The 144,179-nt window shown below is 36.8% G+C and overlaps 2 protein-coding genes across 2 annotated transcripts; both read right to left on the bottom strand.

Moving 5' to 3' along the window:
* Positions 1-37,479: 37,479 nt before the first annotated feature.
* LOC101408601 (vitamin D3 hydroxylase-associated protein-like) lies at positions 37,480-78,663 on the bottom strand. Its single transcript, XM_014795886.2, has 15 exons — positions 78,261-78,663; positions 74,883-74,996; positions 73,842-73,985; positions 70,056-70,189; positions 69,067-69,273; positions 67,372-67,412; positions 66,499-66,623; positions 65,025-65,150; positions 60,684-60,781; positions 59,410-59,509; positions 44,333-44,376; positions 43,926-43,965; positions 43,604-43,712; positions 40,013-40,158; positions 37,480-37,610 (listed from the first exon to the last, which is right to left on the bottom strand). The coding sequence occupies exons 1-15, from the start codon at positions 78,489-78,491 to the stop codon at positions 37,482-37,484; spliced, it is 1,788 nt and encodes a 595-aa protein (XP_014651372.2). The 5' UTR covers positions 78,492-78,663; the 3' UTR covers positions 37,480-37,481.
* A 13,442-nt stretch (positions 78,664-92,105) lies between these two features.
* LOC101408345 (fatty-acid amide hydrolase 1-like) lies at positions 92,106-143,101 on the bottom strand. The gene is made up of 11 exons (XM_087441910.1): positions 142,871-143,101; positions 137,607-137,720; positions 136,566-136,709; positions 132,877-133,034; positions 131,889-132,095; positions 129,333-129,450; positions 107,027-107,070; positions 106,620-106,659; positions 105,376-105,463; positions 101,796-101,950; positions 92,106-92,554 (listed from the first exon to the last, which is right to left on the bottom strand). Exons 1-11 carry the CDS (start codon positions 143,099-143,101, stop codon positions 92,426-92,428), a joined length of 1,428 nt encoding a protein of 475 aa, XP_087298036.1. The 3' UTR covers positions 92,106-92,425.
* Between the last annotated feature and the right edge of the window lie 1,078 nt (positions 143,102-144,179).

The raw sequence follows: 144,179 nt of genomic DNA, 5'->3' as shown, positions 1-144,179 counted from the left end.
AGAGACCAGGGATCCCAAATGCTGACTTTAAGGGCCAGGCTGGTAACATACATCGTGGAGAATTCAAGCTGGAAATAGAAAGTAGATAAGCATGTAGCAGAACAAGAGAATATGATCCTATCTCAAGACTTTCAAATTCAAAACTTTTGAAAGCTATTGACTGACGATAAAATGTCTGTACTGTACATTTGGTTGTCAGATGGCTGTCAGATGGCAGTTTGCAGCCTCAGTAAACAAGACAAATTAGAAAGAAACTAACCAATATGCCCTTTGCTTTGTCAGATACATGTTTGCTCAGTGCTTTTAAATGTCATAATTGCCATGGACATTTGATAATTCTACATTATCTAAGTATGAGTAAAGTAAGTGGATTGTGCAATGGAATTCACAATCATAAACCTAACGTAAAAACCCTAGATCAGTGTTTTTTAAAGGATGGTCCTCAAATCATTGCTAGTTCCTGGTCATAAGTCAAGTGTTTGGCAGAAGTGGCAGTTTCAAAGAAAAAAAAATTATTGTAGAAACTGTGTTTACATATGTGTCACGAACTTGAACTATATAACGTTAATTACGTCTGTTATAAAAGCCCTTTATATGTGATCTGTATGAATAAACATTATTCATGTACAATAAAGCCAGTACACTTGGAATCTTCCTAGTGTTTTTTATTGAATACAACAAAGTCTATCCTGAAGTATGTATTTTTATCTCACTTTCCTGCTCTATCGTATTTTGTTAAATTTGATTTTTTTTCTTTTAATTAAGTGTTGTGTTATATCCTCAATGCATATATTAATGGCTTGAGAGTGGTTCATAGAAATAATAAAATTTAAAATAATAACCTAAAAAGAAAAATCATATATTAGTTAGGATATTGGCTCTGCTGTTTTAATGGAGACAAAATAGTATTGACTTAAATAGGATAGCAGGCATTTTTCTCTCCCATGTAAAATTCTTAGCTGATAGGAGGTCCAGGGAGCTATGAAATATGTGCCCCATGCAGTCATCTGGGGACCCAGATTCCTCCTCTCTTTAAAGCTTAACAATCTCCTAGGTTGGCATCCTCATCCACATGGTGAAAACTGACTCATAGCCACCATGTCTCAATTCCCTCTCCCAGGAGATGATGGAGGAGGGGGAGGGGAAAGGGAAGTAACTTCATTTAAAGCACACGACCCCAAATATTGCACACGACACTCACTCATGTGCTATTGGTCAGATGCTAGTCACCTGACTATATCTCTATGCAAGTAAGGCCAGAAAAAATAGTTGGGTAACCGTGTACCCCTACTGAAACTAAAAATAATGTCAGAAGGAATATTAAACACCCTCTGTTAACAAATAAAAAATATGAGTCTGTATGTACAAACACAAGTGAATTTGGGATTGTGAGACTTTTTTTACAAACAGCTGAAAAAATAAAGGTTGAATATAGTTAAGAAGACAATATCTTAAACCTAAATTGTGTTAGACTAATGATTCTTTTGCCCTAGTCTCAAAAAAACTGAATAATATAAAATTTTATCTATAGTAATTAGAAAGAATTGAAAGCCTTTTATCAATTTAAAAATGAGCATAGTTATTACTTTAATAAACAATTGACTTTTGAAGGAAAGATTCAAAGAACCAATTTTCAGTATAAATTGGATGAATTTTGCAAGAAGCAACACAAACAAGAAACATCTTTCAAAATTGTACTTTTTATAGAAAAAAAAGAGCCAATTACACCATTGGGGAGAAACTTGAAAACTAATCTAAAAAGTAAATAATAACAATAACCAGAGGCAAAGCAAAACAAACCACAGGCAAAATATCTTTTTCTAATAATATAGCAGCATCTCACGGTGTTATCAAAGTCACTCAACATGGATGAGCAAATTATCTCATGAATGTTTGCCTGCAGATACTTCAATTTGTAGTGGGAAATTTTTAACATATAAAGTTTATATAGCACGTGTGGTGCATACATAAAAGTTAAGTCCATGATATTTTTTTCCTGTTTATTACTAACATCCCTTGCTTGAGAAGGAGATTTTTCTTTTTCCTTTAGTTAATGATTATTTCATGAGTCATGATGTAAAGTGAATTGAGATCACACCTAATCACCACTATTGTTCGAGTGAAAGAAAAATGTTGGTGCATGGGGTTGAACTTCAATGCCTTTCCACACTTGATTTACCCAAAGCAGACAATTTACCCAAAGCAGACAAAAGATGACTCAATATGCCTTTAACATTGGTCCACAGGAAATCTTTGAGGTCCTAAAATATAGGTAGCTTCTTTCAGAGAATAGTTGGTTTTCCTCCTGGCAAGACCATGATCAAGGTAACTTCCAGCTTACTCTAAATTTTCAACCTGGGATTTTGGATCACATCAGTAAGAGAATCCATTCTGCAAATTTATGTGAGGATCAATTCATGTTTGAAATCCTCCGCAGATTTTTTCCTCCTGCTAACCATAAGCATAGGGTTCAAGAGGGTTGATTTACCCTTAGGAGTGGGAATGTGGTTGGGGATATTCGTTATGGATTTTCCCTTATATAATGGGCCTCTGGGCTGCCAGATTTTTAGTGACAGCGTCTTCTTTTGGACTGTAGACTCTGAGATTTTTCTCCTGTTTCCAGGAGGATATAAAAAGTAAAGTTCAAATTGGCTTGTTTCTTCAAATGTCCCCAGTGTGAACCTGGCAGACAGCTCCCATTAACTTTCTGGTAGGCAGCTTAGATAAGCAGCTAAAAAGAAGCTCAAATCGCCATGTTAAATGATAAGATGGCAAAACCAAGTTATCTAGCCTTTCTTTAACAAGAAATAGAAAAGCTGAAATCTGGAAAAGGCAGCTAGAAATGCAGTAATTGAAACTGACGTTCCTCTTAGAAAAACATAAAATAATTTTTACCTGTGGTGCCAGAACTGGTGTTATAATGTGGTTTGAGGCTTTGAGGTTTTTGATAGTCTACAAGGCTATCAAATCTTTGAGATTCAAATTTTGAGTCAATTCTTTTTTAATGTTCAGAATACGCAGCACATGTGATTTAATGAGCTTCCTGACATCCCTTGTAGATGCGCCCCAATTGGGCTGCTACAATTGGAGAAAGAGAGTGGAAGAGCTAGGGAACAATGTACTAACTGATTATCTTTGCTTTTCAAGATCAGACAAGATAGTGAAGTGGACCAAAGCCTTAAAGTCTGTGCCAGAACGTCTCAGTGGGCGGTGTGCACACCGACTGTACCAGAACTCACTCAAATGCTAACCATAGTTTTCCTGGCTCTACTACAAGATCAACTACATCAAAATCTCTGCCAACTTACCCAATACACACTACTGTTTGAAAACCACTGCTCGATGAATGACAATCATTAATTAATTCACTTATGTGTTCATCTGTGCCTTCAATTAACAGAGAGTTTTGGAATGCCCACTGCAGCAAGGAACTGTGCAAGTCACTGATGAGGAAACAGAATTAAGACACAGTGACTGGCTGGTGGATTTACATATATATATATATTTTGGTGAGGAAGCTTGGCCCTGAGCTAATACCTGCTTCCAATCTTCCTCTCTTTTTTGCTGAGGAAGATTGACTCTGAGCTAACATGTGTGTCTGTCTTCCTCTATTTCGTATGTGGGATGCCGCCAAAGCATGGCTTGATGAGCAGTGTGTGGATCTGCAACCCCGGGCCACCAAAGCAGAGTGAGAGAACCCAACCACTACGCCACTGGGCCTGCCCCCTGGAGTTTATATTTTAACAGAGGAGATTAGACATATACAAGAATGATTGTAATACTGTGAAAAGCCTAAAACACATAGAATTCCCTAAAGTTTATAGAGTATTTTGACATGAGATATTTCATTTTGAACTTGTAATATCCTGATGGCTACTTCTAATACTGCACTCATTAGGCTTTATACTACTTCATCAACATTTGTATACCTACGAGAACAATAATTCCCTGAGAATAGGGGCCTGAACTTATTCATCACTATATCTCTTGGGCAAAGAACAGTAGGGCTCATACATCAAAATTTCAAGTTTGTTAAACTGAATAAAATTTATTGTTATAGCTTATACTAAAGGCAACTTTAATATGTTGAAGAAATTTTCCAATTCCCACCACTTTCTAAAGATCCATTTTATCTCCCTATTCCTCTCATGTCCTCATATGTTTTCCTAATATTATTTTGGTATCAACTTCATTCAAATCTTGACCATTTAACAGATTTCATATACTATGTTAAATGCTAAAGATAATAAAATAAATTACATAATCTCTGCTTAGAAGAGTGTTATTTTCTAGTAAGGGAAACAAACACATAAATAAATTAATATTATTCAATATGAAGAGCCCTATGATAAATTAACAACTGTTTATTGTTAATATTTTTGGTTAAAATATTTTCTGGGGGCCGGCCCAGTGGCACAAGTGGTTAAGTGCGTGCGCCCAGGTTCAGATCCCGGTCACGCACCGATGCACTGCTTGGCGAGCCATGCTGTGGCGGTGTCCCATATAAAGTGGAGGAAGATGGGCATGGGTGTTAGCCCACGGCCAGTCTTCCTCAGCAAAAAGAGGAGGATTGGCAGATGTTAGCTCAGGGCCGATCTTCCTTAAAAAAAAAAAAAAAATTTCTGGGTCATTGCCCGGGCTAGGGTGAGGGGAAAGGGATTAACTGCAAAGGAACAAGAGGGAACCTTTTGGGATGATGGAAATGTTCTATATTTTAATTGTGATGAGGGTTATGTGAATGTATACGTTTGTCAAAACTCATCAAATTATACACTTAAACTAGGTAAATTTTATATGTAAATTATACCTCCATAAAGCTGGGAGAGGGAAATTAACAGAAAAAAATTCTTAGCAAATGGTACAATTAGGGTTTGTGCATTTCATTGTGCTCAAATTTTATATATCAAAAGAAAAACCTAGCAAACATTGAATTCTAGTTAATGATGCGCATGCTGAAATATTTAGGGGATATATTGATGCCTTCAATTGACTTTGAAATGCATTGAAAATAAGATGAATTGACGAATGGATATAAGGATGGATAGACAGATAGACTGATAAAATAAATGTTTTCTCATATATATAAATGATAGATATTGATATAACAAATATTAATCATATATCTAAGTGGTGGGTATATGCATGTTTACTGCAAAATCTTTTAACTTTGCTATAGGTTTAAAACTTTTCATAATAAATTTCATAATAAAAATATATCCTGAGTACTTAGGTTGCTATATGGTATACTAAAATTTCTTCTAAGATTTTACTGCTTTTTATGGTAGACAGAGTTATAAGATGATCTCCAAGATTCTTGACCGCTGGCGTACACTCATCTTTTCCCACTTACTCAATCAAACAGGAATCTAGTTGTTGCTGTGAAGGGACTTTAGAGATGTAATTAATGTCTCAAATCAGTTAATGTCTCAAATCAGATAGGGAGATTATCCTCAGTGGATTTAATCAGATGCACCTTTTTAAGGCTCTTCTTGACTCCAGTGTTGGTTCAGTTGCTCAACAATGTCATCAGGACCCATTTTCCTGCTTCATCATCTTTGGTACATTGGCTTGATCTTGTAAAAGGATTAAAACAGATATCATAGAGTAACCCCAGTCTCCCTTGCCTCCTTTGTCTCCTTTCTCTTTTTTTTTCCTTTCTCTTTCTCACTCTTTTATTATTATTTTTGTTCCCTCCCTCTCCCCCAAACCTTAACTAGTAGACAAACGTCATGGCTTATAAAAACAGCTCTCAGAGGGGAAGGCGGTGGGGGGTGGGTGAAAGAGGTAAAGGGGCACATATGTATGGTGACAGACAAAAACTACATGATTGGCGGTGAACATGATGCAGTCTATGCAGAAGCTGAAATATAATCATGTACACCTGAAATTTACATAATGGTATAAGCCAATACAAACTCGATAATTTTTTTACAAAAGTACTCTTCTTGGATTTCACCAATGATTCCAAGCAAGAGACATGAGAAAAGAAAAACCAGCAGAATAATTTTCAACCAATCCAATGAAAACTGTTTCCTGAACCACACCACCAGGACTGTACCCCTCTCTTCCCTTCAGCCTATAAAACTACAATCTCACTTGGACTCAGGCAGCCACCTTCTCTTCAGACGCTCCCTCATGATTATCAGATGAATAAAGTCTCTGAACTCTGTTTGAGTCACTTAACCTTTTTTTTCATTGACAGTCTTTAGGCTCATCACTTTATACTTGCAAGATGGTTACCGCATTTTCTGGAAGGGCATGGAGTGACAATGTCCAAGGGCAGAGGAAGCTTTCCTCCTGTGCTTGTTTTATTAAGGAAGAAAGTCTTTCCCAGAGACTGAGTCAGATTCCTACCTCAGATCCCAGTGGCCAGGACTGAGTCACATTCTCACGTCCTACTGCAACAGAAGCCAGAATGGTGATTATTTCATATTTTTAGCTGCTCTAATGGGAGGTAAGTCAGCAAGGAAGAAATCCTGGGGATGGGAAGAACGGCTGCAGAGGATACAGCCAGCAGCGCATAGCACTACATTTTTCCAAAATATTATTGGCTATGTCATATTATTTCAAGTAGTACGTTCAATTTTTCAAGTGTACAGATGCTCACAATTTTATGACACTCTTTCCTAGGATTTTGATTGTAATTAGAGGCGTAACTGTTTCAACATACTTTAAATAGTAGAATAGAATATTTTCCTGTTTGTAAATCAGTTTGAGGAAAGCCACAGAGAGATTCTTCATAAGAAATTTAAATGCTGGCATGCAGCTGCTGTAGCAAAATAATCAGCATCACTATATATAAAACATGTTATCAAAAGTGAAGCAAGAAGATTAATTTGTATCTTAATATCATTAACAGTAAGGGCCATGTGCTAACCCTGGAGCCAAACTAGGAAATCAAAACAAAGTCTCCTCTTTTATGTCCTCTGCTGTTCAAGGATGTGTTTCTGTTCAGGTCAATATCCATCACAGGCACCTTGCTAGCAAAATACGCAGCGTTGCTAAGCGACAGGAAAACAAATGATGTTTGAGAAAGCCATCTCTTTGAAGCATAGCTGCCAAGAGAGCTGTTGCTAAGTGTCATTTAACATGCATATAAAACCGAACCTCATGATCATCTGCAGTTAAGTGTGTCATGCCGCTCTGCACTGAAAAGGTTTTTAAAGTTGAATAAAAGGTAAGGAAGGAGATGAAATATGGACCCTTCCATCATCCTGCAGGTGGACCAAAGAGGACCGCTAGTTGATGGTTCCCACATGTTTGTGTTTTGGAGTGTAAACTGCCAATCGATTATCATTATTGTTTTTTTTTTCCCCAAGATGGCCTATTCCTGCTTATTTTGTTCTTTTGGCCTATATTTGGAAAACATATATCTGATAAAGAACTGGTATTTGGAATATATAAAGAACTCCTGATCTGAATAATAAGGAAACGAACAACCCAACTGAAAAATAGGCGAAAGATTTTAACAAATACTTCACCACAGAAGATTAAAAACTTTAAATACAGATGGCAGATAAATACGTGAAAAGCAGAACATCATTGGTCATCAGGGAAATCCAAATTAAAACCACTGTGACATACCTCTTCACACATATAGCAATGACTAAATAAACCAAAATAAGAACAAACAAAAAACCCCCAAACCTGAAAGTACCAAGAGCTGCTGAAAGTATGGAGCAACTGGAAACCTCATACATTGTTGGTAGAATGTAAAAGGGTACAGTCACGGTGGAAAACAGTTCGGGAGTTTCTTATAAAGTTAAACATACATTTAACAAACAACTCAGCAATTCTGCTCCAAGGTATTTACTCAAAAGAAATAAAATTGTATGTTGACACAAGAACATGCGTGTAAATACAGTCATTTGTCACTTGAGGACGGGGATACATTCTGAGGAGTGCATTGTTCGGTGATTTCGTTGTGGGGAGAACATCATAGAGTGTACTTCCATAAAACTAGACAGTATGGCCTACTGCACACCTAGGCTATATGGCACTAAACCACTGTCTTATATGCAGTCCATGCTTGACTGAAACATCATTATGAGGAACATAAATGTTATTTATAAGTAGTTTTATTCTTAACATTCCAAAAATGAAAACAATCCAAATGTCTGTCAACTGATGAATGGAAAAACAAACCGTGTTAAATGCATACAATGGAAAACTACTCAGAATTCCAGAGAACAAACTATTGACAAACATAGATGAATCTCAAATGTATTATGCTAAGTGGAAGAAGCCAAACTAAAATAAAAAAAGCTTCATACTATATAATTCCATTTATATGAGAGTTTATAAAAGTCAAAACTACAAGGGACGGAAAATGAATCAATGGTTTCCAGGGACTGGGGATGAGGAAAGGTGATTGATTGTCTAAAAAGGGACATAAGAGAAGTTTTTGTGGTGATAGAAATGTTCTAGATCTGATTGTGATGGTGATTACACGGCTATGTACATTTTCAAAATGCATAAAATGCTACACCTCAAAAGGGTAAATTTAGGAGCTGGCCCAGTGGTGCAAGTGGTTAAGTGCGTGCGCTCTGCTGTGGTGGCCCGGGGTTCGGATCCCGGGCACGCACTGACGCACCGCTTGGCAAGCCATGTTGTGGCGGTGTCCCATATAAAGTGGAGGAAGATGGGCATGGATGTTAGCCCAGGGCCAGTCTTCCTCAGCAAAAAGAGGAGAATTGGCAGATGTTAGCTCAGGGCCGATCTTCCTCACAAAAAAAAAAAAAGGGTAAATTTGTTTACTGCAACAATATTAAACCTCAATAACCCCACCCTCACTCCATACGGTGAAAGGAGAGCAAAACTCACGTTACTTACAGTCATTTACTCTCATAGATCTATGGGTCACCTGGGGAAGTTTTGCTTCAGGTTGCTATTACTGCCTCCTACTGCTCATTTTCTTGGGACCAGTGCTAGCTGGGGCTGGCATTTTAAAGCCCTTGCTTTCATAAGGTCTCCCAACATCTCGCTGGCTAAATCAAACACTTGGCAAGCCCAAAGTCAAGGATACAGGATCAAACCAGTGAAACTGCAGAATTACATCGTAAAGGGCCTGGATACGGGGAAGAGCGGAGAATTGAGGCCGATAATCCAATCCACCTCACTACCTAAACCAAATTGGTTACGCACAATTCTAAGGAGCTTTTGGGGAATAAGGGCTGTCATCAATTAGAGGAAGGTGATGTTAGCTGCTTTCCCACACCCACACCAGGGGGTTATAATGAAAGTCAATCTCAAAGCAAATTTTACCACATTCCAACATTTATTAATGAATATTCTTTAGAAGAAGGAAGAAAACAGTTTACATAACCTGTTGTCAGCTTGATAAATTCCCATCTCTTTTTTTTTTTCAGGCAGTGACCTGATCTTGCATGAATAGTTTACTTGAAGCAGGTACAATAATATTTTAGATGCCAAATTCTATACCCTTAGAGATAGCTTATAATTATCATCTGCCAACGAAAAATCTGCCATGCCAGTAGATGGACAAAGGGTTCTTTAAGACTCAAGTCTTAAGCACCCCTCTGAAGTGCACAGGCTACAGGCCTTGCTAGATATGTATCGTCTGTTCAATTGATGTGGAGAATGTGTCTGAAATATTTTAGCTAATCTTCTTATCTTTATTATCACTGATTTTAACAACGAGATCCCATTTCCAGCATTCATTATGCTCATTGACTAGTCACTAATTTCAGCAGTGAATCCCTGCATCAAAAATTAAATTGTGCAAGGTACGACCAGGAATAATGACAGATGAAATAATGAAGTACATGTACTTCAGAAGTAGCTGCTTCTAAAATGGAGCTGTTCTGATTAAAGAACAAGAGACAATCCACAGGGTGTGAATCCCTAATTATAGCAATTGATAACAACTAATATGTATATAGCCTGACACGAATTAATACATATAAAATACCACAAAGTCTATGCTGCAGTATTTAAAAGCAAATGGCATGGAAGACATGCATTAGTGTTTATAGCTGCATTATTCAAAAATACCCTAAATGTCTAACAGGAGAATGGATAAATGAAATTTTGCCATATTCCCATAATGGAGTACTACAAAACAAGAAATACACCTGAAACTATGGATGAACCTCACAAATGTTGTGTTGAGTGAAACAAACTGACCCAAGAGAGTAAATATTGTCTGATTCCATTCCTATGGAGTTCAAAAACTGGCAAAACTAACTTTCGGTGATACACCTCCTATGTGGTGGAGCAGGAGTGGTATTGACTGCAAAGTAGGAAAGAGAGAAACTTCTGGGCGATGAGAATTTTCTCTATCTGAATGTGGGTGACTGTTTCAAAGATGTATACAAATGTAAAACATCATCAAACAGTACACCTATGATTTATGCACTATATGCACCTCATTGTATATATTTTACACCTCAACTTAAAACATGAGTAACAAGAAAAAATTTTTAAGTGAATTACATCATTAATACTGGTATAAAAATGTTTACTGATAGTATCAGAACTAATTCTGGTTTCACTGGCCCCAAATGTGTACAATAAAATATGAATGGTAAAGTAGATAGAGAAGTGTCTAGCTATCACTTCAGAATCACATTCCAGAATTCACGGGAATACTAGAAAGCTGTTCTCATCATCCACCCACCAACACTCCTCACCTCCTCCTCATGTTTGAGTGCATTTCTGTCTGATGAACCGTGCATCCTGAAAGTACCAATACAAGTGTAGACCTCTTGGCAGCTAAACCTGATCATCCCCAAACCTCTTCCCCATCACAACTGATTGCCTTGAGCTCTGTGTTCTTGTAGTGATTTTTCTTATCATATTTTTGTCAGGCTAATTATTTTATGAGAGATATTTCTTTCCATACGTGCGTCCTCCTTCAAAAGATTATGCAGGTCCGGAATTCTGTCTGATGTGGCATTTTTATCCTCAGAAACAGAAACAGTGCCTGCACATAATAGAACCTGTTTGCCGCTTGTATGTAAAGAACGAATCATTTCTCCTTACGCCTTTCAGGAGCTCACAGAAAGGGTCTCTCTTTGAGTTTATAAGACTCTGCCCTCTGAGTTCTATGATGAGAGAGAACTGAGCTTTTGTTTTTCAATGATTTTTGCTTTGGTTATAATATTTTTATCGTACCATGGTAGGAGTCACCAATAGGCTATGTCTTTGTCTTTACTGGATTCTTTGCAGTTCTTGGTTTTACTGTTACTGCTGTACATCTGACAATCTTCATCAACTGGCTGCATAGGAGCAATGGCCTTCTAGTTGGTTGTTCTGTATCTAATTTACCCCCAACTCCACTAACCCTCATGAGTTCTACAAACCAGTCTTAACACTACAGACCAAAAGATCTTTCTAAAGTGCTACTGGAGCATTCTGGACTCAGCAACCTTCTTTCTTATTCTCTTGGTAGCACTTATAATAACACATCATAATTTCTGTTTGTGTGTCTATACTCAACAACACACCATAATTCAGGAGTGGGACTTTGTTTTCTTCAATATTCTGTACTTAGCATCTAACACAAGGCTGATGTGGAGTAGATGCTCATGAATTAAATAAATGAATAAATAAAAAGGCTTTCTATTTTCTACATACAATGAGTCCTACTTGTCATCCAGATCTTTACAGAGAAGTCTCCCTGAATCAATTCTACAGTCTACATAATTTAGCGTTTTTATTAAATGTATATATTTACATACTTTCCATGTGTTAAAATATATGTGCAATTTGATCTTAACCTTTCATTTATTAGTACACAATTTTATCAATTATTCCTATGTCATTTTGTATTTCAAGTTTGTTCTTCCAAATGTATCAAAAACGTGTTTTGGTGAATAATTTTCCTGTTGTGTCTTTTAAATACTCTTACGTACATATCACACCCAGTAAAATACTACATACAGTAATCACATAATACTGCAGTGATTACTGTAACTAACAAAGGCTTACTTTTGTTTTAAATTTGGTCAATTGCTATTTAAGTAGAGTTTAATTTACAAAATTAAATGTAAAATTCCATAAAACAGTAGAAGTTTACACCTACTATATGCAGCCCCTTCTAATCTACCAGGTGATACCCCCCCCACACACCCTCCCAAAATATGACACACAAAATATCCTCTTTCCCACAAGGATCTCATTATTTAAAGAAGAAAATAACCAACCATAAAGTTACTTACTGTGGATGAGTGTACATATGAATGGCACCTTTTCATTTACATACTACTGGATTGTTTGATGGCTGATTTAGTACAGAGGCTGAACCACATTGGGTGTGTGAATAACTCTAATAAAGAAAATGAAAATGGAATATGATGTAGTTGATCCGTAGAAGGAAACAGCTGTTCTGACAACAAAATTTTTTCATGGCACACCATTTATAATTCAATACCAAAGACCTGGGAGGAGTAATGAAATGTTTGTAAAGCACTTTGAGCTACTTGAAAATAAGGCTTGAATAACCATAAGGCATAATGAAGAACACAGCAACATCAGAAAAGGTAGTCTAAAATCTAATTTCAGGGAAAATCCTGTTCTTTCATTATCTTAATAAAACATGAGTAGCCCCTGCTGATCTGAGTGCCAAGCCAAGCTTTTGCAAAAATGAAATGTTTCTTTGACTTAGCTGATTCTTCGAAATAATGATTTTGGAGAAAATATGCTAGTCAGAAGCTTATAGTTACAGAGGAAGAAAAAGGAGAAGCCATAGAATATTGTGACTCAAAGAAATGGATGATATTCTATCTCCTTAAACATTTTCTACTTATAAAAGAAACATTTCACAGCGTCTGTCAAACAACAGATAAAAGTTTGGAAACACGAATAACATGTACTTCCTCAAAAATAGCCATAGATCTTTTATCAAATTCTACAGTATCCATTCCATAGAATTTTGTTTGAATTGTACTTCATTTAGAATTGCACAATTGCTGTCATATATTTTTACCTCTCATACACAAACACATACACATTTTAAAAAGAGAAACATTCGTCTGAATAATGTCTTCCTTCTCATCTTTTTACTTTGACTTTTCGATTTCTTGATGATTTTCAAAGCAGAAAGTGTTTATTTGGCTTTGCCAAGAGATGCAAACTGTTAAAGTAGAAGAGCAGCTGACTACTTTGCAGTAAGTGGTAGTAAGCAGGGCTGGTTAGCAAGCATTCTCTTTCTTAATCTCCCTGGGCTGGAGGTACGCGTCTGTCAATAACCCCAATGAACCTCTTACCTTTCAGTATCTGTAAGTATTCGGGTGTGACCAAAGCAGTTGTCTAGTCTTTCTTTCTCAAATTCAGAAACATAAACATGTAACCTAAACATAAAACCTAAAAAGTAATCATTTCTAAATATTTATCTCATTCTTGTTACCCACAAACGCAAAAACAAAACCTCGTTAAACAGGAGTATGCCAAGGAATACTCCTCAAGAATGCGAAAGTACACACTGTTGAGACCACAGAAGTGGGATCAGTGCCTTGGGTGAGAATCCTGACTCAGTAACCTCCCATCTGGGTGAACCTGTGCAAAATCCCTCTGAGCTTTAGTTTCCCTCTCTGCACCACCGTTATTAATAGCTCGGTGAATTTACCTTCCCCCGCTGTCTTTTTCGGGAGTCAGAACTTCAGGATCTACACCTATTAGAACTCAGGAGGTTGAGTATGAGCTGTTTATTTCACTATTAGCTACACCACTTATTTTTCTGTGCAAACTTGGGCAAATTACTTAACTCCTCTGTGCCTCAGTGTTCTTTTTGGCAAAATGAGGATAAAAATTGCACATACAGAAGTATAATGCAGTGGTTAAGGGCATGGATTCTAAGGCTTAACGGCTTGAGTTTATATTCTGGCTCTGGTATGTACTAGTTACCTTGAACAAGTTACTTAACCTTTCTGTGCTTCAAGGTTTTTTTCTATGTGTAAAATGGATAATAACAATCCTTATGAAAAAGAGATGTTACAAATATTTTATTAAATTTGTAACATTTTAAAGTGATACTTGTGTACAATGATGTACACCTGAAATTTTTACAATGTTATAAACCAATGTTACTGCAATAAACAAAAACAAACCAAAAAAAAAAAAAATAAAAATAAAGTGATACTTGTGTAAGAAACGTTTGATAAATATTAGCTGCTATTACATTCTATTAGTATTATTATTGTTGGTATTATTATTGGAATTTCTGAGTGGACCTCCAATAAACAGAATTCCTTATTCATAGATTATTAAAAGGATGAGAAATGAAACAAAAAGTAAATATAGAGGGCAAAATATTAGCTTTATTACTGGCTTTTGGCCTGAAGGCTTGCTAACCCACCCTGAACCCTAGGATTAAGCTGATTTACATTCCCCTACCCTCACCCCCTAGCAGTTTCCACAGGAGGCCCACCTATGGTGTGGAAGAGGATGAGTGCTCTCTGTAGTCAGGGGCACTCTCAAGAGGAAGAAGAGAGTGCAGCTGAAACAAGAGTGCCTGGTTATTATTCCCCAGTTTACCTATGGGACAAGTCATTTGACCTCCCCAGAGGCAGAATGAGTAAAGAGTGGAGGAGAAAGCCCCAGTTACCACAACTGAGCTCTATTTTCCCAAATAACATCATCATCATTATCCGCTACCACCACCAAGGATGTGCTCTTTTTAGAGGCATCCAGGACAAAGCACTTCTCTCTTCCTCAATAACTTTCTTTTAATTATTTTTTTTAACTCATGTGTATTAACTAAAAGCTAGAGAGCATAAATGTCTCTGGTCCCTTAGCCATGTGACAAGCATGAGTGCTTGCCAGTATAAATTGGATTGGAAGTTGTTTAACATCATTCAAAAATCATTATTTAGTATATAGTTACTGTCTTTCTTATGTCCAGCAGAACAATTTGCCTTCTGCTTTGCTGAAATAGGGATATGGCCATAATCATGAGGTCAGACTGTTGGGAAAGAGGCTTTCCACATGATGTGTTAACAAATGCCATGGATAGAGTTCACTTTTCTTGAGAGAGAGAGAGAGAAAAATAGTAAAACAAATATGGAGTAACTGAAACATGACAATGTAGGTCAAAAGAAAGGGACATTCACTAGCAATGAAAATCCAAAAATAAATTAGGATAACAACTCCGTTTGTAATAGCACCAAGAAGACTAAAATATTTAGGAGTGAATTTAATAAAAGAAGTACAAGCCACATTCATTGAAAACTATAAAACATCATCAAAAGAAATTAAAGATCTAAATAAATGGAAAGATATCCTAAGTCCATGGATTGGAGAATTTAATATTTTTAAGGTTGGAATATTTTGGACTACAGATTAAATGCAATCATTATCAAAATCCTAGCTGACTTTTTAACATAAATTGACCAGCTAGCTCTAAAATTCATAAGGAAATTAAGGAACCGGAGTAACCAAAACAATATTGAAAAAGAGGAACAATGTAGAAGGACTCATTTGCAGTAGCATTATTCAAAATAGCTAAAAATTGGAAACAACCCAAATTTTCATCAATTGGTAAATGGATAAATAATATTTGGTATATCTGTAGAATGGAATACTACTTAGCAATAAAAAGGATCAAAGTATCCATGCATGCTACAGTATGAATGAACATCAGAAACATTTTGCTTAGTGAAAGAAGTCAGACACATAAGAACACAAATTGTATGATTTCATTTATATGAAATATCCAAAAAAGGGCAGATTTATATGGAGAGAAAGTAGATCAGTAATTGTCTAGGACTGGGAGTGGGAATGGGGAGTGACTATAAACGAGTACAAGATTTCTTTTTAGATTGATGAAAAAATTCTAGAATTACATTATGGTGGTGTTTGTAAAACTCTAAGAATATTAAAAATTCATTGAATTGTACACTTAACATACATGAATTTTATGGTATGCAAATTTTGTCTTACTAAAGCTATTACCGAAAAGAAGGGAATATTTTCTGAAGACTGAGAATGAACATACTCTTGAAATTTATATCCTTCAAGTTACACGTTTGTTTAGTGATTATAATTCATAAAACAGTTTCATATTTATTGTTTAATTTAATCTTTACAACAATTCCATAAAGTGAAAATTATTATTTCTGTTTTACAGAAGAAATAGGCCCAGAGAAGACAATTTACCTGCCGTGGTCTTATAGTAGGTAGAGAGCACCAAATTCAAACCCAATGTTTGTTTGTTTTTGTTTCCAAGTCCTTTACTATTTTGTTAGTGAAAGTTGCACTACAAATTGTTCCAAGTATGTTAAATGGCTCGAATGCAATAGAAGTTTATTTTTCCCCACAGGAGACTTCAAAGGGTCAGGGATTTTGAGACCCAGACTCTTCTCATCTTGTGGCTCAACCATTCCCTAGGACCTCATCTTCATCTCATGTACGGGCATCGGAGGAAAGAGCGAATGGCAGGTTTCTTTAAAAGCCTTTGCCTGGGGAAGACAGACCCTGTCTCCTCACATACCATTGGCTAGAATTGAAACACACCTAAATGTAAGTGCAGCTAGGAAGTGTAGACTTTCTGTGGGCCCTGAAAGAAGAGGAGAATGGGTTTTGGTGAACAGCCAGCAATCTATGCCACAGAAACGTAACCTTTAAGAAAATTAGACTGCTACTTGTGATTTGAAATGGAAAGTTTAAAGTCAAAGTTATCTAAGGCATTCTCATGTTCTTGTAAAATTAACTGAGGATATAATTTTGCTCTAAGGAAGCAATCAGAAGGAAGTCTAAACATTCATTCTAAGTTTCTAACTTTGCTTATCACAAACGTGATACAAATCAATTTCCTTTTTCAATTGCTTGAGTAACCGAGAATTATATGGTTCTAAGTTCACAGTGTTCAAGAATTGACCATATCACCACTTATCAATTCACACTTCAGCTCTGTCATTTATAGCTATGCAATTTGGACATTATTTAATACCTCCGAGTTTCAGATTCTCCACCTGCAGAAAATGAATAATATGCCTAAGTCATCAAGGGTTATCAGGAAGATTAAATGTACCTAGAACATTAGCTGGTGTAGTAGACATTTAACAAATGTTACTTTCCATCAGTCTTTTCCTACAAGACACTATTGGTCTATGGTTTGGTGTTAAAAGATCTAAAACAATTTACTTCTTTTACTCCCTCAGTATATTCTTTTTCAGATACACCTTATTTTATTAATATGCATGACAATAATATACGCTTTCCCTCTTCTCTCTCTCTGTCCCCCGAGTAATTAATTCAATATGCGTTTTTTTTCCTGCACCTTCCAAAATTTGACAGTTTCAATCACTTCAAGTCACACATGAGCCTTGCTGAAAAATTTGACACCTCGTTATGTGAGCACAACTCTGCTACACTTAAGATAGGTCTCTCGCTGGTAGATGTGTGGGTACTCATTGTGTGTTTCTTATTGTTTGCAGACAGGTTCTCACCTTCATTTCATTGAGGCAAGGAGAGAAAAGCATATTGTCTTCCTGAGCTACAGCTTTCGCCTGCTTCACCTCTTCTGCCAGGAAAAATGTCAGAGAGAAACCTTTGCTTTCCATTGAATAAGCTGACAGGAACAAGGGTAATGAAATGCAGCTTCCTGTTAGACAGAAAAGGGAAGATGATAATAGATATCCCTGAAAAAGTTTTCTTTTGTTTTGTTTTAATTTGGTTTCCCAAAAATTCTTATTAGGCACACAAAATAATGAATAATTGTACATAAATAATGGGAAATCAACCTAGAGCCAACAGTGGCACAAATCAGTGCTCCCCGAAAAGGGAAGGGCTTATCAAGTATCTAGAAACCTTCTTAAAATGCAGATGTCCACTTCGCATCCCATACTTACTGAATCAGAATTTTTGAGCATTGGACTCTAGTTTGAGAGCCAAAAGCTGGCATTTTCTTGCACACATCATAATTGAACCATATAAAATTTTCAATATTTGACAATTCTTTACCTACAAAATGGCAGTTTTATATAGTTCAACCTAGTATTTAACCAGGTGAGATTATTTTAATTTTAGATCCCCCTGAGTAGCTTTCTGAAAGGCATATATTCCCAGGTTTGGCCTCCAACGCACTAAATCAGGATTCTAGAACAAGGAGATTCTCCTGCTCTAGAACCTATAAGAAACCATCTTTAGAAAGTATAAGAGCCTTTCCATCTGTAAAGTGTGGAGGTCTGGAAAAAGGAACATCATAATAGTACCTCTATTTATGAAGAAGGAGGAGTAAATTATAGCACTTGCCACATTTGGAATTAGAAAATGACTGCTTAAAAATCAGGTCCTTTTACGTAGATCTGAACGTCTAGAAAATGGATCACTTAGGTGAAATTTTAAAATGTATTTTCTGTTTAGGTACTTGGTTAGGGTACAATTTTTACTTTATTAGAAAGTGTTTTATATCCCATATGGATTTATGACCACAAACCTTAAGAAGCATATTCCACATTAACTTAAAGCTGCCTTTTAATTAGGTGTATGAGAACATGTCTGTTGAGTGTGGAGAGGGATAGAGGAGTGGACAGAGTCTGGCTTGACAGGAACCCAGAGCAGGTGACTGGCCCAATGGCCCCCTGAATGGCTCAATATTTGACTCACTGTGTTACTAAGTTTTGACCGTTGGTTCTCTGCTCCCTGCGTGCGCGCGCACACACGCACACACAGAAGGAGGGAGGGAGAGAAGAGAGAGAGAGAGAGTGTTCAGTGTGACATGCTTTGAATATCTAGCTCTCTTTCCTTCCTTTGGCTTATTTTTGTCCAAATGCCTTCAGAATATCTGCATTGGAAATCCACAGGACTACAAATTAGCTTGCTTAAAACTGAAATTGTGTAATGGGCAGATGCAACCTTGTGATACACATACCTGGAATATTTTTTATTTATCCTGTATCCAATAGTTTATTTTCCAAATTCAAAGCCCACCTCTGACAGTGGTGACATTGGGGTGTTAGTGGACTTAAAGTTGACAATAAACATGCCTGCAAATGAATTCAGTTCTATTTCAAAATATTTTAGTTTCGTTTGGAATAAAGCAGTCTTATTTCAGGTAAATGTTCCATCACATTCAGATGGTCCTGTGTTCAGTCAGTATCCAGGTCAAAGCCCTGTTATCTGATCACAGGCAGAGCTTTCGTGAATGTCTGCAGTGGCCTAAGACCTTGGGAGTGGGCCTGGGAAAACAGATCTCCTGAGCCTGCCCCTCCTATTTGCCATCTGGGAATGAGAGATGTAGAAGATTACCAATATGATTGCCATCACATCAGTGTTGGGGGGTTTGTGGCCTTCCTTTTAAGGTTATTGTTGCAAAAAAACAAAAGAACTCTGACCATCATTGGCCCTCTGTGCTGCTGGTATTCAGATGCTGGCTCTGTATTCAAATGCTTCTGAGAGGCATTTGATATTCTTTGTGTACTGCAGGGTGGGGTGGGGTGGGGTGGGAGATACAACCTCCTGCCCAGGCACAGCTTTGCCCTACACTTACCCACAGTGTGTCATCCATCCCCAGACCACCAACCCATAGCCATTTTCTCATAAGCTCCTCACGTTCTAACAAGCGGCCTTTGAAATGTCTTCAAGGTGGCATAATCCTGACCGCCTAAACTGACTTATTCTCTATCCATTGGACACTCCACTGTCTTTGCCAGTCTAAGGAGTGAGATTGCAGGTTATTTCCATGCACTGTCTCTCTTAATTTAACGGAAATATCTCCTACTGTCCCCACACCTAAGTGGCATCAAGAGTGTCTGCAAGCTCTGTGACTCCACAGTTTTTTGATTGAAGTTGAATCTGAATGTTCTCGTTTAGCACAGGTGAAAGAGCCCTAATTTCTTGGAAGAGGAAAGAAGTCAAATGCCATCCCTTCTCATTCCCAGTGAGGAGAGCAGGGAGAGGATAGTTCCCACCTTAAAAAAAATCTCTCTCTCCAAGAAGACAAAGATTTTCCCTGGCCCCGCTAGTGACCCATCTTTTGGAGAGTGAGAAGGGCATGATTATAGAAAGGTGTTGTCATGCAGGTTCTTTGTGACTTTGCAGCAGGTACCCTAGCAATCCAGAGGGCAACTTGAAATTGCACATACAGCAAGTGGTGCTTTCTTCTCTCTTTGCCTCTCTAGATTCATTATGTTTAAAGCTTCAATCAAATGGAGTCAAAGTAAGGAAAGAACATAAGAACCCAAGTGTTGATGTCTCAGTTATTACTGTGGATACTTAATATATTGTCACATTTTCCCCCCCCGAATTTGTCATCTTATCAAGGGTACTATGATCCACATGGTCACCTAAGCCACACAGTAGTGGCTCCGTGAAAAAAAAGACACTCACCCATTCAGACCAAGGCTAATTCAAACATCATATTTAATATTACTTGTGACTCCAACACGAACTTAATTCTTGCTCTAAGATTTGTTGAGTGTCAGATATGCAAGGCAAAAAAGCTTTAATGTTAAATAAGACATACATAGGCCTGGCCTCTTAGAAATTAAAAACTAAGGAAGATGGAAGTTAAATAAATTAAGGCACAAGCAAATAGAATTGTAATGAGGTCTATGAACAAGAGGGTCAGGTGTTAGGTGAATATATGAATGGTACCTACCTTAGTCTAGGCTGTGAGGTAGGACTTCTCTGAGGAAGTAGCATTTTACCTGTGCAAGGGGTTAACAAGGCAAGGGGACTAAGGGAGGAGAGCTCTGAACCCTTAAGCAGGCAGCTAAGACCATGGCAATTAATGGAAAGAAAGCCAATGAGACAAGTCAGGGTGAGGAGGGGGCTTGAGATGAAGCTGGAGGCATGAGACAAGAATGATATTATACAAGGCCGTCTAGGTCCTGTTGAGGCTTTTGGACTTTATTCAAAGGACAAAGGGATGCCATCAAGTTTTAAGTAGAAGACTGACATGATATAATTTACTTTTCAAGAGGCTCACTATTGTCAATATGTCAGTAAAGGCTTAAGAAGAGGGCAAAAATCAAAGGAGGGTGACCAATGAGAAGACTATTATAATAATCATTAATTTAATTAATAACAATCAGAATAAAAACTTCATTTCATTCTGGTAAAATTTTCCCCTTTCCATTCATTATACCAACGCCAAAGGCTATTTGGGATGCAACTATAAATGTTTACATGCATACTGAGTTTATTTCATTTTTTCCATCAAGAAATATTCTTTTCATGTTACGTACCAGACATTATGTAGAAAATCACAAAGGTAAGTGACTCTAAAGTCCTGCCTGGAAAGAAAGGTCTCATGCTGAAAGACTTAGACATGTACAAAACTAACTATGAAATAATGTGACTACCTTGGAGGATGAATAATTGATATGAGCGAGAGAAGAAAGAAATTCAACTCTATGACCATACTGATCCATCATTGATCTCTTTCATTTATAAAATCTTTTTAAAAAGTAAATCAATGATGGGACATTATGGTACATTTTTACCGAATATTTTGTTTTTACATCCTATGGTTATCATTTGCTAGTTCCATTGTGGTTGCTGGGGGTGAGGATTGAGTTTCTGTGCAGGGGAGGAGTATGAGTTCATGTGTGTGTGTGTTCATTTTGTGTGGTGTGGAGTGTCAATTGTGTTCCACTTCTTTCACAAAACCAGTATTGTTCACTTTAATTGGCCATAGATAAAACATTATACAACTGCTATTGAAACTTAAAAGCAATCCTTTGCATAAAGATTCGTTTTTATACTTTTATCTTGTGGCCAAAGTCAAGTCATATAAACACAAATGATTTTTTAGTTAATCTGTTGTTCACATTTATTTCTGCCCTCTAAGACAGGAGAGTATGTATATAGAGACATGCCCTGGGTACAGAGCCCCGGGGCATGTCAACACAGAGGTCAAGCCATAGAGATCATCAAAGGAAAAGCCAAGAGGAGCAGAAGGTAGTAGGGAAATAAAATATTCTTGAAGCTATGACGAGAAAATGTTCCCCAAAGGAGGAAATGGCAAATTGTGTCAAATGATGCTGCAAGTAAAGATGAAAAAGAGTAGTGACCACTGCTTGCTGATGTGAAGGTCCTCGGTGATATTGGGAAGAACAGCCTCTGCGAGTGGCGGCTGGAGTGAGTTGACCTAATCAGAAGAGGCGAAGAAGTGGAGAACCTATGGTGATGGTTTTAACAAAGTTTTTCTGTAAATATGGAGTGGGTAAATGAAGCAGGAGAGAGAGACAGTATGAGAGAGCTTTTTATCCTCAAAAGGAGATTCAACAACATATTTGTAAAGTAATAATAATAACAGTAATGATAATGAAGAAGAAAAAGAAGGTGGCGGAGGAGGAAGACAAGAAGGAAGAGGAGAAAGGTAACATTTACTGAGCGCTTCCTATGCCCTAGACACTGCTCTAAGAATTTCACAGGCATTATTTAATGTCATGCTAATTACATCGCATGGTGTACATACTATTATTAGCCCCTTTTACAGATGGGGAAAGTGAAACTCAGAGAAATTCAATTGAATGCTCTACAAAGCTAATAGTTCAGTTAATTCCTCTGTACGGGTAGAAATAAGGGAAGCAAGGGTCAAACAAGGCAGGGTCTCTTCAGTGCCCACTGCTGAGCCACTATGTTATATTCTTTTGTAGAAAAGGGGGAAAAATGGATATTTCAGGAGAAAGAAAAGGGAATGCTCAGTCATTGACAGGAGGCTTAATCAACTGTAAATCTTTACAGAAGTAAGAAAGTAAAGCGTGCAGAGCATCAGTAACAAGGTGGCCCTGCAACATGAGCAAGGTCCCCGTATTTTATAGGGGCCCAAGAGCTAGCAGAGAGAATATGTAGAAGTGCAGGTAGGATGGTAGATAGAGTGAGAGCAAGACACGGGAGTTCTTAACTCTTTTCCCAATGACACACAAATTAAAGTCGTGAGTGAAGAGGGAGGAGGAGCAGAGAAAGAAGCATCAAGGAGAGGAAAGCAGAAAAAAATGACATATTATTGCTTTCTGAAACATAACTTTACTACAAGGTACTGTAGCTTCACCACAGAAAATCTATAGATAATAAAAACAAGAATAACAGAATTATTTCTAATCCAACTGTCCAGAGAAAACCACTAATTTCCTCTCTTCTCTGTATGTGTTTTATATTATTGATTGGTACGTATAGTTTTTGTAATCTGTCTTTCTCATGTAACAACATAATGCCCATTTTCTCTTTCCATTAAGTATTCTTCTACAGCATGATTAATAAAGGTGCTCCATTGTGTTGGTGTACAATACACTTTCAACTAATCCAACAGTTCTGGATGTTTAGAAAAGATTGGAAAAAGAAGATTTCCAGTCTTTTGCTATTTGAAACAATGAACCTCCTCATAGGTAAATAGTAATGATCATTTTGAGAGTGGGAAAGTGGGCATACTAAGGAGGTGTGGTAGAGGTTTGTGACTCAAAGGGTGCGCTTGAAGCTTATGATCATGAATTTAAACAAAACCAGTAAGTAATTTTACAATGCTCAGCTGCTCCGTATTTGCACAGAGTAGGCAAATCATTGTGTTTAATTTGGATTATGGATTAGTTAGATGAGAGCAAGAAAGGAGGAGGAGGGAGGGAAGAGAGAGGGTTTAAAACGAAGTAATTATGGTGATAGACCATAGGCGTTATGCTGAACGAAGGAGGAAATGAACTAATGCAGTAGGTAGGAAAAGAAGGGAAGAGTCAAGTTGGTGGAGGTCTTGATAAGGCAGATGAATGGCCAGAGAGGGGGTGATAGAGAAGGTGGGTTGGAAGGAAAGAGTTGGTCACCAGAGAGTAGGAACTTCAAGCAGGGATTTTGAAAGCGTTGAGGGACAGTGCAGTCTAGGGCTTAAGAGCACAGACTTCAAAGCCAGAATGTCTGGCGTCAAATCCCAACTCAGTCATTTAACTCTGGTCAAATCACTCATCTTTGTGTCTGTTTCCTCATTTATAAATGAATAATGGTATCTAGGACATAGAGTTGTCAGGAATAAATGAGTCGAAATATGTTATTTGGAATAGAAATGGTAGATTCAACATAAGTGTTAGATGCTGTTAATATTATTGAGGATAAGTGAAACTCCAAACCACATGTTACATGAACATTTGTTGTAAAGAAAATAAGTGTTTTTTAAGAAAACACTGAAGTTTTACTGTATGAGATTTCATGTAGCCCTCTATTCTGTTTCCTTAAATATTTAAGTAAATTCTAAATTTCTAGCTAAATGCATTTGGAGTTTCATTTGTAGTGATATTTTAAAAAATAATGCAGGCTAGAAATAATGGGGGCACCTCCCCTTTATGAAAAACCCTTTACTCATCTTTAACTATTAATTGAAATAAGTTTAAACTTTATCGGAATTTCTCCTGTGAAGTTCTCAGATTTTACTTGTCACCTCTTCCTCTCTGATTTCATCTGTCCAGTAAATTTGCCTAAAGGCAAATGACAAAACTGAGAAGTTGAAGCAAAGGAAAATACATAGTCTGAATAATCCTATAGCAGAGAAAAATATTTTCTGTCCTTTTCCAGAGCACTTTAAATGTTGACGTTCCTCAACATTTATTATCTCACTAGAGTCTCAACATAACAGATAAGGGTCTAAATAGAAAGATGACAAACTAGAACTTAAGTTTATTTTTCTAAATACTTGATGTTAACTTTCTTTGACAATTACTTCATGAAATATGAATGCGTTTATTTTTGTTTTTAATAAATTTTAAGGGCCGGCCCTGTGGCTTAGCGGTTGAGTGCTCGCACTCCGATGCTGGTGGCCCGGGTTCGGATCCCGGGTGTGCACCCACGCACCGCTTCTCCGGCCATGCTGAGGCCGTGTCCCACATACAGCAACTAGAAGGATGTGCAACTATGACGTACAACTATCTACTGGGGCTTTGGGGGGAAAATAAAAAAAAAAAAAAAAAAAAAAAATTAAAAAAAAAAATAAATAAATTTTAAAAATAACTGAGCATCTATGTAAGCTAAGCATGAAAGATACAATGATCAGGATACTATATTATAACAATACAGCAATAGGCACAGGGTGTTTCACAGAGGTGGAAAGTGAAGCACACAGCTAGCAAGGGCAATCCAGAATTTGAATTCAGGCAGTTTACTGCCTGTGTGTACATGTAACTACTAACCTATACTACTTCCCAGGGAGTCGCAGAACCAACTCATTGGACAACTTTAGGGGGCACGATTCAAGTTGAAGTCTAAATAAATGGTGTTTCTCGGAATATATTTTATTTTATTATTTTTTTATTTTTTAAAATTTTTTGTTTATTGCAGTAGCATTGGTTTATAACATTGTATAAATTTCAGGTGTACATCATTATACTTCTATTTCTACATAGATTAGATCATGTTCTCCACCCAAATACTAATTACGACCCATCACCACACACATATGCTGAATTATCCCTTTCACCTTCCTCCCTCCCCGCTTCCCCTCTGGTAACCACCAATCTGATCTCTGTCTCTATGTGTTTGCTTATTGTTGTTATTATCTACCACTTAATGAAGGAAATCCCACGGTATTTGACCTTCTCTCTCTGACTTACTTCACTTTGCATGATACCCTCAATGTCCATCTGTGTTGTCACACATAGCTGGATTTCATCCTTTCTTATGGCTGAGTAGTATTCCATTGTGTATATATACCACATCTTCTTTATCCATTCGTCCCTTGATGGGCACTTAGGTTGCTTCCAAGTCTTGGCTATTGTGAATAACGCTGCAATGAACACAGGGGTGCATGTATCTTTACGCATAGGTATTTTCAAGTTCTTTGGATAAATACCCAGCAGTGGAATAGCTGGATCATATGGTAGTTCTATCCTTGATTTTTTGAGGAATCTCCATACTGTTTTCCATAGTGGCTGCACCAGTTTGCACTCCCACCAGCAGTGTATGAGAGTTCCCTTCTCTCCACATCCTCTCCAACACATGTTGCTTCCTGTCTTTTTAATTATAGCCATTCTGACAGGCGTGAGGTGATATCTCATTGTAGTTTTGATTTGCAATTCCCTGATAGTTAATGATTTTGAAAATCTTTTCATGTGTCTGTTGGCAATTTGTATGTCTTCTTTGGAGAAATGTCTGTTCAGGTCTTTTGCCCTTTTTTTAATTGGGTTATTACTTTTTATTGTTGTTGAGATGCATGAATTCTTTATATATTTTGGAGATTAACCCCATATCAGACGTATGGTTTGCAAATATCTTCTCCCAATTGTTAGGTTGTCTTTTTGTTTTGTTGATGGTTTCCTTTGCTGTGCAGAAGCTTTTTAGTTTGATGTAGTCCCATTTGCTTATTTTTTCTATTGTTTCTCTTGCCCAGTCAGACATGGTGCTTTAAAGTATGTTGCTAAGACAGATGTGGAAGAGCCTACTGCCTATGTTTTCTTCTAGAAGTTTCATAGTTTCAGATCTTACATTCAAGTCTTTAATCCATTTGGAGTTAATTTTTGTGTATGGTGTAAGGTAAGGGTCTACTTTCATTTTGTGCATGTGGCTATCCAGTTTTCCCAACACCATTTGTTGAAGAGACTTTCTTTTCTCCATTGTATGTTCTTGGCTCCTTTGTCAAAGATTAGCTGTCCATAGATGTGTGGGTTTATTTCTGGGCTTTCGATTCTATTCCATTGATCCGTGTGTCTGTTTTTGTGCCAGTACCATGCTGTTTTGGTTACTATAGCTTTGTAGTATATTTTGAAATCAGGGAGTGTGATACCTCCAGCTTTGTTCTTTTTCTCAGGATTCCTTTAGCTATTCGAGGTCTTTTGTTGTTCCATATAAATTTTAGGATCCTTTGTTCTATTTCTGTGAAAAATGTTGTTGGAACTTTGATAGGGATTGCATTGAATCTATAGATGGCTTTAGGAAGTATGGACATCTTAAACATCTTAACTATGTTAATTCTTCCAATCCAAGAGCACAGAATATCTTTCCATTTCTTTGTGTCTTCTTCAATTTCTTTCAGCAATGTTTTAGAGTTTTTGGTGTACAGATCTTTCACCCCTGTAGTTAAGTTTATTCCTAGGTATTTTATTCTTTTTGTTACAATTGTAAATGGGATTGTATTCTTAATTTCTCTTTCTGCTAGTTCGTTGTTAGTGTATAGAAATGCAACTGATTTTTGTATGTTGATTTTGTATCCTGCAACTTTACCATATTCGTTTATTACTTTTAAAAGTTTTCTGGTGGATTCTTTAGGGTTTTCTGTATATAAAATCATGTTATCTGCAAATAGTGACAGTTTCACTTCTTCCTTTCCAATTTGGATCAATTTTATTTCTTTTGCTTGTCTGATTGCTCTGGCTAGGACTTCCAGTACTATGTTAAATAGGAGTGGTGACAATGGGCATCCTTGTCTGGTTCCTGTTTTTAGAGGCATAGCTTTCAGTTTTTCACCATTGAGGATGATATTATCTGTGGGTTTGTAATATATGGTCTTTATTATGTTGAGGTACTTTCCTTCTATACCCATTTTATTCAGAGTTTTTATCATAAATGGAAGCTGTATCTTGTCAAATGCTTTCTCTGCATCTATTGAGATGATCATGTGATTTTTATTCTTCATTTTATTAATGTGGTGTGTTACGTTGATTGATTTGCAAATGTTGAACCATCCCTGCATCCCTGGAACAAATCCCACTTGCTCATGGTGTATAATCTTTTTAATGTATTGTTGTATGCTATTTGATAGTATTCTGTTGAGGATTTTTGCATCGATGTTCATCAATGACATTGGCCTGTAATTTTCTTTTTTTGTGTTGTCCGTTTCTGGTTTTGGTATCAGGGTAATGTCGGCTTCATAGAATGAGTTAGTAAGCTTCCGCCCCCACCAGTTTTTTGGAAGAGTTTGAGAAGGATAGGTATTAAGTCTTCTTTGAATGCTTGGTAGAATTCACCAGGGAAACCCTCTGGTCCTGGACTTTTATTTTTGGGAGGTTTTTGATTACTGTTTCGATCTCCTTACTGGTGATTGGTCTATTCAAATTCTCTGCTTCTTCTTGATCTAGTTTTGGAAGGTTGTATGACTCTAAGAATTTATCCATTTCTTCCAGGTTGTCGAATTGGTTGGCATATAGCTTTTCATAGTAGTTTCTTATAATCTTTTATATTTCAGAAGTGTCTGTTGTAATTTCTCCTCCTTCATTTCTGATTTTACTTATTTGTTCCTTCTCTCTTTTTTTCTTGGTGCGTCTAGCTAAAGGTTTGTCAATTTTGTTGATCTTTTCAAATGACGAGCTCTTGGTTTAATTAATTTTTTCTATTGTTTTATTTAGTCTCTATTTCATTTATTTCTGCTCTGATTTTTATTTACCTTCTTCTACTAATTTTGGGCTTTGTTTGTTCTTCTTTTTCCAGTTCCTTTAGGTGCATTGTTAGATTGTTTATTTGATATTTTTCTTGTTTGTTGAGATAGGCCTGTATTGTTATAAACTTCCCTCTTAGAACCGCTTTTGCTGTATCCCATAAATTCTGGCATGTTTTATTTTCATTTTCATTTGTCTCCAGGTATTTCTTGATTTCTTCATTGACCCAGTCATTGTTCAGTAGCATTTTGTTTAATCTCCACGTATTTGTGGATTTTCTGATTTTCTTCCTATAGTTGATTTCTAGTTTCATACCATTGTGGTCAGAAAAGATGCTTGGTATTATTTCAATCTTCTTAAATTTATGGAGACTTGTTTTGTGGCCTAATAGGTGATCAATCCTGGAGAATGTTCCATGTGCATTTGAAAAGAACATGTATTCTTCGGTTTTTGGATGGAATGCTCTGTATATATCTACTAGGTCCATCTGTTCTAGTGTGTCATTTAAGGCCAATGTTTCCTTATTGATCTTCTGTTTGGGTGATCTATCTGTTGGTGTAAGTGGAGTGTTAAAGTCCCCTACTATTATTGTGTTACTGTCTGTTTCTCTTTTTATGTCTGTTAATAATTGCTTTATATATGTAGGTCCTCCTAGGTTGGGTGCATAGATATTTACAAGTGTTATATCCTCTTGTTGGATTGTTCCCTTGATCATCATGTAATGCCCTTCTTTGTCTCTTTCTACAGTTTCTGTTTTAAAGTCTACTGTGTCTGATATGAGTACTGCTACCCCAGCTTTCTTTTAATTGCCATTTGCGTGGAGTATCTTTTTCCATCTCTTCACTTTCAGTTTGTGAGTGCCTTTAGGTCTGAAGTGTGTCTCTCATATGCAGCATATATATGGGTCTTGTTGTTTTATCCAATCAGCCACCCTATGCCTTTTAATTGTAGCATTTAGTTCATTGACGTTTAAAGTAGCTATTGATAAGTATGTACTTACTGCCATTTTTTAATTTTTTATTTTTTCTCAGTGTTTTAGTAGTCCTTCTCTGTTGCTTTCTCCTTCTATGCAGAATTGATGGTCTCTTTAGTTTGACTTCTGTCTGAAAGCTCTACTCTTTAACTCCCCTCCTCCCTCATTTCATGTTTTTGATATCATATCTAACCTCATTTTTGTGCATTTGTATTCATTACCCTCTTATCATGGAAATAGATAATTTTTTCTATTTGTGGTCTTCTCTTTTCCCCTTAAATCAGTCCTTTTAACATTTCTTGTAGCACTGGTTTCTTGGTGACAAACTCCTTTAATTTTTCCTTGTCTGGGAAATTTTTGGTCTCTCCTTCCATTTTGAATGATAACCTTGCTGGGTAGAGTATTCTTGACTGTAAGTTTTTTCCTTTTAGCACTTTAAATATATCGTGCCACTCTCTTCCATCCTGTAATGTTTCTGTTGAGAAGTCAACTGATAGCCTTATGGGGTTTCCTTTGTATGTAACTTGTCTTTCTCTTGCAGCTTGTAGGATTCTCTCTTTATCCTTAATTCTGCACATTCTGATTATGATGTGTCTTGGTGTGGGCCTCTTTGCGTTTATCTTGTTTGAGGCTCTCTGTGCTTCCTGTACCTGGATGTTTGTTTCCTTCCTTAGGTTAGGGAAGTTTTCATCTATTATTTCTTGAAATAGATTCTCTGCCCCTTTGTCTCGCTCTTCTCCTTCCGGGACACCTATTACATGGATGTTAGTGTGCTTGATGTTGTCCCAGAGGTCCCTTAAACTGTCCTCACTCTTTTTAATTCTTTTCTCTTGTACCTGTTCAGCGTGGGTAATTTCTTCCAGTCTTTTGTCCAGCTCGCAGATCCATTCTTCTGTATCCTCTACTCTGCTTTTGAGTCCCTCTAGTGAATTTTTCATTTCCAGTATTGTATTCTTCAATTCTGATTGGTTCTTTTTTATATCTTCCATTCCTTTGTCGACATTCTCACTGAGTTCATCTATTCTTCTCCCCAGATCTGTGAGCATCCTTAACACTCTTTTTAACCTCTCTGTCGGGTAGGTTGCTCATTTCTGTTTCACTTAGTTCCTTTTCTGGAGTTTGTCCTGTTCCCTTACTTGGAATGTATTCCTTTGCCTCCTCATTTTGCCTCTTTCTCTGTGCTGTGTCTACGTATTAGGTAGGTCAGCTACGTCTTCTGCTCTTGGATAGGTGACCTTATATAAGTGATGCCTTAGGAGGCTGCAGTGTGCTTCCCTCAGTTCTCAATGTTCCACAGTTGATCCCTCTGTGGGCTATGCGTGTCCTTCTGTTGTGGCCTGTTTGCTCTCCCTCTAGGCGCCCATGGAGGATGTTATGCTCCTGGCCAGCTGTTGTAATGCTCAGCTGCTTGTAGTTGTAGTGGGAACTTCAGTCTCTTTATCAGGTGTGAGGAGCCCCAACACAGTTGGCTGCAAGTTCTAATACCACATTTGTGTTGCAGTATTTCTTTTAAGTGAGTAGGCCCCCAATGTGGCAGGTTGTTAGGCTCAGGGGCTTACAATTGCTGTAAGCCTCTAGCCTTTAGGTCTCTTGTCAACTCTCTGAGGATTGCAGCTGGGTGGGGCTGGCCTCAGGCACAGGAGCACTCAATTGTTTCAGGCTTTCGAAGGTGGGGCAAATCCCCTATGTGGGTCTTTGAGAAGCACAAGTCTTTTTTAGCTGACAAGCCCGGCCACCCACATGTCCAAACACACAGTCATCACCATCCTGCCCCATGTGTGTGCCCCAGCCTCCTGAAGTGGACTCAGTCTCTCCATGGCAGGAGCCCCACATACTCCACCACTGCCCCACACTCTCCACCCGCTCCTTGTGCACACCCTACTCCTCTGAAGTGGGCTCAGTTGCCAGGCTGCAGAAAATCCAGTCACCAATCTATGCAGGCCCACAAGTTGCCTGAGGGCTTGCTGTTGGGTGGGGCCAGTCTCTAGGGTGGGCTGCCTGCCCTGGCTGAGCTGGATTAAATCAGTGATCTAGTGGGTGGGGCAGACCCTGGGCTAGCATTGGCCCCAGGGAGAACTCCAATGGAGTCTGTATCAGCATGCCCACACCGGGCCACAACAATGGCTGCCGCCAATGTCCCAGTTCCTGGAGAGGTCTCACCTCTCACCAAGATGCAGTCAGGGCCTATCAGATGAGTCTCTTTCACCAAAGCACTGTGTACTTTTCTTTCTGGTGATTTTAGGTAGCTTTCTGAAGTGGGTGAGTTTGCATGTGGGACCTTTAAGAGCCGGTTTTAATTTCTTTGTGGACCAGTTTTTCTGGGGGTACTCCCCGATGTTTTAGTAGCTGGCAAAGTCAGATATTATGCCACTCATCTCGATTGTGCTGGGTCCACAAAGTACCTACAGGGGGGTGGTCCCTGGCTCAGGGCCCCGCTTCTCTGGGGAGCACTGTGGACCTGTGGGCTGCTCCCGGCCAGCCGTGAGGTGCTGCGGCTTGTGACGGTGGCATTTTTTCGCTCCAGAAGGGAGTTTCTGCCTCTTCCACCTCAATTATGATTGTCGTTTGTTGCAGGAGTTCCTCTTATCCAGTTTTCAGTTCTCTCTCAGGGATAATTTTTCACGAGTAGTTGTAAATTGGCTGTGTCCGCAGGGGAAGTGAGTTCAGTAGCTTACACCACCATCTTGACTTCCAGAACCTCTTGGAATATATTTTATATTGAAGAAAATATATAATTTACCACATTTCTTAGTCCATGTTACAAACACCAATAAAATTAGTTCATTGTGAATGATGACAAATCAAGAAGTATCTCAATGGTGTGATTTTTAATAAAGACAAAGATGACTCTCATTGCTGATAATAATGATGAAATGACATTGCAGTGGATGGTTCCATTACCTAGAGTAATAAAAGTAATGCTTAAGGGAAATGTTATTTCAATAGACAAGGACCATTGTGCACAGCTGAATTCAAGTTAAAGAGTGTGCTGCTTTCCGCTGAGTAACAGAAGAATATCTCAATGCCCATCACTTGCTCAAAGTTCCACATTTTGCTTTTTTCTTCTGATAAATAATTCCTGGAAAGGATTTCAAATTTATGTAATATTCACTTTCATATTATGTTCTGATTCCAAAGTTTGTAAAAATGGAGATTTACCTGAAAAATTCCAATCACATCTAATGTCGTCTATTCTCCTTTAATATTCATAAAGGTAGTCTGATATGATGCTTGCATAGATCCAAATGGGTGTCCGAGAAACCAGTGTTAATAAAAATAATGTGATAGAAGACATTTCAACCTCATTCTTAATTTAGTGAATAGCACTTGAAGTGTCTTTTCTCCTTTCCCTGACTCACCGAGCATCACCAGAGGAAGAATTGAAGTAAGAGCATGAAGGTGAGCATTACCTTCACACATTGGTGGGGGATTTGTTGAGATTATGTTCTAATTATATTCACATCAAAATTCAGAAGGAAAAGAAAAGTCCTCTAGTCCTCAATTTCCAAATGTGTTCCTTGGAAATACAATTTGCTTTCAAATCCTTCTATATGAAATCTTCCCCTTTTTTATTTTTCATCTCTAACATGATAGCTGTATGTATGGGTCACTTATTAAGTGTTTATAACTATATGCTGATCAATTTGCAAATTTATTTCACTTACTGTTCTCGACACTCTATGCCATAGCCACAATGTTTGTGGTTTTCAAAGCATTTTCTAAAACATAATCTCATTTGATTCTGACCACAATCTTGTGAAAGAGGATGAATAATTATTAGAATTTCACAAAGGAAATGAAGACTCAGAAAAATCCAGTAGTTTGTTCTAGGTCACACGGTTTGTAAGTGGCAGATTTGAGAATCAAACTAAGTCTTCATTATAAAGGAGTCTCACTAAGAGGTGAGATCTTTTATTTCCAAAACAAAAGTTCAAATATCATTATTTTAAAAAGCTTCATATTTCTAAATCAAAAAGTATATTCTTGCAATGATACAGATGATACTCCTGACAATATAAGTGTTTCAGCAGTATTTTTTGTTTTCGTTTTCTATACAATGTTTTAATTGTTCATCATAAAGGTAGCTGGCTAATTGCTACATAGATTTAGAGCTCTTTGTCTTAGATATTCACCTTTCTCTCCCAATTGCATGTGATTTGTGAATGAAATTCTTATTTATCAGGCATTTAGTCTGTAAGTTATGAGGGTAGGAAATATGAGAATATTGTACAGATTGCTGTATTCTCAGAACTGAGCACAGTGCCTGGCACCTAATAGGCAGTTAATATTTTATTAATTTAAATCAATATAATTTAACTTAATAAAAGTGATGGCAAAGTGATAATTTAGTGGGAATCAGAATTCATTTGCTATGAACCCCTGCCAGCAATACACATATATTTAAAAGCTCATAGAAGTGGATTAATGAATGTCTTCATTATCCATTTTTCATTTAATCCATTATCAAACTTAAGAATTGAGTTGATTCATCTTATCATCTATTATGGGAAAATAATGTAAAAATCTCTGACTTGCACTTGGAGAACATTACAAAAAAATTATATCAACAAAGAAATAATTGCATGATGCTAAGAAACCTTCATTCATTTTTTTTTTTTTTTTGAGGAAAATCAGCCCTGAAATAACATCCATGCCAATCCTCCTCTTTTTGCTGAGGGAGACTGGCCCTGAGCTAACATCTGTTGCCAATCCTCCTCTTTTTTTTTCCCCTTTTTCTACCCAAGGCTCTAGTAGATAGTTGTATGTCATAGTTGCACATCCTTCTAGTTGCTGTATGTGGGATGCTGTCTCAGCATGGCGGGACAAGCAGTGCGTCGGTGTGCACCCAGGATCCGAACCGGGGCTCCCAGCAGTGCAATGCGCGCACTCAACCGCTAAGCCACGAGACCGGCCCTTTCATTCATTTAATAAATAGCTATGAGCCACTAATATGGACTAAGAATATTCAGAGGTAAACAAATGAGGTCCCTGCTTCATGGAGCTTATTTTCTGGCCATAGAGACAGATATTAAAGCCATAAAAGAATGAATGTGTAATATATTGGTCAGAGATAAGTGTAAGCAGAATTCTAAAGAAGGAGACGGGGATAGATAATGATTTAGGAGAGGTAGGGGAGGGCTATGATAACTACCGTGTTCATAGACAACCTCTTCATGGAGTAGGTAGTGATGTTGCCATTCTCAGCAGCCAGACAGGAAAGGAGATTAGGTTTAGAGTGGGATGATGATTCTGGGGCTGATGCAGCAAGTAATGTGGGGGATCTTATTCAAAATACACATGCCTGCTTTCCACTACCTCCACCATGATGCTGAGAACCAATGGATTAAGAACAGATATTGGCATTCTCTGTGAATTCAAGTTAGTAATCACTAAGTAATTTACTCTAATTAGAAAAAGGCACGTGAGCACAATGTTTCTTTCTATGCACATAGTTCATCTCCTGCATTTGCATCAACTTACCTTAATTATACCTACTTTTTTGGAGAATATGAAGGAGATGATATTCATACAGCTCCAGAAATTTGACCACCTGTTTTGGTCAGGCTTCATTGTTTCAAAATAACAGATAACAATGCTTCTTTGTATACCCGGATATTTTCGATTGGATGCCGCACATTGTGAATTTTAACTTCTTTAAGTGCTGAATATTCTTGAATTTTTAAAAGAACTCTTAAACTTTGCTCTGGATGGAAATGAAGTTACTTGGAAACAGTTTTATCCCTCTAAATCATGGTTTAAAGCACTGTTATGTGAACTAGAGCAGCTTTTAGTCTCGGGTTAATTATACTCCACTACCAAGGCAATCACCTTCTAAGTACTCTGACTGATGCTTCACATATTATGAGGTTTTTCTACTCTCGCTAGTGGGAAACAAACTATTTCAGGCTCTAGGGATTGTTGTCCCTTCTTTTTAGATGCCTCTTCCCCCACCTTGGATAATTCCTCACATATATGTGCTGATCAGTATTCAGCCAAAGATTTGAAGGCAATCTCTACAGTTCTCTGTGGCTTTCTTTCTGTGCTGTTTCCCTCATGTCATTCTGTCCTGTGAAGTCTAGCCACCTTGACATCCCCATACAGCCAAATCTATCACATCAACTTAAGAAACTGCCAGGCTCTCCCCGGATTCTTCCTCTCAGTGCTGTGGCTGGAAATATCTCTGAGAAGGAAGGTCCGAGAAAACAGGGGCAATTGTGGGGCTCTTTCTTCTCTCTCACGATTATCATTGTGCATTGCCTGTTTGTTCAACATCTGAAAACCATTATTTCATATATTTTTTCTGTTTTTTGAGTTATTTAAAGTACAAGGGTTAATCTAGCTCCTGTTATTCCATTTTGGCCAGAAGTAGAAGTTGACTCCCAACGTTTATAGGCTGCTTTTAGGAGGAAGAAGTATAGCAGATTAAATGACATGAAAATATCATGTTGGCTGAGTGTAAAAAATAAGCTGGAAAGATAGCTTGGAATTTGGTTTCAGAGTTTTGAGGCTTGATCTATAGAGCTCTGACTCAATCTTAAAATAGTGGGAAGACAATCATGGCTTCAACAGGAAAGTATCCTGAAGAAAGCAATGATTTAGGAAGACTGAATTAATAGAAACATCCTGAATAACATACACAGAGAGTGTGTGTGTCTGTGTGTGTAATAGAATCATATAATAGACACATAGGATACACATGCACATAACACATACTTGAGAAACAAAATACAAACAGGATAACATGTAGAACATGTAGAATCTTTGCCTGTTTTGTTCACCTGCACAAGTCATAGGCAATAAATATGTGCATTGAATGAATGAGTGAATAAAGGAATATCCTCCGAAATAGTTTATACCATGTCAGCTGTGTAGCTCCAAGAAACATGGCCCTTTTTCCTCCCAATACTTAAAGAACAAAGCATAGGGCAAAGTAATTGAAAGCGATTGTGGATTCTAACTCCACAGAATCAGGATTGTTGCTATTGGGCAAGGATGGAAAGAAAAAAAAGTGGGGGGGCTATACAGCTCCTAGAAATTTGGTTCATTTCTTCGGAACCAAAAGAGAGCTCCGATAAGAGATTGGTCGCAATAATAAACTATATTTAACATATAAATTTCTGGCTTACTTTTTCCAAAAATTTATATGATATTAAATATTGCAAAACCATTGTATTATAACTTTTTAAACATTTGAAAGATTCTATAGGATGATAAATATTTCTAAATACTGGACATAATTATAAGTAACAAAATTTGCATTGCATTTTAACTGTGACACGAGTGTCTGATCTATACTCTGGTCCTGTGGTGTTCCCCACTCATTATTTCAGATTAATGAGAATTGATTCAAAGGTGAAACTGAAGCTCTGTAGACAGATCAAGTTGACAATATATATTCTGGGTTTTTCTGTGTAAAGAAAATATTTGAAGCAATGAAAATATCCATATCCATAAAATTAATTTTAGTTTTTTCCTAAGTTAATTCTGTAGTCCCAAAATGAGTCCAAAGACCACAAGGATCAATTTATCTAATTAAAATAGACATTGTGCAGTCTATTGTCTGCTCTTCCCATGGATGGCTCTTTCAGAAATACCTGGGCATTTAAAAGAGAAACAAACTTCACTTGAAGAGAGACAAATTCCAACCAAGAAGCAGAGATTCATAAAAAATATAATAATAAAAGCCAATGTTGATTGATGAGTACCATATGCCAGGCAGTGTGGCATGCATTTTACATAACTTTGTCTTATTATATCTTTCCTTTCTAAGGTAGATAGGCACAGTCTGAGTTCTAATTGTAACCTTGACACATTAACCTCTCTGGTTTTGATGTCCTCTTCTATGAACATGCAGATAATAATAAAACCACTGTTTTTAATGTTGTCCAGGGAATTAGGAGATTTAATCTCAATAAAACTCTTGAAACAATTATGGTTTGTAATAAGTATTTAATAAATGTTATCCCTAAACATTACCATTTCCCCCCACTTTACAGTCACAGAGACTAAGGCCAAAAATTAAAGAAAGTTGCCCTAGTTTACCTCCCTAGAAAATGGAATTTGAGTTGTCAGGAAAAACTACTATTACATAGCTCATTGGCAGATATTAATCAATTAATTAAAATGTTTAACTTGAGTACCTGGGGAAAGAAATAGATTAGATGGCCTCCGAGGGTTGTGGGGTGGAGCAGGGGCGGCTGCATTTCAAGCTCAGTGTTGTGAAGCTTGGGGAAGACAGTCCTTCAGTGGCCTAGGTTTCACTTGTGTCTTCTCCATTCTTGGGTCACTGTCTCCACCTCCTTCATCAAGCGCAGACACAGCTCATCCCGCCATGGTAAAGCCACACACTGCACTGCAGTGGGAAGCCCCACTCCTCCCTCAACAATCTGGAAGGGAAAGGAGGTCATGATTCCACAGCTACCTGGTCCGAGCCTTGGCACCATTTCCCTAGGACACATCAGATTCTCCCACACTTGTGCAGAATGGACTAGGTTTTAGAACAATTTATAGTGAGTTTATTGATTTTAAAATCTGAAAACCATTTGACCCTTCAATTATATGTCTTTACCTTCACCGTGTTTTCTCTTCCTCCCACAGAAAGAAATCACCCAAAAGAGATTTCCAAAAAAAGATGGAATATGAAAAGCATTGAAATAATCACAGCTATATCCTCTGTTGCTGAAGTTTGTACTTTAGATCCTAGGAGGGACTAAATGTTGTCAACTGCCTGTTGTTTGGTCTTCCTTGAGGGATAAGAGTTTAGGGGAGGAGATGGTTCTTCACCAGAACTGCCACACTGAGAATCAGCGACAGGAGACCTCAACGAACATGAATTCTTTGCAATGAGCTCTAGTCAAGGGAATGGAACTCTAAGACGAGGTCAGAAGTTTTCTTCAACCGCGTTAGACTCAATGACCCTACCTACTTCTCCAGAGAATGGTAACCTTTGCACTCTGAAAATAGCACTCTTTAAGAGCACTTTCCTCTGACTTTAGGAGGTAATTTTAGCTGACCTCAGGCTTTTCAAAACTTGTTCTAATATACTGTTCATCTTTCAATCATTTTCCTTAAGAATTTTACCTATTACATTTAACTTTTAAAAATACTACTAAACTGAATTTATTCTTATTTTATTTTGCTATTTTATTATGCTCCTTAAATAATATTTTCTTTAATTTGTTTTTTAAACCTTCCAGATGGTGATATATCCATCTCTTACTTATTCTTAGCTTGTACTCCAAATCTTGCTCTTCATCTTAGTTTCCAATCATTTTATCCTCCAGATTAAATTAGCCAAGTGACATACATTTTATACAATTTCACCAAGTTGGCTTCTCTAGAGTCTTTTAAACAAATTACACATTCTTAAAGGTTACTAAGTTAACTATACCTATTTTTAACTTTCATTCATCTACTTATATTATCTAGTAGTATATTCTCTTTACTAATAACTGTTTGTTTTACACATTTTGTTTATTTATCCCCTATGTATATGGCACCTTATTTTCTTCAGTCATTGTGTTATCATTAAAAGTGGGAAATAATAAAAATAAAAGTTAACGCTCCTTTTACAGAATGTCAAGACCGATTTCATACGTTCACTCTTCATGTGCTAAAACAGCACTCGAAAGCAGAGACTGCTAATTTACTATTCATTCACACTTTTATTTAATTTGTGCATTCCAAAAGTCAAATTAATCCACAAGAGGAAATTAATCCCATCTCTAACACAAACTCCAACATAGGGACTTTGAGTTTTCCCAGAAAATTCTATGGAAAGATAATTAAAGAATGATAATTTGAGTAGTACTTGGAATATCATATCTTACATACTCTAGGTTTTCAATATATATCAATGTTTATCTATCCATCTCTATATCTTTATGTAGAATTTATATGAAATATAAATGTTTCTCAGAACCTACAAAAGAATTGATAACTGTTTGTGGAAATAATATTTGGCTGAAAGACAGATTCCCAAGCAGGAGGTATCAGTTATTTCACTATAGTCCTCTTTGGATACTAGACACTTGGTAACAGGCTAAAATTGGTTGATTTTTTGTTTGTTTGTTGTTACATAGGGATGTAGACATGTTGAGCACTGTACCTTAGGTTTTGCTTTATATGGTTTCTAGAGTTAGCAGCCTATTTATTAAAAATGTTTAAGTTCAGAAATTCATCTCTGAAAATACTCCAAAGACATATGGGTCAGGAATTTCTTAAGACAGAAAATTCTAAAGATTCAATATGAATGAACTCAAACTCCTGTTCTATAAAGTGTAGTGAGGATAAGGAGGAAAATAGAAGGAGGGTGTTCACACCAATAGTGATGGCTTTGGAACGCTCACCTGTTGTTCTAGTCCATAAAACACAAGGAAAATGTCTCTTAAATCAGGACAAATACAAGTGTAATAGAAAAACTTATGAAAGAGGGTTTCAGAGTCCTAAAACTCTAAACATTCTATTTTCTACAAAGACCAAATTTGGAATTTAAAGAATACTAGAAATATTTAATTACTTCTTTTTCTAATAAACAGAGAAAGAAAAGTGATTTCTTAGATTCAATCCTATTTGATTGCAAAAGAAAATAACATTCTCATGTAACATTGCCAAATATATATGATAATGTGGCTCAATAGGGCATGAAGGACAGAGAGAGAAAGTAGAGGTCATTAAATTTATCTCTCTCAGAAACTAGAAAAAAATAGCACATCCCCAACATCTGGAGCAGGAAATCCTTAAAAATCCTTTTCCCTGCCACTCAGAGCCCTCTACTGGAGTAACTCACCTTCCGGAGTGTTGTATCCCAAAAGTCATGGTAGTATCCTCGGTATTGTTTCAGCTCCTCCTCATCTTCCTTTGTCACTGTGCCAACGGGGACAATTCCCGCAGGGAAGTTCAGCACATTGTAAAGGAAAGTATAGGATGTAACACCTGGAAATCATGCACGCAGGCTCATCAGAACTCCTCCAGTCTTCCCACCATTTTGTTTCTCCCTTTCTTGCACCCTTACAAGGTGAAAAGGCAAAGCCTTTTGTCTTCTGCCTTCTACAACTCAGAAAAACAAGTGGCCTTGTTTACATTTTTCAGTGGAGAAAACAAACTGAAATAAAGGGAAATGGCCCCTTCACTGAAATTACTAAAATTGGGTCCAGATTTCTCATCTTGTTCTCTACTCCACATCTACTCCAAATATTATTTTAAAATGACTGGGGATTTTCATTCCTTAAAAGACATTCATTATACATTGATAGAAAATTAATTGATTTTCAAATATTTATCTATTACCTATTATAATTTAATCACATATATTTTGAGGATATAAATGTGAAAAAAGTATGACATTAAATTTCAGGATGTTTTTAATATAATAGGAACATAACATAGCCATGGTGTTTATTTGTGTTAATAAAGCCCACTCCAGTCATGGTGTATGGTAGGAATAAAATGAAATATTTGTTGATTGAATAACACAGAAAACATGCTATTTTACAAGCTTCTAGTGCAAATAAGAAGTAATTAACCTTTAAAGTCGAAGTGAGAGCATGAATATAAAATTTTTGCTCCCACTAAGAGTAAGAACAATACAAGAGTGTCCCCTCCTACTACTTCTAATGCAATAAGTGAAGAAAAGGAAATAGAAGGTATATAGAACAGGAAGGAAGAAATAAAACTGTCTTTGTTCACAAATGATGTGATTTGTCTATACAGAAAATCTGAAAGTACTGATGGGAAATAAACCCTCCTGGAACAAATAAGGGATTATAGCAGGGTTACAGAATGCAAAAGTCAATTGCTTTCTTCTATATCAGCAATGAACAAGTGAAATTTGAAATTAATAACGTAATACCATTTACAATAGCATCCCAAACGTTGAATTCTTAGGTACAAATCTAACAAAATATGTAAAAGACCTAGATGAAAAAAACTACAAAACTAAGATGAAAGATATCTTAGAAGAACTAAATAAGTGGAGAAATATTCCCTGTTCATGACTCAATATTATCAAGATGTCAGGTCTTCCCGACTTGATCTACAGATTTAATGCAATCACAATCAAAATCCCAACAAGTTATTTTGTGCATCTTGATTCTAAAGTTTATAAGGAGAGCTGACATCCCTGGAATAGCTAACATAATATTGAAGAAGAACAAAAAGTTGAAGGGCTGACTATTCTAATTTCAAGACTTACTATAAAGCTACAGTAATTAATACAGTGTTATATTGGTGAATGAATAGATATATCTATTCTCTATTCTCTATTTCAGAATAGAGAACCCAAAATAGATTCCCATAAACATAGTCAACTTCTCTTTGATAAAAGAGCAAAGGCAAGACAACGTACAAAAAATAGTCTTTTCAACAAATGGCACTGGAACAACTGGACATCCACATGCAAAAAAAAATCAATCTAGACACAGACCTACACACTTCACAAAAATTAACTCAAAACAGATCACAGACCTAATGTAAAAGGCAAAACTATAAAACTCCTAGACGATAACATAGAAAATCCAGGTGACCTTGGGTATGGCAATGACTTTTTTGATAAAACACTAAGGATGCAAACTATGAAAGAAATAATTGATAAGCTAGATTTTATTAAAATAAAAAATTTCTGCTTGCAAAAGACACTGTCAAGAGAATGAAAAGATGAGCCACAGACTGGGAGAAAATATTTGCAAAAGACATATCTGAAAAAAGACCACTATCCAAAACATACAAAGAACTCTTAAAACTCAACAATAAGAAAATGAAGAACCAGTTAAAATATGGTCCAAAGACCTTGGAACATATGGAACAAACTCCTCACGAAAGAAGATGTACAGATGGCAAATAAGCATATGCAAAGATGCTCCTCATCATACGTCATTAGGGATATACAAACTAATGCAACATTGAGATACCACTACACATCTGTTAAAATGGCTAAAATCCAGAACACTAACAACAACAAATGCTGGTAAGGATGTGGAACAAGAGGAACTCTCATTTATTCCTGGTGGGAATGCAAAATGGTAGAGCTACTTGCAAGACAGTTTGGCAATTTCTTACAAAAATCAATATACTCTTACCACATGACCCAGCAATCACGCTCCTTTGTATTTACCCCAAAGAAGCTGAAAACTTATGTCCACACAAAAGCCTGCACATGAATGTTTACAGCAGCTTTAATCATAATTGCCAAAACTTGGAAGCAACCAAGATGCCCTTCAGTGGAGGAATGGATAAATAAATCGTGGTACATCCAGACAATGGAATATTATTCAGAGCTAAAAACAAACAAGCTATTAAGCTATGAAAAGATGTAGAGGAAACTTAAATGCATATTACTAAATGAAAAAAGTCAGTCTTAGAAGGCTACATACTGTATGATTCCAACTATATGACATTCTGGAAAAGGCAATACTATGGAGACAGTAAAAAGTTTGGTGGTTGTCACGTATTAGGGGGGAAGGAATGAAAAGGAGGAGCACATAGGATTTTTAGGGCAGTGAAGCTATTCTATGTGATACTACAATGACGGATATATGTCATTATACATCTTTCAATTCCCATAGAATGTACAATACTAAGAGTGAGCCCTAATGTAAACTGTGGAGTTTGGGTGATAATGATGTGTCAATGTAGGTTCATCAATTGTAACAAATGTCCCACTCTGATGCAGGATGTTGATAACAGGAGAGGCTATTTATGTCTGGAGGCAGGGGGTATATGAGAAATCTCCTATCTTCTGCTCAGTTTTGTTGTGAACCTAAAAGTACACCCCCCAAAGAGCCTACTTGAAAAAATTTGCAAATAGAGGATTATCACCCTTCAGAGTATAGTGGAGAAATTAGTGGGTAAGTAGTGATATGGCATGGTCTTAGTCCTCATTCTATTATTTTCAAACCATGTGACCTTAAATTCATAGTTTTAAATTACTTTATCACTTTCCTTAAATACAAAATAGAAGAGGATTAAAAGCCTTGTCTTTCATACTCACAGTGGTTGTGAAAATCAAATTAAATAATGCACACCAAAAAAACTTATAAGCCACCAAATGCTGCATGAATAAGAATTTAGAACTATTTGGCTAGGGAAAAGAAGAGGAAAAGATGAATAACAAGTAAATAAAAGACTTTGAGAATAGTAGAAAACAAATTCAGAAGCATAACAGGTTTAGAGAAAGGAGTTAAGGCTGATGGCAATCTCATGCAAGGTAGGTTCTAATATATTCAATCTTAAATTTTTCAATTAATATAACACTAAAGTGGTGACAAATCCAAGGTTAGAATACAATTCTTCTGATTTATAAACCGGTACAATTTCCCCTACATCTTATACTACATTGTATTTATCTAATTTAAAGACCAAAGAACTAAAAGTTATTTTTTACCAAGGAGAATCCCACTAGAAGCCAAGTTGAAGGCTGGACATACAGCAGGACAGAGAATAACATCCAACTCCAAGGATGTCCACTTGTCAATGAATTCATGCTGATAAGTCTAGAAAGAAGACAAGAATCCAACCCAAACATTACTATATGTACGACAAGAAACAAGGGCTTCTATTACTTTAGAAAATTTTGTCCTTTAAAATTGCTGTAGGTGATGTAATGAAATCATACTTTTACCAGGGAAGTTGGATTTTAAACACACCATGATTGAGCTTCCAGGAAAGCTCATACCCTAATCCTTACTGGAAGAAATCTGAATTACCTTCAGAGCGTACTGTTGCTTCCAGAGCTTCTTCACTGACCTGCAATGCATGGCACAGACATTAAGGTGAACACAGATGTCCCAGTTTATAACCTCAGTATATGTTTTGGCAGAAGTCCTGAACTTTCTCTATATCTACTAACCACTCTCCTTTCCCAAAACTCATTTAATCTCTTTTACTTTTCTTTCAGTTATCTCATTCAGCACTTCTCCTTCTGCTTCTCCTGGTAACTTAATATCACTATTTTTTTACCCTCAAATCCACATTTATTCTCCAACTATAAATATTCAACATAATTCACCATAGGGCTTTACTCTTATATTTGTGTCGGGTTTCCTACTTTGAGGACCATAAATCTCAGTAATCTAAGTAACACTCTCTTATGCACGTACACAGATAAACTCACCCAACGCCGCAGGTTTTCTCTAAGAATTTGGCCAGCCGTGGGAACTAGAAGAAGTCACAGATGAGTTTAGATTCATCAAGAAGAACCATAACTGTACAAGCAGAGCACAGAGTCTGTGTTGGGACTTGCAAAGATTGAAGTGGGAAATTACAAGTCTCCTTTGTGGATGAATATTTTAATATTATGGTATTCTATTAGTTGATACAGAGTGAAGTTTCAGACATATTGAAAAGAGATATAAAACTAGGTATATAGGTTTCTCTTGGGGAAATATTTTGTATTTGGAAATTATGTATACAGGTATACTTCATTTTATTGTGCTTCACTTTATCGCACTTCACAGACATGGCATTTTTTACAAAATCCTCTGACGGCAAAAAGATTACAACTTGCTGAAGGCTCAGATGATGGTTAGCATTTTTTAACAATAAGGTATTTTTAAATTAAGGTATGTACATTGTTTCTTTATACATAGTGCTATTGCACGCTTAGTAGACGACAGTATAAACACAACTTTTATATTCACTGGAAAACCAAAAAATTTGTGTGACTCACTCTATTGTGATATTCGCTTTATCGTGGCAGTCTGGAATTGAACCTGCAATATCTCTGAGGTATGCCGGTATATATGTATGTGTGTGTGTATATGTGTGTATGAATGAGATACATGAGGCAACTGTTTTCAGATGAATGTGTGGCAGTGCAGGACTGTGAATTCATATAAAAAATAGCTCCTGGGGATCTGTGAGCTGAAGGATTATTCTGAAGTTCCCACAGTGCTTGGATACATAGGATTTCGGAATATCTAGAGGAAAGATACTTTGCTGAACAATACGGTTATTCAGTCGACACTGAAGGAAAGCTAAGCCTTAGCCGCAGGACTTTTCTACCACTACAGTAATAGCTACTCTAGAATAATTCTAACAAAGTTCAAACACAAAATTTGAAAGGTTAAGATTAACTGATTAGGAAATTAACTGCCTGCATGAAAAAAACAAAAACAAAACTCTAATATGTCAATTCTCTCTAAAGAAAACTGCTAAATTCAGAGTCTCTGTTACCTAGCATCCACACTGTTTGGCAGACAATAAAAAAAAATTCTAGACATTAAAAGAAGCAGGAAAATATGACCCATAAGTGGAAGGAGAAGGCAGTCAGCGGAAACAAACCCTGAGAGATGATCTGGATGTTGGAATTAGCAGACAAGTATGTTACATCACCTAAAAAAAACATGTCTAAGGACTTAAAAAATGGTCATCATAAATGAACAGATGTGTAGATGGGGAAATATTAGCAGTGAAATAGAGCCTATAAAAAGAACCAAATGGGAATTCTAAAAGCAAGAAATAAAATATGTAAAATGAAAACTTCACTGAACAGGCATTACATAAGATTGGATGCAGGAGAAGAAAGAGTCAATGAACTTAAAGATCAATCAATAGACATTACTCTCTCCAAAGACACAAAAACAAAAATTGAAAATAAAGCATCAGTAATAAGCAGAACAGTATTATGCAGTCTATCATACATGTTATTAGAGTCAAGAGGAAGAAGAACAAAAAGACTGTGATAGAAAATATATGTGAAGTAATAATGGCTGAAAAGTTACCCAAATTTACTAAGAAAAATATCAATTTATAAATCTAAGAAGGAAAAATAAATAACCCCTAAGCACAACATTGTCAAGCTGCTAAAACCCAAAGATAAAGAGAAAATTTTGAACATAGACAGAGAAAAGATGCATTGCATACAGGGGAAAAACCATGCAAATGACAGATCTTTCATGAGAAGTAATGTAGGTCAGAAGATAATGGAATGTCATCAATAAAGTGCTGGGGAGTAGGGGGGTTATCAACTAGAATTGTATATGCAATGAAAATGTTATCATACTACAAAGGAAAATTTAAGATAGTTTTCAGATAGACAATTGAAAGAATTTTTTGCTAACAGACCTGCAGTAAAGGAAATATTCAAGAACATTATTTTTGCTGAAGGGAATATACACTCTGGGGGAACCTAATGTGCATGATGAAATAAAGAATACCATAAATAGTGAATATGTGAGTAAATATACAAAACTGTATTTTTCTTAACTTCTTTAAAACCCTAATGACTGTCTAAAACAAAAATTATAACAATCATATGGGATTTATAATATATGTACAGTAACATATTTGACAATATCACAAAGTATAGGGGTTAAAACAAACCATATAGTTGCCAGATTCTTACATTTCTTGTGAACTGAGACAATATCAACTCTAAGTACACTGTGAAAAGTTAAGGATGCTTATTGTAATCCCTAGAGCAACCAATAAAATATAAAAAAAGGAAGTAGAGCTGAAAATCCAAAAGAGAAATTACAATGGAATACTAATAAACATTTGAATTGTTATATAGCAAAAAGGAAGGACTAGACAATCCAACAAATAAAAATAACAAACAGAAATAATTTTGTATGACAGATGGAATAAATAAAGGTAAACAACAAAATGGTAGTTCTAATCTAAACATATCAATAATTATACTAAATGTAAATGAATTTAAAACTCCAATTATAAGGCAGAGATTATCGATCTGGATAAAACCCAAAACAGAGTTATGGGCTATCTAAAATCACTACCTGGTTATAAAAGACAAGCATAACTCTAATACTAAAACCTGATGTAGCTTTTATGAGAAAAGAATATTAAAAAAATATGTCATTTGCATACATGCAAAAATTCTCAGAAAAATATTAGCAAATCAAATCCACTGTTATATAAAATGGATAGTATACTACTACAAGGTGAGATTTATTCAGGAATTCAAAGCTGTTTTAACTTTTCAAACATTCAATTAAGGAAATATATTTTATTACCATAATAAAGGAGAAAAGTAAATATGATATTCCCAACAGGTGAAGAAAAAAATTTGGTGAATAAAAACCCCTTATTTAAAAAACTTTCAGAAAATTGGGAATGAAAGGAAATTTCTCAGTCTAATTAAAAGTATCTATGACAAATGTATAGCAAATGTCATATTTTTATTTTTTATTTGTGAGGAGGATCAGCCCTGAGCTCACATCTGATACCAATCCTCCTCTTTTTGCTGAGGAGGATTGGCCCTGAGCTAACATCCGTGCCCATCTTCCTCTACTTTATACGGGATGCTGCCACAGCATATGGCTCGACAAGCAGTGCGTCGGTGCACACCCGGGATCCGAACCGGAGAACCCGGGGCCGCTGCAGCAGAGCGCGCGCACTTAGCTGCTTGCACCACTGGGCCAGCTGCTAGCACATGTCATATTTAATGATGAAATACTTAATATGTTCCTTTTAGAACAAGGCCAAGGCAAGGGTGACCATTTTAGATTCAATGTTGTACTGGGGGTCATAGCCAGTGAATACAGCAAGGCAAAAGAATAAAAAATAAAAAATTAAATAAATAGAAGACTTAAAAATTGCAAAAAAAGAAGTAAAATTTTTTCTATTCATAGAAGCTATGATTAAACACGTAGAAAAATCTTAGGCATGGGTTGGCAGACATTTTCTGTAAAGAGCCAGATAGTAAATATTTTGGGCTCTGCAGGCCTTATAGTCTCTATTGCAACTACTCAACTCTGCTGTAGACAGTGATAGAAAATATGTAAGTGAATGAGCATTCCTGTGTTCCAATAAAACTTTAAGAATACAAGTAGTGGGCTGTATTTGTTCGACATGCCCTAGTTTGCCAACCCCTGAATCTCCAAAGCAATGACTAAATCTACTAAGTAAATTTACCTTGATAAATTTGTCACAGGATAGAAGAATTAAATTACCGTTCATTGCATTTCAGTATAATAGCAGGAAACAATTGAAAATGAAATTATAAAAATTCCCATTAGTGATATCACTAAAATATAAAATACACAGGAAAACATCTAAGAAAAAGCAAAAGGCCTCTGCATTGAGAACACTGCAGAAATTTCTAAAAGACAAATGGCGAATTATACCACTTTCATGGGTTAGATGACTCTTTTTAAGATGCCAGTTCTCCCCACATTGATATATAAATTCATTGCAACTCCAAGCATAAACTAAGAGACATTGTAAAATATAGAAATGGACAAGCTATTTCTAAAATTTTTTACTGAAATGCAATGGACCTAGAATAGCCAAACAGTTTTTAAAAGAAGATAACTGGAGACTTTACAATACTTGACTTTAAGAATTATGATAAAGCTTCACTAGTCAAGACAGTATGACATTAGCATAGGATAATAGATCAAAAGAACAGAATAAAGAGTTCAGAAATAGACCCGCACATATACAATGAATTGATTTTTTTTTTTCTGCAGGGTAAGATTCCCTCTAAGCTAACATCTGTTGCCAATCTTCTCCCTTTTTTCTTCCTTTTGACCCCAAGCCCAGTACATAGTTGGATATAGTTGTGTGTTCTTCCAGTTCTATGTGAGTGCCGCCACAGCATGGCTACTGACAAATGAGTGGTGTGGTTCCCCACCAGAAACCAAACCCAGGCCGCTGAAGCGGAGCACACCGAACTTAACCACTAGGCCATTAGGGCTGGCTGTATGATCGATTGAGTTTTGACAAAGCAATTGAATGGGGAAAATTAAAGTCTTTCAACAAATGGTGCTGGAACACGTTACTCATATGGAATAAAAAGACCCCAAAACCTTACCTCACGGTACAAACAAACTTTAATTGTAGATGACTTATGTGTCTAAACATAGAAGATACAGTATAATACTTCTAGAATAAAATGTAGATTATTTTCACGACTTTGAGATAACCAAATTTTTTTGGACAGGGCAGAGAAAGCAATAACCATAAAATAAAAACAATAAATAAATTAGATGGTCAGAATTACAAACATCTGCTATCAAAAGATACTATTAAGAAAATGAATAGGCAAGCTGTGGATTGGGAGAAAACATTTTCACCACATATATCTGACAAAGGACTTATATTTAGAACACATACATAACAAAAAACAGTTTTTAAAAAGAGCTAAGGAACTGAATAGCTAGTTCATAAAATAAGATGTATGAATAGTTAGTACACGAAAATACTCAACGTCATCAATCACCAGGGAAATAAAAATTAAACCCACAATCAAATATCATAACACAAAGTAGAAGAGCTAAAATTAAAAATACTGACAACATCAAGTATGGATGAGGTTGTAGAGAAACCAGAACTCTCATACATTGCTGATACAAGTGTAAAATGGTAAAACAATTTTGAAAAGTAGTTTGGCAGTTTCAAATAAAGTTAAACATCTACTGCCCTAAGACTCAGCAATTCTACTCCTAAGTATGCACCCAAGGAAAATGAGAACATAGGGATTATACCAGCTTTATAGAAAACTATCCAAATGTTGGAGAAAGAATTTTTAAAACATGATATATTCAAGCAATGGAATATTAATAACCATAAAAAAGAACGAACTACTATACTGATACACACAAACACATGGATAAATTTCACAGACACGTTGAATAAAAAGAAGCTAGACTCAAAGAGGACAAACTGTAATTTCATATACATGAAGTTCCAGAACAGGCAAAATTAATATGTGGTGAAAAATATCAGACAGGGGAATGAGGCACGTTTTAGGGTGAAGAAAATATTCTATATCTTGATAGGATATAAGTTACATAAGTGTGCTCATTTGTCAAAATCTATCAAATTGGGCATATAACATTTGTACATTTCACTGTATGTAAGTATTACCACACACACAAAAAGAACCAGCAATAAATATTGAACTCTAGTTTTATCGTTCACAGTGGTATTCTATTCAAATAGGGAAAGGGCAAATACTAAAATACTAAACTCTGTGGTTCTGGACTGGAATTGTATAAGTATGTACTCATGATATTTAATATATTGAATATAGAGATATATAATTTATAAAAATATGTAGAAATATACCGTTCTATATTTATCTTTTTCTTAGCTCTATCTAGAAGCAATGACCCATCAATTGCAACGAGCACACTTTAGTTTCTAAATACCATTCTTCATTAAAAGGAAGCAGGTTACTTGAAGGGCTGGGGCAGGGGAAATAGAAATGGAGCCTGGAACATCCTGTTACAGCAGAAAGTAAAGAGGTGCACAGAAAAGGATGAGGCCATAATAAAGGGACACAGGAGCCAGTCGGACGGGATTCCTACTGGCCAGATCTTGACTAATTTGAGCATAAAGATAAATAATAGTAAAAATCATAACCCACTTCATAAAATAAGAGTGAATTATTTAGCCCATATGTATATAAACAAGGTGAAGAGATAAATAGGGGGAAAGGGAAAGCTCTTCCTTACAATAGAATGAATATTAATAACTATATAACAAACAATAAAGTTGGAAAATCAACAAGGGAAGATAAAACTAGTGGGTGAAAAGTTGATTACACACAGGAAACATGCAGCATCTCATAGTATCTCCACAAATATCATTTATTAGCAAAAGGAGAAAATAGGAAATTTACAATAGAGAAGTCTGGCGGTAACCATTTTCACCAAGAAATCAAAGCTAGTATTAGCAAAATTGGGAGAAACTGACATCACGGGCCTCCTTATATGAGGCATTGAGAAGAACATAGCCTTACTTCAGTGACATTCTTGACCAAAAAATACATAATCTGATTTTCAGGGAACAACAGACAATGATCAGAAACATTCTACAATGTCCTATACCTTTCAATAATATCAAAGTCACAGAGACAAAGAAGACTGAGGAATTGTTTCATGTGAAATTAGGCTAAAAAGATTTGATAACTAAATGTAATATATGATCCTGATGCAATTCATATTTGGAGGAAAAAAGTGCCAGAAAGAACATTATTGGGGCAATCGAATACAACAGAATATGAACTCTGGATTAGATAATAGTAATGTATTGATGTTAAATTTCCTGATTATGATAAGTATAATCTGATTATGTTAGAGAACGTCAGTTTTCTTTGGAAAAACATACTAAAATATTTAGGGATAAAGGTGCATGGTATCACCAAATTACTTTCAGGGTTCAAAAAAAATAATATGCAAAAAGAAAGACATGTAGAGAGAATGATAGAGCGACTGACACAATATGTAAACCACTGATGAATCTGGGAGTTCCTTGTACTATTCTTGTAGCTTCTCTGTAAGTTGGAAATTATATGAAAATAAAAAGTTACCAAAGAAGTGCTTTGCTCATTTGTAGCCAGTGGAAGCATGTATTAAAGACTTTTAAGGTGTCTGCCAAGCTGATAAACTTCGCTTTTCTCTGGGGTCCTGCCTCCAAGCCCAATGGGGAGAATTTCTTGCAACGAATTTTGTCTTGCGCAGAACCTCTACGCCAACTACAGCTGATTGAATATACTGAAGACACCTCACCCTATTAAGTAACTAAGACATTTTTCACCAGGTCCTTTAAAAATAAGACTAAATGATTTATTTAAGAAGAAATGCATGCCCTTTTGTTCTCACAGTTGCCTTTTCCCAGAGAGACTTTCAGTCTCTCTCTCTGCACCTTACTCATAATTGATTTATCTGAATGGTTAGATACTGACACTCTGAACTTCTTCGTTTTCTTTGAGCAGAATTAAGACCTTGCATACGAATGGCTCTTCTCCCGAGGATATCCTTGTCTTGTCTGTTCCTCCATGGTGTAATTTTCCTGGGGAGACTCTGTTCCTGCAGGGGTGAGACCTGTATTTCTGAGAGGGTTTAATTCAGGAGGGAAAGTAGTAGGAAGCACATTTGGCCTTAAATCCCACCCACATTCTCCAATCCAGTCTCACTAACAATAAGGTTGATATTTTTACCTGCCTCTGTCTGATTCCTACATCTCTAAAATTGGTTCAGAACCCATGAGGGGAAAGGGATGGGATTAATTATTACCCTCCAACTACCAGGCGGTCTCTGCAGGGTGGCTGGAAAAGCAGAGAAAAGCAGCCTACAGGAAGAGAGATGACGCAGACCTGAAAAGATAAGCACTGATGAAATACGGGGTTCTAATAGCTTTTGAATTTCTTATTCTAATTTCTTCTTCAATTCCAGTCACATTTCTCTCTCTCCTTCGACTCTAAAAGATAACATATTTCTTTAGAATAAATCCTCCTTTGGGACTGAGACTAGGATCCAGAGCCCGAGCTGATTCCAGGCATTATTCTTCCTGCCAGTAGGGGAAATCCTTAGAATTATTTCTGTAAATAATTTCTGTAAACTCGACAATAATGGATATTTTACTTATTGGTTGCTAGAAAACCTAGTCTCATACTCTTCTGAGAGCCATTTAGACTCCAAGACCACAGATAAAGACACCATTTGGGGGCAGGCTGATTATAGGCTTGTACTCCAAGGTGGACATTTCCAGTATCAGCCTCAGAAATGAAGAATAGAAAAAACAGGAATACCAAGAAAGGAATGCTACAAACTTAGCTACTGCTGGTGAAATCAGGATCCTTTGTCTTAATTCCAGTCTCCTGAGTTATGAAAGTCAAGGTGGAAGGAATATACTTCCAGTTTCCAGTCTGGTATCTAAGGAGCTTGTAAGTCACCACTCCATCCTAACAACAAGTAAAAAGCTGAACAAACTGAAAAAAATCAACACCTCTTCTTAGATTTGTCAGACAAGTGAGGTCTAAAGGCAAACCACTGCCTCAAAAATGGGGAGACAGACAAGTGGACATGGAGAATCACAACTTACTGCAGCAGAAACCCCTGAACAAAAACCTCTGGAGGAACCAGTGCTGGAGGGGGAAAAACCTGAACTGTAATTGACAAGTTGCTGGGGGCTCAGTGTAGACAACTCTGAGACTTAAAAACTCAGGGGAACCCAGTCAGAGAGGGCTCCACACTTTGTGAGTTTTACCTCCAGAAGCTCTACCACGTCCTCACAGTGAATATTAGAGAAAAAAATCTCCTTGTTCTTCTGGTAGGGGGAGAGGACAAGAAACCACTTAAAACTATGCCAGAGCATTCTGTTCTACTTTAAAAGGCCTTTCCTCGGGAGAAATTATTTTATCAAAACTTAACCTGCTGAGGTTTTACCAGAGCCTAACTAATCTGAGGGGAGAGAAATACCCAATTCCAGCTCCATCTAGTCATCCACGTGGAAGAAGGGAAATATCCAGCTACAGCCTCTTCTAGCCATCTTGTCCCAGCTGAGTGGGGAAAAAACTGAGCAGTAGTTATGAAGTTTACAGTCCAGGACATGGGCTCACCAAAAGACTAAAACCTAATCATAGGATTATAGATGCTTCCCCCAACTACGCACAACTTACCGCTACATTACAAAATGTTTATTTAGTGTATAGTTCATGTTACCCAGTATATCCTGTTTACCTTTCAACAAAAAATTGCAAGACATATTACAAGATAAAAAACACAATTTGAAAAGACCGAACAAATATTACAATCAGAGTCTGATATGGTAAGAATGTTGGACTTATCAGACCAGGAATTTTTTAAAAAACTATGATTGATATGATAAGAACTGTAATTGGAATAGCAGAAAACATGCAATGATAGGTGGATAATGTAAACAGAGATGGAAATTATAAGAAAGAATCAAAAAGAAATTCTAGAGATCAAAAGCACTGTAACAGAAATGAAGGATGCCTTTGATGGGCTCATTAGTAGACGAGATATGGCTGAGCAAAGAATTTGAGTTTGAAGATATGACAACAAAAACATCCAAAACTCAAAAGCAAAGAGAGAAGAGACTTCAGGGGAAAAAAAGAACAGAGTATCCAGGAACTGTGAGACAATTTGAAAAGGTGTAACGTAACATAATGGGAATACCCAAAGGAGAACAGGGAAAGGAACAGAAGCAATATTTGAACTAATAGTGACTGACAAATTCCCCAAATTAATGTTAGACACCAAGCCACAGACCCAGGAAGCTCAGAGAACACCAAACAGGGTAAATGCCCCAAAAAACTACACTTAGGCATATCATATTCAAACTACAGAAAATCAAAGATACAGAAAAAATTTTGAAAGGAGCCAGAGGGGAAAATTTTCTTACTTATAGAGGAATAAATATAAGAAATACATCTTACTTCTCCTCAGAAACCAGGCAAGAAGAAGGGAATGGAGTGAAAAATTTGAACAGTTGGTAGAAAAAACCCACCAACCTAGAATTCTGTATCCTGTGAAATTATCCTTCATAAGTGAAAGAGAAAAAAAGACTTTCTTAGATAAACAAAATTGAGAGAATCTGTTGCCTGTAGACCTGCAAGAAATGTTTAAGAAGTTCTTCAGAGAGAAGGAAAATGATATATTTCAGAAACTTGGATCAACATAAAGAAAGGAAGAGTATTGGAGAAAGAATAAGTGACAATAAAATAAAAACTTTAATTTTTCTTATTGCTAACAGATTTAACAGATAAGTATGTCCAAAATAACAATAGCAAGAATATATTCATGTTTTATATAGATATACACACACACATACACTTATGTATAAGTGAAATGAATGACAGCAATGATATAAGACCAGTAAGGAGGAATTAGGATTATTTCTTATTGTAAAGTACTCACACTACTTGTAAAGCGGTGTAGTGTTATTTGAAAGTGGGCCTGGATTAGTTGTAAATGTATATTGCAAGCTCTAGGGCAACCACCATGAAAAGTAAAAACCGGAAATAAACTGATATGCTAAGTAAGGAGAGAAAAATAGAATCATATAAAATATTCAATCAAAACCACCAAAGGCATAAAAGAGTAGAAGACAAAAGTAGGAATAAAGAACAAGGGCAACAAGTAGAAAACAGGAACAAATATGGTAGATATTAACCCAAGTATATCAATAATCACTTTAAACATAAATGCATCGATTAAATGACGGATTGTCAGAGTGGATCCAAAAACAAGACGTAACTATATTTTATCTATTGGAAATACACTTTAAATATAAAGACATAGACAGATTAAAAGTAAAGGGATGGAGAATGATATACCATGCTAACACTAACAAAAAAAAAGCAAGTGTAGCTATATTAATTTCAGACAGTACAGGTTTCAGAGCAAGGAAAGTTCTCAGGGATAAAAAGAGGCATCACATGATTTTAAGGGGGTCAATACTCCAAGAAGACATAACAGTCCTAACCATGTATGCACCTAACAACAGAGCATCAAAATGTATGTGGCAAAACTGATAGAACTGCAAGGAAAAATAGAGGAATTCCCTATTACAGTTGGAGACTTTAATACCCCTCTACCAGAAATGGAGAGATCCAGCAGTCAGAAAATCAGGAAGGACATAGTTGAACTCAACAGCACCATCAATGGATATAACTGACATCTATAGACTACTTCATCCAACAACAGCAGATTACACCTTCTTTTCAAACTCACACGGAAAGTTCCTGAAGATAGACCATATTCTGGGTCATAAAATACAGCTTAACAAATTTAAAAGAATAAAAATCATACAATGTCTGCTTTCACCACAAAGGCATTAAATTAGAACTCAATAACAGAAAGATAACTGGGAAATCCACAAATACTTGGAGATTAAACAACACATTTCTAAATAATACAAGAGTCAAAGAAGAAAGCTGAAGAGAAATTTAAAAATATTTTTGAACTAAATGAAAATGAAAACACAACTTATCAAATTTGTGGAATACAGCAAAAGCAGTGCTTAGAGGGAAACTTATAGCATTGACTGCATAAATTAAAAAAGAAAAAGATCTAAAATCAATAATCTAAAGTTCCACCATAGCAAACTAGGAAAAGAAGAGCAAATTAAATCCAAAATAAACAGAAGTAAAGAAATAATAAAAATTCCAGCAGAAATCAATGAAATTGAAACAGGAAATCATCAGAGAAAAATCAATAAAACCAAAAGCCATTCTTTGAAACGATCAATAAAATTGATAAGCCTCTAGCCTGGATGACTAAGAAAAAAGGAGAGAAGACACAAATTACTAATAGCAGAAATAAAAGAGAGAACATCACTACAAATCACGTAGACATTAAAGGTATCATAAAGGAATATTACGAAAAAGTTTATGTCCCCAAATTAGATAACCTAGATGAAATGGACCAATTCCTTGAAAGACACCATCTGCCAAAACTCACGCAAAAAGAAATAGACAATCTGAATAGGCCTATATATATTAAAGAAGTTAAGTCAATAATTAATAACCTTCCAAAACAGAAAGCACCAAGTCTAGGTGGGTTCCCTGTAAATTTTACCATATGTTAGAGGGAAAAATTATAATAATTTTCTACAACCTCTTCCTGAAGATAACAGAGGGAATACTTCCTAACTTGTTCTATGAATCCAGCATTACCCTAAAGCCAAACACAGACAAAGACATTACAGGAAAATAAAACTATAGACCAATATGTCTCATGAACATCGCTGCAAAAATCCTCAACAAAATATTAGCAAATTGAATCTAACAATATATAAAAAGAACTATCTGCCACAATCAAGTGGGATTTATCCTAGGTATGCAAGGCTAGTTCAACTTCGAAAATCAATTAATGTAATCCATCATCAGGATAACAGAAAAATCATATGATCATAACAATAGATGAAGAAAAAGCATTTGACAAAATTCAATACATATTAATGACAAAAACTCCCAGCAAACTAGCAATAGAAGGAAACTTCCTCAACAGGATAAGGAACATCTACAAAAAAACTGCAACAAAGATATACTCAATGTTGAGAAAGTAAAAATTATACAAGGTGAAGCTGGACTTCGTTAAAATTAACATGTTCTGCTCTGCAATAGACAGTATCAAGAGAATAAGAAGACACACCACAGACTGAGAGAAAATACTTGCAAAAGACACATCTGATAAAGGACTGTTATCCAAAACATACAAAAAATTCTTAAAACTCAACAATAAGAAAACAAACAACTCAATTAAAACAAAAAAGGTCCAAAGACTTTAACACACACCTCATCAAAGAATATACACAGACGGCAAATAAGCATCTGAAAAGATGCTGCACCTCATGTGTCATCAGGGAAATGCAAACTAAAACCACATTGAGATACTACTATGCACCTATTAAAATGGCGAAAATCCAAAACGTTGACAACATCATACGCTGACAAGGATGTGGAACAACAGGAAGTCTCATTCATCGTTGGTGAGAATGCAAAATGATACAGCTACTTTGGAAGATAGTTAGGCAAATTTTTTGACAAAATTAAACATGCTCTTAACGTATAATCCAGAAATCATGCTCCATGATGTTTACCCAAAAAAGTTGAACACTTATGTCTACACAAAAACATGCAAAAACATCCATGCTATAAACATGGATGTTTATAGCAGTGGTATTCATAGTTGCCAAAACTTGGAAGCAACCAAAATGTCCTTCAGTAGATGAATGGATAAATAAACCGTGGTCCATCCAGACAATGAAATATTATTTGGTACTAAAAAGAAATGAGTACCAAGCCATGAAATGACATGGAGGAAATTTAAATGCATATTACTAAGTGAAAGAGGCCAATACGAAAATGCTACATATGGTACGATTTCAACTATATGACATTCTGGAAAAGGCAGTACTATGGAGACAGTAAAAAGTTTAGTGGTTGCAGTGGTTAGAGGAGAGGGAGAGATGGACAGGCAAAGCGCAAGGGATTTTTAGGGCAGTGAAACTACTTTGTATGATACTGCAATGGTGGATACATGTCATTAGGCATTTTTCAATTCCTATAGAATGCTAAGAATGAACCCTAATGTAAACTATGGACTTTCAGTGATAATGATGTGCCAATGTGGATTTATCGATTATATTTAATGCACCACTGTGGTGTGGGATGTCAACAGAAGTGGAGCTTGTGTGTGAGGGGACAGGGAGTATATGGGAACTTTGTATTTTCCACTCAATTTTGCTGTGAACCTAAAGGTGCTCTAAAAAATAAAGTTCATTAATATAAAAAATGAAAATAATCATCAGGATTCAAGAATGCCAAAGTGGTTAATCAATCATTTTTTCAAGGAGGAGTGGTTGGTAACTTGCTTAATATGAGCACAGAGAAGAAGACAGCAGAGAATCATTTCCCAGATTATATTGCCTAATCTTGAGGGCGGAATGATTTACACCTGAGGCGTAACCAAGTTTCCTCTCTGTTACCTATTAGATACCCGGTACAAATCCAGAAATTTCTTGCATGTGGCAATGCTAATAATTGGTCCAATTTTATAATTTCTACAAAGATAAACCTGATGTTTCTAGTTTAAAGCCCACATTCTCAAAGACAAACATGTCATCAAATAGTCAGTATTCAAAAAACAACTTTCTTTCCATCTGCTTTTTCCTAGAAGAATGCAAAAGCCGTAGACTTAGAACTGCGCATGGCTATGTAAGCACCCTCGGCTCATTGATTGGCTGTGCTGGCCCCACTGCAACTGACTCTGGGAGATTTTTTAAACACCAAAGAAAACCATCACCCCACTAAAGCAACCCCAGTGAAGGAAACTTCATTGCGTATTCCTAAAATGTCAGTGTGGCGCTTTCGCAGCCCTAGGGCAGTGAGTTTACATTAAGACAAACCTACAGGCAAGCACATTATTTGAGGGACAACAAAATATGGGGGAAATACTTGGTCCAAATAGATGGCTCATGGATTTTCCCTTTATCTTAGACCTCTCTTTGATGAACGGAGGGATTATTCAAATTGAAGTGGCCCCTTTCCTCCTTTAAGTCCTGCCTTAGAGTAGACCCAAATCTCTAGGGTCACAGTAAAATCACCCTGTTCATTTCATGAATTTCCTTAGATCTGAAGCCACAGACCCAAGTAAATCTAGATGCCACAATGCGATTGTTTCCAAAGCGTTGCCAGTATCAGAATAGGAAACAAACTCTATTCCCTGGCGCTGGAGTTTCTTGAGGTAAGGACTCCCAAAGAGGCAGTACCTTGTATCTATGTATTGGGTTATTTCAACCTGAAAAAGTTATTTTTATTCCTGAGAGCGTCTTTGGTTGTAACTTGCCCTAAGCTTTAACTTGAGGCAGGCAATGTGAGGCAAAAACGTCTTTCTTGAGTAGCAAGCTTCCCTCTTCTTCTCTACTCAGTTCTCCAGCTATCCCAGCGGGAAAGGAGAATGTTGTGCTACTCACCATGGGTTTTAACAGGAAGGAGAGAATCCGCTTGATGAGTGCTGGATAAGAGCTCAGTTTGAATAGATAGCCTATGCAAGGATCAATCATTTCATTTTTCCTAGCAAAAGAAAGGAGAGACTTTTAGGGAAAATTGGCCTCTTGCCCCCAAATCTAATAGAGCAATGCTTCCTTCCCTTGTCTCAGTCTTTTCACTGCCAAGCCAGGTGGTCTCAATGGTAAACTAAGTGAAAACTCCTCCTCTCTAATTCCCCATCTGGAAGATTTAATGATGGATGGGATTTATTTGCATGTAAAACAGGTGTTAATGACAGGAATAGGCCTTTACCAGATGTTTTAATTAGAACCAGTTCTCAGATCCACTTGTTTTTGTTTGAAAGCTGGATAATAAACTGTCTTAGAAACTACAAATTTTGTTTTATGCAGAATCTGTTAGTTCCACAGAAATGCCATGTGGATCTTGCAGAAAATTGACTCAAATTTTTTTTAAAGTTAACCCAGCTATATTTTAAAGTTTAAAACATACACACTCAAATGTGTGATCTAGTAAATTTAATCTATCAGAAGTCCATTAATGCTAGACAAACTCATGTTGGATCTGATTCAGATAAAATCTTTTCTTGTCAACTCAGTTTAATTGGTGGGTTTCCTGACATGGAAAAATGAGTTTAAAATACTGCCATTTATAATTATTGATCTGTGTGATATAGAGTTTTCTTCATATTTTGCAAACAAATAAATAAATGAACACTTTGGAGACTAAAACTGAGATAAGATTGCAATTGTCCTTTGTGTATTTTATTGCAAATGTTTCTGCTCATCCAAGCAGTCCCACAAACTTAATTTTATATAAACAAAATATCACCCTTGTGCTCCACATTATGGTTCTTTATATATATGATGAGAGCAGAGTGACATATATATGTACCCTAGAGTAGTTATAAAATGACTGTAATAGTTGTACTATTTGAAGACTTTAACTTTCAAGGCAATTCTACAGGTCTATCATTTATTTCTTACCAAAATGTAAGATTCTTGTTCTCATTTTATAGGTGGTAGAAGTGACAATAATCCAATGACTACCACACTAATGGATTAACGCCAAAGCATAGGTTTCCTAATACCTCCCTAGGGACCATTTCATCCAGTCATAAAAAAAAATTGACCTTCTAAAATAATGAAAGCCACAAAACTTAAAAAGTAATCCTCCCCCGGGGACCTAAATTTCTGCAAACTAACCAGAATTTTTGCCCTCTCAGACAGCAGTAACTTACAACACATCATGTAAGGTTTCTATTCCATCTGCAAAAATGCCTCCGAAAAAGAGTTCATAAACCATGTGATCAGTTCGTGGAACAGAGAAGGGAATGAGCTAAAGAGAACAAAGTGCGGGTAAGAGAAATATCTTTAGTAAAAACGTAGTTCATTTATCTTGTAATAAAACCTTGATTTATAGGAAAGGATGAGCTTGGGGTTGCGGTGGCACAGGAGAGGGAGAAAGGAAGGGGAAGTGAAAATTAGAATGGCTAGTCTAGACATCACAGCCGCCTGATGTGACTTCTTCAATACTATAGTAGAATTATTAACTGCATAATGTTGTCACACTAGGCTCTAAATCATACTAAAATCTCAAATTGAGGTTATCTCAGAGAGTTGAAGTGAAATTTCATGGTGGGCCTAGGGTGAATATTAAGAATGATGGTTCCTGACTCCCAAGTATTGGCCATATTTCACTGTCTTTCTCATTATTGAAGTATAATCTGTATATTAATAAGTATATTAACAAATATTGGGAAATGATGTGTGTTTATTAAGTAGGAAAACTAACATTTTTATTATATAAAATAAGAACAGCTTCTAAAAATTGAAGACATTTACCTTCAAAGAGAGACAGAAAGTTTATTAAGTACACCTGGAAATTCAGTGTAGGCACTAAGCCTCCACTACTAAAGACAGAAGAACCATACCTTCAAGAACAGTGTGTTTCATCAGGTTTTTATAAGAAAAAAAAAGGGAACTGGATAAATGTTTTAAAAATCATGTAGAAAATGATTGATGTGAGAGAAGCAACATAACTTAAGATGCAGTGGCTCTTATTGTAATTGTGAACACATTACCCAGAAAAGAATTATAAAATTAGAATATACAGAGTCTATTTTAAATGTTTCTTTATGTTCTATTGTTTTATTATTATTTATGTGGCTAATAATTATTTTCTTACGGCTGTGGATCTTTTTTGGGAACAAGTTACTTTCACGTAATGGTAAAAATATTTGGTGTAACCAAAGGAAATATTTTCATGGTATTATTTTTCTAGTTTCATATTCTCAAAGGCGCTATATTTATTCCACTGAAAATTTGAAACAAAACAAACAAAGCAGATGATAATTCATCCAGAATAAACGAAATTGCAGATAAAATAGCCCACGGAGTTCCTATTCCAATCTTTCAAGCAGTGATGAAAAGAATACAATTGAGATTTAATTTATTTTAATATCACCTTGTATTCTTTGGGCTGGAAAACTCCAATAGCGAAGAAATCATACATATTTTATCTCCGGGATCTAGAATAGTACTCTGTTGAAAGTACTCAATAAATAAATATTGCTTTAATGAATGAAACTAATACAAGCATCATAGGTTTTAACTACTGGCTCACAATCAATCACTTTTTCAATACAATACCTGTGTTATTTTTGGTTATTTCAATAGTCACATCAACAATTCTTCCAGTATCCTGGTGTCTTGGTTCCTTGACCTTCTCTTCTCTGATTATCTTGATTTCCATCAGACCTTAGCTACTCACTCATACAGTCACACTCTTGAGCATGTCATTACCAATAACTGCAACAGTTCCAGAATCTCTGGTTTAAGCATTTTGTTCTTTGACTTTCATCTCCTGTCTTTCTCCCATTTCGTTCATTCCCACTGATACTCCACTTGCTACATATTTCAATTTCACCAACAAGTACAACAATATACTGATTCTACCACCACTACATTGTCCCTTATCACCATCATGTCCTCGCTTTCCACATGACACAGCCTAAAATTCATAATACATCACTATAATAACTACTTTTGTTCTTTTTTTTGTAATTTATTGGGTGAGGAAGATTGGACCCGAGCTAACATCCATGCCAATCCTCCTCTATTTTGTATGTGGGATGCCTACCACAGCATGGATTGATGAGCAGTGCGTAGGTCCACACCTGGGATTCAAACCTGTGAACCCTAGGCCACCAAAGCGGAGTGTGTGAACTTAACTACTACACCACCAGGCTGGCCCCAACTACCTTTGTTCTATAATCTGAACTCTCTTGCTTTTTGGTACTTGCTTATCCTGGTTAAATTCAACTCTCTACCCCCTCCCACAAAATGCAAGTGAAGATGGCTGGACTAAAATATATATCCGTGTTACATGTTCTCACTCTATATTCATATCCATTAACCATAAGAGAATGCTCAGTAGTACATCCAACAATTGCATTACATTTCCTAGTCCATTCACTCTCCCATTTTGCCAAATCATTCTTTTATGCTTTTCCTCTCTCTTCAAGCCTCCAATACTTTACTCTCAGCCAGTGACCTTGCTTCCTATTTTCTTGAGAAAACAGAATAATAAGAAGAGAACTTCCATAACATCACGTAATCATATTTAACCACCTACCCTCATTTGTGTCCATGTCGTCTGACTTTTCTTTAGTTTTTATCTAATTCACCACCATAATTGTATGCTAGATTCCATCCCCTCTCACCTACTCAGGGGACTTCTTCCAGTTATATATTCTCCCTCCTTCCTTCTCTCTCTCCTTCACCCCTTCTCCTGTATTTCTCTTCGTTCTGGATGATTTCCAACAGAAAACACATACTAACATGCTTAATCTTCTCATAGTAGACAAAATATTCTACCAACCCCATATTCCTCCTCCAGCTACGAGCACCTTTTCTCTGCTCTGAGCAAAAATCCTTGAAAGAGTAGTTAATATTAATTTTTTTTCATTTTTTTCTCCCATACTTGCTTGAACTCACTCCAATCGGATCTTTGCTCCAACCACGGAAGAGAAATTGCTAGTGACCTCTGCATTGGTTAATCTAAAACCAGCTCTCAGTTCTCATCTTGCTAGACCTATCAGCAGCATTTTGGCCCACTTTATTGCTCTACTCTTCCTGATGGACCATTTTCATTTAGCCTCCAGGATCGTACACTTGCTCCTTTTTAGTCTCCTTTGTTGGAATCTCATCTTCCCATCCTTTACAATAGTTGCCCAGTAGAATCTTCTGCATGAAGGAAATGTTGTATAGCTGAACTCTCCAATTAGGTAGCCACCAGCTGGATGTGGCTACTGAGGCTTGATATGTGACAATTGCAAGGAGGAACTGAAATTTTAATCTTATTTAATTTTAATTAATTTAAAATTTAACTTTAGTAGTTCCGGCTAATGCCTACTATAGCTCTGTATTTTCCCAGTCCTTAGAACTTGGAATTTCTCTATCTACACTTAGTATTTCAGAGACCTCGTAAATTCTCACACCTTTTAAATATAATCTATATGCTGATGACCCCAATTTACATCTTCAGCTTGGCTCTCTCTCTTGAGCTCCAGAAACTTGCCTATTTACTTCTCCACGTGGATGTGTAATAGGTATCATAAACTTAACACATCCCAATCTGACCTCCTTACTTCTGCAATCTCTCTGCTCCCACTGTCTTCTCCTCAGCAAATTGCAACTACCCCCTTCCAGGTGTTTGGGCCAAGAACCTTGGAGTTACCCTTGACATCTCTCATTCTCATACCACACTTACCATCCATCAGGAAGTCCTTGGGCTCTAGTCAAAAATTAACCGGGATTCTAACACTTTTCACACTCCCATCATCTCCTCTCAACACAACAGCCAAAGTAATCCTTCTTAAACATAAATCAAATAATATTGCTTCTCTGATCCAAATCCCTCTCTGGCTTTCATAGCACTTGGATTAAAAGCCAGATTCTTTAAAATAGCTTTCACAGCTCCATACAGTCTGGCCCTTCTGTTATTTCTCTCTCCTCATCTCTTACTACTCTTTTGCTCACTCATATTTCACTCCATCCACACTGGCCTGCTTGCTGTTTCCTGAAAACATTAGGCAAGACCTTGCCTCAGGGCCTTGGCACTTGCTGTTTCCTCTGCCTAGAATAATTTTCCCACAGTTGTCCATACGACTCACTCTTCAGGCTTTAGAAATGTCAAGGAGCCTTGCTTGTCCATCCTACTTAATTTTCACCACTTTCTTGTCTAAGAATTTCCTATCGCCATTACTGCCTTAGTTTTCCTCTGTAATACTTACTTATATATGTGTTTGCTCACTGTCCATTTTTGCTCAAGTAGAATATAAGCTATAAAAGACCAGGGATACTGCTTATATTGTTCGTATGACCGAGCTGAGAGCTTGACACAAAGTAAGCATAGTACTGATATTTGATGTTTAACAAATTAACCAATTAATAATGAATTAAAACAATGCCTAAAGATTGGCATATGAACTTAATAGAGGCATGATTATGGGCTAATTAAATAGTCCACGTTTGAGCTGGCTCTTTTCCTTAGGCCAGAGTCATACGAAATTGATTACCTTATGTCCTGCCTTTTCTAATAGTTGCTTGGTCTGCTGGACAGCTCTCTTCATACTGGGAGTTGGTTGGCTAAAACCATCTGATTCATAATAGCCAATACGCAGGGGCTTGGAGCTGGAGTACACCTACGAGAAGAGTTGAACATATCACAGGGAGGAAAATATGGTTAAGAAAACATTATTAGTTACAGTCAATTGGAAAGAGAAAGACTTTAACAAAATATATTGTTCAAATCCCACGTGTGCTGCTTACTGGTTATATTTGGACAGATTATTTAATCTTCTTAAATTCTACGTCTGTTAACTGCCTCTGAAAATTCGGTAATGACATCTAACTTCTGGGGTTACTATAGGATTCATGGGACTCTACTTACCATATAGGAGACACTCACAAATGATGCCTATTATTTTTATTTTTAGTAGAAATGATATAATAACTCTAAAATAATCATTTCTCTCAAAAGCTGGGCAGTACTGGAATTACCAAGCACAATGACGAAGGCCAAGTTCTCAGGTTCAATTCCCAAACATGTCAGTTAGTTCCACTTGATGCCTTTACCAGTGAGCAACATAACCCTAAGCAGCCAACTGGAAAATGTAAGCCGCGGTGCCAAATAACAGCCATGATTGGAGTCTAGCTGGGGCAGGGTAAATGCCTCAAACCCAAGGCAAGAGCAGCTGAGAGGTAGGTCAACCTCAGTATCTTCCAGCTGATTAGACTAGCTACTTGGAGGAGACTGGAAAGATTGCCCTGTTTTCCAGACACAAGGCAAACTTCCAAAGGTTAAAGAGAAAGATAGATCAAATGTGAATTACAGTAAGTGGAGCAGTGCCTGGGAAGCCCTAGTTAACCTGAGTGCCAGCTCCCATAGGAGTGTTTCAACATCCTGTGCCCCTAGTGGGCATTTCATTCCAACAGGGCTCTCTGCTGGATGACTCACAAGCTGTTGTTCTATAATGAGAACTCTAGAGGGCTGTGTAGTTCTAGAAGTGAGCAAGTCCCAGTTACTCACTGACATCTCTTCTGACCTGATATACTTGTTGAGCACTTACCGTGTTAACTCATATAACCCTCATCACAATGCCATGAGTTGGGTACCATGAACAGCTCCAATTTACTAATGAATAAATTAAGCAGACAGCCATTAAGTAACTGGCTCAAGGTCACACAGGTTGTTGGTGACAAAACTGGTATTCAAATTCAGGCAGTTTGGCTCCTGGGTGGAGTAATTCTGACTCATTCATCTTTCTGGAATAGGTGGAAAATTGGAGCATTTCCACTATGATCAAATTAAGAAAACTGAGGCACAATGTGCATCAAGACTTTCTTCCCCAATTTTTTCACTTCATGTGTCAATAATACAAACTAGGATTGAATCTGAACCCTGATTCCCATTTTAGTGGGGACTACATTGCCTAGAGTAGAACATCTTAAGAACTCACCTCCCAAGAGGACCTGATTGCTCTGCCTTACCTCGTCGTTGAAGGAGAGAGGTGGCACTGAGGGATCTAGATGAAATAGTTCCTCACACAGCAGTGCCCTCATGCACAAGGCTAGGCTGTCCACATCCCTGGCCATCGGCCCCAAGGTACCAGTCACTGAAAGTGAAAGAAGAAAATCACATTCTAGATGCCTTTACCTATACCCTAAGAGTGAGGATTAACACTCCTGCTTCTGTTACTCCATGACTGTCTCAGGAATCCCCTAGGTTTTGGTGGGTGTTTTTCTTTAACGTCCCTCAGCTATTCTCCATTCCAGGGAAAAGTGACTTCTTAGGCAATTATATCAAATTCCACATGTTCTGTATCTGAACATTTCCAGTCTGCCCAAATGCATGGTCTAGCCCTTCTCCTGTTCTTCTCCTACTTAAAATTTTATTTTGGGTATAACTGATTGAAAAAAGAGTTCCTAATTAAGCTCATCTTTTAACACCATCATGGGACCTTAAAATTCCATGATAATGAGTCTCATTGTTGTACTGAAGCTCAAAGGCAATCCATATCAAGACCTACTTGCAAAAGTCTGGGATATACTTTCACAAAGAAAGCAAATAGATATGGTGGTTTCTAGATCTACGATTTTTAAATTGTCTTTAGTCTTTTCATATGCATATATTGAATGCCTGTTATGGATCAGCTACTCAGAGAGAAACTAGGGATACAGAAATAAGTCAAAGTATAGAAGAAAGACATAGGAGAGCCTCCCCACTCAGATCTCGAGTCAAGAAACATTGGAAGAGCTACCCTTCTTTAACTTTTTACAGAAGAGTGAACTATGTGTGGCTGGGTAAGATGACTTCATATGGATGTGTTTGATACAAAACTTAAAATCAGTAAAGGGGCTTACCAGTGTCCATGCCGTCCATGGGAACAGACATGCCAAGCAAGCTATAAAATATATATTTGCTAAGTATTAGAGACTAATGCTATTCATTTATTAATTTTTCTATTATTTATTAAATATAATCTATTCAATCACTTGTATATCCCAAAAGCAATTATCGAGCACTTACGGGTTTTAAGCAACTAAAATGATAGATTCAAATATGAACAACATGGTTTCCATCCTCAAGAAGTTTTCAGCTTGGTGGAAGGAGGTTATGGAAAAGAATAGTTAGGAAAAATAAGCTCTCAACTTATATTTCAGAACTTAACAGACAAGAAGTTCCTTGAGATAGGAAAATAAAGGGAAAAGAAAAAATGGGGAAAAAATGAAAAGAAAGAGGACCTTCATTGTAGCAATTTCACTTACGTGCAACGATCAACATGATCTACTGAGCTTGAATTATGGACAGAGAATTTAGATTTTTTTGTTAAGAGGCTGCAACTATCTAAACATTGTAAAAAATAGAAAAACAATCATGGCATGCTGCAGAATCTACTAAGAAAATATTTCTATTAACAGGATAAGGAATGAAGCACTAAGATAAACTAGCAGTGGGGACAAGTGATCGATGGGTATCAAATAGATCACCTGTCAGTGTTCTGTGTATGGCTCACTGCTTTTGTTTTAACCAACAGCAGTTTGTAATATTAACCACACGATGTGTATTAAGTAGTCAGGGTAAAATAAATATATAAAAATAATTTCACCCTTACTAAATATGGGCAAACTCCATTCAGGGAAAATGAAAAAATAGGCTTTGTCTGGGGACCCATTATTAGAATTCACCAGACAATTAGGAAAATGAAAACCCTGCTCCCATCAATCTGTACGTTTTTTTCTTCCTTGCCCTTGAGAGCCATTATTGTGGGACTAAAACACATTAGAAAAGTGGTTGATTTATAGAAACTAGACTAATTCTGGGAACACAGTTTAATAGACAATACTTTATTTGTATAGTACTTTACAGCTTACCTGATCCTCACAGTAGGCCTGTCCAACATTATTAAAAAGAAGCCAAAATGTCACCAATTTTATCACCTGGGTCTAATAAACATACTCCTTTTCCAAACAAGACTTGGGACATCGTGGACATTGATCTTTAAAATACTTGTTTACTTTTATTTCAGGGTCAACTTGAAAAGGTCATTCTTTAGTTTTAGACTTACTTTAAGAGAGACTTAACTACGCAGACTTAGCTATGCAAAAGCCTGAGTAGTATTGACAATTGGCAAAATGTAAGTCTTTGGCAAAATCAGTTGCAATTAATACAAGCAGGATACTGTTCCCCTCACATCAAGACAATATTTGTATCCCTCTTGTTCTAAGAGATACCAGCCCAAGATTAGGAAAGCTACTAATACTCACAGAGCATAAAAAGCAGTCTTCATTTAACAATATTCCAGTGATAGCCCCCAATTACAGAGTGACTGAGACATTTCACAAAGATGATGGATTGACTTCAGATGGCAAAGTATCTAGTTCTTAATGACAAAAGACTAAATTATTTGCCTAGATGCTATTGAATTGAGCATGAGTCACTATGGATAATCTATTGATGAGAGGAGAATGTAGAAAGAGCCAAAATAAGTAATCTCCACCTTATTAAAAACCTTAAGTTAATTCCCACCCTTTAAATGATGTATTATGTCAGCTTACCTCAGTCTAGATCCCGTAGGCTTGAAACCACAAATACCACAGAAACTAGAAGGTACGCGGATACTTCCACCCAAATCACTGCCCAAGCCCAAGATAGAACCCCCTCCAGCAATCAGTGCTCCTTCCCCACTGGAGGAACCCCCAGGACTTTTCTTGGGGTTTTGGGGATGTAGAGTCTTTCCAAAGATCACGTTGCTACTGTCGTAGCTGAAAGAGATCAAAGGTCTGAAATTAGGCCCATGGCAGCTGAGATTTCTTTCCAATACCCTTACATTTCCAAATTCTCTTATACCTACATACACTACCCTCTTATACCCTTCACATTATTTATATTTCCATTTAAAGCTGAGATGATACTTTCCACCCTTCCTAAAGAAAACACGTAGTAAAGATTTTGAAGGATCTGAAGGATCTTAAGATAAAGGTAAGAACAAGTACTTATCATCTTTAAGAAAAGAATAAACTGCTACCCATGAAAATTTCCAAATCATGAAGGTTTCCTATGACGTGGTACAAATGAGCAAAGGAGGCTAATGAATTTCTTTTTCTAAAAATACTTATAAGAGGAGCACTATATGTGATGGTTAAGCCTCGACTTGTCTAAACAGTATGAGATTGAATCTGTGAATGTCTAGTGTGGTGTGTACCAACTGTTTTTCTGAGGACCAGTGAGCCAAATGTTTGTTGCCCCAGGCCCATTCCATTCTTCTCTCATGTCCTTGGTAGTAGCGATTGTGGTTCATATTCTTCTTGGTGTATGAAACTATAGGGTTCCTTACCTAAACTCAGTTACTCTGTCAACTGGGATTTTCATAACATCACTTTTACTCAGATCACAATTTGGTCACTTTAAATATGAAGAACATAGTTGTAAACTCATAGTATATGAAAAGTAGCTGCCTTTTGGCCCTACAAAGGCAGAGAGTCAAGAGCTTGTCTCAGACTAAAGGAAAGCCAGTCTTCCCCATTGTTGTGGACTTGGCTCTGACCTGATCATGGTCTGTGGAACATTGGTCTTGACAAAAGGGATGGCCCCTTGGCTCTTCAACACTTTCACAATCACACAGTCATCTTTTGCAGGAATTCCAAGAAAGCTCACCAGGCCACAGCTAGAGACATGATTCTACAGGGAACACCAAGTCATTAGGAGACTTCGAAATTTCAACCAGTTCTTATGATAATTTTCTAAATACATTGCATACTATTTGGTAGTCTTTGCTTATACATGAAAATCATGGCTTACACTTGAGTTTCTCCAATAACACAGGATAGGTAGGTAGGTAGATAGATAACAGTTAGGTAAGTAGGTGGCTTGGTAGATGGGTAGATAAAGGGATGGTAGATAGTAGATGATAAATAGACAGATAGATGATAGATCATAAGTGATCATTGAAAAGCTTTTAAAAATTCTTGCCCTTTTGTGCTTTTGTGCTCAGGATCCCACAAGCTTGCATTCATTAGTGTGTGTTTGTATATGTATGTATGTGATATGTTTATATATTTGTTTATTTATATTTTAAAGCAATGTACAACACAGCTATTTATAATCAAATAATAATTTAAATAGCCTGAGGGGCCGGCCGCGTCTTAGCGGTTAAGTGCGTGCGCTCCACTACTGGCTGCCGCGGTTCGGATCCCAGGCGCGCACCAACGCACCGCTTCTCTGGCCATGCTGAGACCACGTCCCATACACAGCAAGTAGAAGGATGTGTAACTATGACATACAACTATCTACTGGGGCTTAGGGGAAAAAAATGGAGAAGGATTGGCAATAGATGTTAGCTCAGAGCCGGTCTTCCTCAGCAAAAAGAGGAGGATTAGCATGGATGTTAGCTCAGGGCTGATCTACCTCACAAAAAAAATAAAATAAAACAAAATAAATAGATAAATAAATAGCCTGAAAGAAATAAGAGAATGATATCAACTTTTGAGTAGTGTCCAATATTTGCCAGGTTCTAGATGCTTAAAATGTTAACACTTTTCATTATCACAACAATTCTATACAGTGTTTATTATTATACACATTTTGCAGCTGAAGAAATTGAGATTCAAAGCAGTTAAATAACTGTCTCTTAGTCACACAATAAGTGGTGAAGACAAAATTTAATGCCTGACCCCAAAACTTAAATTTATTCCATTTTATAACATTGTGCTTCCTCTGAGTTATTTACTGGCTAATTTTTTAAATCAGAGGCTGATCATGCATTGGTAAGGTTATCTGGGCATCTGTCTTCAGCATTTACTGTTTTGTTTTTTAATCAAAAGATAAGAATTATAAAAAGGTTTGCAACCAGTCAGAATTATTGGAAGTTAAATTATCCCATGGATTTATATCTAGGATCTCTCTGTTCCATTATGAACATTAAAGATGATTGTATCTTTTTTACTTAGTTACTATGACCATGTAAAAATTATTCTAGACATGACATGGAAAATGTTGCTTCAGGCTGTGATTATTCTCTCTCCTGAAGGTCCTTTAGTTTGGAGTTTTCGTGCAGGGACAATAGCAAAGGTGAGAATCCTCTCTTGGTCCTACTGCTACGACTGCTTTACTACTGCTGTTACTCCTACCAGCCGATATGTGATTACTTGTTGGAAACCAGATACTGTTCTTAGCACTTTTCATGTGTGTTAAATCTTTGAAGTCAAACAATTATTCTATAAATAGTTGTGGTTATTTTCTGTGTTTCCAAAGCATGGAGAAGTTAAGAAACTTACATAAGGTCACACACATGGTGTTAGAGTGGAATTTGAACCCAGGCAATTGACACAATACCCTTATCTATCACGCTATTTACTTAACAAGATAGGAGCATGAGAATTTTGCACTGGACTAACGATCTGCTGAATCATCATTCTCTCAATTACCCTCAGGTTAAGCACTAAGTGTCCAATATTAAGTTTTATGAATATTCTAGTCCTGACTTAGCTCACAGACATGAGAATCAGAGACTTGATACCAAGCAAGCAGAAATCATGCCATCTTGTATGTACTGTGTCGTATACTATGGAATACAGTGGAAATAGATTTCACAGTCTCTATTTAAAGAATTTATTAGGGAAAATGAAACTCATACAAAACAGAGGAGGCATATACAATTAGGCTGTAGTACAGTCATAAACTTCGCACTCCTCTAGCTTCAAGCACCATTTTTCCTTAATTTACTCAAGAGATTGACCAGCTATAGAGGCATGAAGATAATATACTCTTCTTGTCTTTTAATATCCTACATTGTATGTGAGAAGATGGCACGTTGTCTTGCTCTACTAAGAGGCAGAAACTTGTTGCAGGATAGGTGGCAATAAAGATTGTCTTGTTCTATTTTCCATTTGTTGTGTACGTGAATCTTATTTTTTTCTACAAAATATCTTCACTTTGGTAGAGACCATGACAAAGGCTTCACAGATAGAATTTCTCTTTAAGATGAGCTTGAAGAACAGAGAGGATTTGTTTCGTTCAAACAGGTAATACCAGACTGAAACCACAAAGCAACCAAAGAGTAGGAAAGAGTATCTCGCTTAGAAAAGCAGGGAATATTTCCGTTTAGCTGAGGCAAAAGAATGTGCAAAAGAGCACAAGGTGTATGCCTGGAAAGGTAGGTTGAAGTAAGGTTGTAGAGGATCTTGATTTCTAATCGGAAAGCATGAACTTTGGGGTACAAAGGAAAGTGTTTGAAGGGAAAATGGTATATTGTTTCAGTCAGACACCAAAGAGAGCTTTGTGTTCACCTTCCCCTCCATGCCACCTGCTGCGAACAGCAAAAAGAGAAATCCAGATTTTTTTTTCACTGGGAATCCTATTAAGGTTCTGCTTCATATTCCTCACACTCGGCCAAGTATTCTAGAAGATGTCTTCAAATAAATTGTGGTTATGATTCTTTGATTTCTACATTAGATGATACCTAGTGAAGAGTCTAGTCATAGGGCTACCCTTCAATCTAGAAATACACCATTTAACACAGAAAAGCCATTTTCAGTCATTTGTCCAAGGCAATGATTCTCAAAGTGATCCATTGACTTCTCTATGTCCCCAAGAGTCTTACAGGGAGTTGGTAAGGTAAAAACTATTTTCATGATAATATTAAAATGTCATTTATCTTTTGGTTTGTGCTGATATTTGCACTAATGGTCAAAAGCAAGGGGTGCAATAAAATAGCTAATATCCTACCATTAATCAAGGCAGTGGCACCAAACTGTATTAGTCATTATATTCTTCACAGCCACACGTTGGCAGCTAAAAAAAAATTTTTTTCACAATAACTTTAGGAGTATACAAGGGTCCTGACCAAAATGTCTGAGAAGCACTGATGCAAAGAAATGATTATGTGAGTGGAGAAAGAAAAGAAACAACAAAAGAAAAAGAAAAAAGGAAGCAATCTACACATCCATCAGTAGGAGTTTCATTACGTAAATTATGACATATTCAAATAATGGAATACTCTGGAGTCACTTCAAAGGATGAAATATTCCTATAAGTGTTTGCATGGAAAGGTGTTCACAATACATTTTAGTTCAAACCACAGACTGAGGAACAGAAGTGTAACCACATTTATTTGTATATATACGAAATTATACACATAAATGCATAAAAATAAAAAGATCTGGTTCTCTTGGGTTAGTAAATTGGTTGTAGAAAAAAACCTTAATTTTATACATTTATATTTGTTTGAATGTTTCATTTAATATGATCAATAAAAAATATATAATCAGCAGAATAATAAAGGAATTTCCATTTGTGGGAGGAGGGTATCTCTTGAGGAAGAACGGAGCCTCACCTTGTAATCAAAGTGCTCCTTCAAGCTGACGGGAACTCCATAGAGAAGTCCCTTTTCTTTTCCCTTAGGAAGTTCTTTAAGCTGCTCTTCGCAGTCTGGAATAAAGTCTGTTAGGCAGTTCAGCTCTTTGTTTACCTTTAGTGCCTTTTCATCATCATCCACAGAAGGAACAAGAAAATAACATTAAAACACCCAGGAACAAGGAGTTCAAGAGACAATTACATCCACAATATCTCCTCTTGAATAGTGAATTTTTCATTTCACAAAATTATAGTTTGGGAAGAGCTCTAGAGGGTATTCAGGAAAGCCTTGAATAATCCCTCATAACCGGTCATTTCTATTCTCTCTCAAAATCTCCTTTGGGCAATAACGAATGTCTTTCATCCCAAGATGACCCATTAGAATTTCTGACACCTACAAATATCACTTATTTATATTGAAGCCAGTATCTACTTCCTTATGTCTACCCATCAGTTCATTTTCCATCAAATGAAATTTTCAAAAATTTAAGAAATAATCTACAGACTTTTTAAATGTATAACAAACTGTTTTTCTTCATCCAAGGTCATTTTGCTGAGGAGGATATGCCCTGAGCTAACATCTGTGCCAGTCTTCCTCTATTTTGTATGTGGGTTGCCGCCACAGCATGGCTGCCAATGAGTGATGTAGGTCCACGCCTGGGAACCAACATAGGCCACCAGAGTGGAATGCACCAAACTTAACCACTAGGCCATGGGGCCAGCCCACCCTAAGGTCACTTTTAAGGTTAAATCTTTTACAGAAAATGTCTATTTTCCTTATAGTATATTTTTTCAATCTCCAGTTGAATCCTTAAAATGTCCCCCATAGATCTTATGTCTAGGCATTTACTAATGTTTTCTCTCTTCTGTAAACCATCTCTTCATCTGAAGTACTACTCTAGTAAGAGCCAGACCCTTATACTTAGAACCACCAGTAATTGCTGAGGTTTCCTCTCCTCTAGATAACCAGGTTTCCCTTCACAAGCTTTGTCAATCACAGTTTCACTCACATGACCCTTACCTGCTCCATGTAGATGTAGAGGACATTTTCTGGGCTCAAGGCACCTTCCCGGAGCTTCTCACTCAGTTCCAGCAGTGACAGAGAGAGGATAGACTCAGACTGGATATCTGCATGCTATAGAAAAATGAAAAGATAGGATGAGACATTACAGTGGAGGAAGCAATCAGTCACTAGTCCACCACATATTAAATCTTTGCTAAATAAATATTAAGTATAAAACACTAAGCTGTATTTTGTGGGAAATACCCAGGAAAGATAGGCCCCTCCCTCAAGGACTTTGCAATCTATTGTCGGAAAAACATGTACACTTTCACAGATAAATGAAATGTGTGTTTTTCTAAGCCAAATACAAAAACCAAGAAGTATATACAGAAGTAAATACTTTTAAGTAGATAAGTAATAATAAACTAATTAGTAATCATTCTTAATGCATAGGTTAAGGAGTAATGTAGAGAGGAACAATTCCAAATGAAGTCATTGTTTGTTATTAGCTTCTTTTGAACCCCAAATGCTCTGTGGAACCCCTTGAGCTGGGCATATATAGTCAAGCCTCCTTGGTGAAGTTGCTTCCTTGGATACTCCTTCCCAGCATCCTCCCTGCCCTTGAGCCTCAATATTTTACTTCATGGAAGGCAAGAAGAGTCCGAGTGGCAAATCCAAGAAAGACCTAGAAGGACACGTTTCTTCCTAAGGCCTAGCCCAGAGTCTTTTTTGTTTCTTGTTTTAAATTTAATATGTAATCACTTTACTTCAACGATCTGTCAGCAGTAACACTGACATATTTTGCAAATATACAATACAGAGTGTGGCCTCACATGACTGCTGTTAAATGACACGCAGTACAATTCGACTTTTCCTTGTTACAACAACATCCTTGAAACAGCATGACAGAGAATGCCTTCCCAGGGCCAGAGAGCCCTCCAAAGTGAAGAGTGAGAAAGGGAAAGCCTAAACTTTCTTCTAAGAGTCAAATGTGCCACTTACATATACCAGAGAGTCTGTGTCAGAAATATACATTGTATAAGGTTATGTTAAAACAGATACAATTGACACTAAAATGATCAATGGTAGGTAAAACAAATTACATTCCAGTTACTAATGGGAAAAATATTTTGAAGATTCTATCCCCCTAATTATAAATGCATTACCCATAATACTAACAACCAGTGTTACACAGCCATTTCATATTTACTTTAGAAACTTTTATTCATATATACTTGTTCTCTACTGAGGCAAAAGTCCAAAGGAAATTGATTAAGTACAGCTGGAGGGATGTAGCATTAATATCAGTAAGTTAAAAAATTTCCCATACAAAAAATAACTAGCAAATGAGCTCTAGAAAAAGTGGATGATATTGAGGCCTATTTATAAAGAAACCTACTCACTGTTAGAGGTGAAAAGATACAAGAATCTTCTTTCCACCTCTATTCCTGATTGCTACTTTAAGGGAAGTGATATCATTGACAAATCAACATTTATTTCTACAGGTGTTCCCCAGTTTCCTCTATATGTCAAATATTTATGTGATGAAGTAATTATGAAATCAGTAACATTGGTACCTTTAGATAGAGGTGGAATTACAAATAGACAGCAGGTCATATTTAACACACAGGATCTCAAGAGCCTCAGACAGACTTTTTGATTTACCAATGGAACTTTAGACAACTTGCAATAGTTAAAGTTCCACAATGTAATATAAATTCTTTAAGTAGTCATCCTCTGGTAAAATACAAATGCCTCTAGAGACAGCTCCCTTAAACTTAATGAATCACCTATTCCTCAGTGTTAATAGGGGTAGTAATTTCTGCCAAACAAATTTTCAGGATAGGAGAAAAGAAAGAGTGTCAGTGAGTGTCTGGGAATGGCATTCTGAGGATCCCAGGAAAATAGAGGGATTTAAGGGCACAAAAAAAGAGCAGTGGTGCTCCAAAAGGAGCTATACTTATATCAAACTCCAGGGTGGTGTTGTTAAAAAATAACATAATTTCCTGGCTACCCTTCTGCAAACATAACAAAGACCTAGCAGAGGATGAACATTTACTGGAGGAAAAAAATTTCTATAGCTTTCTTAATCTTCTACATAAGAAATGTCTTGGGGCATAAGTAATTCCTCATAGGTATCATTCCTTTTCTCCCTAATATTTTTACCTCTTCGTCTTCATACTCCTTATCTAATCTTCTTACTTGCTAATTTTTATAATGAAACTCTATCCATAAAACAACGTATTATTTCCAGATGAACGTCTAAATGTTATAGGGACTTAATAATTAACTAACGGAATTCCAGTATGGCTTCTCTTCTTCCATCTGTACAGTGACCTACCTCATAAACTGCCAGATGGAAGCAATAGCTGGCCTGTATCACGTGTCAGCATAACTTGTTGTTACTGGCACTTTCTCTTGTAGTGAGGGAGAAAAGGAGAAGGAAGGGATTTCTTGAGATTTCAGGTCCAAGTTTCCACAAGAGAAAATAATCTTAAGACATTTCTAAAATATGGGAGCAATTAAAGATTCTCCTCTATTTCTATCCACTTACATTGGAACTGAAGTAAATAAAGTTAATGAGGTCTATATTCTGATTATGAGCACAGGATCTAGAGTCAGAGAAGTTGAACTTGTCAGCCTGAAGCTTGTCACTCACAATCTGAATGACTTTTGGCAAGTTACTTAACCTCCCTGAGCCCCAGTTATATCATCTGAAACAAGGGACTTATATTAATATCTACCTCATATGTTATTGTATCAAATTAAATTATATATTTGTGTGTATGTGTGTCTACATCCTGACGACTAGCAGCAAGTGGTAAAGGAGTCACTTGTTTGTTTGGTAAATGATGATCTGGTGATCATTTGTTCTGAAGTACATAGAAGCCACCTTCCCAAGGCTAACTATCTGTACTCTAGCCACATTAGCTGTCTTTCACTTTCTGGACTATCCTAGACTTCATTCTACCTCAGGGCCTTTGCCCATGCTCTGCCTGGAATGATTTTCCTCCACCACTCGCATTAATTCTATGATACCCTCCAACCACTAAATGTCTCATCTACTTATCTTCTACATCTTCTTTGAGTCTTTCCTCAAAGAAGAGCCCTCTTGGACTCCCTAGACTATATCAGCCTCCCGACTGTTAATACGAACTTGAAAGCCTCTCTCATTCCTTCATGCATTATTGCAATTTGTATCTATAGATTTATTATGTGATTGTTTGAATCATATCTGTCTCTCTCTCAAAACTAAGCTCCATTAAGCAGGAACTGTGTTGGTTTTGCTCAGCCTATACACCTAGAAGCTCCTGTACTGACCGACCCAAGTAAGCGCTACACAAACATTTGCTGAATGAGTAAATGATTGAATGGACATATAAGCTCGAAACGCACCTTATGCTTGAAGCGGCGCACTGCAGACTTCATCTGCTCCAGCAAGCGTGCTCTCTGCTCCTGGGCCTTGGCAATCTTCTTCCGAAGTTGTCTCCTTAAGAGCCATTTCCGCAGCAGGAAGCCAGCTCCACAGCCACAGAGGATAGCTGTAATGACTCGGCCATCCAGTTTCATGGTGGGCAAGAGCTGTGTCAGCCTTTCATACCCCAACACATCCTGAATCCTTTGCATGTTTCAGGGGGACACAGGATTTGCCAGAGAATAGAGCACCTTCTGGGGACGAGAACTCTCTCCCACCCCTAAGTTTATTTCTTAGTTGGTCAATCATTAACCCTCGCGCAAACTTGAATGGTGAGTGTTCTGTCCAAATATTTTCATAGCAATTTGTTATGTCTTATAAGCAAACAGCTGGGAAATAGGCTAAATGTTCTCAATTGAGTAAAGCTTAAAAATTATCAAAATCTGTACTCTAAAATAGTGTCTAGGTATGTAATTGTTCTTTATAAAAACATGTAAGAATATGGGGATTGAATATAATGTGTGAAGTTTTAAAATGTTTCTCATAGAGCAGCATATGTAGTATTATCCCAATCTTGTAAAATAAAAATATATACATGTGTTTTTGACACAGATGTAAAAGAGAGAGAAAATAGAAATTTCAGAATAGAAAATAGAGAGAGAGGAGAGCAAGAGAAAGAAAGAAAGAGAAAGAAATATTCTTTCAAAGCAAATACCCAGCAATCTCATCATACCTTGGTGAGTAGCAAATTTCCCCATGGAAACCAATTGTTGGAATATGATAAACTTCATAAACACTATACACTTAGGCTACACTAAATTTATGAAAATAAAGTTATCTTTTTTCAATAGTAAATTAACCTTATCTTACTGTAACTTTTCTACTTTATAAACTTTTTACTTTTTTTTAACTTTGACTCTTGTAAAACACTTAGTTTAAAACACATTATACAGCTATACAAATATATTTTCTTTCTTTATATCTGTATTCTACAAGCTTTCTTCTATTTAAAAAATTTTTTTTTTTGTTTTTTTTACTTTTTGCACTTTTTTGTTAAAAACTAAAACACAAACACACACATCAGCCGAGGCCTACACAGGGTCAGGGCCATCAAAATCACTGTCTTTCACCTCCACATCTTGTCCCACTGGAAGGTCTTCAGGGGCAATAACACGCATGGAGCTGTCATCTCCGGTGATAACAATACCTTCTTCTGGAACACCTCCTGAAGGACCTGCCCGAGGCTCTTCTCGAGGAAGTGTTTAGCCAGGACATATCCATTCAGAAACACGTCCATGGTGGTTTGCTTAGTTTGTTTCTTTTATTATCATAGATTTGCTTATAAGCAGATAATGCAACATAAACATTCCTCTTTATTAATGAAAATCTTTTGGTGTTGGAGTCCATGGTTTCCAATTTTTTAAGGGGCTTGTTGAGGTCGGCAAAAACTTCTGCTAAACCCTTCACTGTGAATTTTCTTGGGGGTTCCTCTTTTTCTTCTCCTGCAGTTTCCTTTTCTCTTGGCTCTTCATCAGCTATGCGTTCCTGCTCCAGTTCCAACAATGCCTCATTAGTCAATTCCTCAGCAACCACCTCTAGGAGCTCCTCAATGTCATCCCCATCCACACCCAGGTTAAAGTTGTTTGCCTTCTCAACCACGGCTATGTTGAATTTTGCAAGCTCCTAATCCTTGGCAAATCCTTTGAAGTCATGGATGAACCTCTTGAATGTCTTCTTCCAAATGCCATTCATAAACTCCTTGGTGATATCACCCCAAGCCCAAGCAAGGTTCTTGATGCAGTCATAGATGCTGTAATCTTTCCAGAATTGCTTCAGTGTCTTCTCAGTGTCTTCCTCAGTTGCAGCAATAGCCTGGGCAAAGGTCCTCCTCAGGTAGTAGGACTTCAAAGCTGCTATAACTCCTTGATCCATTGGTTGTATCAAAGAGAAGGTGTTTGGAGGGAGAAACACCACTTTGATCTTCAGATGAAGATCACCAGTAAAAGGAGGATATCTGGGAGCATTATCAACAGTAAGCAAAATCTTGAAAGGTATATTATTATCCAAACAGTACTTCTCCATTTCACGGGCGTAGCAATTCAGGATGGCGTCTTGGAAGAGGAGCTGGGCCCTCCATGACTTCTGATTGCTCCTATAATTCACTGCAGTGTGTGCTTATTGATATGCTGGAAGGCTCTGGGCTTCTTATTGTGCCAAATCACAAAAGGTTTCAATTATAGACTGCAACATTTCCCCCAAGCAAGTCTGTTACCCAATCCTTAAAAGCCTTGAAACCTGGCATTTACTTGCCTGCTTATGAATGAAAGTCTTTTCAGGCATTTGTTTCTGGAATAGTGGTGTTTGATTCATATTGAATATTTGCTCTGGCAAGTGATTTTCCCCCACCATCAACTTATCTAGAGTTTCCAAAAATTCTTCAGCTGCCTTCACATCAGCACTAGCAGACTCACCACTCACTTTCACATTGTGTAATGAATAACAATTCTTGAGTCATTTAAACAAACCAGAGCTAGCAGTAAATTCAACATCATAGTTGGGTCCAGCCTTTTCTTTCGACATTGTATGCAAGCAAGGTTTTTCCTTTGGCAGTGACCATCATGGTGCTGAAAAGGGTACACTTTTGTGTCTGTTCTCTAATCCAGGTCACTAGAAGTTTCTCCATGTCTGATATAGACCCTTCTCGAATTTTACTAAGGGAGGAGAGCTCTGAACCCTTAGGCAGTCAGCCAACACCACAGCAATTAATGGAAAGGAAGCCAATGAAACAAGCCAGGAGTGAGGAGAGGGGCTTGAGATGAAGCTGGAGGTGTGGGATGGAAATTATGTCATACAGGACCTTCTAGGTCCTATTGAGGCTTTTGGACTTATTTCAAAGGACAATGGGGTGCCATCAAGTTTTAAGTAGGAGAGTGACATGATAAAATTTGCTTTTCAAGAGGCTCACTATTGTCAATGTGTCAGTAAAGGCTTAAGAGGAGAGCAAAAATCAAAGGAGGGTGACCAGTGAGGAGACTTTTATAGTAATCATTAATTTAATTAACAACAATCAGAATCAGAATTTCATTTCATTCTGGTAAAATTTTCCCCTTTCCATTCATTGTACCAACACCAAAGGCTATTTGGGATGCAACTATAAATGTTTACACGCATACTGAGTTTATTTCATTTTTTCAATCAAGAAATATTTTTTCATGTTATGTACCAAACATTATGTAGAAAATCACAAAGGTAAGTGAGTCTGAGGTTCTGCCTGGAAAGAAAGGTCTTCATGTGCTGCAAGACTTAGACATGTAAAAAACTAACTATGAAATAATGTGACTACCTCGGAGGATGAATAATTGATATGGGAGAGAGAGAAGAAAGAAATTCAACTCTACGACCATATTGATCAATCTTTCATCTCTTTCATTTACAAAATCTTTTTGAAAAGTAAATCAATGATGGGAGTTCTCAATTATGGTACAGTTTTACAGAAAATATTGTTTTTACATCCTATGGTTATCATTTGCTAGTTCCATTGTGGTTGCTGGGGGTGAGGATCGAGTTTCTATGCAGGGGAGGAGTATGAGTTCATATGTGTGTGTGTTCATTTTGTGTGGTGTTGAGCATCAATGTGTTCCACTTCTTTTACAAAACCAGTATTGTTCACTTTAATTGCCCATGGATAAAACATTCTACAACTGCTATTGAATCTTAAAAGCAATCCTTTTCATAAAGATTCATTTTTATCTTGTGGGCAAAGTCAAGTCATATAAACTCAGACGATTTTTTACAGAGTTTGTTATTTACATTTACTTCTGCTCTCGAAGACGGAGAGTATACATACAGAGAAGTGCCCTGGGTACAGAGCCCCGGTGCATGCCAACACAGCGGTCAAGCCGTAGAGATCACCAAAGGAACAGCCTAGAGGAGCAGAAGGCAGTAGGGAAATAAAATATTCTTGAAGCTGTGACAAGAAAATGTTCCCCAAAGGAGGAAGTGGCAAATTGTGTCAAATGCTGCTGAAAGTAAGGATGAAAAAGAGTAGCGACCACTGCTTGCTGATGTGAAGGTCCTCGGTGACATTGGGAAGAACAGCCTCTGCGAGTGGCCTCTGGAGTGAGTTGACCTAATCAGAAGAGGCGAAGAAGTGGAGAACCTATGGTGATGGTTTTAACAAAGTTTTTCTGTAAATATGGAGTGGATAAATGAAGCAGGAGAGAGAGACGGTATGAGAGAGCTTTTTATCCTCAAAAGGAGATTCAACAACATATTTGTAAAGTAATAATAATAACAGTAATAATAATAAAGAAGAAAAAGAAGGTGGCGGAGGAGGAAGACAAGAAGGAAGAGGAGAAAGTAACATTTACTGACCGCTTCCTACGCCCTAGACACTGCTCTAAGAATTTCACAGGCATTATTTAATGTCATGCTAATTACATCGCATGATGTACATACTATTATTAGCCCCTTTTACAGATGGGGAAAGTGAAACTCAGAGAAATTCAGTTGAATGCTCTACAAAGCTAATAGTTCAGTTAATTGGTCTATTCAGGTAGAAAAAAGGGAAGCAAGGGTCAAACAAGGCAGGGTCTCTTCAGTGCCCACTGCTGAGCCACTATGTTATATTCTTTTGTAGAAAAGGGGGAGAAATGGATATTTCAAGAGAAAGAAGAGGGAGTGCTCAGTCATTGACAGGAGGCTTAATCAACTGTAAATCTTTACAGAAGTAAGAAAGAAAAGGGTGCAGAGCATCAGTAACAAGGCGGCCCTGGAACATGAGCAAGGTCCCCATATTTTATAGGGACCCAAGAGCTATCAGACAGAATATGTAGAAGTGCAGGTAGGATGGTAGACAGAGTGAGAGCAAGACAAGGGAGTTCTTAACTCTTTTCCCAATGACACACAAATTAAAGTCGTGAGTGAAGAGGGAGGAGGAGCAGAGAAAGAAGCATCAAGGAGAGGAAAGCAGAAAAAAATGACATACTATTGCTTTCTTAAAGATAACTTTACTACAAGCTACTGTAGCTTCAACACAGAAAATCTATAGATAACAAAAACAAGAATAAAAGAATTATTTCTAATCCAGCTGTCCAGAGAAAACCACTAATTTCCACTCTTCTTTCTATGTGTTTTATATAATTGAATGGTACATATAATTTCTGTAATCTGCCTTTCTCATGTAACAACATAATACCCATTTTCTCTTTCCATTAAGTATTCTTCTACACCATGATTAATAAAGGTGTTCCGTTGTGTTGGTGTACAATACACTTTCAACTAATCTAACAGTTCTAGATGTTTAGATTATTTTCATTCTTTTGCTATTTGAAACAATGAACCTCCTCATAGGTAAACAGTAAGGATCATTTTGAGAGTGGGAAAGTGGGCATACTAGGGAGGTATAGTAGAATTTTGTGACTCAAAGTGTGCACTTGAAGCTTAGGAGCATGAATTTAAATAAAACAAGTAAGCAGTTTTGAACTTTTGTTTTGCAATTCTCAGCTACACAGTATTTGCACAGATAATTGTGTTTAATTTGGATTATGATTTAGTTAGATGAGAGCAACAAAGGAGGAGGGAGGAGGGAAGAGAGAGAGTTTAAAATGAAGTGATGATAGACCACAGGTATTATGCTGAATGAAGAAGGAGATGAACTTATGCGGTAGGTAGGAAAACAAGGGAAGAGTCATGTTGGTGGAGGTCTTGATAAGGCAGATGAATGGCCAGAGAGGGGGTGATAGAGGAGACGGGTTGGAAGAAAAGAGGTGGTCACCAGAGAGTAGGAAGTTCAAGTGGGGATTTTGAAAGCATTGAGGGACAGTGCAGTCTAGAGCTTAAGAGCACAGACTTCAAAGCCAGAATGTCTGGCGTCAAATCCCAACTCAGTCATTTAACTCTGGTCAAATCACTCATCTTTGTGTCTGTTTCCTCATTTATAAATGAATAATGGTATCTAGGACATAGAGTTGTCAGGAATAAATGAGTCAAAATATGTTATTTGGAATAGAAATGGTAGATACAACATAAGTGTTAAATGCTGTTAGTATTATTGAGGATAAGTGAAACTCCAAACAACAGGTTTAAACCTTTGTTATAAAGAAAATAAGTGTATTTTAAGAAAACACTGAAGTTTTACCATATGAGATTTCATGTAGCCCTCTATTCTGTTTCCTTAAATATTGAAATAAATTCTGTATTTCTAGTTCAATGCATTTGGAGTTTGATTTGTAGTGATATTTTTAAAAACAATGCAGGCTAGAAATAATGGAGGCACCTCCCCTTTATGAGAAATTCTTTGCTCATGTTTAACTATTACTTGAAACAGGTTTAAACTTTATCGGAATTTCTCCTGTGAAGTTCTCAGATTTTACTTGTCACCTCTTCCTCTCTGATTTTATCTGTCCAGTAAATTTGCCTAATGGCAAATGACAAAACCTAGAAGTTGAAGCAAAGGAAAATACATAGTCTAAATAATCCTATAGCAGAGAAAAGTATTTTCTGTCCTTTTCCAGAGCACTTTAAATGTTGACATTCTTCAACATTTATTATCCCACTTGAGTCTCACAATGACAGATAAGGGTCTAAATAGCAAGATGGCCAACTAAATCCTAAGTTTATTTTTGTAAATACTTGATGATAGCTTTCTTTGTTAATTACTTCATGAAATATGCATGCATTTATTTTTTTAAATAAATTTTTAAAATAACCAAGCATCTATGTATGCTAAACATTAGAGATAGAATGAGTAGGATACTATATTATTAGCAATACAGCAATAGACACAGGGTATTTCACAGAGGTGGAAAGTGAAGCACACAGCTAGCAAGGGCAATCCAGAATTTGAATTCAGGCAGTTTAGCTCCCTGTCTGTACATGTAACTACTATCCTACTCTACTTCCCAGGGAGTCGCAGAACCAACTCATTGGACAGCTTTAGGGGGCACCATTCATGTTGAAGTCTAAATAAATGGTGTTTCTCAGGATATATTTTATATTGAACAAAATATATACTTTACCATGTCTCTTAGTCCATGTTACAAACACCAATAAAATTAGTTCATTGTGAATGATGAGAAATCAAGAAGTATTTCAATGGTATGATTTTTAATAAGGACAAGGATGACTCTCATTGCTAATAATAATGCTGAAATGATATGGCACTGGATGGTCCCATTACCTAGAGTAATAAAATAAATGCTTAAGGGAAATGTTATTTCAATAGACAAGGACCATTGTACACAGCTGAATTCAAGTTAAAGAGTGTGCTGCTTTCCGCTGAGGAACAGAAGAATATCTCAAGGCTCATCACTTGCTCAAAGTTCCACATTTTGTTTTTTTCTTCTGATAAATAATTCCTGGAAAAGATTTCAAATTTATGTAATATTCACTTTCATATTATGTTCTGATTCCAAAGTTTGTAAAAAGGGAGATTTACTTGAAAAATTCCAATCACATCTAATGTCTTCTATTCTGCCTTTAATATTCATAAAGCTAGTCTGATATGACTCTTGCATAGATCCACATGGGTGTCTGAGAAACCGGTGTTAATAAAAATAATATGATAGAAGACATTTCAACCTCGTTCTTAATTTAGTGAATAGCACTTGAAGTTTCTTTTCTCCTTTCCCTGACTCACCGAGCATCACCAGAGGAAGAATTGAAGTAGGAGCATGAAGGTGAGCATTAGTTTCACACATTGGTGGGGGAACTGTTGAGATTATATTCTAATTATATCCACATCAAAATTCAGAATGAAAAGAAAAGACTTCTAGTCCTCAATATCAAAAGGTGTTCCTTGGAAATACAATTTGCTTTCACATCCTTATATATGAAATCTTCCCCTTTTTTGTTTTTCACCTCTAACACGATAGCTGTACATATTGATCACTTATTAAGTGCTTATAACTATATGCTGATCAATTTGCAAAGTTAGTTCATTTACTGTTCTCAACACTCTATGCTATAGCTACAATGTTTGTGGTTTTCAAAGCATTTTCTAAAACATAATCTCATTTGATTCTGACCACAATCTTGTGAAAGAGGACGGATAATTACTATAATTTCACAAAGGAAATGACGACTCAGAAAAATCCAGTAGTTAGTTCTAGGTCGCACAGTTTGTAAGTGGCAGATTTGAGAATCAAACTAAGTCTTCTTTATAAAGCAGTTTCACTAAGAGGTGAGAACTTTAATTTCCAAAACAAAAGTTTAAATATCATTATTTTAAAAAGCTTCATATTTCTCTTTTTTTTTTTTTTTTTAATTTTTTGTTTATTGCAGTAACATTGGTTTATAACATTGTAAAAATTTCAGGTGTACATCATTGTACTTCTATTTCTGCATGGACTACATCATGTTCACCACCAAAATACTAATTACAACCCATCACCACACACATGTACCGAATTATCCCTTTCACCCTCCTCCCTCCCCCCTTCCCCTCTGGTAACCACCAATCCAATCTCTGTCCCTATGTGTTTGTTTATTGTTGTTATTATCTACTACTTAATGAAGGAAATCATACGATTTGACCTTCTCCCTCTGACTTATTTCACTTTGCATTATACCCTCAATGTCCATCCATGTTGTCACAAATGGCTGGATTTCATCGTTTCTTATGGCTGAGTAGTATTCCATTGTGTATATATACCACAGCTTCTTTATCCATTCGTCCCTTGATGGGCACTTAGGTTGCTTCCAAGTCTTGGCTATCGTGAATAAGGCTGCAATGAACACAGGGGTGCATGTACCTTTGCAAATTGGTGTTTTCAAGTTCTTTGGATAAATACCCAACAGTGGAATAGCTGGATCATATGGTAGTTCTATCGTTGATTTTTGAGGAATCTCCATACTGTTTTCCATAGTGGCTGCACCAGTTTGCACTCCCACCAGCAGTGTATGAGAGTTCCCTTCTCTCCACAACCTCTCCAACACATGTTGTTTCCTGTCTTGTTAATTATAGCCATTCTGACAGGCGTGAGGTGATATCTCATTGTAGTTTTGATTTGCATTTCCCTGATAGTTAGTGATTTTGAACATCTTTTCATGTGTCTGTTGGCCATCTGTATATCTTCTTTGGAGAAATGTCTGTTCAGGTCTTTTGCCCATTTTTTAATTGGGTTGGTAGTTTTTTTGTTGTTGAGATGCATGAGTTCTTTATATATTTTGGAGATTAAGCCCTTATCAGATGTATGGTTTGCAAATATCTTCTCCCAATTGTTAGGTTGTCTTTTCGTTTTGCTGATGGTTTCCTTTGCTGTGCAGAAGCTTTTGAGTTTGATGTAGTCCCATTTGTTTATTTTTTCTATTGTTTCTCTTGCCTGGTCAGATGTGGTGTTTGAAAAGATGTTGCTAAGACTGATGTGGAAGAGCGTACTGCCTATGTTTTCTTCTAGAAGTTTCACAGTTTCAGGTCTTACATTCAAGTCTTTAATCCATTTGGAGTTAATTTTTGTGTATGGTGTAAGGTAAGGGTCTACTTTCATTTTTTTGCATGTGGCTATCCAGTTTTCCCAACACCATTTGTTGAAGAGACTTTCTTTTCCCCATTGTATGTTCTTGGCTCCTTTGTCAAAGATTAGCTGTCCATAGATGTGTGGGTTTATTTCTGGGCTTTCGATTCTATTCCATTGATCTGTGTGTCTGTTTTTGTGCCAGTACCATGCTGTTTTGGTTACTATAGCTTTGTAGTATATTTTGAAATCAGGGAGTGTGATACCTCCAGCTTTGTTCTTTTTTCTCAGGATTCCTTTAGCTATTCGGGGTCTTTTGTTGTTCCATATAAATTTTAGGATTCTTTGTTCTATTTCTGTGAAAAATGTTGTTGGAACTTTGATAGGGATTGCATTGAATCTATAGATGGCTTTAGGAAGTATGGACATCTTAACTATGTTAATTCTTCCAATCCAAGAGCACGGAATATCTTTCCATTTCTTTGTGTCCTCTTCAATTTCTTTCAGAAATGTTTTATAGTTTTCGGTGTACAGATCTTTCTCAATCCAAAAGTACATTCTTGCAAGGATACAGATAGTACTCCAGACAATATGGGTGTTTTACCAGTATTTTTTTTTCGTTTTCTATACAATGTTTTAATTGTTCATCATAAAGGTAACTGGCTAATTGCTACATAGATTTAGAGCTCTTTGTCTTAGATATTCACATTTCTCTCCCAATTGCATGTGACTTGCGAATGAAATGCTTATTTATCAGGCATTTAGACTGTAAGTTTTGAGGGCAGGAAATATGAGAATATTTTACAGATTGCTGTATTCTCAGAACTCAGCACAGTGCCTGGCACCTAATAGACAGTTAATATTTTGTTAATTTAAATCAATATGATTTAATTTAATAAAAGTGATGACAAAGTGATAATTTAGGGGTAATGAGAATGCCTTTGCTATGAACCCCTACCAGCAGTACACCTATATTTAAAAGCTCATAGAAGTGGATTAATGAATGTCTTCATTATCTATTTTTCATTTAATTCATTATCAAACTTAAGAATTGAGTTGATTCATCTTAGCACCTATTATGGGAAAATAATTTAAAAAGCTCTGACTTGTACTTGGAGAACATTACAAAAACTTATATCAACAAAGAAATAATTGCATGATGTTAAGAAACCTTCATTCATTTAATAAATAGCTATGAGCCACTAATATGGACTAAGAAGATTCAGAGGTAAACAAACGAGGTCCCTGCTTCATGGAGCTTATATTCTGGCCATAGAGACAGATATTAAACTTATAAAAGAAAGAATGTGTAATGTATCAGTCAGAGATGAGTGTAAGAATTCTAAAGCAGGAGAAGGGGGTAAACAATGATTTAGAAGAGGAAGAGGAGGGCTATGTTAGCTACACTGTTCATGGACACCCTCTTCATGGAGAAGGTAATGATGTTTCCATTCTCAGCAGGGAGACAGGCAGAGAAGTTAGGTTTGAAGATGATGCTGGGGCTGATACAGCAATAATGTAGGGGATCTTATTCAAGATACACATGCCTGCTTTCCACAACCTCCACCATGGTGCTGGGAACCAATGGGTTGTCCACAACCTCCACCATGGTGCTGGGAACCAATAGATTGTCCACAACCTCCACCATGGTGCTGGGAACCAATGGATTGTCCACAACCTCCACCATGGTGCGGGGAACCAATGGATTGTCCACTACATCCACCATGGTGCTGGGAACCAACGGATTGAAAACAGATATTGGCATTCTCTGTGAATTCAAGTTAGTAATCACTAAGTAATTTACTCTAATTAGAAAAAGGCATGTGAGCACAATGTTTCTTTCTATGCACATAGTTCATCTCCTGCATTGGCATCAACTTATCTTAATTATACCTACTTTTTTGGAGAATATGAAGGAGATGATATTCACACAGCTCCAGAAATTTGACCACCTGTTTTGGCCAGGCTACCTTCTTTCAAAATAACAGATAACAATGCTTCTTTGTATACCAGGATATTTTCGATTGGATGCCACACATTGTGAATTTTAACTTCTTAAGTGCTGAATATTCTTGAATTTTTAAAAGAACTCTTAAGCTTTGCTCTGGATGGCAATGAAGGTACTTGGAAACAGTTTTATCCTTTTAAGGCATGGTTCAAGCACTGTTATGTAGACTAGAACAGCTTTTAGTCTCCGGCTAATTATACTCCACTACCGAGGCAATCACCTTCCAAGTACTCTAATTGATGCTTCACATATTGCGAAGTTTTTCTACTCTTGCTAGGGGGGAACAGACTACTCCTGGCTGTGTGTAAGCTCTAGGGGATTGTTGTGCTTTCTTTTTAGATGGCTCTTCCCCCACCTTGGATAATTCCTCACAGATATGTGCTGATCAGTATTCAGCCGAAGATTCGAAAGGCAACCTCTACAGTTCTCCGTGGCTCTCTTTCTGTGCTGATTTTCCCTCCAAGCCATTCTGCCCTGTGAATTCTAGCCACTGGGACATCCTCATACACCCAATTTTATCACATCAACTTAGGAAACTGCCAGGCTCTCCCAGGATTCTTCCTCTCAGTGCTGTGGCTGGAAATATCTCTGAGAGGGAAGGTCCGAGAAGAAAGAAAACAGGGGCAATTGTGGGGATCTTTCCTCTCTCTCACGATTATCATTGTGCATTGCCTGTTTGTTCAATGTCTGAAAACCATTATTTCATATATTTTTTCTGGTTTTCGAGTTAAGTTCTAAGGGTTAATCTAGTTCCTGTTATTCCATTTTGGCCAGAAGTAGAAGTTGACTCCCAACGTTTATAGGTTGCATTTAGGAGGAAGAAGTATAGCAGATTAAATGAAATGAAAAGATTATGTTGGCCAAAGGTAAAAAATAAGGCTGGAATGATGGTTTAGAATTAGGTTTCAGAGAGTTTTGAGACCTGGTCTATAGAGCTTCGACTCAATCTTTAAATAGTGGGAAGACAATCACAGCTTCAACAGGAAAGTATCCTGAGAAAACCAACAATTTAGGAAGATTAACTTATTAGAAACATCCTGAACATCATACATAGAAAGTGTGTATCTGTGTGTGTAATAGAATACATATAATAGACACATAGGATACATACACGGGTAACACATACATAACATAAAATGAAAACAAAAATACAAACAGGATAACATGTAGAACATGTAGAATCTTTGCCTGTTTTGTTCACTTGTCATAGACAATAAATCATAGACAATAAATATGTGCATTGAATGAATGAATGAATAAATGAATATCCTCTGAAATAGTTTATACCATGTCAGCCGTGTAGCTCCATGAAACATGGCCCTTTTTCCTCCCGGTACTTAAAGAAAGAGCATAGCAGAAAGGAGTTGAAAGTGATTGTGTCTTCTAAACTCACAGAATCAGGATTGTTGCTGTTGGGCAAGGACGGGAAGAAAAAAAGGAGGGGGCTACACCTCCCCTAGAAATCTGGTTCATTTCTTCTTAACCAAAAGAGAGCTCAGATAAGAGATTTGTCATAATAATAAACTATTTTTAACATATAAATTTCTGGCTTATTTTTTCCAACAATTTATATGATATTAAATATTGCAACCCCATTGTATGAGAATTTTTTAAACATTTGAAGGATTCTATAGGATGATAAATGTTTCTAAATACTGGATGTAATTATAAATAACAAATTTGCATTGCATTTTAACCGTGATATGAGTTTCTGATCTATACGCGCATCCCCTGGTGTTCCCCATTCATTATTTTAGTTTAATGAGAATTGATTTAAAGATGAAACTGAATCTCTGTAGACAGTTCAAGTTGACAATATACATTCTGAATTTTTCTGTGTAAAGAAAATATTTGAAGCAATGAAAATATCCATATCCATAAAATTAATTTTAATTTTTCCTAAGTTGATTCTGTAGTCCCAAAATGAGGCCAAAGACCACAGGAATATCAGTTCCTCTACTTAAAATAGACATTGTGCAGTCTATTGTCTGCTCTTCCCATGGATGGCTCTTTCAGAAATACCTGGGCATTTAAAAGAGAAACAAACTTCAATTGAAGAGAGACAAATCCAACTGAAGAAGCAGAGATTCATAAAAAGAAAATAATAAAACCCAATGTTGATTGATAAGTACCATATGCCAGGCAGTGTGGCATGCATTTTACATAACTTTGTCCTATTATACCCTTACTCTCTAAGGTAGATAGGCACAGTCTGAGTTCTAATTATAACCCTGGCATTTATTTACCTCTCTGGTTTTGATGTCCTCATCTATAAACATGCAGATAATAATAAAACCACTCTTTTTCATATTGTCCAGGGAATTAGATTTAATCTCAATAAAACTCTCGAAACCATTACAGTTTATAATAATTATTTAATAAATGTTACCCTAAACATTATCATTATCCCCCACTTTACAGTCACAGAAACTAAGGCCAAAAATTAAAGAAAGTTGCCCTAGTTCACCTCCCTAGAAAGTGGAATTTGAATTGTCAGGAAAAACTATCTATTACATAGCTCATTGGCAGATATTAATCAATTAATTAAAATGTTTAACTTGAGTACCTGGGGAAAGAAATAGATTAGATGGCCTCCGAGGGTTGAGGGGTGGAGCAGGGGCGGCTGCATTTCAAGCTCAGTGTTGTGAAGCTTGGGGAAGACAGTCCTTCAGTGGCCTAGGGTTCACTTGTGTCTTCTCCGTTCTTGGGTCACTGTCTCCACCTCCTTCATCAAGCGCAGACACAGCTCATCCCGCCATGGTAAAGCCACACACTGCACTGCAGTGGGAAGCCCCACTCCTCCCTCAACAGGCTGGAAGGGAAAGGAGGTCATGATCCAACAGCTACCTGGTCTGAGCCTTGGCACCGTTTCCCTAGTACACATCAGATTCTCCCACACTTGTACAGAATGGACTAGGTTTTAGAACAATTTATAGTGAGTTTATTGATTTTAAAATCTGAAAACCATTTGACCCTTCAATTATATGTTTTTACCTTCACCGTGTTTTCTCTTCCTCACACAGAAAGAAATCACCCAAAAGAGATTTCCAAAAAAAGATGGAATATGAAAAGCATTGATATAATCACAGCTATATCCTCTGTTGCTGAAGTTTGTATTTTAGATTCTAGGAGGGACTAAAGGTTGTCATCTGCCTGTTCTTTGGTCTTCCTTGAGGGATAAGAGTTTAGGGGAGGAGATGGTTCTTCACCAGAACTGCCGCACTGAGAATCAGTGACAGGAGACCTCAAACAACACGAATTCTTTGCAATGAGCTCTAGACAAGGGAATGGAACTCTAAGACGAGGTCAGAAGTTTTCTTCAACCGCGTTAGACTCAATGACCCTACCTACTTCTCCAGAGAATGGTAACCTTTGCTCTCTGAAAATAGCACTCTTTAAAAGTACTTTCCTCTGACATCAGCAGGTAATTTTAGCTGACCTCAGGCTTTTCAAAACTTGTTCTAATATACTGTTCATCTTTCAATCATTTTCCTTAAAAATTTTACCTGTTACATTTAACTTTTAAAAATACTAATAAACTGAATTTATTCTTATTTTATCTTGCTATTTTATTGTTTCCTAAATAACATTTTCTTTAATTTGTTTTTTAAATCTTCCAGATGGTGATATATCCATCTCTTACTTATTTTTAGCTTGTACTCCAAATCTTGCTCTTCATCTTAGTTTCCAATCATTTTATCCTCCAGATTAAATTAGCCAAGTGACATACTTTTAATACAATTTCACCAAGTTGGTTTTTGTAGAGTCTTTTAAACAAATTTATATATCCTTACATGTTATTAAGTTGTCTACACCTATTTATCTCTAACTTTCATTCTTCTATTTATATTAGCTAGTAGTATATTCTCTTCACTAATAACTATTTGTCTGTTTTAAACATTGTTTTATTATTTATCCTCTAAGTATACAGCACCTTGCTTTCTTCAGTCATTGAGTTATCATTAAAAGTGGAAAATAGTAAAAATAAAAGTTAACGCTCTGTTTCACAGAATGTCAAGACGGATTTCCTAAGTTTACTCTTCATGTGTTGTAACAGCACTGGAAAGCAGAGACTGACCAATTACTATTCATTCACCCTTTTATTTTATTTGTGCATTCCAAAAGTCAAATCAATCCACAAGAGAAAATTAATCCTAGCTGTAACATAAACTCCAACATAGGGAGTTTGAGTTTTCCCAGTAAATTCCATGGAGAAATAATTAAAGAATGATAATTTGAGTAGTACATGGAATATCATATCTTACATACTCTAGGTTTTCAATATATATCAATGTTTATCTATCCATCTCTATATCTTTATGTGGAATTTATATAAAATATAAATGTTGTTAAGTACTAACGAAAAAACTGAAAAATGTTTGTGGGAATAATATTTGGCTGAAGGACAGATTCCCAAGCAAGAGGTATTAGTTATTTCACTACAGTCCTCCCTGGATACCAGATACTTGGTAACAGGCTAAAATTGGTTGATTTTTTGTTTATTTGTTTTTACATAGGGATGGGGGCATGTTGACCACTGCATCTTAGGCTTTGCTCTATATGGCTTCCAGAGCTGGCAGTGTATTAATTAAAAATGTTTAAGATCCAGAAAATCAGGGGAGAAGTCAAGATGGTGGCGTAGGCAGACTCTGAACTCACCTCCTCCCACGGACACAGCCAATTTACAACTACTCGTGGAAAAATTATGCCTGAGACAGAACTGAAAACTGGATAAGAGGAACTCCTGCAACAACGGACAATCCTAACTGAGGTAGAAGACGCAGAGACTCCCTTCTGGAGAGGAAAAACGCCGCCTTCACAAGCCGCCAGCTTCACGGCCACTGGGAACAGTGCACAGGTACGCAGCCTCCCTGGAGGCGCGGGGCCCTGAGCCAGGGAGTGCTCCCGCTGTGGCCATTTTGTGGACCCAGCACAATCGAGACGAGTGGCAGAATATCTGACTTTGCCCGCTACTAAAACATTGGGGAGTACCCCCTGAAAAGCTGGTTCACAAAGAAATTAAAACCGGCTCTTAAAGGGCCCACACGCAAACTCACCCATTCCAGAAAGCAACCTAAAATCACCAGAAAGAATGGTGCACAGTGCTTTGGTGAAAAGAGACTCACCTAACAGGCCCTGAGTGCATCTCGGTGAGGGGTGAGACCTCTCCAGGGACTGGGACATTGGCGGCGGCCATTGTTGGGGCCTGGTGTGAGCATGCTGACACAGACGCCATTGGAGTTTTCCCTGAGACCTGCTAGCCCAGGGTCTGCTCCACCCGCTAGAGCACCGATTTAATCCAGCTCAGCCAGGGCAGGCAGCCCACCCTAGAGACTGGCCCCACCTAACAACAAGCCCTCAGGCAACGTGTGGGCCTGCATAGATTGGTGACTGGATTTTCTGCAGCCTGGCAACTGAGCTGACTTGAGCGGGGCAGGGTCTGCACAAGGAGCGGGTGGAGAGTGTGGGGTGGTGGCGGAGTGTGTGGGGCTCCCGCCGTAGAGAGACTGGGTCCGCTTGGGGAGGTCGGGGCGCTCACACGGGGCAGGACTGTGTTGACTGTGTGTGTGGACCTATGGGCAACAGGGCTTGTCAGCTGCAGAAGACTTGTGCTTCTCAAAGACCCACATAGGAGGTTTGCCCCACCTTCCAAAGCCTGAAACAATTGGGTGCTCCTGTGCCTGAGGCCAGCCCCACCCAGCTGCAATCCTCAGAGAGCTGACAAGAGACCTAATAGGCTAGAGGCTTACAGCAATTGTAAGGCCCTGAGCCTAACAACCTGCCACACTGGGGGCCTACTCACTTAAAAGAAATACTGCAACACAAATGTGGTATTAGAACTTACAGCCAACTGTGCTGGGGCTCCCCACACCTGATAAAGAGACTGAAGGGCCCACAACAACTACAAGCAGCTGAGCATTACAACAGCTGGCCAGGAGCATAACTCAGCCTCCCTGGGCGCCTATAGGGAGAGCTAACAGGCCACAATAGAAGGACACACGTAGCCCACATAGGGGCCACCCCTGGAACATTGAGAACTGAGGGAAGCACACTGGAAGCCTCCTAAGCCATCACTTACATAAGGTCACCTATCCAAGAGCAGGAGACGTAGCTGACCTACCTAATACGTAGACACAAGCACAGGGAAAGAGGCAAAATGAGGAGGCAAAAGAATACATTCCAAGTAAGGGAACAGGACAAAACCCCAGAAAAGGAACTAAGTGAAACAGAAATGAGCAACCTACCTGACAGAGAGTTCAAACTAAGAGTGTTAAGGATGCTCGCTGATCTGGGGAGAAGAATAGATGAACTCAGTGAGAATGTCAACAAAGAAATGGAAGATATAAAAAAGAACCAGTCAGAAATGAAGAATACAATACTGGAAATGAAAAACTCATTAGAGGAACTCAAAAGCAGAGTAGAGGATACAGAAGAACGGATCAGTGAGCTGGAAGAAAGACTAGAAGAAATTACCCAAGGTGAACAGGTAAAAGAGAAAAGAATTAAAAAGAGTGAGGACAGTCTAAGGGACCTCTGGGACAACATCAAGCGCACTAACATCCGTGTTATAGGTGTCCCGGAAGGAGAAGAGCGAGACAAGGGGGCAGAGAATCTATTTCAAGAAATAATAGATGAAAACTTCCCTAACCTAAGGAAGGAAACAGACATCCAGGTACAGGAGGCACAGAGAGCCCCAAACAAGATAAACCCAAAGAGGCCCACACCAAGACACATCATAATCAAAATGTCCAGAATTAAAGATAAAGAGAGAATCCTAAAAGCCGCAAGAGAATGTCAAGTTACATACAAAGGAAACCCCATAAGGCTATCAGCTGACTTCTCAGCAGAAACCTTACAGGCTAGAAGAGAATGGCATGATATATTTAAAGTGCTAAAAGGAAAAAACTTACAGCCAAGAATACTCTACCCGGCAAGGTTATCGTTCAAAACGGAAGGAGAGATCAAAATTTTCCCAGATAAGCAAAAATTAAAGGAGTTTGTCACCAAGAAACCAGTGTTACAAGAAATGTTAAAGGGACTGATTTAAGGGGAAAAGAGAAGACCACAAATAGGAAAAATTATCTATTTCCACGATTAGAACGTAACGGATACAAATGCACAAAAAAGAGGTTAGATATGATATCAAAAACATAAAAGGAGGGAGGAGGGTAGTTAAAGAGTACAGCTTTCAGACAGAGGTCAAACTAAAGTGACCATCAATTCTGTATAGAAGAAGTAAGGAACAGAGAAGGACTACTTAAACACTGAGGAAAAAAATAAAAAGTTAAAAATGGCAGTAAGTACATACTTATCAATAGCTACTTTAAACGTCAATGGACTAAATGCCCCAATTAAAAGGCATAGGGTGGCTGACTGGATAAAAAAACAAGACCCATATATATGCTGCATACAAGAGACACACTTCAGACCTAAAGACACTCACAAACTGAAAGTGAAGGGATGGAAAAAGATACTCCACGCAAATGGCAATGAAAAGAAAGCTGGGGTAGCAGTACTCATATCAGACACAATAGACTTTAAAACAGAAACTGTAAAAAGAGACAAACAAGGGCATTACATAATGATCAAGGGAACAATCCAACAAGAGGATATAACACTTGTAAATATCTACGCACCCAATGTAGGTGCACCTAAATATATAAAGCAATTATTAACAGACATAAAAACAGAAATAGACAGTAACACAATAATAGTAGGGGACTTTAACACTCCACTTACACCAACAGAGAGATCATCCAAACAGAAGATCAATAAGGAAACATTGGCCTTAAATGACACCTTAGAACAGATGGACCTAGTAGATATATACAGAGCATTCCATCCAAAAACCGAAGAATACATGTTCTTTTCAAATGCACATGGAACATTCTCCAAGATTGATCACATATTAGGCCACAAAACAAGTCTCCATAAATGTAAGAAGATTGAAATAATACCAAGCATCTTTTCTGACCACAACGGTATGAAACTAGAAATCAACTATAGGAAGAAAATCAGAAAAGCCACAAATACGTGGAGATTAAACAAAATGCTACTGAACAACGACTGGGTTAACGAAGAAATCAAAGAAGAAATCAAAAAATACCTGGAGACAAATGAAAATGAAAATACGACATGCCAGAATTTATGGGATACAGCAAAAGCGGTTCTAAGAGGGAAGTTTATAGCGATACAGGCCTATCTCAACAAACAAGAAAAATCTCAAATAAACAATCTAACAATGCACCTAAAGGAACTGGAAAAAGAAGAACAAACAAAGCCCAAAATCAGTAGAAGAAGGGAAATAATAAAAATCAGAGCAGAAATAAATGAAATAGAGACCAAAAAACAATAGAAAAATTAATAAAACCAAGAGCTGGTTCTTTGAAAAGATCAACAAAATAGACAAACCTTTAGCTAGACTCACCAAGAAAAAAGAGAGAAGGCACAAATAAGTAAAATCAGAAATGAAAGAGGAGAGGTTACAACAGACACCTCAGAAATACAAAAGATTATAAGAGAATACTATGAAAAACTATATGCCAACCAATTTGACAATCTGGAAGAAATGGATAAATTCTTAGAATCATACAACCTTCCAAAACTGGATCAAGAAGAAGTGGAGAATTTGAATAGACCAATCACCAGTAAGGAGATCGAAACAGTAATCAAAAACCTCCCCAAAAATAAAAGTCCAGGACCAGACGGCTTCCCTGGTGAATTCTACCAAACATTCAAAGAAGACTTAATACCTATCCTTCTCAAACCCTTCCAAAAATTGAGGAGGGGGAAGCTCCTAACTCATTCTACGAAGCTGACATTACCCTGATACCAAAACCAGACAAGGACAACACAAAAAAAGAAAATTACAGGCCAATATCACTGATGAACATCGATGCGAAAATCCTCAACAAAATACTAGCAAATCCCATACAACAATACGTTAAAAAGATTATACACCATGATCAATTGGGATTTATTCCAGGTATGCAGGGATGGTTTAACATTCGCAAATCAATCAACGTAATACACCACATTAATAAAATGAAGAACAAAAATCACATGATCATCTCAATAGATGCAGAGAAAGCATTTGACAAGATCCAGCATCCATTTATGATAAAAACTCTGAATAAAATGGGTATAGAAGGAAAGTACCTCAACATAATAAAGACCATATATGAGAAACCCACAGCTAATATCATCCTCAATGGTGAAAAACTGAAAGCTATCCCTCTAAGAACAGGAACCAGACAAGGATGCCCACTGTCACCACTCCTATTTAACATAGTATTGGAAGTCCTAGCCAGAGCAATCAGGCGAGAGCAAGAAATAAAAGCGATCCAAATTGGAAAGGAAGAAGTGAAACTGTCACTATTTGCAGATGACATGATTCTATATATAGAAAACCCTAAAGAATCCACCAGAAAACTTTTAGAAGTAATAAACGAATATGGTAAAGTTGCAGGATACAAAATCAACATACAAAAATCAGTTGCTTTTCTGTACACTAACAACGAAGTAGCAGAAAGAGAAATTAAGAATACCATCCCATTTACAATTGCAACAAAAAGAATAAAATACCTAGGAATAAATTTAACCAAAGAGGTGAAAGATCTGTACACCGAAAACTATAAAACATTTCTGAAAGAAATTGAAGAAGACACAAAGAAATGGAAAGATATTCCGTGCTCTTGGATTGGAAGAATTAACATAGTTAAGATGTCCATACTTCCTAAAGCCATCTATAGATTCAATGCAATCCCTATCAAAGTTCCAACAACATTTTTCACAGAAATAGAACAAAGAATCCTAAAATTTATTTGGAACAACAAAAGACCCTCAATAAGTAAAGGAATCCTGAGAAAAAAGAACAAAGCTGGAGGTATCACACTCCCTCATTTCAAAATATACTACAAAGCTATAGTAACCAAAACAGCATGGTACTGGCACAAAAACAGACACACAGATCAATGGAATAGAATCGAAAGCCCAGAAATAAACCCACACATCTATGGACAGCTAATCTTTGACAAAGGAGCCAAGAACATACAATGGAGAAAAGAAAGTCTCTTCAACAAATGGTGTTGGGAAAACTGGACAGCCATATGCAAAAAATGAAAGTAGATCCTTACCTTACACCATACACGAAAATTAACTCAAAATAGATTAAAGACTTTGAAAGTAAGACCTGAAACTATGAAACTTCTAGAAGAAAACATAGGCAGTACGCTCTTCCACATCGGTCTTAGCAACATATTTTCAAGCACCATGTCTGACCGGGCAAGAGAAACAATAGAAAAAATAAACAAATGGGACTACATCAAACTAAAAGCTTCTGCACAGCAAAGGAAACCATCAACAAAACGAAAACACAACCTAACAATTGGGAGAAGATATTTGCAAACCATACATCTGATAAGGGCTTAATCTCCAAAATATATAAAGAACTCATGCATCTCAACAACAAAAAAACTAACAACCCAATTCAAAAATGGGCAAAAGACCTGAACAGACATTTCTCCAAAGAAGATATACAGATGGCCAACAGACACATGAAAAGATGTTCAAAATCATTAACTATCAGGGAAATGCAAATCAAAACTACAATGAGATATCACCTCACACCCGTCAGAATGGCTATAGTTAACAAGACAGGAAACAACATGTGTTGGAGAGGATGTGGAGAGAAGGGAACTCCCATACACTGCTGGTGGGAGTTCAAACTGGTGCAGCCACTATGGAAAACAGTATGGAGATTCCTCAAAAAATCAAGGATAGAACTACCATATGATCCAGCTATTCCACTGCTGGTATTTATCCAAAGAAGTTCTTTCAAGTTGAAAACACCAATGCATAAAGATATGTGCAGCCCTGTGTTCATTGCAGCATTATTCACAATACCAAGACTTGAAAGCAACCTAAGTGCCCATCAAGGGACGAATGGATAAAGAAGATGTGGTATATATACACAATGGAATACTAATTAGCCATAAGGAATGATGAAATCCAGCCATTTGTGACAACGTGGATGGACATTGAGGGTATTATACAAAGTGAAATAAGTCAGAGGGAGAAGGTCAAATACCGTATGATTTCCTTCATTAAGTAGTAGATAACAACAACAATAAACAAACACATAGTGACAGAAAAAAAAAGATTCAGAAATTCATCTCTGAATATACTCCAAAGACATGTGGGTCAGGAAAATCTTAATATAGAAAATTCTAAAGAAGGATTCAATATCACTAGACTCAATCTCCTGTTCTATAATGTGTAGTGAGGTTAAGGAGGGAAATAGAAGAAGGGTGTTCACACCAATAGTGATGGCTTTGGAAAGCTCACCTGTTGTTCTATTCCATAAAACACAAGGAAAATGTCTCTTAAATCAGGACAAATAAAAGTGTAATAGAAAAGACTTAAGAAGGAGAGTTTCAGAGTCCTAAAACTCTAAACATTCTATTTTCTAAAAAGGTCAAATTTGGGGGCCGGCCCCATGGCGTAGTGGGTAAGTGTGTGAGCTCTGCTGCTGGCGGCCTGGGTTCAGATCCCGGGCGTGCACTGATGCACCGCTTGTCAGGCCATGCTGTGGCGGCGTCCTATATAAAGTAGAGGAAGATGGGCAAGGATGTTAGCCCAGGGCCAGTCTTCCTCAGCAAAAAGAGGAGAATTGGCATGGATGTTAGCTCAGGGCTGATCTTCCTCAGAAAAATAAATAATAAATAAATAAATAAAAAGGTCAAATTTGGAACTTCAACAATGTTAGAAATGTTATTAGGTACTTCTTTTTCTAATAAACAGAGAAAGAAAAGTGATTTCTTAGATTCAATTCCTATTTGATTGCAAAAGAAAATAACATTCTCTTGTAACATTGCCAAATATATATGATAATGTGGCTGAATAGGGCATGAGGGACAGAGAGAGAAAGTAGAGGTCATTAAATTTATCTCTCTTAGAACTATAAAAAGATAGCAACATCCCCAACATCTGGAGCAGGATATCCTTAAAAATCCTTTTCCTGTCACTCAGAGCCCTCTACTGGAGGAACTCACCTTCTGGAGTGCTGTATCCCAGAAGCCATGGTAGTATCCCCGGTATTGTTTCAGCTCCTCCTCATCTTCCTTGGTCACTGAGTCAATGGGGACAATTCCCACAGGGAACTTCAGAACATTGTAAAGGAAAGAATAGGATGTAACACCTGGAAATCATGCACGCAGACTCATCAGAACTCTTCCAGTATTCCCACCAGTATATTTCTTCCTTTCTTCCACCCTAACCATGTGAAAAGGCCGACTCTTTTGTCTTCTGCCTTCTACAACTCAGAAAAACAAGTGACCTTGTTTACATTTTTCAGTGGGGAAAACAAATTGAAATTAGGGGAAATGGTCCCTTCACTGAAATTACTAAAATTGGGTACAGATTTCTCATCTTGTTCTCTACTGCACCTCCACTCCAAATATTATTTTTAAATGATCGAAGATTTTCACTCTTTAAAAGACATTCATTATACGTTCATAGAAAATTAATTGATTTTCAAATATCTACCTAGCACCTATTATAATTTAATCACATCTATTTTGAGGATATAAACGTGAAAAAGTATGACATTAAATTTCAGGATGTTTTTAATATAATAAGAAAATAGCATAGAGATGGTGTTTATATTAATAGTGCTCACTCCAGTGCATGATATATAGTAGGCATTCAATGAAATATTTGTTGTTTGAATAAAACAGTAAATATGCTATTTTACAAGTTTATAGTGCAAATAAGAAGTAATTAACTTTTAAAGTTGAAGTGAGAGCATGAATATAAAATTTTTTGCTCCCACTAAGAGTAAGAACAAGACAAGGGTGTCCCCTCCTACTACTTCTAATGCAATAAGTCAAGAAAAGGAAATAGAAGGTATATGGAACAGGAAGGAAAAAATAAAACTGTCTTTGTTCACAAATGATGCGATTTGTCTATGTAGAAAACCTGAAAGTACTGATGAAAAAAAAAACCTCCTGGAACAAATAAAGGATTATAGCAAGGTTACAGAATGCAAAAGTCAATTGCTTTCTTCTATATCACCAATGAACAAGTGAAATTTGAAATTAATAACACAATACCAATTTACAATAGCATCTCAAAAGTTGAATTCTTAGCTATAAATCTAACAAAATATGTAAAAGGAAAAAACTACAAAACTAAGATGAAAAATATCATAGAAGAACTAAATAAATGGAGAAATATTCCCTATTCATGACTCAATAATATCAAGATGTCAGTTCTTCCCAAGTATAGATTTAATACAATCACAATCAAAATCCCCACAAGTTATTTTGTGCATCTTGATTCTAAACTTTATGAGGAGACCTGACATGCCTGGAATAGCCAATATAATATTGAAGAAGAAGAACAAAGTTGAAGGGCTGACTATTCTAATTTCAAGACTTACGATAAAGCTACAGTAATTAACACAGTGTGATATTGGTGAAAGAATAGATATATAGATCAATAGAACAGAATAGAGAACACAAAATAGATTCCTATAAACATAGTCAACTGCTCTTTAATAAAAGAGCAAAGGCAAGACAATTTAGAAAAAATAGTCTTTTTCAAGTAATGGCACTGGAACAACTGGACATTCAAATGCAAAAAAAAAAAAATCAATGTAGACACAGACCTACACACTTCACAAAAATTAACACAAAATAGATCACAGACCCAAGCGTAAAATCCAAAACTATAAAACTCCTATAAGATAACATAGAGAATCCAGGTGACCTTGGGTATAGCAATGACTTTTTTGATAAAACACTAAAGGCACAAACCATGAAAGAAATAATTGATAAGCTAGACCTCATGAAAAAAATTTATGCTTGCAAAAGACACTGCCAAGAGAATGAAAAGATAAGCCACAGACTGGGAGAAAATACTTGCAAAAGACATATCTGAAAAAGGACCACTATCCACAACATACAAAGAACTGTTAAAACTCAACAATAAGAAAATGAACAACCAATTAAAATACAGTCCAAAAACCTTAACAAACACCTCAACAAAGAAGATATACAGATGGCAAATAAAAATATGTAAAGATGCTCCACATCATATGTCATCAGGGAAATGCAAACTAAAACGACAATTGACATACCTTTACACATCTATTCAAGTGGCTAAATCCAGAACACTAACAAGACCAAATGCTGGTAAGGATGTGGAACAACAGGAACTCTCATTTATTCCTGGTGGGAATGCAAAATGGTAGAGCTACTTGCAAGACAGTTTGGCAATTTCTTAAGAAAATAAATATACTCTTACCACATGACCCAGCAATCATGCTCCTTGGTATTTACCCAAAGAAGCTGAAAACTTATGTCCACACAAAAACCTGCACATGAATGTTTACAGCAGCTTTAATTATAATTGCCAAAACTTGGAAGCAGCCAAGGTGCCCTTCAGCTGATGAATGGATAAATAAATTGTGGTATATCCAGACAATGGAATATTATTCAGAGCTAAAAAGAAACAAGCTATTAAGCTATGAAAAGATGTGGAGGAAGCTTAAATGCATATTACTAAATGAAAAAAGTCAGTTTGAGAAGCCTACATACTGTATGATTCCAACTATATGACATTCTGGAAAAGGCAATTCTATGGAGACAGTAAAAAGTTTAGTGGTTGTCATGCATTAGGGGGGAAGGGATGATGACTAGGAGGAGCACATAGGATTTTTAGGGCAGTGAAACTATTCTGTGTAATACTACAATGATGGATGTATGTCATTATACATCTTTCAATTCCCATAGAATGTACAAAACTAAAAGTGAACTCTGATGTAAACTGTGGAGTTTGGGTGATAATGATGTGTCAATGTAGGTTCATCAGTTGTAACAAATGTACCACTCTGATGCAGGATGTTGATAATAGCAGAGGCTATTTATGTCTGGAGGCAGGGGGTATATGAGAAATCGCCTACTTTCTGCTCAGGTTCGCTGTGAATGTAGAAGTACCCCCCAAAAAAACCCTACTTAAAAAAATTTGCAAATAGAGGCTTATCACCCTTCAGAGTATTGTGGACAAATTAGTGGGTAAGTAGTGAAAGAGGATGGTCTTAGTCCTCATTCCATTATTTGCAAACCATGTGACCTTAAATTCATAGCTTTAAATTATTTTATCACTTAACTCCTTAATTATAAAATAAAAGAGAATTAAAAGCCTCGTCTTTCATACTCACAGTGGTTGTGAAAGTCAAATTAAATAATACACACCAAAAAAACTTATAAACCACCAAATGCTGCATGAATAAGAATTTAGAACTATTTGCCTAGGGAAAACAAGAGGAAAGGAAGAATAACAAGAAAATAAATGACTTTGAGAAAAATAGAAAATAAATTCAGAAGGATAACCGGTTTAGAGAAAGGAGTTAAGGCTGATGGCAATCTCATACAAAGTAGGTTTTAATATACTCATTCTTAAATGTTTCAATCAACATAACACTAAAGTGATGACAAATCTAAGGTTGGAATACAATTCTGATTTCGAAACCAGTACACTTTCCCCTATATATCGTACTACATTGCATTGATCTAATTTAAAGAACAAAGAAGTAAAAGTTATTTTTTCCAGGGAGAATCCCACTAGAAGCCAGATTGAAGGCTGGAGATACAGCAGGACAGAGAATAACATCCAACTCCAAGGATTTCCATTTCTCAATGAATTCATACCGATAAGTCTAGAAAGAAGAGAAGAATCCAACCCAAACATTACTACCTGTAAGACAAGAAAAAATGGCTCCCATTACTTTAGAAAATTTTGTCCTTTAAAACTGCTGTAGGTGATGTAGTGAAATCATACTTTTACCAAGGAAGTTGGATTTTAAACACACCATGACAAGGACAGAAAAGGACACTGAAGTGTTGTCTTGATCAAACATGTGAAACGACCTCTATGAAGACAAGAGATGGAGAATGCTATTTCTGTATTTTTTAAAGCCTGAGGATTCTAAAACGTAGATCCAATGACTAAATACATGAAAGAACAAACGAAAAACCCACCATATTCCTTAATCTGGTCCAGAGGTCAGCAAACTACTTCTCTCACAGGCCAAATCTGTCTTGCTGCCAGTTTTTGTTATCAAGTTTAATGGAACACAGCCAAGCTCATTCCTTTATATATTGTCTGTGGCTGCTTTTGTGCTGCAATGGCAGCGATGAGTAACTGCGACAGAGATGGTATGGCCCACAAAGCATAAAATATTTAGTATCTGGTTCTTCATAGAAAAAAATTGCCAACTCCAGGTCTAGACAATCTTTAGTCATGAGTGAAGAAAGAATAACGACTTACTGTATATCTAGTATGTGTCAGGCATTATGCCAGGTGATGTACATCTCTAGCTATAGACATATTTGTTATTTAATTCTCATAACCATCATGTGAAGCACGGATTATTTTAAATCTATAGATAAGGAAACATATCAAAAAAACTAAATAAAACTGACCTAAGATTACACTGCCAGTCAGCAACAGATTCAAGATTCAAGTGTTTTTTATTACTGTTGTTATTGTTTGTTTGTTTTAATCTTCAAAGCCAATGGTCTTTGTACTAAGCCTCACTATTTCCCAGAAATTCATGTTTACTGAAAACTGGCTTCACAGGCTGAGTCATATATGAAGAGGGAAGAAAATATAGTTTGCTTTAAATTAGAAGGGCTTTAGGAAAGGCTGATTTACGGTAACCAGAAATCATGAGAGACCAAAGCAGAAACAGCGGTCATCCCTATTTTGACAGTGAATGCTTAGCAATCCATGTTCAACTCACTACACGTATCATTGATCCAGTAACCAGCAAAGCTCAAACCCTAATCTTTAGTGGAGGAAATGCGAATTACCTTCAGAGCAGAATGTTGCTCCCAGACTTTCTTCACTGACCTGCAATGCATGGCACAGACATTAAGGTGAACACAGATACCCCAATTTATAACCTCAGAATATGTTTTGGCAGAAGTTCGGAACTTTCTTTATATCTACTAGCCACTCCCCTTTCCCAAAACACATTTAATCTCTTTCATTTTTCTTTAAATTATCTTGTCCAGTACTTCTCCTTCTGCTACTCTTGGTAACTTAATATGACTATTTTTTTACCCTCAAATCCACATTTATTCTCCAACTATAAACATCCAACATAAATAACCATGGGGCTTTACTGCCGTATTTGTGTCAGGTTTCCTACTTTGAGAACAATAAATCTCAGTAATCTAACTAATACTCTCTTATGCACGTACACAGATAAACTCACCCAACGCCGCAGGTTTTCTTTAAGAATGTGGCCAGCTGTCGGAACTAGAAGAAGCCAGAAGATGAGTTTAGATTCATCAAGAAGAACTATAACTGTACAAGCAGAGCATAGAGTCTGTGTTGGGCCTTTCAAAGATTGACGTTGGAAATTATAAGTCTCCTTTATGGATGAGTATTTGTAATATTATGATATTCTATTTGTTGATACAGAGTGAAATTTCAGATAAATTGAAAAGAAATATAAAACTAGGTAAATAGATTTCTATTGGGAAAATATGTTGTATTTGGAAATTATGTATACAGGTATGCCTCATTTTATTGTGCTTCACTTCATCGCACTTCATAGATATGGTGTTTTTTACAGGACCCTCTGCCACCAAAAATATTATGACTTGCTGAAGGCTCAGATGATGTTTAGCCATTTTTGGCAATAAAGTATTTTTAATTAAGGTATGTACATTGTTTCTTTATACATAGTACTATTGAACACTTAGTAGACTACAGTAGAAACACAACTTTTATATTCACTGGAAAACCAAAAAATTTGTGTGACTTGCTTTATTGTGATAGTCACTTTATTATGGCAGTCTGGAATTGAACCTGCAATATCTCTGAGGTATGCCGGTATATATGTATGTGCGTGTGTGTGCGCGTGAATGAGATATATGAGGCAACTGTTTTTAGATGTTGAGTGTGTGGCAGTGCAGGACTGTGAGTTCATATAAAAAATAGCTCCTGCGGATCTGTGAGCTGAAGGAAGATTCTGAAGTTCCCACAGTGCTTGGATACATAAGATTTCTGAACATCTAGAGGAAAGACACTTTGCTGAACAACATGGTTATTCAGTTGATACTGAAGGAAAGCTAAACCTTAGGAGTACGACTTTTCTACCACTACAGTAATAGCTATTCTAGAATAATTCTAACAAAGTTCAAACATAAAATTTGAAAGATCAAAATTAACTGATCAGGAAATTAACTACCTGTGTGAAAAAAACAGAAACAAAACTCAAATACCTCAACTCTCTCTAAAGAAAAACAGCTAAATTCAGAGTCTCAATTACAATGTTTGGCAGACAATTAAAAAAAATTCTAGACATGAAAAGAAGCAGGAAAATATGACCCATAACTGGAAGGAGAGGGCAGTCAGTGGAAACAAACCTTGAGAGATGATCTGGATGCTGAAATTAGCAGATAAGTATTTTAAATCACCTAATAAAAATATGTCCAAAGACTTAAAAAAATGGTCATGATGAATGAACAGATAGGTAGATGGGGAAATATTACCAGTGAAATAGAGCCCATAAAAAGAATCAAGTGGGAATTCGAAAAGCAAAGAATAAAATATGTAAAATGAAAACTTCACTGAACAGCCATTACATAAGATGGGATGTGGGAGAAGGAAGAGTCACTGAACTTAAAGATCGATTCATAGACATCACTCACTCTGAAGAAACAACAACAAAAAAACCCCAAAATTGAAAATAAGCATCGGTAATATGCAGAACAATATTATACACTCTATCATACATGTTATTAGAGTCAAGAGGAAGAAGAAGAAAAAAATTATGATAGAAAAGATATATGAAGTAATAATGGGTGAAAAGTTACCCAAATTTACTAAGAAAAATATCAATTTATAAATCTAAGAAGTATAAAGAAATATCCCTAGGCACAACATTGTCAAGCTGCTAAAATCCAAAGATAAAGAGAAAATTTTGAAAACAGACAGAGAAAAGATGCATTGCATACAGAGGAAAAACCATGCAAATGACAAATCTTTCATGAGAAATAATGTAGGTCCGAAGATAATGGAAAGTCATCAATAAAGTGCTGGGGAGTAGGGGGGTTATCAACTAGAATTGTATATGTGGTAAAAACATTATTGCACTATGAAGGAAAATTTAAGATAGTTTTCAGATAGACAATTGAAAAAATTTTTTGCTAACAGACCTGCAGTAAAGGAAATATTCAAGAACATTATTTTTGCTGAAGAGAATACACACCCTGTGGAAACCTGATGTGCATGATGAAATAAAGAATACCAGAAATAGTGAATATGTGAGTATATATATAAAACTGTAATTTTATTAACTTCTTTAAAAGCCTAATGATTGCCTAAAACAAAAATTATAACAATCTTATGTGATTTATAATATATGTACAGTAACGTATTTGACAATACCACGAAGTATAGGTGTTAAAGCAAACCATACAATTGCCAGATTCTTACATTTCTTGTGAACTGATACAACATCAACTCTACATACACTGTGAAAATTTAAGGATGCATATTGTAATCCCTAGAGCAACCAATAAAATATAAAAGAAAGAAGTAGATCTGAAAATCCAAAAGAGAAATTATAATGGAACACTAATAAACATTTGATTTATTAGATGGTAAAAAGGGAGGACCAGACCATCAAAAAAATAAGTAAATAATGAACAGATGCCATTTTGTATGACTAGATAGAATAAATAAAAAGTAAAGAGCAAAATGGTAGTTCTAAATCCAAACATATCAATAATTACATTAAATGTAAATGAATTTAATACTTCAATTACAAAGCAGAGATTATCAATCTGGATAAAAAACAAAACAGAGTTATGGGCTATCAAAAATCACTACCTTGTTTTATAAGACAGGCATAACTCTAATACCAAAACCTGACAAAGACATTATAAGAATATTAAAAAAATACATCGTTTGCATACATGCAGAAATTCTCTGAAAAATATTAACAAATCAAATCCACTGTTATATAAAATGGATAGTATACTACTACCAAGTGAGATTTATTCAGGAATTCAAAGCTGTTTTAACTTTCAAATGGATAAATTCTTACAATCATACAACCTTCCAAAACTGAATCAAGAAATAGAGAATTTGAATAGGACAATCACCAGTGAAGAGATCGAAACAGTAATGAAAAACCTCCCAAACAATAAAAGTCCAGGACCAGAGGCTTCCCTGGTGAATTCTACCAAACATTCAAAGAAGACTTAATGTCTATGCTTCTCAAACTCTGCCAAAAAATTGAAGAGGAGGGGCAGCTTCATGCTACGAAGCTAACATTACCCTGATACCAAAACGAGACAAGGACAACACAAAAAAAGAAAATTACAGGCAATATCACGTGAACATAGATGCAAAAATCCTCAACAAAATATTAGCAAATTGAATACAAAAATACATTAAAAAGATCATACACCATGATCAAGTGGGATTTATTCCAGGGATGCAGGGATGGTTCAACATCCACAAATCAACCAATGTGATACACCACATTAACAAAATGAAGAATAAAAATCACATAATCATCTCAACAGATGCAGAGAAAGCATTTGACAAGATACAGCATCCATTTATGATAAAAACTCTGAATAAAATGGGTATAGAAGGAAAGTACCTCAACATAATAAAGGCCATATATGACAAACCCACAGCTAATATCACTCTCAATGGTGAAAAACTGAAACCTATCCCTCTAAGAACAGGAACCAGACAAGGATGCCCACTTTCACCACTCCTATTTAACATAGTACTGGAATCCCTAGCCAGAGCAATCAGGCAAGAAAAAGAAGTAAAAGGGATCCAAATAGAAAAGAAAGAAGTGAAACTGTCACTATTTGCAGATGACATGATTTTATATATAGAAAACCTGAACCCCCCAAAGCAATTCAATGGGGGAAATTAAAGTCTTTCAACAAATGGTGCTGAAACACCTTATCCATATGGAATAAAAAGACCCCCATACCTTACCTCACAGTATATACAAGCATTAATTCTTGTGACTTATATGTCTGAACTTATGACTTATATGTCTGATGACTTATATGTCTGAACATAGAAGCTAAATATATACTTCTGGAGTAAAATGTAGGAGATTATCTTCATGACTTTGGGATAATCAAATTTTTTTGGACAGGATACAGAAAGCAATACCATAAAATGAAAACAATGAATAAATTAGACTGTCAGAATTACAAACATCTGCCTATTAAAAGACACTATTAAGAACATGAATAGGCAAGCCATGGACTGGGAGAAACTACTTACACCACATATATCTGACAAAGGACTTATATTTAGAACACATATATAACAAGAAAGAGTTTTCAAAAAGAGCTAAAGAACTGAATACCTAGTTCAAAAAATAAGATATATATAACGGTTAGTAAGTACACAAAAATACTCAACATCATCAATCACCAGGGAAATAAAAATTAAACCCACAATGAAATACCATAACAGAGTAGCAGAGCTAAAATTAAAAATACTGACATCAGGTATTGATGAGGTTGTAGAGCAACTGGAACTCTTATACATTGCTGACATGAGTGTCAAATGGTAAAATATTTTGAAAAATATTTTGGCAGTTTCTAATAACGTTAAACATCTACTATCCTGTGACTCAGCAATTCTACTCCTAAGTATGCCCTGAAGGAAAATGAAAACATGGATTACATCAGCATTATAGAAAACTACCCAAATGTTGCAGAAAGGTTTTTTTGTGTGTGTGTGTGAGGAAGACTGGGTCTGAGCTAACATCCATTGCCAATTGCCAATCTTCTTTTTATTTGAGGAAGATGGTCCCTGAGCTAACATCCATGCCGATCTTCGTCTACTTTGTGTATGGGATGCCACCACAGTATGGCTTGATGAGCAGTGTGTAGGTCCATGCCGGGGATCCGAACCTGTGAACGCTGGGCCGCCGATGCAGAGCATGTGAACTTAACCACTACGCCACCAGGCCAGCACTGGAGGAAGGATTTTTAAAACACGGTATATTCAGGCAGTGGACCATAAAAAAGAATGAACTACTACACAGATACACACAAACATATGGATAAATTTCACAGACACATTGAGCAAAAAGAAGCTAGACTCAAAGAGGACAAACTAACTTCATATACATGAAGTTCCAGAACAGGAAAATTAACTTATGGTAAAAAAAAAAAAAAATTAAGACAGGGAATGAGGGAACTTTTTAGGGTGAAGAAAATCTTTTACATCTTGATAGAATGTGGGTTATATAAAAGTGCTTATTTGTCAAAACCTATCAAATTGGGCGTGTAAGATCTGTGCATTTCACTGAATGTGAATATTACCCCCCAAAAAAAGAACGGGCAATAAATATTGAACTGTAGTTTTCTTGTTCACAGTGGTATTCTATACAAATATGGAAAGGGCAAATACTAAAATCCTAAACACTATGGCTCCAGATTGGAATTGTATAAATATGTACTCATGATTTTTTATATATTGAATATAGAAATATACAAAATATAAAAATATGTAGAAATATACCATTCAAATTTATCTTTTTCTTAGCTCTGTCTAGAAGCAATGACATATCAATTGCAACAAGCACACCTAAATACCATTTAGTTTCTCAATACCATTCTTCATTAAAAGGAAGCAGGCTACTTGAAGGGCTGGGGCAGGAGAAATAGAAATGGAGCCTGGAACATCCTGTTACAGCAGAAAGAAAAGAAGTGCACAGAAAAGGATGAGGCCGTAATAAAGGGACACAGGAGCCAGTTGGAAGGAATTCCTACTGGCTAGATCTTGAAGAATTTGAGCATAACGATAAATAATAGTGAAAATAATAATCCACTTCATAAAATAAGAATTAATTATTTAGCCCATATGTATATAAATAAGGTGAAGAGATAAATAGGGGGAAAGGGAAAGCTCTTCCTTACAATAGAATGAATATTAACAACTATATAACAAACAATAAAGTTGGAAAATCAACAAGGGAAGATAAAACTAGTGGGTGAAAATTTGATTACACACAGGAAAAGTGCAGCATCTCGTATCTCCACAATTATCATTTATTAGTAAAAAGGAGAAAATAGGAAATTTACAATAGAGAAGTCTGGCAGTAACCATTTTCACCAAGAAATCAAAGGTAATATTATCAAAATTGGGAGAAACTGACATCACAGCCCTCCTTATATGAGGCATTGAGAAGAAGATAGCCTTACTTCAGCGACATTCTGGACCAAAAAATACATAATCTGATTTTAAGGAAACATCAATAATCAGGGACATTCTACAATGTCCTGTACTCTTGAAAAAGATCAAGGTCACAGAGACAAAGAAGACTGAGGAATTGTTCCGTATGAAAGTAGGCTAAAAAGATGTGATAACTAAATGTAATATATGATCCTGAATGGAATTCATTTTTGGAGGAAAAAAGTGCCAGAAAGAACATTACTGGACAATTGAATACAACAGAATATGAACTCTGGATTAGATAATAGTAATGTATTGATGTTAAATTTCCTGATTATGATAAACATACTCTGATTATGTTAAAGAATATCATTTTTCTTTGGAAAAACACACTAAGATATTTAGGGATAAAGGGGCATGATATCACCAAATTATTCTCTTTGTTAAAAAAATAATATGCAAAAAGAAAGACATTTAGAGAGAATGATAAAACAACTGAGACAATATGTAAAGCACTGATGAATCTGGGAGTGCCTTGCACTGTTCTTGTAGCTTCTCTGTAAGTTGGAAATTATATGAAAATAAAAAGTCACCAAAGAAGTGCTTTACTCATTTACAGCTAGTGGAAGCATGTATTAAAGATTTTTAAGGCATCTGCCAAGCTCACAACCTTTGCTTTTCTCTGGGGTGCCAGCTTCAAGCCCAATGGGGAGAATTTCTGGCAGCCAAATTTGTCTTGCACAGAACCTCTACCCCAGCTACTCTGATTGAATATACTGAAGACACCTCACCCAACTGAGTCACTATGACTTTTTTTCACCAGGTCTTTTAAAAATAAGACTAAATTATTTATTTGAGAAGAAATGCATGCCCTTTTGTTCTCACAGTTGCCTTTTCCCAGAGAGACTTTCAGCCTCTCTCTCTGCACCTTACTCATAATTGATTTATCTGAATGGTTAGATACTGACACTCTGAACTTCTTCGTTTTCTTTGAGCAGAATTAAGACCTTGCACATGAATGGCTCTTCTCCCCAGGATCTCCTTTCCTTGTCTGTTCCTCTGTGGTGTAAGTTTCCTGGAGAGACTCTGTCCCTGCAGGGGTGAGACCGGTATTTCTGAGAGGGTTTAACTCAGGAGGGAAAGCAGTAGGAAGCGCATTTGGCCGTAAATCCCACCCACATTCTCCGATCCAGTCTCACTAAGAATAAGGTTGATATTTTTACCTTCATCTGTCTGACTCATACATCTCTAAAATTGGTTCAGAACCCATGAGGGGAAAGGGATGGGATTAATTATTACCCTCCAAGTGCAATAACTGCCAGGCGGTCTCTGCAGGGTGGCTGCAAAGCAAGGAAAGCAGCCTACAGGAAGAGAGATGACGCAGACCTGAAAAGATAAGCACTGATGAAATATGGGGTTCTAATAGCTTTTGAATTTCTTATTCTAGTTTCTTCTTCAATTCCAGTTACATTTCTCTCTCCCCTTGGACTCTAAAAGATAACATATTTCTTTAGAATAAATCCTCCTTTGGGACTGAGACTAGGATCCAGAGCCCGAGCTGATTCCAGGCATTATTCTTCCTGCCAGTAGGGGAAATCCTTAGAATTATTTGTGTAAATAATTTCTGTAAACTCGACAATAATGGATATTTTACTTATTGGTTGCTAGAAAACCTAGTCTCATATTCTTCTGAGAGCCATTTAGACTCCAAGACCTCAGATAAAGACATCATTGGTGGCAGGCTGATTATAGGCTTGTACTCCAAAGTGGACATTTCCAGTATCAGCCTCAGAAATGAAGAATAGAAAAAACAGGAATACCAAGAAAGGAATGCTACAAACTTGGCTACTGCTGGTGAAATCAGGATCCTTTGCCTTAATTCCAGTCTCCTGAGTTATGAATGTCAAAGTGGAAGGAATATATTTCAAAACAGGTTGTAAACAGTCCTCACAAAGTGATGGTACTGAGGGACATTTCAGTGAAGACATCATAAAACGACTGAAAATTAGTTAAGAATGTTGAATAGAGAACTTCTTGACACTTAGCTATATATAATGTTCTCCTAAGTCAGTTCTGAGATTGCCTTGGAAGAGTTAAATGGCATAAAATTACTTGAGCTGACTAGATTAGTCTTCCCAGTTTTTTGAAAGGAGAGTTAATATTCAGGCCTTCTTTAGCATGGTGAAACATATTCTATTCACTTAAAACACCCTGTGAGAATGATGTGCACTGGGTTTGCCAAACAATGATGCTGTCCATAGAGAAAGTTGTTCAGAACGAGATGAGAAAAGGTTATTTTCAATTGACACAAATCTTTTCAGTTGAGACAAGTTAGGGAGGGCAGTGAAAACTCTTTGCTCTACTATACAACAGAAGTTGAATTTAAGAATCAACAGGCTTCTAGTTTCCAGTCTGGTATCTAAGAAGCTTGTAAGTCACCATGCCATCCTAACATCAAGTAAAAAGCTGAACAAACTGAAAAAAATCTACAACTCTTCTTAGATTTGTCAGAAAAGTGAGGTCAGAGGCAAACCGCTGCCTCAAAAATCGGGAGACAGACAAGTGGATATGGAGAATCACAACTTATTGCAGCAGAAACCCCTGAACAAAAACCTCCAGAGGAACTAGTGCTGGGGGAGGAAAACCTGAACTGTAATTGACAAATTATTGGGGGCTCAATGTAGACAACTCTGAGAATTAAAAACTCAGGGGAACCCAGTCAGAGGGAACTCCACACTTTGTGAGTTTTACCTTCAGGAGCTCTACCAGGTCCTCACAGTGAATATCAGAGAAAAATCCCCTTGTGCTTCTGGCAGGGGGAGGGGAAAAAACACCATTTAAAAATATGCCAGAGCATTCTGTTCTACTTTAAAAGGCCTTTCTTCAGGAGAAATTATTTTATCAAAACCTAACCTGCTGAGGTTTTACCAGAGCCTAACTAATCTGAGGGGAGAGAAATACCCAATTCCAGCTCCATCTAGTCATCCACATGGAAGAAGGGAAATATGCAACTACAGCCTCTTCCAGCCATCTTGTCCCAGCTGAGTGGGGAAAAAACTGAGCAGTAGTTATGAAGTTTACAGTCCAGGACACGGGCTCACCAAAAGACTAAAACCTAATCACAGGATTATAGAATGTTTCCCACCCACACACAACTTACGACTATATTACTAAAGGCTTATTTACATTATTACAAGGCATAATACAAGATAAAAAACACAACTTGAAGAGAATGAACAAATATTGCAATCAGAGTCCAATATGGCAGGAATGTTTGACTTATCAGATCAGGAATTTTTTTTAAAACTCTGATTAATATGATAATAGCTTTAATTGAAATAGTAGACAACATGCAATAACAGGTGGATAATGTAAACAGAGAGATGGTAATTATAAGAAAGAATCAAAAAGAAATTCTACAGATCAAAAGCACTGTAATAGAAACGAAGGATGCTTTTGATGGGCTTATTAGCAGGCCAGATATGGCTGTGTAAAGAATTTGAGTTTGATGATATGACAATAAAAACAACCAAAACTCAAAAGCAAAGAGAATAAAGACTGTGAGGGAAAGAAAGAATAGAATATCCAGGAACTGTGAGACAATTTCAAAAGATCTAACATAACATAATGGGAATACCAGATGGAGAACAAGGAGAGAAAGGAACAGAAGCAATATTTGAACTAATAATGACTGAGAAATTCCCCAAATTAGTGTCAGACACCAAGCCACAGACCCAGGAAGCTCAGAGAACACCAAACAGGGTAAATGCCCAAAAAAACTACACTTAAGCACATCATATTCAAACTTCAGAAAATCAAAGACAAAGGAAAAATTTTGAAAGACGCCAGAGGCAAAAATTTTCTTACTTATAGAGGAATAAAGATAAGAAATATATCTGACTTCTCTTCAGAAACAAGGCAAGCAAGAATGGAATGGAGTGAAAAATTCAAAGTGTTTATAGAAAAAACCACCAATCTAGAATTCTATATCCTGTGAAATTATCCTTCACAAGTGAAGGAGAAAAAAAGACTTTCTTACACAAACAAAATTGAGGGAATCTGTTCCCTGGAGGCCTGCAAGAAATGTTAAAAGAAGTTCTTCAGAGAGAGGGAAAATAATATATTTCAGAAACTTGGATCTACATAAAGAAAGGAAAAGTGTTGGAGAAGAAATAAGTGAAAATAAAATAAGAACTTTAATTTTTCTTATTCTTCTTTGACTTAAAAGATATGTCCAAAATAACAATAGCAACAACATATTCATATTATGTAAATATATACACACACACATACACTTACATATAAGTGAAATGAATGACAGCAATGGTACAAGGGCAGTAGGGAGGAATTAGGATTATTTCTTATCATAAGGTACTCACACCACCTGTAATACAGTGTAGTGTTACTTGAAAGTGGGCTTGGATTAGCTGTAAACGTATATGGCAAACTCTAGGGCAATCACTATGAAAAGTAAAAACAAGAAGTATACTGATATGCTAAGTAAGGAGAAAAAGTAGAATTATTAAAATGTTCAACCAAAATCACAAAAGGCATAAAAGGGGAGAATACAAAATAGGAACAAAGAACAAGAGCAACAAATAGAAAACAGGAACAAGTATGGTATATATTAATCCAATTAGATCAATAATCACTTTAAACACATATGCACCAACTAAATCTCTGTGGATCCCAAAACAAGACCTAACTATATTTTGTCTGTGGGAAACCCACTTTAAATATAAAGACATAGATAGATTAAAAGTAAAAGGATGGAGAAAGATATACCACGCTAACACTAATAAAAAGAAAGCAAGAATAGGGGGCTGGACCCATGACATAATGGTTAAGTCCAACATGCTCTGCTTCAGCGGCCTGGGTTCGTGGGTTTGGATCCCAAGCATGGACCTACACCCCTCGTCAAGCTATGCTGTGGCAGCAATCCACATAAAAAATAGGGGAAGAATGGCAGCAGATGTTAACTCTGAGCAAATCTTCCTCACCAAAAAAAAAAAAAAAAAACCAAGAGCAGCTATATTAATTTCAGAAAGTATAGATTTCAGATCAAGGAAAGTTATCAGGGATAAAAAGGAGCATTACATAATTTTAAGGGGGTCAATACTCCAAGAAGACATAACAGTCCTAACCATGTATGTACCTAACAACAGAGCATCAAAATATGTATGGCAAAACTGATAGAAGTGCAAGGAGAAATAGAGGAATTCACTATTACAGTTGGAGCCTTTAATATCCCTCTACCAGAAATGGAGAGATCCAGCAGGCAGAAAATCAGGAAGGACATAGTTGAACTGAATAGCACCATCAATGGATATAATTGACATCTATAGACTACTTCATTCAACGACAGCAGATCACACCTTCTTCTCAAGTGCACATGGAAAATTGGCCAAGAATTTCTGGACCGTACAATACACCTTAACAAATTTAAAAGAATAAAAGTCATACTGGGGCCGGCCTGGTGGCACAAGTGGTTAAGTGCGCGCACTTTGCTGCGGCGGCCTGGGGTTTGCCGGTTCGGATCCCGGGTGCGCACTGACGCACTGCTTGTCGAGCCACGCTGTGGCAGCGTCCCATAGAAAGTAGAGGAAGATGGGCGTGGATGTTAGCCCAGAGCCAATCTTCCTCAGCAAAAAGAGGAGGATTGGCATCATATGTTAGTTCAGGGCTGATCTTCCTCACACACACACACAAAAAAGTCATACTATGCCTGCTTTTACCACAAAGGCATTAAAATAGAACTCAATAATAGAAAGATAACTGGGAAATCCTAAAATACTTGGAGATTAAACAACACACTTCTAAATAACACAAGGGTCAAAGAAGAAAGCTGAAGCAAAATTTAAAAATAGTTTTGAACTAAATGAAAATGAAAACATTACTTATCAAAATTTGCAGAATGCAGCAAAAGCAGTGCTTAGAGGGAAACTCATAGCATTCATTGTATAAATTAGAAAAGAAAAAGATCTAAAAATCAATAATGTAAAGTTCCACCATAGAAAACTAGAAAAAGAAGAGAAAGTTAATCCAAAATAAATGGAAGTAAAGAAATAATAAAAATTCCAGCAGAAATCAATGAAATTGAAAACAGGAACTCAACAGAGAAAAATCAACAAAACCAAAAGCTATTCTTTGAAAAGATCAATAAAATTGATAAGCCTCTAGCCTGGCTAACTAAGAAAAAAGGAGAGAAGACACGAATTACTAATAGCAGAAATAAAAGAGGGAACATCACTACAAATCACATAGACAGTAAAGGTATCATAAAGGAATATTATGAAAAAGCCTATGCCCACAAATTAGACAACCTGGGTGAAATGGACCAATTCCTTGAAAGATACAATCTGCCAAAACTCACACAAAAAGAAATGGACAATCTGAATAAGCCTATATCTACTAAAGAAGTTAAATCAATAATTAATAACCTTCCAAAACAGAAAACACCAGGTCCAACTGGGTTCACTGGTAAATTTTACCATATGTTTGAGGAATAAATTATAATAGTTTTCTACAATCTCTTCCTGAAGATGTCAGAGGGAATATTTCCTAACTCATTCTATGAATCCAGCCTTACCATAAAGCCAAACACAGGCAAAGACATTACAGGAAAATAAAACTATAGACCAATATGGCTCATGAACATAGGTGTAAAAATCCTCGACAAAATATTAGCAAATCAAATCCAACAATGTATAAAAATAATTATATACCACAACCAAGTGGAATTTATCCTAGGTATGCAAGGCAAGTTCAACATTCAAAAATCAATTAATGTAATCCATGATCAGGATAACAGAAAAATCATATGATCATATCAATAGATGAAGAAAAAGCATTTGACAAAATTCAATACTCAAAAATGAGTAACTAGCAATAGAAGGAAACGTCCTCGACTTCATAAAGATCATCTACAAAAAACCTACAGGTAACATCATACCTAATGTTGAGAAAGTAAAAATTATACAAGGCTAAGCTGGACCTTCATTAAAATTAAAAAGTTCTGCTCTGCAATAGACAATATCAAAAGAATAAGAAGAAAAACCACAGACTGGGAGAAAATACTTGCGAAAGACACATCTGATAAAGGACTGTTATCCAAAACACATAAAAAACTCTTAAAACTCAACAATAAGAAAACAAACAACCCAATTAAAAAAAAAAAAGATCCAAAGACTTTAACACACACCTCATCGAAGAATATATACAGATGGCAAATAAGCATCTGAAAAGATGCTGCACCTCATGTGTCATCAGGGAAATGCAAACTAAAACCACATTGAGATACTACTATGCACCTATTAAAATGGCCAAAATCCAAAACATTGACAACATCATATGCTGACAAGGATGCGGAGCAACAGGAAGTCTCATTCATTGTTGGTGGGAATGCAAAATGATACAGCTACTTTGGAAGATAGTTAGGCAAATTTTTTTACAAAATTAAACATGCTCTTAACGTATAATCCAGGAATCGTGTTCTTTGGTGTTTACCCAAAAAAGTTGGAAACACGTCTACACAAAAACATGCACATGGATGTTTATAGCAGCTGTATTCATAGTTGTCAAAACTTGGAAGTAACCAAACTGTCCTTCAGTAGATGAATGGATAAATAAACCGTGGTCCATCCAGACAATGAAATATTATTTGGTACTAAAAAGAAATGAGCTACCAAGCCATGAAATGACATGGAGGAAATTTAAATGCATATTACTAAGTGAAAGAAGCCAATATGAAAATGCTACATATAATATGATTTCAACTACTTAACATTCTGGAAAAGGCAATACTATGAAAACAGTAAAAAGTTTAGTGGTTGCCATGGGTTAGAGGGGAGGGAGAGATGAATAGGCAAAGTACAAGGGATTTTTAGGGCAGTGAAACTATTTGGTATGATACTACAATGGTGGATACATGTCATTATATATTGTTCAATTCCTATAGAATGCCAAGAATGAACCCTAATGTAAACTGTGGACTTTGGGTGATAATGATGTGCCAATGTGGGTTTATCGATTATATTTAATGCACCACTGTGGTGTGGGATGTCAACAGTAGTGGAGCTTGTGTTGAGGGGAGAGGGGGTATATGAGAACGCTCTGTATTTTCCTCTCAATTTTACCGTGAACCTAAAAGTGCTCTAAAAAATGAAGTTCATTAATATACAAAACGAAAATACTCCACAGGATCCAAGAATGCCAAGGTAGTTAAACAATCATTTTTTTAAGTAGGTGTGGTTGTCACTTGCTTAATACGAGCACAGAGAAGAAGACAGTAAAGAATCATTTCCCAGATTATATTGCCTGATCTTGAGGGTGGAATGATTTATACCTGAGGTGTAACCAAGTTTCCTCTCTGTTACATATTAGATACCCGGTACAAATCCAGAAATTTCTTGCATGTGGCAATGCTAATAATTGGTCCAATTTTTTAATTTCTACAAAGATACATCTGATGTTTCTAGTTTAAAGCTCACATTCTTAAAGACAAACATGTCATCAAATAGTATTCACAGAACAACTTTCTTTGCATCTGCTTTTTCCTAGTAGAATGCAAAAGCAGTAAACTTAGAAAGAACTGTGCCTGGCTATATAACCACACTCGGCTCATTGATTGGCTGTGCTGGCCCCACTGCAACTGACTCTGGGAGATTTTTTAAACCCCAAAGAAAACCATCACCGCACTAAAGCAACCCCAGCGAAGGAAAACTTTATTGCGTATTCCTAAAATGTCAGTGTGGTGCTTTCTCAGCCCTAGGGAAGTGAGTTTACATTAAGACAAACCTACAGGCGAGCACATTATTTGAGGGACAACAAAATATGGGGGAAATACTTGGTCCAAATAGATGGCTCATGGATTTTCCCTTTATCTTAGACCTCTCTTTGATGAACGGAGGGATTGTTCAATTGAAGTGGCCCCTTTCCTCCTTTAAGTCCTGCCTTAGAGTAGACCCAAATCTCTAGGGTCACAGTAAAATCACCCTGTTCATTTCATGAATTTCCTTAGATCTGAAGCCACAGGCCCAACTAAATCTAGATGCCACAATGCGATTGTTTCCAAAGCGTTGCCAGTATCAGGATAGGAAACAAACTCTTTTACCTGGCGCTTGAATCTCTTGAGGTAAGGACTCCCAAAGAGGCAGTACCTTGTATCTATGTATTGGGTTATTTCAACCTGAAAAAGTTATTTATATTCCTGAGGGCATCTTTGGTTGTAACTTGCCCTAAGGTTTAACTTGAGGCAGGCAATGTGAGGCAAAAATGTCTTTCTTGAGTAGCAAGCTTCCCTCTTCCTCTATACTCAGTTCTCTGGCTATCCCAGCAAGAAGGGGGGATGTTATGCTACTCACCATGGGCTTTAACAGGAAGGAGAGAATCCGCTTGATGAGTGCTGGATAAGAGCTCAGTTTGAATAGATAGCCTATGCAAGGATCAATCATTTCATTTTTCCTAGCAAAAGAAAGGAGAGACTTTTAGGGAAAATTGGCCTCTTGCCCCCAAATCTAATAGAGCAATGCTTCCTTCCCTTGTCTCAGTCTTTTCACTGCCAAGCCAGGTGGTCTCAATGGTAAACTAAGTGAAAACGCCTCCTCTCTAATTCCCCATCTGGAAGATTTACTGATCGATGGGATTTATTTGTATCTAAGACAAGTATTAATGACAAGAATAGGCCTTTACCAGATGTTTTAATTAGGACCAGTTCTCAGATTGACTTGTTTTTGTCTGAAAGCTGGATAATAAACTTTCTTAGAAGCTACAAATTTTGTTTTATGGAGAATCTGATAGTTCCGCGAAATGCCATGTGGATCTTACAGAAATCTGCTTCAAATTTTTTTAAAGTTAACCCAGCTATATTTCAAAATTTAAAACACACACACTCAAATGTGTGATCTAGTAAATTTAATCTATCAGAAGTCCATTAATGCTAGACAAACTCATATTGAGTCTGATTCAAATAAAACCTTTTCTTGTCAATTCACTTTGATGGGTTTCCTGACATGGGAAAATGAGTTTAAAATATTGCCATTCATAATTATTGATCTGTGTGATATAAATTTTTCTTCTTATTTTGCAAACAAACAAATAAATGAACACTTTGGAGATAAGATTCCAATTGCCCATTGTATATTTTATTACAAATGTTTCTGCTCATCCAAACAGTACTACAAACTTAATTTTATATAAGCGAAATATCACCCTTGTGCTCCACATTGTGGTTCTTTATATATATGATGAGAGCAGAGTGACATAAATATGTACCCTAGAGTAGTTATAAAATGACAGTAATAGTTGTACTATTTGAAGACTTTTACTTTCAAGGCAATTCTACAGGTCTATCATTTATTTCTTACCAAAATGTAAGATTCTTGTTCTCATTTTATTGGTGGTAGAAATGACAATAATCCAATGACTACCACACTAATGGATTAACGCCAAAGCATAGGTTTCCTAATACCACCCTAGGGACCATTTCATCCAGTCATAAAAAAAAAATTGACCTTCTAAAATAATGAAAGTCACAAAACTTAAAAAGTAATCCCCCCCCGGGGACCTAAGTTTCTGAAAACTAAACAGAATTTTTGCCCTCTCAGACAGCAGTAACTTACAACACATCATGTAAGCCTTCCATTCCATCTTCAAAAACGCCTCCGAAAAAGAGTTCATAAACCATGTGATCAGTTCATGGAACAGAGAAGGGAATGAGCTAAAGAGAACAAAGAGCGGGTAAGAGAAATATCTTTAGTAAAAAAGTAGTTCATTTATCTTGTAATAAAATCTTGATTTATAGGAAAGGATGAGCTTGGGGTTGCGGTGGCACAGGAGAGGGAGAAAGGAAGGGGAAGTGAAAATTAGAATGGCTAATCTAGACATCACAGCCGCCTGATGTGACTTCTTCAATACTATAGTAGAATTATTAACTGCATAATGTTGTCACACTAGGTTTTAAATCATACTAAAATCTCAAATTAAGGTTACCTTAGAGAGTCAAAGTGAAATTTGATGGTGGCCCTCTGGTGAATATTAAGAATGGTGGTTCCTGACTCCCAAGTATTGGCCATATTTCATTGTCTTTCTTGTCATTGAAGTACGATCTGAAATATTAACAAATATTGGGAAATGATAAGTGTGTTTATTAAGCATGAAAACACTAACATATTTTTATTGTATAAAATAAGAACAATGTCTAAAATTTGAAGACATTCACCTTCAAAGAGAGTCAGCAAGTTTATTAAGTACACCTGGGAATTCAGTGTAGGGACTAAGCCTCCTATTATTAAAGACAGAAGAACCAATACTTTAAAGAATAGTGTATTTCATTAGGTTTTTATAAGAAAAAAAATGGAATTGGGTACATTTTTTAAAAATCATGTAGAAAATGACTGATAAAAGAGAAACAATGTAGCTAAAGATGCAGTGGCTCTTAATGTAATAGTGAATATACTACCGGGAAAAGAATTGTAAAATTAGAATATGCAGCGTCTATTTTAATTGTTTGTTTATTTTCTATTGTTTTATTGTTATTTATGTGGTTAATAATTTTTCGGAAACAAATTACTTTCATTTAATGGTAAAAATGTTTGGTGTAACCAAAGGAGATATTTTCATGGTATTATTTTTTTTAGTTTTATATTCTCCAAGGCCCATTCATAAATTGCTATACTTGTACTAACAATTTGGAACAAAACAGAAAAAGATGGTAATTCATCCAGAACAAAGAAAATTGCACATAAAATAGCCCACTGAGGACCTATTCCAATCTTTCAAGTAGTGATGAAAATGATACAATTAAGATTTAATTTATTTTAATACCATCTTATATTTTGGGGGCTGGCAAACTCCAAAAGGGAAGAAATCATACCTACTTTATCTCCAGGATCTAGAATAGTACTCTATTGAAAGTACTCAATAAATATTGCTTTAATGAACAAAACTAATAGAAGCATTATAGATTTTCACTACTGGCTCACAATCAATCACTTTTTCAATACAATACCTGTGTTATTTTTGGTTATTTCAATAGTCACATCAACAATTCTTCCAGCATCCTGGTGTCTTGGTTCCTTGACCTTCTCTTCTCTGATTATCTTGATTTCCATCAGACCTTAGCTACTCACTCATACAGTCACACTCTTGAGCATGTCATTACCAATAACTGCAACTGTTCCAGAACCTCTGGTTTAAGCATTTTGTTCTTTGACTTGCATCTCCTGTCTCTCTCCTATCTCATTCATTCCCACTAACACTCCACTTGCTACATTTTTCAATTTCATCAACCAGGACACACAGTATATTGATGCTACCAGCATTACACTGTCCCTTGTTGCCCTCATGTCCTCACTTGCCACATGACAGAGCCTAAAATTCATAATCCTTCACTATAATAACTCCCTTTGTTCTATAATCTGAACTCTTTTGTTTTTTTGTACTTGCTTATCCTGGTTAAATTCAACTCTCTACCTACTCCCACAAAATGCAAGTGAAGATGGCTGGACTAAAATATATATCCATGTTACATGTTCTCACTCTATATTCATATCCATTAACCATAAGAGAATGCTCAATAGTACACTCAACAATTGCATCACATTCCTAGTCCATTCACTCTCCCATTTTGTCAAATCATTCTTTTATGCTTTCTCCTCTCTCTTCAAGCCTCCAATGCTTCCATCCCTATCTTTACTCTCAGCCCATGACCTTGGTTCCTATTTTCTTGAGAAAAGAGACAATAAGAAGAGAACTTCCACAACATCACATAACCATATTTAACCACCTATTCTCATTTGTGTCCATGTCATCTGACTTTTCTTTAGTTTTTATCCAATTCACCACTATACTTGTATGCTAGATTCCATGCCCTCTCACCTACTCAGGGGACTTGCTCCAGTTATATATTCTTCCTCCTTCCTTCTCTCTCCATCTCCCCCTGTCCTATATTATCAGGTTTTTCTCTTCAAGCTGGATGATTTCCATCAGAATACACATACTAACATTGGTAGATAAAATGTTCTACCAATCCCATATTCCTTCTCCGGCTATGAGCACCTTTTCTCTGCTGCCAGCAAAAATCCTTGAAAGAGCAGTTAATATTCTTTTTTTTTTTTTTCATTCTTTTCTCCCATTCTTTCTTGAACCAACTCCTATCAGATCTTTGCTCCAATCATGGAAGAAAAATTGCTAGTGACCTCTGTATTGGTTAATCCAATGACCAGCTCCCAGTTCTCATCTTGCTAGACCTATCCACAGCATTTTGGCCTACTTTATTGCTTTATTCTTCCTGATGGACCATATTCATTCAGCCTCCAGGATCATACACTTGTTCTTTTTCAGTCTCCTTTGTTGGAGTCTCATCTTCCCAATCTTTACAATAGCTGCCTGGTGGAATCTTCTGCATGAAGGCAATGTTCTACAGCTGAACTCTCCAATTAGGTAGCCACTAGCCAGTTGTGGCCACTGAGCACTTGATATGTGGCAATTGCAACTGAGGAACTAAATTTTAATCTTATTTAATTTTAATTAATTTAAATTTTAACTTTAGTAGTCGTCTCTGGCTAATGCCTACTGTAGTTCTGTATTTTCCAGGTCATTAGAACTTGGAACTTCTCTATCTACACTTAGTCTTTTAGAGACCTCTTAAGTTCTCACATCTTTTAAATATAATCTACATGCTGATGACCCCAATTTACATCTTCAGCTTGGCCCTCTCTCTTGACCTCCAGAAACCTGCCTATTTGCTTCTCCACATGGATGTCTAATACGCATCATAAACTTAACATATCACAATCCGACATCTTTAGTTCTGCAATCTCTCTGCTCCCACCGTCTTCTCCATCTCAGCGAATTGCAACTACACCCTTCCAGTTGCTTGGGTCAAGAACCTTGGAGTTATCCTTGACATCTCTCATTCTCTTACAACACTTACCATCCATCAGGAAGTCCTTGGGCTCTAGTCAAAAATTAACCAGGATTCTAACACTTTTCACACTCCCATCATCTCTTGCCTACATTATTGCAATAGGGCCATAACTGGTTTCTGCTTAAGCCCTTGTCCCTCTCCCACCATCACTTCTCAACACAACAGCCATAGTAATCCTTCTTAAACATAAACCAAATAATATTACTTCTATGATCCAAATCCCTCTCTGGCTTTCATAGTAATTATAATAGAAACCAATTTCTTTAAAATAGCTTTCAAAGCTCCATACAATCTGGCCCTTCTGTTATTTCTCTCTCCTCATCTCTCTTACTACTCTTTTGCTCACTCATATTTCACTCTGTCCACCCTGGCCTCCTTGCTGTTTCTTGAAAATATTAGGGAAGATCTCGCTTCAGGGCCTTTGCACTTACTGTTTCCTCTGCCTAGAATAATTTTCCCACAGTTATCTTTATAACTCACTCTTCAGGCCTTAGAAATGTCAAGGCGCCTTCCTTGTCCAATCTACTTAAATTTTCACCACTTTCTTGTCTAAGAATTTCCTATCACCCTTACTGCCTTAATTTTTCTCTGTAACACTTATCATCACTTATATATGTGTTTGCTCATTGTCCATTTTTGTTGAAGTAGAATATAAGCTACAAAAGATGGGTGATTTTGCTTATATTATTCCTATTACCTAGGTGAGAGCATGGCACAAATTAAGCATAGTACTGATAGTTGATGTTTAATAAATTAATCAATTATTAATGAATTAAAACAATGTCTAAGGATAGGTATATGAAATTAATAGAGGCATGATTATTGGCTAACTAAATAGTCCACATTTGAGCTGGCTCTTTTCCTTAGGCCAGAGTCATAGGCAATTGATTACCTCATGTCCTGCCTTCTCTAGTAGTTTCTTTGTCTGCTGGACAGCTCTCTTCATACTGGGAGTTGGTTGACTAAAACCATCTGATTCATAATAGCCAATACACAGGGGCTTGGATCTAGAGTACACATACAGGAAGAGTTGAACATATCACAGGGAAGAAAATATGGTTAAGAAAACATTATTAGTTACAGTCAGTTGGAAAGAGAAAGACTTCAGCAAAATATTTCTCTTGTTTCTTATTGGTAGCTTGGTGTATGACAAGAAATTTACATGGATTCAAACCCCACGTGCTGCTAACTAGTTATACTTGGACAGATTATTTAATATCCTTAAACTCTGAGTCTCTTACTGCCTCCAAAAATTCAATAATGACATCTAACTTTTGGGGTTACTATAGGATTCATGGCACTCTACTTACCATATGGGAGACACTCACAAGTGATGCCTATTATTTTTATTTTTAGTAGAAATGATATAATAACTCTAAAATAATCATTTCTCTCAAGCAGCTGGGCAGTACCTGGAATTACCAAGCACAATGACGAAGGCCAAGTTCTCAGGTTTAATTCCCAAACATGTCAATTAGTTCCACTTGATGCCTTTACCATGAGCAACATAACCCTAAGCAGCCAACCGGACAATGTAAGCTGCGGTGCCAAATAACAGCCATGACCGGATTCTAGCTGGGGCAGGGTAAATGCCTCAAACCCAAGGCAAGAGCAGCTGAGAGGTAGGTCAACCTCAGTATCTTCCAGCTGATTAGACTAGCTACTTGGAGGAGACTGGAAAGATTGCCCTGTTTTCCAGATACAAGGCAAACTTCCAGAGGTTAAAGAGAAAGATAGGTCAAAGATAGATCACAGTGAGTAAGTGGAGCAGTGCCTGGGAAGCCCTATTCAACCTTAGTGCCAGCTCCCATAGGAGTGTTTCAACATCCTGTGCCCCTAGTGGGCATTTCATTCCAACAGGGCTCTCTGCTGGATGACACACAAGCTGTTGTTCTATAATGAGAACTCTAGAGGGCTGTGTAGTTCTAGAAGTGAGCAAGTCCCAGTTACTCACTGACATCTCTTCTGACCTGATATACTTGTTGAGCACTTACCGTGTTAACTCATATAACCCTCATCACAATGCCATGAGGTGGGTACCATGAACATCTCCATTTTACAAATGAATAAACTAAAGCAGAGAGCCGTTAAATAACTGGCTCAAGGTCATACAGGTTGCTAGTAACAAAACTGGTATTCGAACTCAGGCATTTTGGCTCCTGGGTGGAGTAATTCTGACTCATTCATCTTTCTGGAATAGGTGGAAAAATAGGATGATTTCCGCTATGTTCAAATTACGAAAACTGAGGCACAACGTGCATCAAGACTTTCTTCCCCAATTTTTTCACTTCATGTGTCGATGATACAAACCGGATTGAATCTGAGCCCTGATTCCCATTTTAGTGGGGACTACTTTGCCTAGAGGAGAATATCTTAAGAACTCACCTCCCAAGAAGACCTGATTGCTCTGCCTTACCTCGTCGTTGAAGGAGAGAGGTGGCACTGAGGGATCTAGATGAAATAGTTCCTCACACAGCAGTGCCCTCATGCACAAGGCTAGGCTGTCCACATCCCTGGCCATCAAGCAGCAGTCACTGAAAGTGAAAGAAGAAAATCACATTCTGGACGCCCCTTACATATACCCTGAGAGTGAGGATTAACACTCCTGCCTCCAGTACTCCATGACTGTCTCAGGAATCCCCTAGGTTTTGGGAAGAGTTTTTTTTTTTTTTTTTTTTTAATGTCCCTCTGCCATTCTGTGTTCCAGGGAAAAGTGACTTCCTAGACAATTATACCAAATTCTACATGTTCTGTATCTGAACATTTTCCGTCTGCCCAAAGTCCTGGTCTAGACATTCTTCTGTTCTTCTCCTACTTAAAATTTTATTTTGGGCATAACTGATTGCAAAAAGAGTTCCTAATTAAGCTCATCTGTTAACACCATCAATGGACCTTAAAATTCTATGATAATGAGTCTCATTGTTGTACTGAAGCTCAAAGTCAATCCGTATCAAGACCTATTTGCAAAAGTCTAGGACATACTTTCATAAAGAAAGAAAATTGATATGGTGGTTTCTAGACTCTATGATTTTTAAATTCTCTTTAGTCTCTTCATATGCATATATTGAATGCCTGTTATGAATCACCAGCTCGGAGAGAAACTAGGGTATAGAAATAAGTCAAAGTATAGAAGAGAGATATAGGAGGGCCTCCTCACACAGATCTTGAATCGAGAAACATTTCTTGGAAGAGCTACCCTTCTTTAACTTTTTACAGAAGAGTAAACTACGTGTGGCTGGATAAGATGACTTCATATCGATGTATTTGATACAAAACTTACAATCAGTAAAGGGGCTTACCACTGTCCCTGCCTTCCACGGAAACAGACATACCAAGTAAGCTATCAAATAAATGTTTGCCAGGTATTAGAGACCAACGTTATTCATTTATTAATTTTTCTATAATTTATTAAATATAATCTGTTCAATCACTTACATAATCCAAAAGTAATTATCGAGCACTTATGGAGTTTAAGCAACTAAAATGATAGATTCAAATATGAACAGCATGGTTTCCATCCTCAAGAAGTTTTCGGCTTGGTGGCAAGAGGTTATGGAAAAGAATAGTTAGGAAAAATACTCTCCCAACTTATATTTCAGATCATAACAGAAAAGAAGGACCACGACATAGGAAAATAAAAGGAAAAGAACACATGGGGGGAAAATGAGTAGAAAGAGGAGTTTCATTGTAGCAATTTCACTTATATACAAAGATCAGCATGATCTAATGAACTTGAATTATGCACAGAGAATTTAGATTTTTTATTAAGAAGGTGCAATTATCTAAACACTGTAAAAATTAGAAACAAGCAACCATAGCATGCTGCAGAATCTACTAAGAAAATATTTCTATTAACAGGATAATGAATAAACCACTAAGATAAACAAGCAGTGGGGACAAGTGATCGATGGGTATCAAATAGATCACCCGTCAGTGTTCTGTGTATGGCTCACTGCTTTTGTTTTAACCAACAGCAGTTGGTAATATTAACCACATGATCTATATTAAGTAGTCTGGATAATATAAATATTTTACAATAATTTCACCCTTACTAAATATGGGCAAACTCCATTCAGGGAAAATGAAAAAATAGGCTTTGTCTGGGGATCCATTATTAGAATTCTCTAGACAATTAGGAAAATGAAAACCTGCTCCCATCAATCTCTTGATGGGCCTTTATTGTGGGACTAAAACACATTAGAAAGCAATTTATTTATAGAAACCCGTCTAATTCTGGAAACACAATTTAACAGACAATATTTTATTTGTATGGTACTTTATAGCTTACCTGATCCTCACAGTAGGCCTGTCCAACATTATTAAAAAGAAGCCAAAATATCACCAGTTTTATCACCTGGGTCTAATACGCATATTCCTTATCCAAACAAGACTTGGGACATCATGGACAATGATCTTTAAAATGTTTGTTTACTTTTATTTCAGGGTCAACTTGAAAGGGTCATTCTTTAGTTTTAGACTTAGCTAAGAGATACTTAGCTATGCAGACTTAACTATGCAAAAGCCTGAGTTGTATTGACAATTGGCAAAATGTAAGAGTCTTTGGCAAAATCAATTGCAACTAATACAAGCAGGATTCTGGTCCCCTCACATCAAGACAATAATCGTATCTCTCGTATTCTAAGAGATACCAGCCCAAGATTAGGAAAGCTACTAATACTCATGGAGCACAAAAAAACAGTCTTCATTTAACAGGATTCCAATGGTAGCCCTAATTACAGAGTGACTGAGACATTTCACAAAGATGGTGGATTGACTTCAGGTGGCAAAGTATCTAGTTCTTAATGGCAAAGGACTAAATTATTTGCCTAGATCCTATTGAATTGAGTATGAGTCACTGTGGATAATCTATTGATGAGACGAGAATGTAGAAAGAGCCAAAATAAGTAACCTCCACTTTATTCAAAACCTTAAATTAATTCCCATCCTCTAAATGATGTGTTTGTCAGCTTACCTCTGTCGAGATCCTATAGGCTTGAAACCACAAATACCACAGAAACTAGAAGGTACACGGACACTTCCACCCAAATCACTGCCCAAGCCCAAGATGGAACCCCCTCCAGCAATCAGTGCTCCTTCCCCACTGGAGGAACCCCTAGGACTTTTCTTGGGGTTTTGGGGATGTAGAGTCTTTCCAAAGATCACGTTGCTACTGTCGTAGCTGAAAGAGATCAAAGGTCTGAAATTAGGCCCATGGCAGCTGAGATTTCTTTCCAATACCCTTACATTTCCAAATTCTCTTATACCTACATACACTACCCTCTTATACCCTTCAAATTATTTATATTTCCATTCAAAGCTGAAATGATACTTTCCTCCCTTCCTAAGGAAAACATGTGGTAAAGATTTTGAAGGATCTGAAGGATATTAAGATAAAGATAAGAACAAGTACTTATCATCTTTAAGGAAAGAATAAAATGCTACCCATGAAAACTTCCAAATCATGAAGGTTTCCTATGCCTTGGTACAAATGAGCAAAGGAGGCTAATGAATTTCTTTTTCTAAAAATACTTATAAGAGGAGCACTATATGGGATGGTTCAGCCTCAACTTGTCTAAATAGTATGAGATTGAATCTGGGAATGTCTAGTGTGGTGTTTACCAACTGTTTTTCTGAAGACCAGTGAGCCAAATGTTTGTTGCCCCAGGCCCATTCCATTCTTCTCTTGCGTCCTTTGTAGTAGAGATTGTGGTTCATATTCTTCTTGGTGTATGAAACTATAGGATTCTTGACCTAAACTCAGTTACTCTGTCAACTGGGATTTTCAGAACATTGCTTTTCCTTGGATCACATTTTGGTCACTTTAAATATGAGTAACATAGTTGTAAACTCATAGTATGTGAAAAGTAGCTGCCTTTGCCCTACAAAGGGAGAAGAGTCAGGAGCTGGTCTCAGACTAAAGGAAAGCCAGTCTTCCCCATTGTTGAGAAGTTGACCCAGACCTGAGCATGGTCTGTGGAACATTGGTCTTGACAAAAGGGATAGCCCCTTGGCTCTTCAACACTGTCACAATCACACAGCCATCTTTTGCAGGAATTCCAAGAAAGCTCACCAGGCCACAGCTAGAGACGTGATTCCAAAGGGAACACCAAGTCATCAGCTGACTTCGAAATTTCAACCAGTTCTTATGATAATTTTCTAAACATATTGCATGCTATTGGGTAGTCTTTGCTTATACTTGAAAATCATGGCTTACACTTGAGTTTCTCCCCGTAACATAGCATGGTTGGGTAGGTAGATAGATAATAGTTAGATAAGTAGGTGGCTTGGTAGATGAGTAGGTAAAGGGATAGTAGATAGTAGATGATAAATAGACAGATAGATGATAGATCATAAGTCATCATTGAAAAGCTTTTAAAAACATTTGCCCTTTTGCACTTTTGTGCTCAGGATCTCACAAGCTTGCATTCTTTAGTGTGTGTTTGTATATGTATGTATGTGATACATTTATAGATTTGTTTATTTATATTTTAAAGCAATGTACAATACAATTATTTATAATCAAAGATAATTTAAATAGCCTGAAGAAAATAAGAGAATGATACCAATTTTTGAGTAGTGTCCAATATTTGCCAGGTACAAGATGCTTAAAGTGTTAATACTTTTCATTATCACAACAATTCTATACAGTGTTTATACATATACATATATTAGAGCTGAAGAAATTAAGATTCAAAACAGTTAAATAACTTTCTCTTAGTCACACAATAAGTGGTGAAGATAAAATGTAATGCCTGACCCCAAAACTTAAATTTACTTCACTTTAAAACATTGTGCTTCCTCTGAGTTATTAACTGGCTAATTTATTAAATCAGAGGCTGATCATGCATTGGTAAGGTTATCTGGGCATCTGTCTTCAGCATTTACTGTTTTGTTTTTTAATTGAAAGATAAGAATTATAAAAAGGTTTGCAACCAGTCAGAATTATTGGAAGTTAAATTATCCCATGGATTTATATCTAGGATCTCTCTGTTCCATTATGAACATTAAAGATGATTGTATCTTTTTTACTTAGTTACTATGACCATGTAAAAATTATTCTAGACGTGACATGGAAAATGTTGCTTCAGGCTGTGATTATTCTCTCTCCTGAAGGTCCTTTAGTTTGGAGTTTTCATGCAGGGACAATACCAAAGGTGAGAATCCTCTCTTGGTCCTACTGCTACGACTGCTTTACTACTGCTGTTACTCCTACTAGCCGATATGTGATTACTTGTTAGAAACCAGATACTGTTCTTAGCACTTTTCATGTGTGTTAAATCTTTGAAGTCAAACAATTATTCTATAAATAGTTGTGGTTATTTTCTGTGTTTCCAAAGCATGGAGAAGTTAAGAAACTTACATAAGGTCACACAGATGGTGTTAGAGTGGAATTTGAACCCAGGCAATTGACACAATACCCTTATCTATCACGCTATTTACTTAACAAGATAGGAGCCTGAGAATTTTACACTGGACTAACGATCTGCTGAATCATCATTCTCTCAATTACCCTCAGGTTAAGCACTAAGTGTCCAATAATTAGTTTTATGAATATTCTAGTCCTGACTTAGCTTATAGACATGAGAGCTCAGAGACTAGATATCGAGTAAGCAGAAATCATGCCATCTTGTATGTACTGTGTCGTATACTGTGGAATACAGTGGAAATAGATTTCACAGTCTCTATTTAAAGAATTTATTAGGGAAAATGAAACTCATACAAAACAGAGGAGGCATATATAATTAGGCAGTAGTACAGTCATAAACTTCGCACTCCTCTAGCTTCAAGCACCATTTTTCCTTAATTTATTCAAGAAATTGGCCAGCTATAGAGGCGTGAAGATAATATACGCTTCTGGCCTTTAATATCCTACATTGTATGTGAGAAGATGGCGCGTTCTCTTTCTCTACTAAGAGGCAGAAACTTGTTGCAGGATAGGTAGCAATAAAGGTTGTCTTGTTCTATTTTCCATTTGTTGTGTATGTGAATCTTATTTTTTCTACAAAATATCTTCACTTTGGTAGAGACCATGACAAAGCCTTCATAAATAAGATGGAATTTCTCTTTAAGATGAGCTTGAAGAACAGAGAGGATTTGTTTCATTCAAACAGATAATACCAGACTGAAACCACAAAGCAACCAAAGAGAAGGAAAAGGTATCTCACTTAGAAAAGCTGGGAATATTTCCGTTTAGCTGAGGCAAAGGAATGTGCAAAAGAGCACAAGGTGTATGCCTGGAAAGGTAGGTTGAAGTAAGGTTGTAGAGGATCTTGATTTCTAATCGGAAAGCATGAACTTTGGGGTACAAAGGAAAGTGTTTGAAGGGAAAATGGTATACTGTTTTAGTCAGACACCAAAGAGAGCTTTGTGTTCACCTTCCCCTCCATGCCACCTTCTGGGAACAGCAAAAAGAGAAATCCAGATTTTTTTTTTCCACTGGGAATCCTGTTAAGGTTCTGCTTCATATTCCTCACACTGGGCCAAGTACTCGAGAAGATGTCTTCAGATAAATTGTGGTTATGATTCTTTGGTTCCTACATTAGCTGGTATCTAGCAAAGAATCTGGTCATAGAACTGTCCTTCAATCTAGAAATACACCATTTAGGGGCCGGCCCTGTGGCTTAGTGGTTAAGTGCGCGCGCTCGGCTGCTGGCGGCCAGGGTTCGGATCCCGGGCGCGCACTGACGCATCGCTTCTCTGGCCATGCTGAGGCCGTGTCCCACATACAGCAACTAGAAGGATGTGCAACTATGACATACAACTATCTACTGGGGCTTTGGGGGAAAAATAAATAAATAAAATTATAGAAATATACCATTTAACACAGAAATGCCATTTCTGGTCATTTATCCAAGGCAATGATTCTCAAAGTGACCCATTGACTTCTCGAGGTCCCCCAGAGTCTTACAGGGAGTTGGTGAGGTAAATACTATTTTCATGATAATATTAAAATGTCATTTGTCTTTTGTTCTGTGTCGACATTTGCACTAATGGTCGAAAGCAAAGGTGCATAAAATAGCTAATATCCTAACATTAATCAAGGCAGTGGTACCAAACTGTATTAGTAATTGTATTCTGCACAACTACACACTGCCAGTTAAAAAAAATTTTTTTTTAACAATGACTTTAGGAGAATACAAGGGTCCTGACCAAAAAGTCTGAGAATCACTCATGCAAAGAAATGATTATGTGAGTGGAGAAAGAAAGGGAAAGAAAAGGAACAACAAAATAAAAAGAAAAAAGGAAGCAATGTAAACATCCACCAATAGGGGTTTCATTATGTAAACTATGACATATTCAAATAATGGAATACTCTGGAGTCACTTCAAAGGGTGATATATTTCTACAAGTGTTTGTACGGAAAGGTGTTCACAATACATTTTAGTTCAAAACTGCAGACTGAGGAACAGGAGTGTAACCACACTTATTTATATATATATGAAATTGTACATATAAATGCATAAAAATAAAAAGGTCTGGCTCTCTTGGGTTAGTAAATTGGTTGTAGAAAAAAGCTTAATTTTATACATTTATATTTGTTTGAATTTTTCACTTAACATAACGGATAAAAAATATATAATCAGCAGAATAATAAAGGAATTTCCATTTGTGGGAGGAGGGGATCTCTTGAGGAAGAATGGAGCCTCACCTTGTAATCAAAGTGCTCCTTCAAGCTGACGGGAACTCCATAGAGAAGTCCCTTTTCTTTTCCCTTAGGAAGTTCTTTAAGCTGCTCTTCGCAGTCTGGAATAAAGTCTGTTAGGCAGTTCAGCTCTTTGTTTACCTTTAGTGCCTTTTCATCAATATCCACAGAAGGAACAAGAAAATAACATTAAAACACCCAGGAACAAGGAGTTCAAGAGACAATTACATCCACAATATCTCCTCTTGAATAGTGAATTTTTCATTTCACAAAATTATAGTTTGGGAAGAGCTCTAGAGGTTATTCAGGAAAGCCTTGAATAATCCCTCATAACCGGTCATTTCTATTCTATCTCAAAATCTCCTTTGGGCAATAACGAATGTCTTTCATCCCAAGATGACCCATTAGAATTTCTGACACCTACAAATATCACTTATTTATATTGAAGCCAGTATCTACTTCCTTATGTCTACCCATCAGTTCATTTTCCATCAAATGAAATTTTCAAAAATTTAAGAAATAATCTACAGACTTTTTAAATGTATAACAAACTGTTTTTCTTCACCCAAGGTCATTTTGCTGAGGAGGATTTGCCCTGAGCTAACATCTGTGCCAGTCTTCCTCTATTTTGTATGTGGGTCACTGCCACAGCATGGCCGCCAATGAGTGGTGTAGGTCCACACCTGGGAACCAAATGCGGGCTGCCGAAGCAGAGTGCGCCAAACTGAACCAGTAGGCCATGTGGCCAGACCACCCTAAGGTCACTTTTAAAGTTAAATCTTTTATAGAAAATATCTATTTTCCTTATAGTATATTTTTTCCTTCTCTAGTTGAATCCTTAAAATGTCCCCCATAGATCTTATGTCTAGGCATTTAATAATGTTTTCCTTCTTCTGTAAACCATCTCTTCATATCAAGTACTACTCTAGTAAGAGCCAGACCTTATATTTAGAACCACCAGTAATTGCTGAGGTTTCCTCTCCTCTAGATAACCAGGTTTCCCTTCACAAGCTTTGTCAATCACAGTTTCACTCACATGACCCTTACGTGCTCCATGCAGGTGTAGAGGACATTTTCTGGGCTCAAGGCACCTTCCTGGAGCTTCTCACTCAGTTCCAGCAGTGACAGAGAGAGGATGGACTCAGTCTGGATATCTGCATGCTAGAGGAAAATGAAAAAATAGGATGAGACATTACAGTGGAGGAAGCAATCATTCACTAGTCCACCAAATATTAAATCTTTGCTAAATAAATATTAAGTATAAAACATTAAGGTTTATATTTTGTGGGAATACCAAGGAAAGATAGGCCCCTTCCCTCAAGGACTTTGCAATCTATTGTCAGAAAAACATGTACACTTTCACAGATAAAATATATTAATGTGTGTTTTTCTAAGCCAAATAGGAAAAACAAGGAGTATATATAGAAGTATATACTTTTAAGTAGATAAGTAATAATAAACTAATTAGTAGTCATTCATAATGCATAGGTTAAGGAGTAATATAGAGAGGAAAAATTCCAAATGAAGTCATTGTTTGTTATTAGCTTCTTTTGAACCCCAAATGCTCTGTGGAACCCCTTGAGCTGGGCATATGTAGTCAGGCCTCCTTGGTGAAATTGCTTCCTTAGACACTCCTTCCCAGCATCCTCCCGGCTCTTGAGCCTCAATATTTTACTTCATGGAAGGCAAGAAGTGTCAGAGTGGCAAATCCTAGAAAGACACGTTTCTTCCTAAGGCCCAGCACAGTCTTTTTTGTTTCTTGTTTTAAATTTAATATGTAATCACTTTACTTCAACGATCTGTCAACAGTAACACTGATATATTTTGCAAATATACAATACAGAGTGTGGCCTCACATGACTGCTGTCAAATGACATGCCGTACAATTTCGACTTTTCCTTGTCACAACAGCATCCTTTAAACTGCAAGACAGGGCCGGCCAGGTGGCAGAGCGGTCAAGTGCGTGCGCTCAGCTGTGGCGGCCCAGGGTTCGAAGGTTTGGATTCCCGGGTGGTGCCCTTGACAAGTGCACCAACACACCACTTGTCAAGCCATGCTGTGGCGGCATCCCATATAAAGTAGAGGAAGATGGGCACAGATGTTAGCCCAGGGCCAATCTTCCTCAGCTAAAAGAGGAGAATTGGCAACAGATGTTAGCTGAGGGCTGATCTTCCCCACAAACAACCAACCAAACAAACTGCAAGACAGAGAATGCCTTCCCAGGGCCAGAAAACCCTCCAAAGTGAAGAATGAGAAAGGGGAAGCCTAAACTTTCCTCTAAGAGTCGAATGTGCCACTTACATATACCAGAGAGTCATTGTCAGAAACGTACATTGTATGATATTATGTTAAAATAGATACAGGTGACACTAAAATGATCAATACTAGGTAAGACAAGTTGCATTCCAGTTACTAAGGGAAAAAATGTTTTAAAGATTCTATGGCACCAATTACAAATGCGTTATCAATAATACTAATAACCAGTGTTATACAGCCATGTCATAATTACTTTAGAAACTTTTATGCATATATAGTTGTTCTATATATGCATAAATCCAAAGGAAGCAAAAGTCCAAAGGAAATTGATTAACTACGGCTGGAGGGATGTAGCATTAATATCAGTAAGTTAAAAAAATTTTCCTGGGGCCGGCCCTGTGGCATAGCGGTTAAGTGTGCATGCTCCACCGCTGGCGGCCAGGGTTGGGATCCCAGACGCGCACCGATGCACCGCTTGTCAGGCCATACTGTGGCGGTGTCCCATGTAAAGCAGAGGAAAATGGGCACAGATGTTAGCCCAGGGCCAGTCTTCCTCAGCAAAAAGAGGAGGATTGGCATGGATGTTAGCTCAGGGCGATCTTCCTCACAAAAAAAAAAGGAAAGAAAAGAAAAGAAAATTCCTATAAAGAAAATAACTAGCAAATGAACTCTAGAAAAACTGGATGCTATTGAGGTCTATTTATAAAGAGCCCTACTCATTGTTAAGGGTGAAAAGATCCAAGAATCTTCTTTCCAGCTCTAATTCCTCATTGCCACTTTAAGCGAGTTGCTATTATTGACAAATCCACATTTATTTCTATACATGTTCCCCAGTTTCCTCTATATGTCAAATATTTATATGATGAAGTAATTATGAAATCAGTAACATTGGTACATTTAGATAGAGGTGGAATTACAAATAGACAGCAGGTCATATTTAATACACAGGATTTCAAGAGCTTCAGACAGACCTTTTGATTTAACAATGGAACTTCAGACAACTTGCAATATTTAAAGTTCCACAATGTAATATAAATTCTTTAAGTAGTCATCCTCTGGTAAAATACAGATGCCTCTAGAGACAAGTCCCTTAAACTTAATGAATCACTTATTCCTCAGTGTTAATAGGGGTAGTAATTTCTGCCAAACAAATTTAAGTATAGGAGAATAGAAAGAGCGTCAATGAGTGTCTGGGAATGGCATTCCGAGGATCCCAGGAAAATAGAGGGATTTAAGGGCACAAAGAGCGAGCAGTGGTGCTCCAAAACGAGCTGTACTTATATCAAACTCCAGGGTGATGCTGTTAAAAAATAACATAATTTCCCAGCTACCCTTGTGCAAACATAACAAAGGCCTAGCAGAGGATGAACATTTACTGGAGGAAAAAAAATTCTATAGCTTTCTTAATCTTCTACATCAAAACTAAATAAGAAATATCTTGGGGTATAAGTAATTCCTCATAGGTATCATTCCTTTTTTCCCTAGTATTTTTACCTTGTAGGCTTTATACTTCTTGTCTAATCTTCTTACTTCTTAATTTTTATAATGAAACCCTATCCATAAAACAACTTATTATTTCCAGATGAACGTCTAAAGGTCATAGGGACTTAATAATTGACTAACGGGATTCCAGTATGGCTTCTTTTCTTCCATCTGTACAGTGACCTACCTCGTAAACTGCCAGATAGAGGCCATAGCTGGCCTGTATCCCGTGTCAGCATAACTTGTTATTACTGGCACTTTATCCTGTAGTGAAAGAGAAAAGGAGAAGGAAGGGATTTCTTGAGATTTCAGGTTCAAGTTTCCACAAGAGAAAATAATCTTTATTAAGATATTTCTAAAATATGGGAGCCATTAAAAGATTCTCCTCTATTTCTATTCACTTACATTGGAACTGAAGTAAACAAAGTTAATGAGGTCTATATTCTGATTATGAGCACAGGATCTAGAGTCAGACAAGTTGAACTTGTCAGCCTGAAGCTTGTCACTCACAATCTGAATGACTTTTAGCAAGTTACTTAACCTCCCTGAGCCCCAGTTTTATTGACTGAAATAAGGGACTTATGTTAATATCTACCTCATAGGTTGTTGTATCAAATTAAATTATATATATATGTGCAAATATATATATATGTGTGTGTACATATATATACTGCATGGCCCTAGGAACCACCTCATGGCAGGCAGAATTCTAAGATGACCCCCAGTGACTCTCATCCTTGTATAATCCTCTCCTCTTGAATGTGAGCAGAACCTGTAAATATTATGAGATGTTATTCCCAAGACTGTGTTAAGTTACATGGCAAAAGATTTTGCAGATGTAATTAAAGTTACTAATTACTAATTTAAACTTTAACTTGAGGGTTAATCGAAAGGGAAATTATCCAGGTGGGGCTGACCTGATAATGAGTCCTTTAAATCTGGATCTAGAGGTCATAGTGGAAATTAAAGATTTGAAGTCAGAGAGATGCACTCCTGCTACCCGGGAATGGCCTATGGGAGCCAGGTGGCAAACAACTGCACTGCAAGCAGCCTCTAGGAGGTGAGAGCATTCCCCAGCTCACAGCTAGCAAGAAAACAGGGACCTCAATCCTATGACTGCAAGAAACTCAACTATTTCAACAACCAGAATGAGCTCGGAAGAGGATTCTTCCTCAGAGCATCCAGATGAGAACTCAGCCCAACCAACACTTTGATTTCAGCCTTAGAAAACCCTGAGCAGAGAACTCAGTAATGCAGCACCCAGACCTCTGATGTATAGAACTTTGAGCTAATAAATGGATATAGTTTGCACTGCTAAGTTTATGGTGTCTTTAAACACAGCAATGAAAGCTAATACACACCCAATATGTGTACAATTAAAACAAAGCTACCTCTCCAAAATTATCCATCAATCGATTGCTTTAATATTTAGTGCACCGGTTCTCAAACTAAAGTAAAAAAGAAAAAAAAAATTGCCTAGGCAATCTGAAGATGCAGATTTTTAGGCTATGCCCCCAGAGATTATGATTCAGGAAGTCAACGCAGAAGTAATCTGGAGTTTTAGCTAGCATTATTTTTTTGTTGTTGTTAATGTTAATAAGAATCATTTAATTAAATGCCTGCAAACAGGGAAGAGAAAAATGATTTATATGGAGCTAATCAAGGAAGAGAAATATAAAATTTACAATAAACTTGACCAGTTTTAGAATTACTGAACAATGAACTAGTCCATAAAGCATATAAGACAAATGAACATTTTTTCCAATAATTTATTATCCAAGTCTAGGGGAATCATAAAACATATATTAACTCCATTAATTTAGACAAAGCAAATATTTTAATAACTATAGGAAACCACATTAAATACTTTACCATATTAAGATTAAGAAAAATGGCAACCTCATTTTTAAGATAAAAATAAAATTTCCATTAAGGGAAACAAAACGGTCATTTCAGCTAGGATTCCTGACGACTAGCAGCAAGTGGTAAAGGAGTCACTTGTTTGTTTGGTAAATGCTGATCCGGTGATCATTTTTTCTGAAGTACATAGAAGCCACCTTCCCAAGGCTAACTATCTGTACTCTAGCTATATTGGCTGTCTTTCACTTTCTGGACTATCCTAGACTTTATTCTACCTCAGGGCCTTTGCCCATGCTCTGCCTGGAATGATTTTCCTCCACTACTCGCATTAATTCTATGACACCCTCCAACCACTAAATGTCCCATCTACTTATCTTCTACATCTTCTTTGAGTCTTTCCTCAAGCATCACTTCTCCAGAAGAGCCCTCTTGGACTCCCTAGACTATATCAGTCTCCCCACTGTTAATATGAGCTTGAAAGCCTCTCTCATTCCCTCATGCTTTACTACGATTTGCATCTATAGATTTATTATGTGATTGTTTGAATAGTATCTGTCTCTCTCTCAAAACTAAGCTCCATTAAGCAGGAACTGTGTTGGTTTTGCTCAGCCTGTACACCTAGAAGCTCCTGCACTGTCTGACCAAAGAAAGCGCTACACAAACGTTTGCTGAATGAGTAAATGATTGAATGGACATATAAGCTCGAAACGCACCTTATGCTTGAAGTGGCGCACTGCAGACTTCATCTCCTCCAGCAAACGTGCTCTCTGCTCCTGGGCCTTGGCAATCTTCTTCCGAAGTTGTCTCCTTAAGAGCCATTTCCGCAGCAGGATGCCAGCTCCACAGCCACAGAGGATAGCTGTAATGACTCGGCCATCCAGTTTCATGGTGGGCAAGAGCTGTGTCAGCCTTTCATACCCCAACATATCCTGAATCCTTTGCATGTTTCAGGGGGACACAGGATTTGCCAGAGAATAGAGCACCTTCTGGGGACGAGAACTCTCTCCCAACACTAAGGTTATTTCTTAGTTGGTCAATCATTTACCCTTGCTACAAACTAGAAGGGTGAGACTTCTGTCCCACACCAACCTGGACGCAAACATTCTTCCTGTCCTGAACACACAGTGTTAGTTTTCCCGGGGCATGCTCTGGAGCCCCATTTCTTCCTTTTCTTCTTCCAAAAAGTTTACTCACCTGACCAGCGGCCATTTCTCCAACGCTTCATCCTCTCCCTTTCCTTCTAAAACACTGCACTCTTATTTTTTTGCATTGATTTCAGCTGTTAGGCTTCCCTCCTGTCACGCCTTTTCAGGTGCCACCATGATCTTCTCAGAAACATAATGAAATCAGCTGATTCTGAGGAGATTTTTGGGTGAAATCAGCAGGAGATAATTAGTTGCCAAGAGCAGTATGAACACAGCCACGCCACGGCTCTAAGCACAGCTCTCGGCTTTGGCTTGGCTCAGGAAGTAAACAAAAAATCAAATTTTATCTTAGATTTAGGACAAAATGACACCTCGGAAGATATGAGGAAATATTGTTTTTACTACCAAAATTCTGTCATCCCTCCCATGAAATAGAAAATGAGAATGTCGCGTTGCATAGATGCAATTGAAACTTAAAGTTACAATGAAATGGTTCATATTTCTAAGCGTTAAAAATGTCCTGGTCTCCTGGTCCATTCCATGAATTTAGGAATTCATCCCAAGAAAATAATCTATAATAGCCCCAAATATTTCCATAGCAGAGTGTTCATCACTGTTGCCTCTAAGCAAAGACTTGGGAAGTAACCTAAATGTCCTCAACTGAGTAAGGGTTAAAAAATATCAAAATCTGTATTCTAAAATATTTTGTGATTATGTAATTATTCTTTATGAAGACATTTAAGAACATGAGGATTGAATATAATGTGTGAAGTTTTAAAATGTTGGTCATAGAGCAGTATATGTTGTATTATCCCAATTTTGTAAAATAAAAACACATACATGTGTTTTTGACACACATGTAAGACAAAGAGAGAGA

The sequence above is a fragment of the Ceratotherium simum genome, chromosome 17 (assembly GCF_057802395.1).
Source record: "Ceratotherium simum simum isolate JZ-2026a chromosome 17, ASM5780239v1, whole genome shotgun sequence".
Taxonomy (NCBI): Eukaryota; Metazoa; Chordata; class Mammalia; order Perissodactyla; family Rhinocerotidae; genus Ceratotherium; species Ceratotherium simum.
Note: the sequence above shows the minus strand (reverse complement) of the source record. Positions and strands in the feature narration are given on the sequence as shown.

Bases quoted from the DNA above. Each gene is read 5' to 3' on its own strand.
- LOC101408601 (XM_014795886.2), bottom strand. From the start codon at position 78,491: ATGCAAAGGATTCAGGATGTGTTGGGGTATGAAAGGCTGACACAGCTC. The intron at 44,377-59,409 runs GTGAGTAGCACA...GACTTCTTCTAG, and splicing joins CCTTCCTGTTAAAACCCATG to TTCCCACGGCTGGCCAAATT. The intron at 40,159-43,603 runs GTAAAAAATAAC...CATGATTTCCAG, and splicing joins TTCTAGTGGGATTCTCCTTG to GTGTTACATCCTATACTTTC.
- LOC101408345 (XM_087441910.1), bottom strand. From the start codon at position 143,101: ATGCAAAGGATTCAGGATATGTTGGGGTATGAAAGGCTGACACAGCTC. The intron at 136,710-137,606 runs GTAAGGGTCATG...ATTGATGAAAAG, and splicing joins TCTACACCTGCATGGAGCAC to GCACTAAAGGTAAACAAAGA. The intron at 92,555-101,795 runs GTGAGTTCCTCC...TTTCCCTTCCAG, and splicing joins GGGATACAGCACTCCAGAAG to CCTGTTGAGGGAGGAGTGGG.